At 29.3% G+C, this 121896-nt stretch overlaps 2 protein-coding genes across 11 annotated transcripts; one reads left to right on the plus strand and one right to left on the minus strand.

Annotated features, from left to right (window-relative positions):
• Nucleotides 1-4885: 4885 nt before the first annotated feature.
• On the plus strand, nucleotides 4886-11929 carry LOC142325214 (uncharacterized). Its single transcript, XM_075366667.1, has 2 exons — nucleotides 4886-5012; nucleotides 11032-11929. The coding sequence occupies exons 1-2, from the start codon at nucleotides 4959-4961 to the stop codon at nucleotides 11782-11784; spliced, it is 807 nt and encodes a 268-aa protein (XP_075222782.1). The 5' UTR covers nucleotides 4886-4958; the 3' UTR covers nucleotides 11785-11929.
• A 28827-nt stretch (nucleotides 11930-40756) lies between these two features.
• Stt3B (catalytic subunit 3B of the oligosaccharyltransferase complex) lies at nucleotides 40757-119910 on the minus strand. 10 transcript variants are annotated; one of them, XM_075366668.1, is made up of 19 exons: nucleotides 119634-119910; nucleotides 100395-100613; nucleotides 91900-92077; nucleotides 90898-90963; nucleotides 89613-89811; nucleotides 87934-88105; nucleotides 84272-84450; nucleotides 78734-78945; nucleotides 77187-77240; nucleotides 75512-75598; nucleotides 72205-72273; nucleotides 65810-65875; nucleotides 62789-62976; nucleotides 58685-58856; nucleotides 53324-53497; nucleotides 48609-48722; nucleotides 44446-44570; nucleotides 44124-44211; nucleotides 40757-41268 (listed from the first exon to the last, which is right to left on the minus strand). In XM_075366668.1, exons 1-19 carry the CDS (start codon nucleotides 119771-119773, stop codon nucleotides 41194-41196), a joined length of 2577 nt encoding a protein of 858 aa, XP_075222783.1. In that variant the 5' UTR covers nucleotides 119774-119910; the 3' UTR covers nucleotides 40757-41193. The 10 variants fall into 10 exon arrangements, with proteins under 10 accessions (XP_075222783.1, XP_075222784.1, XP_075222786.1 ...); XM_075366669.1 differs by lacking the exon at nucleotides 77187-77240; XM_075366671.1 differs by lacking the exon at nucleotides 75512-75598.
• Nucleotides 119911-121896: the final 1986 nt, after the last annotated feature.

Here is a 121896-nt window from a genome sequence, read left to right on the forward strand (position 1 = left end):
TGTTTTGGGATGCCGAGTCAAGCATTGCATTAGTTACAGCGTCGACTTCGGCTTCGATAACCCTAGTTGTTTCAGGGAGTATCGCCCTAGCTGTGAAGCTCGTCCAATCTGCCTTATCAAACAATCACCTTTTGGATGGGATATGTTTTCCTTGTAACGTCAGTTACAATTTGCACCGGAAAATGATAGCTTCCATGTAGATCCTTTAAAATATGGAAGGTGTTCCTCGGTGCTATCGATCCACTTGTGCTAGATCTATACAGGACGTCGATCCATCTCTGGCACTGAAAAAAGTTCCTGAACCATTATTTAAGAGAATGAAATCAACATTCAGCAGGAATTTTTCGAATTATCTTTCACGGGGATGTACTCGATTCAACCCGGAAAGAGAATTGTACATGTACATTGTATATACATTGAAATCACCCACTACTAGTGTGGGTGGGGGAAGCTGAGAAATGAATCGTGCTATGTCAGCCTCCTTCCAATAAAAATTCGGCAAGTATATGCTGCAGATAGTGATCTGAAACGGACGCTTCATTCTGATTCCGACCGCTTGTAGATTTGTGTTTAGATCAACAGTTTAGGTGGTAGCTCTAGTCGACGTTAATATGGCTACACCTCTAACTCTTATGTTTGGCTGTTGATCTCGCCGAAATATATCCTATCTTTTTGGTTGGAAATTTTCATTTCGGCAAAAATGTGTTTCTGCAGGCATATACAAATTGGGTCTACATCATGTACCAAGCGCTGGAGCTCATGGATGTTTGACAAACATCCATTAATGTTCCACTGAAGAATCGACTCGCTGATTTTTAATTAATTTATGGTCTTTGTTTGCCTTTTTGGGCATTCTTTTTTCCTCTTCTTTTCCATGTTACGAACAGCTTGTGTTATATAAGAATGTCAGCTTCGATGGTCTCCGAATCGGAAACCATCGAAGCCACGGACGACGACGGACATGGATCGGCGCCTGAACCAGACGCCGATTGAGAGGCGGGAACCTGGAAGATCCCTGACACAGGAGCCGCACTAGTCACCGTCCTAGGGTGGGGGGGACACAAGCCCCCTCTATCTGGTTTTTGGTGGCCTCTGTGGTTTAGTTGCCACCTCGGTTGCAGGAGGCGGGAGCCTCCTTAGCAGACTACGAAGCAGTCACTTTCTATGCACCACCATCCAATATTTCACACAAAGGGACATGGCCCTTTGGCTTATTTTCTACTTTCTTCTGATCAGAACTTTTGTTTTACATCAAGATGTCATCAGGAAGCTACATTGTTATCAATGGCTTTACAGTTTCTTTACAATTGAAAGACTTCATTTTGGTTTCTATTATCCTTAATTAATCACTGTCACCGTCCAATGTCTGTAGAAGAGTTAGCGGTAGTCTCCATGTCGCTCTGCCAAAGGTGATCGTCTTCACTACCATCAAGTTCATTAGATATTCCGCATTTTTTAAACTTTTCCTTACTAATTCCGTGGAAATACCTTCCCAAGTGTCTTTTATCAAAACACAAATCCGGTTAAAATCTGGGCGTTTGATTCTTCCTGTAGGCGTGAGAAAGAAATTTTCATCAGCCATCCATTTACTGTACAGTTGTTTTAATGCAGATTTGAACGGTTTATTAATGCAGATATCTAGTGGTTGCAATAGAAATAGATGTCAATCCGCCTGGAATTATTACTTTGTCTGTAATACCCTTTTTTAAAATGTCTTTCACTTTATCAGTCGTATGCCTCCGATAACTATCCATTACTATCATACCGGTATTTTTTTTATTAAGTAAATCTCCTGATCGCTTTTGGCATACACACCTGATTCGATCTAAAATTAAGGTTTCGTCCATCCAACCTGATTCCTTTGCTCTGACAATAACTCCATTTACCTGTACGGTAGGAAGAGTTTTTCTTTGAAAAACAATGTACGGAGGTAATTTTGAACCATCAGAAGTAATGCAAAGCATAACACTACACTTATGTTTTTCATTACCACCAATGCGAATCGTAACACTTTTTTCATTTTTTTTGTTTACGGTTTTGTCAAATGGCGTTTCAAAATATACGGGGGTTGATCAGCGTTTCCTTTTTGAGAAGGCAAGTGCTTTTATTATTACATCTATAATAATAACAAGTTTAGCAGAACTGACATCGAAGGATTTCCTGAAATCAAAAAGGATGCTGCTCTGGGTAGAGTGTATACAATTTATTCAAACCAAAGTGAATGCTTTCATCTGCGTATGTTATTACATAGTGTTAAAGTACCTACATCTTTTGATTACTTGGAAACTATTGATGGTATGCTACACTAAACATATAAAGCTGCTGGCAATGCACTTGGCTTATTGGAAAATGATAATCATTACTTGCTGATGCTTCTATCTGTCAGTCTTCACCTAAATTGAGAGAATTATTTGGAATTATATTAGTTTTTTGTCATCCTGCCCAACCAAATGTATTGTGGAAGATGTTCCAAAAGGTTTTTGTAATGATACTTTATATCAAATCCGACATCAAACCAATCATGTTGAGAGTACAATTTCAGATGAGATATTGAATAGAAGTCTCATTGAGATTGAAGATATTGTCATTAGGTTAAGGGAGTTCGGTTTACTTACACCAACATGAAATAATCAAGAAGGAATTAGTGCTTATGATACAGTGTTAAGACATTCTTTCAGTGTCAATGAACAGAAAAAATTTGAAAGTATTAATATTCCTAAATTAGTACCAGCCATGTCAAAATATGATTCATACGTTTTTATGGATGGCAATTAACTTCCGCTTCTCCTCTTAAAGTAATTTTAATGGATTTACAATCTGTTGCATATTCATTCTGTTAATTTAAAAATTACTTAACGAAGTACATAATTTCATCACACAATCATTACACAAATAAAATATTACAATTTACATGTATGAAAAAAAGTAATATGCTATCTAACCTTTTTACCTCCCCCCTCTTTTTACCACCTTCGTACACAAGTCAATGAAATAATTATTTAAATTATTTTATGCATAAAAGTTCATAAAACATATTTATATTCAAGTTTTAATAAAAAATGAATGCCTATATTAAGTTAAATAAACATTTTCTGCTCAACAAAACACAAAATAAAAATTTTTTAAATGTTAATAACAATTTCTCAAAAAGAAAATTAACATGTTTTTTAAAACTGTGAATGGTGCCAGATGAAACCCTGCTCACTGTTTTTGAATTCAGTTTTATTATACCTGTCGGTGGTTCTGGAGCACCATAAACTATGTTATGTTCATCTCATTAATCAATAATTTTTATTTCTTATTAATTTCAAAATTAAATTTCAGAATTTTTATGTTTTGAGAATTTTGTGCAGTTCATTTAAAAACAGATTATACCTTTCCAGCCGTATTTTAAATTGAAACTGTACTTTTACCCAGATAAAATGAATGAAACATAATTGAATACTTCTAAAGTTATTTTAATTTTTAAAAAAATATTAAATTTGTTTGCATCAAAATGCGTGGTATGTTGGTTTTTGTTGAATGTGCTCACATTTTTACTTCCTTATACAAAGTAAAGGAAGTATTGTGATCATGAAAAATTTTGATTTTCAGATTTCAACAGAAATATCTATTTTGACCATCCCTGAATACATTTTGATTAGATTTGGTATGACGTCTGTACGTATGTATCTCACATAACTCAAAAACGATAGCCATAGGATGTTGAAATTTTGAATTTAGGACTATTGTAACATCTACTTATGCACCTCCCCTTTTGATTGCAATCAATTGGACCAAAAGTGTTCAAAAAAGCCCAAAATACAAAAATTTTGATTTTGGACTTTTTCTTAACTGCAGTGATAAGCCATCATTGAGAGCTTTTCAACGATATACCATAAGTGGTACTTAGTTTCATTGGTTCCAGAATTATAGCCAAATAAAATTTTACTTAATGAAATATTTGGATCTTACAAGGGAAAGGCACATCAGTTCAAACCCGACTTCATCTCGTCTATTTTTAACTTTTTTTTTTTTTTTTAATTTAACTATGTTGATTTATTAATAATTATTAACCTCTATTTATAAAAAAAATTTACAATAAAAATGCTTATTGCAAAGAAAACTTAATTTTACAATAAGTAATAATTCAATAATAACAATAAAAAAAATATGAAAAAATATCATAAGTTATTATTGAAATAAAATTTTATGTACTTTTCATTTTTTTTAAATGTGTACATTTAATTTAATAAACACACAAGTAAGTCATGTGGTGTTCACATCAGATTTTTATAGTATAAAAAACAAAATAGGAGTGCAATTTGAGGAAATCAGATAAAATTTTAATAAGAAGTTAGCATTTACCAAATCTGATAGTATCTGCTAAACAATAACGACATATAACATCTGTTAATAAGGATTATTATCTAAATATAAACAATAGAAATAAAACAAAAAACTTCTTAGGTTAATAAAACATCTGATCAAATATGAATATGAACTCTCATAATGAGTAGGCAATATAAAAAGAATAACAAATGAACTAAAATATATATAAATCAATTCTGAAACAACTTTACAACTAACCTATTGTCTTAACCCTTTGTTTTGTGTAGACCTGTATGTGCAATATTCTCCTTTTTACATTCTATTATTAACATTAATCTAATTCAAGGTAACCTGAGTAGTAAATTCAAAATAAATAAATTTGTTTTTCAAAGACTAATAACTTATACGACAAAACTCATAAACAACTAGCGTACATTCTAGACAAATGTATCAAACTTACTCTGAAAAATAGATTCATTTATAATAAGTTATATTTTGTGTAAATAATTTCTTTTATTAAATTATGAAATATAGTTTAAGTAAGACAAGAAACTGATATATAAAATAAGCACAGATTTACCTTCCTTTCATTTCTTAACTTTTAACTACACCATTATATTAGAGAAACTTTGCAGAGTTCATAAGTAATGTTTGAAAGCAAAAAACTTGTTTTAATTTGTTCAACATTTCTTCTATATCAGGCTAGTACAATTTTTTTATATTTATTGACATAAAGAGATTTTAATTATGGCAAGGAAGTTCCAATTTTTATAAGAGAAGTTGAAATTACTAGCATGCCAATTTCTCATGAAATGGCTTTGGATTCAATTTCTTAGTATAGTTGAGACATTTTTCTCTATTCTTTCTCTGTCATTCCTCAGAAAAAATTATGATGATGGGCACCAGAATGTACTGATTAAATGAACAAATAAATAGATTACTATGATTCTTCAGTTGGCATTTTATTATTGTAAGTCCTCAATGCTGCTGTTTTCTGCAACCAAATATATGCATGTGTGTACCATAAAAAAATACAAATGACATTAAATAGTGTAGCATAAATTACTATAATTGTTCAAATATGTAATATATTTTACCATCTGCCTCCACCAACAGTGTCTTGTAGCTGCAACATATACCTTTTCATGTTTCTATGTGCATTGTATGATGCTTCTACCAGTTGTCCCCCTTTTGATTTTTGCTCTATTTACTATCCCTTAATGGCCTTCATTCAACAATACTGTTACCCATTTTCACTACATGAACAAACAATATCAACTATTCATACCCCTCTTTGCTATATGTTTGTTCTTGACAGTTGAAAGTGAAAATTATTATTATTATTAAAATAAACAGCTGTCGTTTTAAACCAAACTAAATTTTTAAAATAAGATTTTTTCATAACTTTACTAAAAATATTTTCAATCACCTTTGTGGCCACCTTCAGTGACTGACCCTGTTGTTCCCAACTTAGCATCAGTCAGCTGAAAAGTGGGCTGGGATTTGAATTAGCCATTTGTTTAGTGTACCATTAAATTTTTCATGTGTTCATTCATTTCACAACGTTCAAGAGTTTAAAATGAAAATTTTTTTGTCTATATGTAGAACAAGGTTGTCATTGTTTTGACTCCGTTCTGCCATTGATAAATTGTTATTTGAAGCCTTGTCTCATTTGATCAATATAGAACATTGTGCAGACAGAACTCTATTCAGTGTGTATCATCACCACACTCCTCAAAATGACCTTATAAATAATAATTTTTGTTCTATTGATTTTACTAATGCTTCTCTATACTATTTATTTATTTAATACCTGATTTCATAATAACACAGTGAAGAGACACTGCATCAACAGTACTCTGCAGAGATGCCAAGACATCTGTATGCAGTCAGATATAAAAATATAAAAAAATAATAATAATAATACAAGAAATAAGAAATAAAAAAAAAAAAAATGCAATAACTTAAAAATTAAAATAATGATATCAACCAATATAGTCATTTAAATATTCATCAGTGTGAAATAGCCTTAATTCATAGCTATAACCTTCTATTCACTTGTTTTATAATCTTTCTTAATATTTTTTTATAATCTCTTGATACTAGACTTTTAGTTTCAAGAGGCAGCTTAAAATAAAGCATAGCAATGTATTTATGATTATCTCTGCCAATTTCTTTATATATTCTCAATAACTGAATGGATTTATATCTCATATTAGAGAAATTACAAGCATCTATATAGTTTAGTTTAGGGCTATTTCACTGTAATATAAGTCAAAGATTCCAATATTTTTCAAATAAGTTAAGTAGTAATTTGTTATTTTTATTTGATTTTTTAAGAATTTTTATTATTTTGTTATGTATAGTTTTTAATTGTTTTATTTGATTTTTATTAGTTGACCCCTATGCAATTATTATACCACAGCTAACAATACTGTAATAAATTCCACGCATAATAGTAAATAAATTTTGAACTATAAGAATATTGCTAAGTCTAGATAATACGAAAATGGTACATTGTATTTTTTTTTAATTTCACAGTCACATCTGAAATTTTATTCATTAATACCTATATAGTTTGTGTAACATTTTATTTAAACAAATTCATTGCTGATAACATTAAAATCAGTAGGAATACAGCCATAATGATTACAAAAATTTAAACAGACAGTCTTACTTACATTTAGAGCTAACTTATTAGAATCTAACCACATTTTTAATTCAGTAAGTCGTTTTTCCAATTTATTACAAACTTCAAATCAAGAATCTCCATAACTTATTGTAACTGTATCATCAGCATAAGATAAAATTTTACAATCAGGATTTTAGTTTAAATATATCATTAACATAAATAATAAAGGCCCAAATATGGTTCTTTGAGGAACACCAGTATTCAAATCTTGTAGGGTGCTTTTTATTCCATTAATCTAACACACTGTGTTCTATTCAACAGATAGTTTTGAAGTAACTGAAGAAGTAAACCTCTGGTACCAGTTTTTTTCAAGTTTTTCAATTAAAATTTTATGATCTACAGTTTCAAAAGTTTTAGCCAGATCAAAAAATGTAGCAGCTGTAGGTTTACTCTTACCTAGATTTTGGTGATGATGTTGGCTGCCAACAATGGCAACTTAAGTTCCAATAACCTTTCTAAAACCATATTGTAATTTAGAGAGAATATTAATATTTATTCAGGAAATTCAAAATTCTATTATTTAATACATTTTCATATATCTTTCCAAAATTAGAGACAAGAGAAATAGTCTATAATTTCCAGGATTAGTTTTATCAAAATTTTGAAATATTGGTATAGCCTCGGCCATTTTCAACTGATCTGGGTATATACTAGTATAGTAGCTTAATTCTATAAATAAATTACAGCATCAATAAATTTAATACTATTGCTTAATACTTTTATCACAGAAGTATGATCCTATCAACCCCATCTGATTTATTTTTCAATTTATTAATTATTTTAACATTTTTTTACAGGTCTAAGATACAAAGACTTAACGTTAGTTCTACTTTTACTCATATGCTTTCTATTAAATTGTAACATTAATGTTTTTTATAATCATATTACCTACATTACAAAAAAAGTTGTTGAAATAATCACCTAATGTTTTATTAGTTTCAATCAGCTCATTACTTATAAGACATTTTAATTTATCAATTTGTACATTTTTAGATTCTTTATTTTTTCTAATTTCTAATTTACATAAATCCAATACAATAATCCATAAATGGATTATTCTGTAGCTTAGTAACTTTATTTCATTCAAATTTACTTTTTGCTTCTTTCAATAGCTTGTTCAGTAGTTTAGTAGGATTTGGTATATAGTTTTTAGAGAAATATCTTTTTTCCCCTATATTTTTCATATAACCATTCCTTTTTATTAATTATATTAATAGACTGTGGATACCATGTACTTTGTTGGTTGGGTTTCAATTAACCACATATCTCAGCAGAGGTTGACCTGAGTCTGTTCCAGACTAAATGATTACTGATAAGTTTATACTTACATTGTCTTACACGGACTACGTCTGCAGCTATGTCAGGCCTGAGAAGCTGGTTGTGATAATTGCATTTGCCTATATACACACTCATCAGACCCAGCAGCAGGAAAACTGGTTGGAGAAAATAAATTAAATCAATTAATAATTATATTCTTCATTTACTTTATCTAAAAAATATACATCTTCCCAAGCTAAAGCTTATCTTAATAATAACAATTTTTTTAAATCAATATAAGGAAAAAAGTCATTAAAAGATTTAGATAATATTTCAGTATTAATATTTTAAAATAAAGAATAATGATCAGTAATCTTATAACTACGCTTAAAAGAGTTTTTAATAAGTGTTGTCTATGCATGATTCATTAAAATTACTTCTGATTCTAGTACTTTTATTAAAATAAGGTTCAAATCCTAATTTATAAATTATTAAGAGATTCAACACTCAAAGTCTTTTTGTTTATATCAGGTTTTTGTTCATAAATAAAGTATGCTCATTAATACCAATAAAATTATTTTTTTATTTATTTATTTTTTTTTTTTTTTGCTTAACCAAGCTTCAGTATAAATAATCTTTAGTTTTAACTTCTACTCCTAAATTTCCTTTTTTAGCAAAAATTGAAGCCTTATAACAAAAGCATTCTAATTTTTTTAACTACTTCCTCTCCATGAATAATTTTTATCTGGTGGCTTAACTTATTTTAATTCTTTGTTATACCATTATACAAGCAATTAATTATTATATTTGTTATCTTTATTTCAAAAAATTAAAAACATATATTAGCCATTTATCACACTGCTAGTGAACCACACCTTTCTATACAAATTATTCTGTTCTTTTAGTTTCTGAATTCTAGAATTTCCTGTAACTAAACATTGAGTCAGCAATAATATAATAGTTAGTCAGAAGATAAGGAAGCTGTTTTTTATAATAAATTACTCTTCATATCATAACATTAAATAAAAGGTTCTTTTAAAAAGTTAGAAAAAATGTATGATTACAACAATCTTTTTAATTCTTTAATTATTTTATACATATATTTAATAAAGCTGTACATATAAAATTGTTTTTTCTCGTCAAAATTATTGTAACATGTTATTATATATCATTATAGAACTGATACTACTACCATTTCTTAACATTACTGTAGATATTATGTGATGTATAATTTTTCACAGTTCACAAATTCATGAATAAGTTGATCCACATCTTACAGAATTGTAACTATGTATTATAAAATCAAGTTGACATTACAAATGTACAGCAGGAAGAATAGTTAAGTCATTGAGTGAATATTTTACTGCTCTCTAAAACTAAGTCCTGAAAGTCAGGGACAAACTGTTCAAATAAAAATCACCTTGGTGCTGCAATACCTCAGTTAGGTGAATTTATTCTATACATTAACTTTGCTGGTTCATAATTTTGATAAATAAAAGTAATTCAGTTGATGATTAAATATATATATTTTAATAAGTCATAATGATCATTTCATGTTTAACATTTAATTTAATCTGTATATTACATTGTTGAAGATATAAGTTAATGAATGTGTATTTTAACAAAAAGATATGTAAATTTAGACTGAACAATGCATTAATAATAATGAATTACTAAAATAAAATACCAGCTGATAAAATAGGCTAGCTGAATATACATATTTATTTACTTTTACAAAAGAGTAAGAAGAACAAGACAATTTATGTATTTATAAATTCATAAGAAGAAACCAGAAATTTATAAAAGAAACGAAACCAGAGGGTGGTGCAAGTGCAGACTTTCAGAAACAGAAGAAGTGTTTGGTGTTTAATACTTAAGTTTTACTCTGGTATGTCAAAGAACTGAGCATACCTGTCCACCAAAACATGATCACTAAGCTGGAAATAAAGGTCTGCTTCCACAATATGGAAGGTATTGCCCATATAGTGAAAATGTTTAAAGATGTGCTTGACAATACACCTGTGGGCCCTCAGACGAGGCAGCCAGCACAACTGGACATAATGGATGAGGTCACAGAGACTTACAACATCGTCACGAATGTGGCCTCACAGACATCAGACAGGAGTCTGCAGCAGAACATGGCTTGGGCGAGTGAGGATCTAAGGCGGGTGATCAATGATGGGACCACTGACACAGACCTTGAACGACGCAAGTAGTAATGTTAGCTGTGTCGCCCCTCCTTGCGGACAAAATGCTGTCTGATGGGCAAACACACCTATCAGACAGCAGATGGATGAGTGGCTTGTCGGGTGACGCAGCTTACCTCCAACAAATTCTGCTTTAGATGCTGGAGTCCAGGCCACAGGGCCAAGTTCTGTAATGGCGCAGATAGAAGTGGCGATTGTTTTATGTATGATAAGGCCGGCCATATAGATAAAGATTGTAAGCAGGGGCCTCAATGTACATTCAATGGCGTTAATGGATTTCAGATCACATCTGAAATCCATTCTCAGGTCTTTCATTTAAAGAAAGTTCTTATTTTCCATTTGCATTATAAGATTTTCTACTAAGAATGTTTGTAGAATAAGTTAAACCTTAAAAACAGGATTATGATACCATATTATAAGAAATTTTATTTTATTATTACAGATTAAATAAATCATATAATTGAAAGCATCAATCATATGATTAATTAAGGTATTACAATACAATAATTATTTTTGTAAGGTATATTTTTATAATCATGTAAAATAATCACATTTATTTTATAGTTTGAGCATAATGTCAAAGCCTTCCAAGTTGGTGGATCAATATCTATACCAGCAGGACTAGGAATAAAAGGCGAAACTGATATTACAAATGACGGTAATTCTGTAATTAAAGACTACATCAGTACTGCTGGAGTACTTTCCAGTGAAGCAAATGGTGCTATAGATCTAGGTACTGAAGCCTTAAAAGATAAATTGAATTTTGATGCAGGGATTCTCAATTACGGATTAGCAGCTGGGCAAAATGCATTTAATACAGCAAAAGATGCATTGAATTCACTAACAATTGATACAACTGAAGATGAGAAAGATGCAACTTCTAACAGTCCGGTTTATAAACTAACCAGTGCATTTCAAAATACTGAAGGATTAAACAATAAAAATGATTTTATACCAGGTTTTTTGAAGACTGGATTAGCAGTTGGACAAAGTTCATCAAACACACTAAACATCGATAATAATAAAGATGAAACTTCTAAAAGCCCAATTGATCAATTTCCAATTCAACTTCAAGATTCTTTAAATTTAGGTAAAGAAGTATTAAAAAAGAAACTGGATTTTGATGCAAATCTTCTTAAGAATGGATTGGCAGCTGGTCAAAGTGCATTAAATAAATCAAATTTAGGTTTGAATGTAGGTACAACATATGGAATTTCTACCAGCACAACTAACCCATTTATCACTGCATTGAAAGGTTTATTAAACTTTGGTACTGGTCCATTACAAAACAAGGTGAAAGGCGTAATTGATGGTTGAAGATACCATTCTTCAGTCAATAAATAATTCATTACAAAAATTAAATGCAATGATCCTGATTTCCTTATCAACAAAAATTGTTTCAAGATTTTTATTATTAAAAGTATTATTTTTATTAAAAATTATTAAAATTTTTTATTATAAAGATCTATTTTTTCATTTAACCTAAAACTATTAATAGATTTTCTATTAAAAAAGGTAACAAATAATAAAAGTATATTACTTCTAACTTCTCACCAGATAATTGTAACCCGTGACACAAAAACATGTAAAAAAATATAAAATGTATTACCAGTTACAATTCACACCAAGTATATCAATGAAGTACTGACAACACACATTTTAAATTAATTACAATTATGCAAAAACAGAACCAGAATTGTTTGTCCATAATTTCAAACCTAATTTTGTCTGCCAATTTAAAAAAAAATAATCCTAGTTTGACTCATCCAAATTGCTAATACAAATCACTTCATGTGAAGCATCCTAGGAATTTGATTCATTCACATTATAGATGTTAAATAATATTTTACTTATAAATAAAATTAACTAATAATTCAGTAGATATTAACTGGATTAAGTTTTCACAGGAGGCAATTTTAAACAAAATGTGGATCATTCCATTTGCATTGAATGCTGTTAGGTAAAAAAAGAAATTAATAAAATTCAGAAACCTAAAAAAATACACAAGCTGAAATTTGTTTGTATAAAAAAGTCAGAAATAACAATTAACAAGTTATAACAAATGTTTTCTTTAACAAGAAGTAGTGTATACTGATAATTACATTGTTATTGAGGTGTACAGCTCACATGATATTTTTATTTGGAAAGTAAGCATATCTTACTTTCTAAAAAAAAAATATTGCTTAAAAATATGATCTAGATGCCTATTTTGATCACTAAAAAATTATGATCAGCAGACACTGTGATAAAAGAATAATTAAGAAATTATATAAATAATAAAAAAATAATAACATAAATATTAAATAACAAATAAACAGTACTTACAAATTATTATAAAACAAACTTGTAATGCAAACAAATAGTTTCATTTTCAGCAATTCCAATAAAAAGTGTTAATTTAAAAACATCTAAATCATTTAAACCTCCAATTTAGTCTGTCCATCATATATATTTAACAAATAAATATCAAATAGCTTAAGTTTGAGATGTGTCACCAAGAAAATAGCCATCATTCTCTAGAAATGATTAGGTTCATGCCAGCACAAAAAGGAAAATCATTTAATTTCCATCTGCCTCCTTTACTAAGCTAAAGTATATTGTTTGTAATCAGCTCTCATATAACATCATTCTCTGTTAACCAGAGGGACTGGCTGTATAGTAAATATTATTACTATAATAATATTTATTATAATAGCTATAAGAAATGCTGGTATAAAAAGTGCAGCTAATTAATGAATTCCTTACTTTACTTTATCATATTTATTAACTACATCATAATTTTGAGTGTTGAGCATTAAGAAAGGAATTTTTATTTCTATGAATGACAACAATTTTGATAAATTCATATTCTTATGATTAATTTATTCCTTAAAAAATGTTGAAGTATCACTGTTTTTTTTTTTTTTGTTTGAATATTTCATAATTTGTTAATAGTGTGACAATAAAGAATCCAAATGACACAATTTTTATTTAAACTATGGTTTGGATAAAAAAAACGATGATACTCTTTATCTAAGCACTATGGTTATGGCACACAACATAAGTAATGGTCAAAAGTTGGGTCGTCCTGACAAAGAATTCAAAATGTTGTAAAAAATAATGCAACAGTTAAGAGGTAAGATATAGCAAAACTGCTCTGACAGAAATAAACACAAACACTAAGTTTTTGAAAACACTTTTTGAAGTCAAAAGTCCTCAAAATTTACCAATTCTTAAAATCTTAATACAGAATTAATGTTTTACATTAAGACTAATTGATATTATTTAATTACAGATTTTATTTGCAGAAATAATTCTTTTATGTTTTCTGTTTATTACAAATGATCAGTCCTCTTCAATATGTAATTGTATTTTTCCTATATATATATATTTATTTTATTACATCAACCAAAGTACAGAATAAACAGAATGACTTACCTTATTCCACTATATATGCAGGAGTGCTTTCACAATTTACTTGCATCAGCTGCATTATACATTCATCTCAAATTACTTTACAAACTTTGTAAAATATAATAACATATCATGAATTTATTTTATTTAAAATTTAAAAACTTTAATCTTTTAATTTTTTTTATTTTTTAACTTTTATTCCGTTAATTTAATAATATAAAAAATTAATTAAAATTAACATTAACAATTAAATTGTAAAAATGTTTACATATGTAAAAATATGATGTCAAAAAATAAAACCAAATAAAAATAATTTTAAGTAAAGCTATTATGCATGTTGCCATTTAACTGAACTTACTTTACTATACTCCTACTTCAGTATAGTAAAGTAAGTTCAGTTAAATGGGGATTTTTAATTTTAATTTGATTTTATGCCTTGACATCATATTTTTACATAGGTAAAAATTTTCACAATTTAATTTTTAATGTTAATCTTAATTAATTTTTCATATTTTTAAATTTTGTTTTAAATTTTTATTTAATTGAATAAAAATTTTAAATAAAAAATTAAAGGTTTCAAATTTTAAACAAATTATATTTTAAAAAGTTTGTAATGTAATTTGAGATGAATATATAATGCAGCTAATGGTGCGGGTACATCACAAACATGCTCCTGCATATATAGTGGAATAAGGTACGTCATTCTACTTTAGATGTGCTGTACTTTGGTTAACCTAATAAAATAAATATATTTGTTTATAGTACAGAGGAGTATGATTCTTAAAAGAATTGATTTTAAAAATATATATATATATATAATAAGGGCATCAATCTTCCGGAACGGAAAGGTCCCGAAATGTTTACGCATTTCACTAAGGGAACAAGTTGACGTTCAAGCCTCCATGTGGTGCGCCTGGATAGGAGAGTGTTAATGATCTCTCTGAACTAAAGCAGAAGAATGCTCTAGGGCTTACAACCTTAGTTCGAACAATGAGTGTCAGGGGAAACCCTTTCACTCCACCATACCTTAAACTAAAATGCATGATGGCAATGTCTATACAAAATGTTACTACTCCAGGAGGTAACTGGAAACAGGAATCCTCCACTGCCGTTAGCAGTGTCACTGGGCCATCGGATTCTGGAGAGCCCGGAACCTCATGCTCGGAAGTGTCGGAGCTTCCCGGAACTACATTACTGATGACTACACAAACAACACAACAAATAAGACTAAAAACCAAGAAGAAACATCTTTTGGGGACTTTAAATATCAACACTCTAATGCAGACAGGGAAACTAAAACAACTAACGGACACTCTAGATCGGCAAAAAATAAATATACTGGCTCTACAAGAGACAAGGTTCAGGGATGAATTGCCAATGGACACCGGAAACTACAGAATTTTTAAAGGCAAACAGTGATAAAAAACAATGCAGGAGCCTACATCTTATCTTAGGAACAGCGTTTATAATGAAGAGAAACATCACCGAATCGATCATCGACTTGTCTTCACCATCAGAAAGAATTTCAACGATGTCTTTCAAATCAGGCAACAAAGCCTATACAATAATAAATGCACATGCACCAATAAATAGAGACAACAGAAAATATCCCAATAAGGTCGAACAATTCTGGAGCCTGTTAGAAGAAACTTCTATGAACATCCCTCAGCACCATGTAAAGATTTTAGTAGGGGACTTTAATGCTCACATAGGAAAAGAACGAAAATTCAGGGGACTGGTAGGAGACTTTCCAGCACATCAAAGGACGAACAAGAATGGCGAAAGACTGATAGCTTTCTGCAAATTATTCAATCTTAGGTTAATATCAACCAACTTGAAAGCCTTAAGACATGAACATGTCCTTAAGACAGAAAAAGAAGACATGAACATCACCCAACCCTGAATTAGGTGAATTTCAACTGGACCATGTAGCGATAACTGCAAGAAACAAGAAAGAAATCTTAAACGTAAAAGTAAAGAGAGGGATTAACATAGATTCAGACCATTACCTTACGGAAATAAAAGTGAAGTTTCATCCTAATAAACCTGCTGCTTGCCCTCCCAGAAAGCCAGGGTTAGACATGGACAAATTAGGATTGAAAGTTGAAAAACACCGGGTTGGTCTAGTGGTGAATGCGTCTTCCCAAATTAGCTGATTTGGAAGTCGAGAGTTCCAGCGTTCAAGTCCTAGTAAAGCCAGTTATTTTTACACAGATTTGAATACTAGATCGTGGATACCAGTGTTCTTTGGTGGTTGGGTTTCAATTAACCACACATCTCAGGAACGGTCAAACTGAGAATGTGCAAGACTACAGTTCATTTACACTCATACATATCATCCTCATCTCTGAAGTATTATCTGAACGGTAATTACCAGAGGCTAAACAGGAAAGAAAGAAGGATTGAAAGTTGAAAAATACCAAGAAAACCTGAAAAGTTAAAAAATGAGAAACAACTGGAACGAAATAGAAGAAGCCATAGCCATGACCAAGGCAGCAGAAGAACTGGCAGAACCTGGTAGAAAATCTAAGCATAGATGGTGGAATAATGAATGTGATCGAACAGTAAATGAACATGCAAAGTTATGGAAATTATGGCTGGCAGATAGGACTATAGAAAAATGGACTAATTTTAGGAACTAGAGGAAGAATACCATCAAGATTATTAGAAGAGTCAAGAAAAATCAGGATAAAGAGATTCTGGAAGATATTGACGACTTCAAACAACATACTAAAGACTTCTACAGGGTCTTCAAGGACCAGCTGAGGGGATATCAACCATCAGGACTCTGCTTCCGAAATGAAAATGGCAAACTTGCCCTAGATAATAAACAGAACTGCCAGATATTGGCAAGATTCTTTGACAAATTATTAAACTGTGATGAATCAGAAGAAAGACTGCAATTCCTAAAGTATGGCGAGAAGAAAAAAGAAGATTCCAAACCACCATCACTGAATGCTCACATAGGAAAAGAACGAAAATTCAGGGGACTGGTAGGAGACTTTCCAGCACATCAAAGGACGAACAAGAATGGCGAAAGACTGATAGCTTTCTGCAAATTATTCAATCTTAGGTTAATATCAACCAACTTGAAATAAGTTATATAGTTATACTGATAAAACAATTAAAGAACAACAAAGCACCAGGAGAAAATGGAATAATATCCGAAATGATAAAACATGGAGGACAGATTATGGCTGAGAAAATTCAAAAAAGGTTTAAAAATCTGGATAACAGAAACACTACCAGATGAATGGAAGACAGCGCTGATACACCCACTACACAAGAAAGGTGATAGATCCAACACAAACAACTACAGAGGAATTTCCCTGCTTCCAGTAGGTTATAAAATATTTTCGAAGGCATTACTTTCTCGACTCGAAGAACAAGTCGACAATCAAGGAGGGTTCAGAAGAGGAAGATCGTGCGTGGAAAAAATCTTCAATTTAAAAAATATATTAAGACTAAGATCATTGAGAGGTATTAACACCGTAGTAACATTTGTAGATTTCAAGAAGGCATACGATTCGATAGACAAACAGTCAATGATGGAAACGCTCAAGAAATTCGGAGTAGACAGGAAGACGCAAACATTAATAGGACAAACGTTGATAAATACGCAGTCCAAAATAAAATTTATGGGAGAAATATCAGAGCCCTTTGAAGTTAAAACGGGATTGGGGCAGGGAGATGGGCTTTCGCCAATATTGTTTAATCTAATCCTCGAGAAAACAATAAGGGAATGGCGGAAGAAGAAAGAGGAAAACGGATTAAAAGAATTACGACTAGGAGCCGGTAAAAACCAAATAAAAGTGAATTGTTTGGCCTTTGCAGATGATATAGCAATAATTACAAAAGATGTTGAAGAGGCTACAGAATCGATAGAGAGTTACTAGAGGAAATAGCCACAAGGACAGGACTACAGATTCTTACGAGAAGACGGAATACATGGAATAGCGACATCACAAGGAGAAAGAAATAAAAACAAAAGGAGGGAATATCAGGAGAGTCGATCGTTTCAAATATCTTGGAGAATTTTTTTTTTTTTTTGAGGGCGAAAAACGCTTGCGCGTTATCATCGCCCGGAATCTGTTTTTAATATAAAAAAATAAAAGGATTTAAAACTATTCTAAAAGATGAATAAAACTTACAACTAATATCACAGGTAAAAACTAATATAAAATCAAGAGTAAATAAAATTTTACAAAGTCCAAGATGGGTGTAAAGTGCCCATTCTTGGATAACTAAAAACCATAAAGGGTCTAATATAAAACTTAAAACTAGGTTAAAAACTAAAATAACAAAATTAAATAAAATTTAAAACTAACACAAATTATATAATTAAAACTAGGTTACAAATAAAAATTAAAAAGGTGAAATAAAACTTAAAACTAACATTACTAAAATCATACAACTAATATCACAGACAGTCTTTAAAATATTAAAAACATAACTATATAAAATTTAAAAAATTCCGATAAGGAGTGTAAAGGCTCCTAATCGGATAAAAAAATAAAAAACTCAGAAAAAAAGAAACTTATTAAAAACTCTTCCAGCATTAAAAAATATACGCAACGATATTAAATTTTTTGCATTAACCCAGCACTACGCAGAAATATAAACAACTGGGTTAAAATTTCATTATCATTGCACAAGACACCACGGATGTTTCTGGGTAGATTAAATTTACGACGCAACGCCGCATAACATATGCAATCCACGAGTATATGGTGCACAGACATGGGGCAGTTGCATCGTGCGCATAGGGGTGCTTGTCCTCTTGTCATCGGGTAATCATGTGTGATCCTCGTGTGTCCTATCCGCAATCGACAAAGGACTACTTCCTCACGCCGAGTTTTTCTGTATGAGGAGTCCCGTGGTGACACAGAATCTTTAATCGGTATGAGTTTATTATCAACGGTAGCCGTGCAGTCACCTTGCCACCACGCTCTCAGTGATTGTTTTACACAATTAATAAAATCAGAGGTAGCAATTCGGTTGGTGAAAGGAGGCTGATTACATGCTTCTTTGGCAGCGGAATCTGCATGTTCATTACCTGGAATCCCTACGTAGCTAGGGACCCAGCAAAAAGTTACTTCTGTGTTGCCATTATTCAACTCAGCGATTGCGTTGTAAATTTCAATGACGATAGGATGTTTGGAATAAAAGTTTTTTAAGGCTTGGAGAGCACTACACGAGTAACTGCAAATAAGAATTTTCCTATATTTAGGGTTAATGATGTTTAAAGCCTTATTTATAGCGTATAGTTCAGTGGTAAACATACTCGTAATACCGGGTAGACCAAACATATAAGTTCTTTCATTGACAACAAATGCACAACCAACGGTATCGTTTTGTTTCGATCCATCAGTGTATACAACCGCGTCTGGTTTCATCTTGGAGAGAACACACTGAAACATTTGCTGGAAGACAATAGGTAGTGTTGATTGTTTATTGTATGTCGTAAGGTCAAAAGTAAAATTTATAAGGTTTATTCTCCACGGAGGATATGAGCAAGGATACATAGGAAAGAATGACGGTGTATCAACAATTATATGCTGCAGCAGACGCCGGGTACGGACACCTACAGGTGCAGTACGTCGTGGATGGTCCTCATACTTTCCTAGATTAGGATTTCTAAAGACTGACTCAAGAACCGGGTGATTTGGCTGTCCTCTGAGACGAGCAAAATAAGATAATAAAAGCTGGTCTCGTCTATCCCAAAGTGATGGTTCACCACAGTCTACAAGTAAGCTTGCGACAGGACTTGATCTAAACGCGCCTGTGGCAAGCCGAAGGAAAGCATGATGTACACAATCCAGCATTTTAAGCACGGTTTGATGAGCTGAAGAGTAGGCGACACAACCATAATCTAAACGGGAGCGAACAAACGAATAGTAAAAATGTATCATGACCTATCGGCTCCCTAGTTGGTGTTAGTAAGGACTCGCATCATATCTAGAAGTTTGGAACATTTTGTTTTTAATTCTTTTATATGTTTGACCCAAGTAAGTCGGCTATCAAAAAATAAACCTAAAAACTTGACGTAGGTAGAAATAGTAATAGTCTCTCCGTTCAGAAAAACTTGCGGAATAGAAGGGTTTCGTAGCCGAGAAAAAACTACACATTTTGTTTTTTCGGATGAAAATGTGAAACCAGTAATCCTGGACCAAGCTTCAAGGTGAGATATAGTGTTCTGCAGTAGTCTCTCTGCTGTGGGTGTTGAACGGCTTGCAATGTAAATAGCAAAATCGTCTGCAAATAGAGAGCATGAAACAGGAGTTTGCACACATCTGGTAATACTGTTCAAGGCTGCAGAAAATAAGGTGGCACTTAATACACTACCTTGAGGCACTCCATTCTCCAAGATGACACTATCTGAGAGCGAACTATCTATCGTCCACCCGAACACGAGCTGTTCGGTGATTTAAGAATCCCCGGATAAAAGCAAGCATATTGCCTTTGATTCCCCATTCTTTGAGGGTGTTAAGAATACCACGTCGCCAGGCTGTGTCATACGCCTTTTTTATATCAAAGAAGATAGCGACGAGGTGTTGGCGATTGAGGAAAGGGTTTTGTATGGCTGTTTCTAGTGACACTAAATGGTCAATGGAAGATCGTCCTTGTCCAAAACCACACTGTTCTGGAGATAGAAAGCCATGTTTCTCCAAGTAAGCCTGCGGTTTACCATTCTCTCCATTATTTTACACAAAACGCTTGTTAATGATATAGGGCGGTAGCTTGAGGGGTTGGTTTGGTCTTTACCAGGTTTCAGTACTGGTATAATAAATGCTTCTGATCAGCCAGGTGAGAAGACTTGTTCAGAGAATAAACCGTTGAAAATATTCAAAAGTTGTTGTAGTGCCGAATTAGGAAGGTGTGAAAGCATGGAAAGCCGAATGTTGTCCGGGAGTGGGAGTAGTGCGTGGGATGGTATTCACATATTTCGTCCATTAACTCCTCTTAGTGTTCCAGAAGACTCAACGGCATACCGCTCTAGCCCTGTGGTACAAATTTAGATGTTCAGTTGTAGGTCTATTATTAAATTTGCGTAGTGCCCGCCGTCGATTCCTAATAGCACATTTGCAATCATCATTCCACCATGGAACAGAAGGACTTTTAGGATTACGCGATGTTTGTGGGATATATTTGCTGGCAGTCTCAAGTATCATGGACGTAAAAGAGGAATATTGCTTAAGGATGTTCGCACCATCATCATACTGTGATTGGAGGCTTTATGATATCCATTTTAGTCCACCCTTTCAACAATCCATCTCCGTGGCCTTATCTTAACCTCATGGTCCACACAGAAACCAATAATAATTGGTTTGTGATTACTGCCGTGAAAGTCATCACAAACAGACAAATTAAGATGAGGGAGTAAATTCGGTGAGTATACGGAGAGATTGATCTTAGACATAGTACCAGATGATAAAGACATGAATGTCTGAGATCCATTATTCACCAAACAAAGGTCTTGTCTCACACTGTGTACTATATTTCCTCTAGTGGAGCAGAAGGTTGAGCCCCAGGAAACATGGTGGGCATTGAAGTCTATTTGTGTGAGGAGATTTGAGACATCTAGAGCACTGAACTCAGTGTTCGGTGAGAGATACAGGTTGCAGATATGCAATTTGAAGGGGACCTTTAATACACCTTTTTCTACAATAGCAGGAATGACAGTGGTTTGTTGAATTATTGTAGCCGATACCCCATTCTTCATGAAGATAGCCACTCCACCACTCTCCCGACTGTCTACTAGGCAGTCGTATCTCTCACAGAAGTATCCTCTGAGTGTAACTGGTCATGTTGTAGAAGGTGAGTTTCTTGGAAACACATGATTAGTGGATCATGTGCTTGCGCCAGTACTCTAATATCTTCAATGCGGGACCGAATACCTCGAACATTCCACTGAATAATGTTCGTAAGTGTAAAAAAAATAAATAAAAAAATTAAATAATTAAATTTCAGAAATTATATAAAAATTAGCTGTACGTGATTCGGTTTTTATTTTTTGTATTTTTTATTTTAAAGAACTCTGATACCCTAGGGTCGGGTGGATCTTCAACCATATCCTCAAGTATATGAGCTGATGGTGGAGGAGATTTATTTGAATGGGATACTGCAGTTGACATCCCAGAGGAGATAGTTATGTGGGTTCCCTTTACGGGGAGCTTATTAGGTGGCTTACTGCCAGCTGTGATAGTCGCTACTCGTGCTGGTACGACTTTGGGAACAGGAACTTTCGAATGTATCACACTGTTGGATTCACTAACTACGACGGAGGACTTTTTATTCATTTTTGTCAGCTCTGAGATAGTGGCTGTAAGTGAAGCTACTTGATCAGAAAGCATCTGAACAAGTTTTTTAAGCTCATTGCAGGATCCGCACTGCTGATTCTTAACATTTGTAGGAATTTGTTTAGATGTAGCGGTGGCAAAAGATACATCTGGTTTAACCAGATTCCGTGAATTGTTTATCTTTTTATATTCTCTACGTGCAGCCGGGAAAGATAGTTTTTGCTCCGTAGATTTTGAGAATTGCCTTTTCTTCTTTAAAAGTTGGGCAATCTCGGGAGCGGGCTGTATGTGGATCACTGCAGTTTGCACATTTTTCACTTTCTTCATAGTTAGTGTCGTTGTGACCTTCTTTACCACATCGAGCACAGATCTCAGTTTTCGTGCAAGATGTTGTAGTGTGACCAAAACCTTGGCATCTGAAACATCGCCGTGGGTTGGGTATGAATGGTTGTACCCGAACCGAGAGGTAACCCACTTTAATCTTCTCTGGTGGAACAGGGAGATTGAATGTTAGTATAAGAGACGGTGTCGGTTCTTCTGTTCCGTTCTGCCGTTTCATTATACGTTTCACTTCAACAACATCTTGTGGCAAAGCTCATCAACTATTTCAGAGATATCTATATCTAAGAGGTCTCGACAAAAAATTACACACCGACTCGTATTTAACGTTTTGTGGCTTTCTGCACTTATATTTATACCACCCATATTACGGAGACGTAAGATAGATCGACTCTGTTCATCGTTGAATGTTTCGATCAGAATCGATCCGTCACGTAATTTCCTGATATTCTTCGGAGAGCCACTTGCACCTGTTATGGTTTTGTTTATTAAGAAAGATGAAACCTTTTGAAGGGAGCCACCTTCCTGACTATTCCTGAGAACAACGAATCTAATATTTTTAGAATTCGATTCTAATAAGTTGTGGTTCTCTTCAGTAGGACTCTTATCCTCGTCAGACAAAGCTGACCGAGGTCTCTTCACAAGACTGGATTTGGTGGTTTTTTCAGATGGACCACCAACCATCATTGTGTTTATTATTGGAACTGAAATTTTGGTCCCACGAGTACCGGCGAAAAATGGACCACTCCAGCAGAGCGCACGCGTACTGGAGCTAGAGCTAAATACAACTGGATTCGCCCTGGTGCCCAGAGGAGGAATGCAAAGTTGGCGGGAGTTTATTTCTCCCTACTTATCGCAGAACCTGGACAGAGTCCCTTGCTGCTGGATGATTCTAATCGGGCTTGTTTTTTTAAAAGGGTTATTTTAAATGGCGGGTCTAATTTTTAAGTTTTGTTTATTTTTAGTGATTTTAAGACGGATTTAGTTGCATTCCAATCCGTTGTTGAACCAGCGTTATCGAACCCATTTTATGGGCCGACCGCGTTAGGCTAGGCTTATGAAGCCTGTCCTCCCGACGTATTTCCCCTTCAGACCGTCTACTGATGTCCTTTCGGTGCTAACGCTTCATAGGCTAGCAGGAATACGCCACAACGGGGCACTAACTATAAGGAGGGAGCAATGCGACCCCTACTCCGGAGGAGTCGCAATTGCTGGTTTATTTTACTCTACTTGTAAGTTTTACAATGGAGAGGTTGTGTAGAAGCTCTTCATCCGCTTCTGCTATGGCTGCCCTTCAGGACGCATCTCTGCTGGGCTCTGTTCCGGACTCCAGTCCGTGATGTTGAGACGAGTACCCAGAGGACATCGTTCGAGACTCACTACGTAGAGCCATTCACTCATCGGCACGATTTGTTCCCACCTTGCATTACGGTTGCGTTTCGTAAGATGTCGCAACACCACGGAGTGAAAATGTAAGAAATATCAGTGTAAGTTGTTGTGTAATTGTGTAAGTGTGTATGTTGTAATTTATGTAGTGTTCTTGGTGTAGTATATGTGTATAATGTAAAGTGTTCTGCAGCTCATTGTATAGTGGGAAGAAAAGCTGCAGAGGCTAGGCCCGTGGGGACGCCAAACCCCAAAGTCTTAAAGAATAAGACTCCCCGTCGGGGATCTTGGAGAAATTATTCAAGCTAATGGACTCGATGAGGCAGATAACACGGAAAGCACCAGGAAATTAGAAAGAGCATACGGGATAATAAAGAATATCTACAACAAAAAGAGTATATCATAAGGATCAAAAATAAGACGCTACACTACCGTGCTCAAACCAGAGGCACTCTACGCCTCAGAATGTTTGATACTCAAAAAGAATGAACTGAAGGAAATGGAAATACGTGAAAGAAGAATCTTGAGGAAAATATTGGGACCAAGAAAACTAATTGACGGATCTTAGACTAAGAAGTAACGAAGAACTTTATAGAGGGAACAACGAACTGCTGACGTCGACGATGAGAAAACGAAGGGTGAAGTTCTACAGTGATATACTCAGGATGACGGGTGATAGGTTAACGAAGCGCGTCTTTAGTTTTTTAACAAATATGAAAGCGACTACGGATTGGGTCGTCGAAGTTAAGAAGGATCTCAGCGAACTACAACTGAACGAAGGCGATGAGTGTAACAGAACTGAGTTTAGAGATAAAATTAATAAACACATTTTCCGTAAAATTACAGATAAGACAAGAACTGGGAGGCAGTGGACTGATGAACTAAAACAAGTTAAACGAGACGAAATGAAATTGTACTGGGAAAACAGACGGAAAACATCTGTTGTGCAAAAAGTTCAACGCGGTCCAAAGAGACCATAACGAAAAAAAATATATATATATATATAAAATAAATCCGAAAAATTAAAATTTGTTATTAAAGATCCGAATACCAACTTTAAAATAATAACTTTTAATTATACAAAAAGGGTTTATTCCGAAGAGGATCGTAAAGCAAGATCATTAAGAATGACTAAATATTGGGAGAAAGTGAAAGCTAAGAACTTAAATACCAAAAGATCGGCAAAAAAGACTTGAATTATTCTGACTAAAGTGGTCCTTTACGGCCTTAAAAGTAATATATATATATATATATATATATATATATATATACATACATGTTTCCCATTAAGTTTCAGGCCATCTTCTTCTTATGAAAGTAATGAAAAAAGTTCATATAAACATAGGTCTGAAACTGTTTTGTTTTCCAAGTTACGCCTAGTGAAAGATTTCACCTCTTCTAATAAAAAAAAAAAAACCATACTGTAATTTTTGGGACCTAAATTAAGGAGTAAAGTTGGTGGTTTATTAAGTAATTGGAGCTGAGAAATAGGATAAAGCAGGTCCCAGAACTGTAACTCCAGTAGTTTTTACAATATCTGACATAAAACACAAAATTTGTTATTGAAAGACAAGCTTTGTTAAATGACTAATAAATGCAGAAGATTTAGTAAAAAACCTTATAGAGAATTTAATTTTGGTAACATTAATGTAAATGCAGCCAATAAAAAGTAAATAAAAACTTTCAAAATTGGTATTTTATTGAAGCAAAATAGACAGAAAATCATATTATTCTGTACTTCACAAATATTATTTTTAATACAGCAAAACAAAAAAATAAAATACATGAATTGATAAATGGTAATGGATTAACTAACCTCAGTTACTGTAATTATTCAAAATCCCCCCTCCCCATTCATGATGTACACAGCACTCTACCCAACATAAAATATTTCTCATCATTTTCTGTATCATCTCAGATCATTTAGTATAAATTCAATAGCATTCTGTATTTAAATGAGTAACTCTTCTTTAGTATCAACTTTTTGATGGTATACTATTGTTTTCATATTGCCCCAAATGAAGTAATCTAATGGCATTAAGTCAAGTGATCATGGTGAGCAGTTGACTGGTCCACCACATCCAATCCAGTTTAAAAAAATTACCATTCACATGATTTCTGGCTACTGAAGAAAAATGAGGTGTTTCACCATCGTGCTGGAAAATCATTTGTAATCTAGTTTGTAAAGGTATATCCTGCAAAACAGCTGGCAAATTATTTTTCAAGAAATGAACTTACAGATCTCCTATAAGGTTTTCATTGAAAATAAATGGTCCTAGAATTTTGTCATAAATAACGCCACACCAAACATTAATGTGAAATCTATGTTGGAAACTAGCTGACACAGTACCATGTGAATTATCTTCACTCTATAAATGACGATTTTTAGAACTGAAGACTTCATTTCTTACCTTCATCAGTTAATAAAATTGAATTTACCTTATCAGGGTTGTCTAGAAGCCAATGACAGAAGTTTAACTGCTGGGGGTAACTTTTGACCACAAATTTTGAACCTTCTGCAGGCAGAAAGGATAAAGATTTTCTTTCCATAGGATGCGCCACACTTTTGTTTTTGACAAACCAGTTTGACGTGAAATTCACTTTGAACTAATGCCTGGGGCTATACTACATCACACAATGTTCATCATTAATACAATCATTTACGTGGGGTTCAACAGAAAATGAACATGTTGGAAGTGACCCTTTCATTCATACTGATTCACTGAAGAAAACGTTTTTATATTTGGAATCTGCCTTCCAGGAAATCTCTCCTGATATTCACATCAAGCAACTTCAGAATTTCTATTACAAGATCCATTAACAAAAATTATATTGGCAAATTCCTTGTTAGACAATTGAAACAAAATATTTACACTATGATATAACACTACACTTCCATTATTTGTAAGATAATTTATAACAGATTCAAACGAAATATGCAATTTTCACGGTTGACCAGCTGTCAGTAGGTCAACCTATACAATAAAATTTTTTTAAATATTTCTAAATTAACATATATTACAACTTAAGTTTTTTACATAATTATTTCATTTTACCTGTGTAAATCACTGAATATACACAGCTAAAATATTCTTTTATAAATTTTGTATTTCTTTTAAAATTATTTTCAGAAATTAGTGTTTTCGTTTTTAAAAAGAATGTTTATTAGGCACAGAAATAATACAACTTTCTATTTTTCATCCGTTTTGCTTCAATAAAACACAGATTTTTCAAAGATTTTATTTACTTTTTACTGTCTGTATTTAGATTAATTTTCTTGCATTAATTTTCTCTACAAGTTTTGTTACTAAATCTTCTGCATTTATTTGACATTTTACAAAGCTATTGTACTACAAACCTAAAAAAAAACATGGTTTTTGATACCAAATTTTGTGTTTTACATCAGATGTCTTAAAAATTACTGGGGTTACAGTTCTACGTCCTGTCTTATCCTATTTCTCCACTCAAAATACATAAGAAACCACTAACTTTACATCATAATTTTGGTCCCAAAAATTATAGTAGGGTTTCTTTTTATTAGAAGAGCTTAAATTTGGATGAAATCTTTTGTTAGCCGTAACTCAAAAACAAAGCATTTCCAGGCCTATTTTAATATAAATGTTTTTATTATTTTCACCAGTAGAACATGCCCTAAAAGTTTCTCCATTTCTTTGTTGTACATCCTGTACAAACACACAAGGGTGTCAAAAATTATCTATACTTTTCATTCTACAATTTATTTACACAAAGGTAGGGATTCAAGATATATACATCATTTTTCTACATAACCACCTACCTTTTCAATGCACTTGATCCAGCGATCCAGAAGCTTACATATTCCTTCCAAGGTTTTCAGTTGGTCGCAAAGCCACTTTTGCTTTTCTGAGTCTGTGGAAAATTGAAGACCTTGCAAAGCTTCTTGAGCTGCCCAAATAGATGAAAGTCAGGGAGAAAGATCTGGGCGTTCCAGTACCTCAATATTTTTTTGTTTTGCCTTTTGAATTTAAAATTATTCTTTGGGTTTTTATTTGTATGTTTTTTTAATATTCCATGTGGTTTATAGTTTTATATAAATTTAATTTACATCAACTTGATGGTTTGAACGGTGTGACAACATGTTTGAGCTTGTGTTCTGCAATAAGCTGTCTTAGTACTCATCACACATAAACTTTACAGAAGCTAAGCTCATCATGGATGATTTGATGGGCAGAACCATGACTGTTGTTCAAAGAAGATGGTAACCTTGTACATGGTAACTCACCTATTTGCCAGAAACATGAGCATGCTGAATCTTATCATTCATGGTGGAGGGTGAAGGAAGTCTTGCTCCCTCTTCATGTGTCACACTCACCTGGTCACTTTTAAACTTCTCAATCCATGAAAAACATTTTTACATCATAATGCAGTGACCCTATTTTGTGATAAGTTTACTGAATTTCAGCACCTTTCAATCCCTCCAACCAGAGAAATCAGATCACTGCTCATTGTTCCTCAGTGCAAACTACTAGCAAAGCAGACATGTTTATACTGTAATAGCCAGATGGTAAATAACATAAGGATAAAATTTTGCATACGTGGCTGCAGTCATACCAACTCTAAGAATGCATGAACAGAAGGCATTATGACAACCTTGAAGGTATGTTAGGGCAAAAGTGTAGATAATTTTTTCTCATCCTCACTCACATATGTTCAATTCAAGCCTCTTTAAGACTTTATATGTCATAAGTAAGTTTGACTCTTTGTTAAACTTATTTATTTTATTATTAATTCTACTTTTAGATTGTAGAAGAAATTTTCTATGGTCGTCTCATCATATGTTTTTAATACAACTTTAATGAACTTACAAATAAGACATTTTTGATGAAAAAACACATTGTCAACATATATAATTTGAAAGTAGTTATATTTTTTATCAATAGCGCTGAATGTTGGACTGTCGTAGCAAAATTAAATTTTCATACCCCAAGTACTTTCATGTAAAACTTAACAAAAATTAGTTAGAAAACTAAAGGTAAAAAGTAATATATTTTCCTGCATTCTAGTCTAGTTTAAGAGACAAAAAACTCGATTCTAGAGAGCTATTGCTCTCCCTTACATCCACTTCAATTCATTCCTTTTCTTGCTTTTATTAAGATACCGATTCCTCATTGATGAATCCTTTTACAATTTTTTTTCATATAGGTAATGGTTTTTATAGACCTATTTGTATATTTTAAAAAAATAACTAAAATCTACAACTAAAAATCCACTTTTCTTTAATTTTAGAAATTGATTTCAAATTCAAAAGTTACTTTGTTTTTAATTTGGCACAGACTTCAATCACTTGAAATTTTTGTGCAATTCTTAAGTTGTTTTTAAAAGTATTTTTTTCTATTTACCTAGATTACTTTCTTCCATTTCTGGTGGATAAATAACTATTTATTGTCATCAATACTTCAATAAATTTGTTATGTAAACAGTTTCAAATACAGGTAAAATATTCTCAAAAAATTCTACTTTCACATATTCCTTGTTATTTATTAATTAATAATTAAAATTATCATCAGGGAAATAGATCTCTTTTCTTTGTTATGATAATAGATAACAGACTGACATAAAAAATAATAATTTATGAGGGTATAATAAATAAAACTAATTCAAGATTTAAATTTTTATTCCTAATCATATAAAAAGAAAAAACAATTAACAGTTCAACCACCAAACAAACAAACAATCAAACAAATGGACAATCAGACATGGCCAATAACTTATCAATATTACACTTACCCCAATAAACTATAAGAAAAAGAAATATTTACAAAAATTAAAATCTATTGAAGATGATTCATTAAAAAATCAACTGTAATTGTAAATGATAATAATTGATGAAAATAATTTATAACTCTTTTAATTTTTGAATAACATATATTTAATGACATGTATTTTTTTTTCAAAAAAATAAAATATACATTATCTCCTAAAACAATTGTTTTAAAACTAATATATTTTTATTTTAATGGAGAAACTGTATATTTTATTTCAATAAATATTTACAAAAGTATCTTATGTATGTTATTTTATACACTTTTCTAGATCAAACTAAATTAAAATTTATGAACTGACAATATCATTAAGGAATGGAAAAATTGTTTAACTACGAAAAAACATAAAACCAAAACTAAGATATGTATCGGAGACTAAATTTTATAATTAATTTTGTTTTGTTTCTTACTTTTTTCTTTAAACACGGTAACTTAAAGGCAAATTAATTTTATATATTTTTATCTACGTAAAAAATTTAAATAATTATTATTATATACATATTTAAAAATCACAATTTATAAAATAATTCACACAGTCTTCAAGTGCTTATATGTAAAAAAAAAAAATAATACAATTAAGACAAAAGTTTCAACTGAATATTTTAATGAAATATAAAATCTCTATCAAATCAGAAGCAATTTACCTTTACATATCATTAAATTGAAATTTACCTTCTCACCTATTTAAAAAAAAATTTAAATTCTGTAATTTGTATAGTTAAAATAAAAAAAAATAAATAACTTTAATAATTCTCTAATTAGCTGTATATTTACACATTAATCATCAGATAAAATGTTTAATGATAAAAAAATTAACAGATGTTAATCATAACATAATAACATTTTGTAATTAAAATTGATTTCTTACTTATGATAAAAATACAATAAAATTTTATTTCTAACCTTTTAAAATGTATTTAACAGAAATAAACAGAAAATAAAAATGTAACATGTAACATGAAATTAAGTTAGGCAGAGTTAATCAACAGAGAGGAAATAATGTATTTGTAATTTCATTATTATGACTCTTATTAATATGTCAAAAAATTCATTATTTATTCATCTAAACTAATAAAACTAAATTTTCTATTGTAAAACTTACTTTTTTATGAAGAGATATATTCTCTCTAATGTTGAGCATTATGATATTCTCAATAAAAAATAAACTATCATGTTTTAAAATAATATAACTACAGTTAAATTTATGAAAAAAGGACAAATTTTTTTTATTCAAATAACTGTTGTTTTTTTTAAATAAAATCATAAATTTAATAAAAACATCAGTTTATAATAGAATATTTTATTTAATATTTTACAAAACTTTATATTTTAATTATTAACTATAAAAATCAAGCATACTACACACTTTTTTTGTTCTAAAATAACCCAGAAATATTAAAATAACTATATTATTTACAGCAATACTGTGTTCATTAATGGCTAGATTTAATATAATTCAAAACAACCTACTTACTTTAAAATTTCAATAAAATTATTAATCTAATAAATAAAACACAAAAATTTAAATAAAAATTAAATAACTATTAACAGTAAGTAAGTATCATTTCATATTAGTAAATTTGACTTTTTAACAATAAAACCATTTTATTCCCACCATATCATTTAAAAATGGTCCTCTAAATATTTATTAAAAATAAATTTTAACTGAAAGTTCGATGGAAAAACATTTATTTTTAAATTATAAAAAAAAACTGTAACATTACTGTTGCATTTTTAAAAAAATTATTTAATGTTTTAACCAAACATCATTTTTGGGTATAAGATTTGTTTTAAATTTTCTGTTTTGGTCAGTTTAGATCTAGAAGACAAGAGGTTTAGTTTATGACATCTTCATAGCTTCACTTCATTGCTTTAACTACCTTAGGATCAACTGAATTTGCATGTGTTCTTATGATATTCTGAAATAACTGTCTATTATAGTCCAACAAACTTAGTCAACCACTAAACAAATAGACCTAAGTCTGTATTTGATAGCACATGACCAAATATTATCTCGATAGAATGCTTGTTACTAACTATAGTTATAGTTTAACATTACTGCATGAATAATATAAGTCCTAACATGACTGTATGTATAATATAAAATCCATTTAATGTACTTGATTTAAATACAACTGAATAAACTTTAACGGAGATTGGTTAAGATGAATAAATCTTGATGAGATTGGTAAGATGTAAACCTCTGCTGCAGTTTCATCAGAAAATCTAAAAAAAATTGACACAGTGTTGTGAAAATCTGGTAATTGTCCATGCAAAAATCAAGAATAAAACTTTTAATTTAGAAATATAAAGAAAAAAATTTCAAGAATGACTTGTCAAATCATAAAATAAGATGGATATAAGTACATGGTTTAATTTTTGTTTAGATGTATTAGTACTTACAATAGTAGATTAAAAATATTTTATAACAGCAATTATTTTTACAAGGAGGAAGAAATAAACTTTAAACACAAATGATAAAAATGTGAAATAATTTTATTGTTAACTGAAGTTATCGTCTACATGAAGGCATATAATAAAAGATGATGATTTTGTTTGTTTAGGTTGCCCTTCTTTACTATGAAATGATGATAATTTATTTGCACCTTATCAAGTATGCATTGTAATTTTTTAATCATTAAATTATGATAAAAACAATTTCATAAGCCAGTTTGTGAAAGTGTCTGGTGAATTCTAAATAATTGTGACCCATCACAGGAACATAGTCTTTCTGCTTATGTCAAGCTTAAACATCTCAGGTGTGTAAAGCACTAACACCAGATGCAAAACACAAGGTTTCTAAAAGCATACAATGGACAACCAGGCAGTATAAAATTACTGAGATGGGTGCATAGTGTTTTAAAGGATACATCAGATATACTTACTATCAGGAAGTAGAGAAGAGAAGCAATGGATCATAATGGATGGAGGCAGAGGATTGAGGAGGCCAGGACTTTTAATCTGTAGTGCCATCAATGAAGAAAAAAAAATTACATCCTATAGTCCTGACAAAAATTGTATGAATTGTAAAAATTGACAATTGACAAAAATTGTCATAAATTGTATGAATACAACCACAAATTCCTCCCTAACCAAGTTACAAATAATCAAACATTGATATGTGAAATAATTTTAAAATAAAAACTGTCAAAAAAAATATCAGTTTAGATGTTGAAAAGAATTTATGTAAAAAACAGACATTTAAAAAACTGTCACAAGGAAACCGGCACACACATTACCGGTATGAAGTATGATCAAAGACTTACAAATCTGTTGTCTGGTGGGTTGGAAAGGTTTAATAAACTCGATATTTCCAAAGATGCATACTTGTACGTGACTGACAGTCCCTTAAATAAATGCTGTAGGTGCTTTTCCACTAGTATATGCTTTACCACACATTACAATCTTTTTAACTTTTTATTTATGTCTGTCTAAGTATATAATTATAATACTTAAAACAAAAGGTATAATAACCAATACTTATTATAAATAAATAGTTATTATAAATAACCAATACTTAATACAATAAAGCTTAAGCAAACAATGATAGAAGAGATGTTATTGAAAACATGAAGAAAAATGCAGTAATAAAACTTATCTTAATTAAGATAAAATTTTTAGAAACCGTATTTTACAATCAACATAAATTTTATGTAATTCATTGCTCCCCACTAACTGCTGAAAATGTACTATACCTATATTCTTTATTAAGATTTTATTAAAAAATTTAATTTTATAGAATAAACTAAAATAAAAACAAGTGATTTAAAAAAAAAATAATATTTAAATAGTGTTATTGCAGTTTAAACGCTAGTTCACAAAAAAAATTTGTCAACTTCCTACATTTAAAGTAAATATAGAACATTAATTTTTGTTACACTCATTTTTTTTTAAACACTCATTATTTAAAAATATATAATATATAATAAATATTATTGTAGAGGGTGTTAAAGTTATCTTAGTGTAAATACAACATTGCGCAGTAGAATAACTTGTGTGTTTGTGGAGGGGAAAAGCATCAGTAGCTTTCCTGTCTACTGCTTCAATTAGTTGTAATAAAGTATTGCCTTTTGTTAAAACAGTGTTTTCAATACTCCTTTCACAGTGTAAAAGATAGTATTTTCAATACTACTTCTGCAGTTGGGAGTATTTTCAGTTAGAATTATAGTTATAAAATTACGGTATGTAATATCTCAACTAAGATCTAATTGTAGACTGGGACGAGGAGTGGCTATAAGAAGCCAGATGAAATATTATGACGTTTTCAAAAAAATTTCAGATGAATACTCCGATATGTTATATTGAGACACAAGCTCACATTTCTGATTTATGTGACATATCAGTTCACATGATGCAAAAAATTGTAACTGAAAAAAAATAAACTTGGTGAAAATGACAGTTTCACTACACCACGAAAATCTCGTAAAAGAATAAAGAAAAAAGATATCAATGATTTTCAAACATGTGCATTACAGAACATCATGTATAATTTTCATACACACTATAAAAAACTATAGACGTTAAATAACTTATTAGTGGTTTTGAAAACATAACATACATTTGGATTTTGAATTTACGTGCGAAATATTGAGAAAAACTTTATGGAATATTGGTTTTAGGTTGGAAAAGTAACAGAGAAATGTAAGAATGCAAGAATGCTAATGGAAAAACATGACATTCATTTAAAAGTGTAAATTATTTGCAAAATTTACAGAAGTATAGAAACGATGGCCGAATAATTATTTTTTCTGATGAGTCCTACATGTATTCAACTCTCACAAAAGGTTTTGGTTTAACTGATGACTCTGTTCAAGGTTACAAGAAACCTATATCGAAAGGATAGAGATTGATAATGGTGCATCCTAGAGATGAAGTCCCTATTGCTCTTTTAATATTCAAATCAGATCAGAAACAAGGTGATTACCATGATGACATGAATGCCGATAACTATGAAAAATGGCTGAAAAAAACTGATTCCAGATCTTCCACCTCGTTCAGTTTTAGTTTTCAACAATGCATCTTATCATAATAAAAAAATATGCCAGGTTCCAAACCCAAATTGTAGAAAGCAATGATATTAGAATGGTTGCAAACTAGAACTATTCCACGCTCACTGTAGATGTTAAAAGTCTAACTTATCAATTGGTGAGGTAAAATAAAGTGGGCTATGAACAATTCTATTTTGAAACAATATTGGAATATTACAATCACAACATTTTAAGACTGCCACCATACCATGTTGAACTTAACCTGATCGATCTGATTTGGGCAAGGGTAAAGAATCAGATAGCTGAAGAGAATGTTTTATCTTGGCAAAATATTGGTGAAATTAAGCAAATGGCAAACAAAAATTTTCTGAAGACTGGAAATTATGTTGTAATCATGCTTCAAAATTTGAAAAAGCATATTCAGAGACAGATGCAGTTGCAGATATGCAAACTGAAAATTTTATTATAGTGACCATATAAGAACTACGCTTTTAAGTTAAAAAAAAGTAAAAACCCACCATGAGATGTGATTGTTTTTTTTATCTTAGTTTTAGATAATTAAAAAGATTTCAAAACCCCCTCAGCAATAGGTGAATGAATGATTCCTTCTTTTCTGGAAAACTGCCAATTATTTTTTAAACGTAACACAGAAATGTAAGAATGCATATGTCTCTGTTCAAAAGCTTGTATCCAATCTTACTAATATAACAATTTGATTTCAACCAGTAGTTGCACTAAAGCTCTAGGGTCACGAAGAGGTGTAGTATATCAAGAAATATGAGGTAGAGCTAATTACTATGAAAATCAAAGTTATTACACAAGCATATTTAATGACTGAAGCACAGCTGGAAAAATTCATACAAAAGTATGCAGATACAATAAAAGTTCACTGACAAAGTTTATGATATATTTAGATTAGTGATAAAATATATATGTATATGTAGCTGGAAAATGCAAGACAGAACTTTTTCACTGGAAATTGCTTCATTTTAGACTTCCACTTCCACTTTCACTTTAGACTTTTGTCTAAAGTTCAAAATTAATGGAAACTTTTGTCTTGGCTTCAGTAATGCACGTTAACATAAAAGTTAATCTTAGAATAATAATAATAATAATTTGATTATTTTAAAATTATACGGACATAATTCATTTGCAAAGTCCTTTTTGTAAATTTATAAAAATAAAATATAAATTTATATTAATTTTATTTGCAAAAAATAAATTGTAGACTTACGACTTCACAAATGTTATATCATTAATTTGTATATGTAATTAGGTTATGCACACCTGGGCAATTTAATTTTTATCAGTCAGATAATCTTCCTACACCACCCAGACTGATTAAGAAGATTACTGCAGTAATGAAAGGATCTTCCTAATCAAATAATTATATAAACTTAATTTTTTAAACATACAATAGCTTATTTAAAATACAAATTAAATAATGTGTTTCAAATTTGGAAGTGCATTACAACTCCTTTTAAATATAAACTACAGAATTTAAAAAAATGAAAATTAGCACGCGTCAGAAGTTTTAAAAACAAAACTAATATAACTGCATTTTCCTGGCAGATACTAAAATAAGTTACACCTACAGGCTGAACCATGTTTTTCAATATAAAACTATGATATTTTTTAATTATTTTTAAATACAACTCCAACTGCGTTTTAAATCAAACTTCAATGTTTTTGTACAATAAACTTTATAAAGAAATGAAATATAATTGGAAAGATAATTCCAAAGATTATTGTACATAACATTTAACTGTTAGGTAAATACAAAAAAAAAAAAAAATAAATAAATAGTTTAGCCAACTTAAAAGCACTCTTTAAGAACAATTAATATTAGAATCACATGACTGTTATATATAATAAATTTCTGAAAATGCAACATTAGTCCAATAAGAGAATAAATGGAATATTATGTATCTTCCTGGACGTAAAAATAGAACAGTATATTAATGTTATGACTAGAATAATGAATATATATATAAACATATATATATTAAAAAAAAATAACCAGCACTCATAATACATCATAAATGCTGTTTGTAAATCATTATATTATTGTAACCCTTCATATATTGCAAGCTTAGATCACAATCAATAAATTTCTTTCATCAAATGAAATTAGATTTTAACACAATACAAAAAGAAGAAAATCTTATAATGTATGCGATAAGAAATAACTGATGTAGGTCAAAAAATTAATTTTATCATAGGTATATAATTTTTTATTAATAACAGTATCACTATTCAGTAACAGATGGATAATTTATGAAATTTAAATAAAAATTTGTAATTTGAAAAGATATTTTAAGAATGAGTATGACAAAACATGTCACTCTAATAGAGTAGAGTGGGGCAAAAGTTCACGACAGGTAAAGAGTTCTCAGAGACTATTTCATTGTTGCATGGGAAAAAGTTGGTACCATTGAGTGTTAGTCTGTGGCAGAGCAAAGACACACCATACAAAGTTTTACCAGTTCTCCTTAATATGTGTTAAGTTCTGTTATTCATTAGTTAGAAGTAAAATTTTTATTCATAGGAACTAATTTTAAGTGTCTTAAGTTATGACATAATCTTGCCGAATTAGATATTGCTGTAAATAACAAAGAACGCTCTATTCAGCCATACAGTCATTGTTGCCCTCTTTGCTCACAGATCGCAGCACTGATCAAACTACAAAATATTGTAATCTGGAGAAAAAATTCATACATGGTCCTGTGGCAAGAGTTCATGGGCGAACACTTACATTATTTTTTTTATTGTTAATTATAAAATATACATGACATTTTTAATTATTATGATTCCACTATTTAACATTACCTGCTAAATATTAATGTGTAATTGACCATATTATTTTATCAAGTTAATTTTTTTGTTTTATTTTAGCAATTACAAAAGAAAAACTGATCAAAAGCCCTGCCCAAAACAGATGCTTCAAGATGCCAGACAACAGCTAGAACCTTGTATTCAACAAGACAAACTGTCAAAGAACTAGGAATAACTGATACCGCTCTACGGAAATGACTGAAATCTGTGAGTTTTAGACTTTAAAGAGTTTTATTGTCATATGATGTGTCAGTGAAATAATTCGGTTCACCAATAATCATTAGTACCAGGCGAGATCAAGCTTTGCTCTGGTTTTTGTGTTTATTTATTATGCATTTTTTTTTATAATTGAAATATTCAAAATAATTATTACTATTGTGCAGAGGACTAAATTTAATTTGTAGATATTATTTAATAAATCAATAAAAACTGATTATGTCAGAAAATAATACGTATATTTATTTATTTATAAAATGAGCCATTTAGTGATTACTTTCAGATTTGGGGCATAGCACAATGATTCCTGGCACCCAAAAACTTCTAATACAAATTTTCAAAAAAATCTTTAGCAGCCCAAAAGAAATTTTCATACATACATAGCTCGTATAATTTTCATATATAGCTCTCTTAATAATATAGGATATTAATCATGATTGGGCTAGTAGAAACCTACAATATTACCCTGTTAATTCTTTATACCTTACCTAATTCCTTGTTTAACTGTATTTATTGTTGTAATTATATTTAACAATAGTCCAAATGGAAAAATTATAACAGGTTCATACAGTATTGCAGGATGTGGGAGTAACTAAGCTTGGAGGAGTTGGGACTGTTTCCAACGAAGAACACCTTAGAGAATTAGCAGACCATATAAAGAAACTTTATAATTATTCCTACGGCTTATGCTTCAAGGATCTTCATAGGTTCCCTTACGAGTCTTTTGAAATGGTATCTTTTTGAAACAAAACTTCCAGGAGTGGCCTTAAATTTCATCAAAAGACACAAATTGTCTTATGAACTCCCTCAAGAACAAGTCTTTTTCAAATCGTGAGCTTCAATAAGGTCCAGATGTAATTTTTAAGAATGTGGAAGAGCTCAGCACCAAAGCTACATTCCTGCACTCAGAACTCTAACATGGATGAGTTGGGTATCAATGCTATACATAAAAGCTCCTGAAGTAGTGTCCACCTGAGTGGAAAAATGTGTTAGCAAAGTGTCCTCTGACAAGAGAGGCCAACTGATAACAGTGATTGTACTGTAATTGCTAGTAGCAACTATGTTCCTCCAGTGATCATCTTTGCTATGAAAAGATTAAAACCTGAGCTCATGCACAGAACATTCCCAGATTCATAGGTGCTATGTTCAAATGGTAGCCTGTAGTACAGACAATAAAAGTGAATGAATAACACCTAGAAAAAAAAATGCTGTTTCAATCAAAAAGTGGAGTCCTTTGGACATTATTCTGTTCCTTAAAAGAAAAAGCTCACAGTAAAAAAAAATTAAAAAACAGATCATCAGAAATGATTACAAATTCTCCTTTTAAAAACCAGCTGTTTAAAAATGAACTGAAAAAATTATGAGCTGAAAATGAGCAATTAAAAAAAATTGTTAAAGTTTGAAAAATGTAAATGAGTTCCGGAGCATGATAAGAAAAAAATAAATCTGTAAAAAATTGTGACATAATAGAAAACCCTAACAATCCTTCTGATGCTTTAAAGATACAAAGATAAGACTCAGTAAAAAGGCAAATTGCAGGATTCACAAGAAAAGATACTAGCCATCTACTTCTTCAGCCAAAATACAATGTCTGGCATGTGAAGAAGAATATACAGACTCTCCGGATGAAGACTGGATCAATGTTTTTCTTGTGAGGAATGGTGGCATATTGCCAATTATGAAGAAACAAACAAATTTATTTTTGATTACTGTTAAAACTTTATTTTATGTGTAATTTCCCTAATAAGCCAAAGTTTTAAACATATTATAAAGATCTGTATTAGCCAGCCATACTTAAATCTGTGTTTGAAATGAAAATTGCAAACTTTTGCCCCATCTAGGGGGCAAAGGTTTTTAATTTGATACTTTTTTGAAAAATGTTTTTTTCATAGTTTTCATTTACATAAAAAATTATAATTTTGTAATTTAACAAAACATAAAGGTCTAATGGTAAACCTGAGAAAGTTTCAACATTTTCAAACCATTCCTTTTTTATTTATATCTATTTAAACCTTTAATGTGAACTCTTGCCCCACTCTGCTCTACTGACAGATGAATGATATTCAATAACGTAAGTGATTATAAGCAAAATAAAGAGTTATGACAAAATATTTATTAATTACTTATTTAGGGCACAATGAAAGCTCACAACTCCCAATAATTTTTATCACAATTTTTTTTTATTAAAAAGGTGGATGGAGGAAACAAATACTTTAAATGAGAAAGGAGAGGAAAACATTTTTAGATGTTGAATTTTGAGGTAAGTTAATCCCAAAGATCTTCTATTCTAGGTTTTGTACTTAACAAAAATTTTTTTTACACATTCTTTATAAATGACTAAGATTGTAACACAGCAACCCAAATTTTAAACAGTACAGTAGTGGGCTGATCAATAAATTCTAACTTTCACGACTTAATTAAAGAACATTTAAATAATCTTGTTTAAATAAAGAACTAATGGTTATTTCTATAGGCAGATTAATTGTGTATATCAAAAAAATTTTAATATCACATCACACATAAATTGGAAGGGTTAAACTGCAAAAATAATATAATTATACAAAACCAATACAAGAACTGTATAATTGTTTTTTTTAAATTTATACAGTACCACAAAAATTATTGAAAAAATAGATAAAATAAAACATTAATAATGATTCATTTTTAAGTATTTTTTTGTTATAAAGGAGTTGTAAAATTTTAAAATAAGGACATTTTTTACAAATATTGATATGAAAAAATTTATCTCACAGAAAAATCGCATTAAATGTAAACAAGTATAGAAATGAATACTTACTTAATCATAATTTTAAAAATAAGCAAACATTTGCCCAATTTTATAATTAAATTTAAATTAAAATGTATGGATTAACCTACATTTAATTAATTTAAAACATAAAAAACTGACAAAAAAATCAATATGATTTAATTAAAAATGTGTAATGTCAAGATTAAATGATAATATTAAAAAAAATCAAACAAATTTATAAAAAAGGTCTGAATTTTATTTAAAAAAAATGAAGATCACAAAAAAGAGAAAAAATGTCATTATTTTTTTATTTATAAATAAAAGTTTAGTACATCGCTGTTACAATAAACAACTTTTATATAATTCATATACTTTTAAATAATTACAAACAACTGAACATAAAAACCTTTACTTAACATAAAGTTAAACAATTAAAAAAAAACAATAAAAATACTATAATAGTCTTTCTTTTTTATAAAAACCTGGATGGTTTAGGGGTTTGTAAGTTTTATACTAGTAATTAATTTCTTAATCGAGCAGTCCAACTAACCAATCAAAAGTTTTAATAGACAATATTCATTAAAATTATTCTTATCATCTCCTTTTTGTCCTAGTATTCATGTTCAAACCATTATCTTTTTGTAACTATAGGCACAGGTGGAGTCTGCTGGGTTAACATTAACGTTGATGCTGCTAATCCTGCCGATGCTATCAAAAGACTATAACTTTGTTGGTTTTTTACCTTTAATAACAGTCGGTTTTGATTTAATTGATCCCTTCTTTCTTTTACTTGTCTGCAACAGAAATAATAAAATAAAAAATATCTCCTTAATAAATTTATTATATTATTTATTTAAGCTGTGTAGTATTTTTTTTTAAAGGAAACATTTGTGCAGAGAATGTATGTTACAGCAAACAAAATACGTTCTCTAAAATGTTAACATATTTTCTTGACATAATTCAGCAAAGGTAAATTGATAAATATTGTCACCTGGCATTTTAAGATATGTACTGCACTGAAACAAAATTCGGTTTAATTACAATACAATAAAAAAAATAATAAACATTAAATTTACATCAAAACATTGATCACAGACTATTTTAACGAAACTGATGCAATGTAATGTTTTTTACAGTTGATAAATTTTTTTTTCCTTCTGTTAAAAACATCTACTATCACTTAGATTTTAAAGATGACATTTAATTTTTAAGTGGCACCGATTACTACAGTCAAGGTGTTAAAAGTAATTGTGATGAAGTATATCCTACACTGTTTAAATGATCAATGAATGAAAATAAATTTATTAACTTTCACTATTGACATTTCTCCTTACTTCACATTAAAAATATAAGTTTATTTAGATGGTATAATATTATTAGTAATAGAATTTGTTCTAGCAGTCACAAATTTAACTTAAATGAATTTCAAACTTAATAAAAATGCCTCCTTTCTTATAATGCTGGATAATTATTACACACTATCAGCAAGCTACTAAGAGCTGAAAATTTCAAAGACACATAAGTATGGCAATGAACAACCAAGAAAAATATTTAAGTATCAAGTATCTTATTTCAATAAAGCTACGTAAACAAATTCTGGATTATATTTGAATGACTCTCATATAATATGATTTTAATCTTCTACATAAAATATTAATTTGAGTTCAATGTTTAGAAAACTACACATCATCCCAGGAAAATTTTGCTTCTAGATTGAAATTTTACTTGTATTATGCATGTGTAAATGAATTACTTTAAGGGTGTGAGAACTTTCAAGCTACATCCTTAAGAAAAATCATTTGCTTCTCAAAAGGAAGAACCAGTTAATAAGTATTGTTAAGTAAATTAGAATGAAGTGAAAAAACACATTCATCTATCACTACTGTTTCTAATACCTTCTAACTGATAAAGACATTTTGGTGTAAATTGAATGAATTGAATTTTTGCAATTTTGAGCTGCTGCAATATTTTTGAATTGCATAGATACAGAAGCAAAACAAAACTCACTGATTAGTTCAAAGAGTCTGGAAGATTATTAAATTTATTTTAACATAAATAACTATTGTTAATTTACTAAAATAAATTTTTTTACATGAAAATCAGTTTGGTATGACTAATTTATTTAATTTAATTTGGTATTTATTTATTTAACGTGTTTCAGAAACACAATATTTTTCACCTCTCCTCCCAAAAAAGGTGTAAGTTATGGCATTTTGGTTAAAATGTTTGCTGTGATTACATCTTTTCAGTAACACTTATTGAAATGCCAAATTTTCCTGCTGTTTTTAATACAAACAACAGTTTTTAACTCAGTAATTGTTTAAGGTAGTGTCCTGAAAGTAAAAAAGCATTGATAATTCACATAAACACAGTTTTAAGTTAGTTTTGTAGCTTAAAGATCACTTAATATGTTCAATGAAAGTTTTTTGAGATCTTTGTAGAATAAGTAATATGTACCAGCAATATGTCCACACTACTGCTACTAGGTAATCCTGGTCATAGCATTTATGAATAATTTCAGACTGCTTTGAATGCTATAATACATTATATTTCACACACAAACATGCTTAATTATAGTAAAAAAAATTACTACATATAAAAAAAATTAATTAATTTGTGGAATATTTAAATTATTTATTTATTGTTATTTATTTTATTTATGTGGATAAATATTTTAATAAGTGTTTTATTAAATTATTTAATATATGGATTAATATGTACATAATAATATGTAGATCAAATTGACACCTGCTCTACAAGTCATGCCAACAACTCTAAACATGTTAACTAGTGGATAATAAACAAAGGTGAAGCATAAATCATAACATTAACTTTTTTTTTTAAAACTCACATAATGCACCAGCATCAAGTGCAGAACAGTAAAGAATCTAATTTTAAATTGAATATTTTCTCATGTTTAGGAAATATTTAAAATCATTTTTCTTTTTTTTCCATTCACTTGATTACTTGTCTCGTTTCAACAATTTATTTGCAATATCAAAAATAAAGTTTAAAATTTTTATGGTTTGACATGGCATTAGGCAACATAAAAATGTATTTCTAACCTTATACTTGTTTCTAGTTCATGCAACTTCATCAACTTTCTAAGAATTAAGTTCACTACAAATTTTATAACAATGTTTTGTTTATTGCCAAATTGACAAAATAAATTTACAGCAAACCTGAAAGTGTTTTTCAGTTCCAATTTTTTGAGCTTGTAACAACTTCTCTGAAGCTGCTGGAGATACAGTTCTGGGACCAATTTATTTTAATTTAAAAAAAAAGAAAACTTTTAAATAACATCCATTTTGCTTTAAAATTTGTATCCCAAGAATTTCAGAATAGTTTCATTTTACCGTTGCATAAATGATCAGGACATAGCATTTTGTTACCTGAGTTTTAGTAGGAACTTTAGTTAGTTGCACTACAAAACTAAGCTTTTTCATCCCCAAGTTTATATGAACCTTTTTCTTTATTTTCACTAATAGAACTTAGGCTTAAATTATTTCTGTTTCTTCACGAGATATTCTGAATAATAAATTTGAATAAATTAATAAAATTCAAATTACTGGCACAAATCTTAGATAGTAACAAAATCCACCCATCTCAGTAATAACTTAAAAAGTCATGCTACATAGCATATACTTACTTTTTTGGAAATATAAGTATCAGACCGTTTGATTTTTCTTTCAGATACAGGAATTCTAGGACGATTAAATTCAGATTCTTTTTTGACTCTGTAAAATACAAATAAATAAAAGTTTTAAAAATTGGAAGAATTCTGATGTTAAGTTTGATTTGAATTAAATAAATTTCTACAATAAAATTAAAATCTATCACAATAAGTAGCACAGGTTGCTTATTACATAAATTACAGAAGATAAGACCTTTATAACAAAAGCAAGGAATTAACTATTACTTAAACAAACTTAAAGGAAATAAATATTTTTTTTATTTTATAAAGTTTGTACCTATAAATACGAACAAGCCAATGCTCTGTTGAATATGCCTCATCCAGATACTTCAATTCAAAATTTTTATTACCAATGATAACATTTCGTGTACGATCAAATCCAGCTGGGCTTCTATAGTCCAACTGAAATAAAAACAGAAAACAAATTAAATTGATGTAGATGTTTTGTGTAAACTATACAGTTACATTTATAAAAATATATTAATATAAAATAATATAATATATTAATACTATTATACTACATTAATATAATATATAATACAAAAAATATAATATATAATATAAAACTATATCTGAGAAACTAAGGTTTGGTGAAAAGCACTCCTTAGCTCATGGCTGCCGTGTCAAGTCAATCAGTTGTTAACATTTTTCACACATATACAATCATCAAAAAATTATAAAGAAAAATTAATATTTAACAAAAAAATTTTGATTACAGTACACTGAATAAAAATCATGATCTGCTGGGGACTCCAGGGGAGTTTTAGAAGTGGTATAAGATAAAAGACTGAATCCTGGCCACAATTCAGGGTCCGGGAACAACATAGTTAGGCCTGGTTTATCCCTCTTCAGGGATTGAGACAGGCATTAAAATAAAAGACCCAACCACGGGGACTGACCTGCTATATCAGACTTACTGCCGGAAAGTGGGGAGGGCCTCCTTAGAGTTAAAGGACACTCCCCTGGGCTAGGCTTTACTTAGCTATAAGTCCAACCCAGGGGAGTAGGGAAAAAGCGAGTAGAAATTTTAAATATAGTGTTTGTTAATGATGATGCTTGGCTCCATCTCAACAGTTATGTAAACAAGCAAAGCACTTAAATTTGGCCAACTGAAAAACCATACGCTTTATATGAAAATCTTCACATCCAGTAAACTGTAAAAATTTATGTATCATGTGGATATCTCATCAGCATTTAATCTCAAAGAGAATGAAATGGTACTATTAGTTTCAGCAAGATACACTACTTATCACACGTATTGAGAAACCACAGGATTTCTGCAAGAGTTCTATGGTTATAACCTTGTAATGCTTATGGCCTCCAAGTTCTCCAGAACAGACTACTTTTTCTTGGGCTAAATTAAGGCAGACACCTTCAAAAGCAATCCTCAAAATATTAAAGAACCTAAAACCAACATAACAGAAATAACACTGACAAAAAAATTTTTTTAATGTTTCTAAGTGTAATACCATTTCTTGAATTGCTTTTTTGTATACATTACTGATCTGTAAATACAATTTTTCTATTACCCTTTTTTAAATAAATTACGCTTCAAAAAAAGTTAAGGGAAAATATAGTTAAAATCTGTAAAATTTATAGTTTTGTATAACTATACCTGTGTTAGAATTATTTCACTGATGCTTTTCTTTTATAAATAGTCACAGACACATCCTGAATTAATGTCCAAAAATAATCAGCTAGCATGTTAGTATTCCCTTTATAACGGTTTTCCATCACCGAAATGTCTTGGTGGAAACTTTCACAGTATTCATCACTTACGTCTCTGAATTTGTCCAGGAAAAATCCAGATATCAATGGAGGAAATGTATTTTCAAAGACAAATTACATCCCATAGCACTGTATGAAGTAAGAAGTTAATTAACAATATCGTGGTAATATTCAGATTTTTGTTTGCCAAGAAAATTTTTGCCAAGGTCTTTAAATGAAGCCCAAGCTGTGCTTTTTACATTTTTTAACACTGACTTTACATCATCTTTAATTTTTCCTTCACTTATATTCAGAAATTTCTGACTGATGTATAAAAATCCGGGACTATCCTTCTTCACTGCTTTTACATTTTTCATTAGTTCTAGCTTGATATGGAGAGGGGGTGTAAAAATATTTTTTTGGGTTCAACTAAGGGCTCATTTCTCATTTCTTCCACTCTTTGGTAACATAATTTTTTTTGAAGTAAATTCCAACCTTGCAGTCTTGATCCGAACAGTTCACAGCTTGATTTTTTGATAAATTTAAATCCCTAACCAAATCATTTAATTCACCTTGTGATATAAGATGTGGCTTACAGGAAGATAATTCAAAATCAAAATCATTGTTGTCTTATTCAGTATTGCCTGATTCTTCATCGCTGGTTTCAAAACATGCATTCACAGGTGGCTCAGGAACTGGAATAATTTCACTCTGATGTACAAGCCTGATTGCAGATTGCAATGAAGAATATTTTACAGTATGTTTCGATTTTTTAGAATTTCCAGACACATTTGTTAATCAAAAGTAACAACTGGTTACATGATCCTGTGGTTCATGCCAAACCATAGGTATACCAAATGGCAAAGCCTTCTGTGTACCTTTCAGCCATTTTCTTAAACAGAACAATTGTGCATACTATATGAGGAGCCCACATCTTATCCTAATCACCAATTTTACACTGTAAGTACAAATGATATTGCTTTTTTTAATTAAAGGTGTTGTAATGTTTTTTCTATTTGATTTTACGGTAGGCTCCCCACATACATAACAAAAGGCATCCGCACACATCATTTACACAATTTTGAGGCATTGACACTGCAACAAACTTAAGATAGCGATAAGACTGAACAAAATTAATTCAATCCTAAATCCAGTGCTTAATACAAACAACACAGCTATGTTTTCAGCTACATGTTTTGACCTGCACAGACATGATTAATCTTGTCCATGAAGGGTCACTCTTCAGCATTAGATATGACGTCATAATATGTGACTATGATATGATTTTGTCTAGTATTGTTTATTTATAGCTTAAAAATTATGTTAACAAAGTTAAACAATAAAAAATGAGCTAACAAAATACAATATAGTAGCTTAAAATTGCTAACTATATGTTGAAAAATGAAAATAAATCCTTTAATTACAATTTAAAAATTTTTCAGAAGTGGTAAGTTATAGGAAGATTTTGAGTTCATATTTGTTTTCAGCATCAAAAAACAGATTAAAATCATGTATCGCTTGTTAGGAAACATAAATTATGTTTATCAGTGTAATTATAAATGCCTTCATTGTGAAAGTTAAAAACATTTCTACCAACTTACCAACAAGGGCAAAATTTCTGGCTGGGTATTTTGATCAGAATCTTTAATAAAAGCTAAGTATAATTTACGTATTGTGTTTGTAAGACACAATAATTTAATTTAATTTTTGTTCTTGAAAAATAAAATTATTGCTACGTATGGGAAACAGGACTTTTCAATCATTCTGTAATTACATTTTCTGAGCATATCATAACTTTGGAGCAAATAGAAATGAGAAATAAAATAACAGTTGAATCTTTTTCTAGAGTTTACAAACATGCTAGTATGGTAATCTTTATTTTTTAATTTTTGATGTAATTTCTAACACAAAAAAATTACACATACGCAAAGTAGTTCTAGCATAAATTAAATTTTTTAAACAAAATCTGTTTAAATTTAAAAATTTAAATTTTATGGAAAAAAATTCATTGATTTTATTTTTTTCTTTAAATCAGCCATACACAATATTCATTCAAGACCTAGGAGCTTTATTATTTTTTATATAAAAATTAGAGACACATTATCATTTATTTGTAAAATTAACTTACCACAACATTTAAAAATATTTCAAATTTGGTTACAAAAGTAATAAATTAAAAAAATTTCACGAAATGGAAAAACATAAAAATAATTAGCAATAAAATTTTAAATTTAAGAAATTATCCCCTTACCTCAGTTATTGAAATTTTATTATGTGCAATAAACTTAACTGCCAATAACCTAATATGTATAAGCCAAAATAAAGGATATCCATCTTGTACTTATTTTTTTTATTTCAAATTCTTTCACAGAGAGACAATAATTCCAATCTTTTTAAAATACAAAACCAACAGATACTAAAGAGTCAAATGAATAATAGTAAAACAATTAAATATATGGGTAAATTTTGCAAGTAACTTGAATGATGGCACTCACAAAATGTATAGCAGCATTCAAATCAAATTGAATTCTTGCATCATTGTGAGTTAAGCATCATAACAAATTACATCTGATATTTTAGGAATCAAAGTAGGTTGTTAAAGTCTGATGGGCAGACAATTAAGAGGGATTTTGTTTGAGAGTTGTACAGTATTTCAATTAGATAAAATAATAAAATTTATCAAGCTTCATAAAACATGAGATATTTTAACAAAAGTAATCACATATGACTTACTTTAAGCTCCCCAAATCTGTAATAACTAAGTTTATACATAAGGCAATTCAAGAGAGTTGGTGAACCTTCTGCATCTACTCTAAATTCTCCTCTGTCAGTAAAATAATCACTTTCCTGTTGTAAAAAAAAATACACAATATATAAAAATATATATTATACATTATAACGTATATTTTATAATTATTATAACTAGAAACTTTATTTTATCTAGAGATTGAAAGCTGTAACTACATCTATATTTGTCTGTTACTTCTCAACATCATAATAAAACCAAATTAAATAAAAATTAACTCAAACTCATTGTTTGCTACAAGTGTAAATTTAAAAGCTGTTGTTCTAATTCAGATCAAACCAAAAAAAAAAAAAATTATATAAAAATAAAGTATCCACTTACCAACAATTCTTTTTATTTAAAATTGTTTTATTTACTTAATCACTATTTACAATTTTAATTTAATTTATAATTTTAAGAGTTATACATATCTAATTACAAACAATGTTTAAGAATAAATTAATACAAGATTTATATTCATTCAGCAATTACTTAACATTAAAAATACAATAAATATGAATAGTAAGAGAATTTTAAATAGGGAAAGAACTAAAGAAATTATCATTAAAAAAATTTCATAAGCTAAGGCGAAAAATAAAATGACTTAAACAACTAGATGGTAAACAAAAACTACATAGGTGTAAGAAGTCCATTATCATAACAAGATAAGATCTAAAAAGAAAAATATAAAAATAAGCAACAGCCTATATAAATAGGCAACAGCCTTTGTGTGTATTTATTGTTGTATATTGAAGTGCTGCTCATTAATATACTTATATCATAGCACACATAAAATTATAATCTCAATAATAACAATTACAATTAAAGTAATTATAAATAAAAATAACTACACATCTATGCATTTAAATACAGAGTATTATGTACTTCGTTCCTTAAATGTTTCAGAAATTCATACCACCATAAAACAATTTTTTTAAAAAATAACTGTATGTTATTCCTTGTAGGTGAGTAGACTGTTGGAACATTTTTTCAATTTAATATGAAGATGCCTCATTAAGTCAACAGAAAGCAACTACATTAACTACTGCAGCAAATAAAGGTGGGAAGTTTTTTCTGACTGTGGGGGAAAATTTGCTGATAGAATTTATATTATTTGGGATGACAGTTGTCAGAAGTTTATTGTAAAATGTTAAAAATGCTTCACAGGTTATCTAAAAAAACTGTGGAAGATGCTCATACTCATAAAGGACGAAGTTCTATATGAGAATGTGCAGCCTCAGTCCACAGATCATACAAAGGTATTTCTTTCCAATAAGTGAAATATTTTTGACTACACTAATAAAGCTGGATTTGGCACTGAGTAATTAATATCTCATTACCAAGATTACAATCAGGCTGGCAAACTGCACTAAAAATTAATGAAGAGGTGTTAGTAGGGTTAATTAACTTCCTGGATACTTGGAAGGCAGTATCAATGAAGTTAATGAGGGTTTGCGAAGCAGATGTTATGGATCAAGAAGCGCCTGAAGATGTATGGAAACTACATGGAGAAGAAATGGAAACATGAAGAGAATTTAGTACTGGCAATAATTAAAAGAAATGGAAATAATCTACTTAGTTTATATATTAAAAAAGTAATTTTACTTACACTCTATGTAATTATTTTAATTTATTTATTTTTATTTTAATGAATTTCAATAAATTTTTATTGAACTTCAGATTAAATTTTTATTGATAGAAAAGGGAGTTACTTGAAATGAACTCAAAAGAATTTAAGATAGGTAATAAATACTCAAAAATCTTGGTGGAACCGTCCCTGTAATATAAACTCTGATATCAAATCCTATGTATTTAATTTGGTAGAGGAATCATCCCCAAAATTCCCCAACTAGTTAGCAGTTTAGAGAAATACTGAAGAAAACTTTCTTATTTCTACCAAAACTGTAACACAAGCCTATCAATAAAGTACTTCCCTAAAATGTATGACTATTTTTTTATAAACTTAAACATAGTCAAAAATACCTTGAGAAATTTTTTTTTACAAATTTTTGTTTACTATTCTTGGTACATAATGTGTAGATCTTTGTTATATACTTGATGAAAAAATTTTAATCATCAAATATTTTATTACATAAGGAACAAAGGGTAAACTGAAATAATGTAAAATCTGGATTCCCTAAGTTTCATTTATCATAATTCTAGATTTAAAAAGTAGGCTGACTTCATATTACAAATTTTTATAGAATTACATTAAAATTGTACAATTATAATATTTAATGTAAAAAGACACTAACAGTCCCAAAAATCATATTGCAGTGAAATTAATGACAGGACTGCTTTAAGGCATTAAATAATAATACTCCACAAGTCCTTTGCTAGAAATTCATCAACTGACAACATGAATAATCCGTGAAGACATTCAAGATTCATTTCTATTACTCTTTCACAAGTTAATGAACTATGATTTTTATTCCTTGAAAATAGAGTTTGCTAAATAAGAATGCATAGTTACTAATTTTTATTTTAAAACTATAGAAAGCTGTAGAAGAAACAAAAAAGATTTAATTAAGCATTAACAGATGATTTTTTGAATTTTGCTTTGATGCATATTGATTAAGTTGTTTACCAAAAGTAGTTCATTAATCAACAAGTATTATTAAGGCTATTCCCAGAGCTTATCTGAAAAGTTACTACAACGTTAAAGATAAATCTTCAAAATCATGGAGGCAAAGACAGTAGATGCAGATTTTTGCATGAAAGGTAACAATGGAGAAAAGACCTCACATCAAAATTCATGGCAGTTCACAATATGTGATAAAAATATCACAAACCAAATTTTAACAAAAAAATATAACTTTAATTCAACTCCATTCACAATCTGCTTTCATGACTTCCTTCTATTTCCAAGAGCAAAATTAAAACTGAAAGAAAACAACTTAAAACTGAAAAGATTTAGGCAAAATTGTCAAAGTTACTAAAAAGGTTAATGAAAACATATTTCCAAATCATCTTAAGAAAGTGGGGGAAACACTATCACTATCTGGACTCCAAAGTGGATTATACAGAGTTAAGAACTTAAGGTAAAATGATTCTTTTTGTAAATATTGAATAATTAATAAAAAACATCTTTATTTTTTTACTTCAATCAACAAAGTTAATTTTAATTACTGATTACTTATAATTTTAAAATAATAATATAACATTTTATCAATAGAAAAGTTTGATCAGTAACAAAATGAGAACATCTGAAAAAATGAAAAAAATTAATTAATGGTTTCAAATATTTACTTTATTTTTCTGCAGAATTACCACTTTGTGCTTTTGATATCATGAAACAAAAGTTTCTTCAAATCCACTGCATAAAATTCCTCTGCTGGATTTAGAGCCACTTTTGCACAAAGATTTTCAACTCTTTATATTCCTTGAATTGTTGAACTGCAATCCTGTTTTTAGGGTGTAGGAAGAGATGGTAATCACTGGTAACAAGGACTTTAAGGGGGATGATCAACAACCTCCCATCTGAATTTTTTTGTTTGTGCATGCAGCAATGTGTGGACATATATTATCATGAAGAACAATCCCTGATCTTGGCATTACATGTCATCTGTTTTGAATGGCATAATGCAATTTTAAGGTGTTCACAATACACTTTTGATGTGATGAATGTTACAGGTTCCATAAAATCAAACACACATCCTTTTAGTCCCAGAATATAGTTGCCATGATTTTCCTTTTTGAATTTTTTCAGTCTAGGTGAACCAGAATGATGGCACTGTGTAGATTGTTGTTTCGTCTCAGCATTAATGTACAAAATCCATGTTTTGTCACCAGTGTTGATATGGGGAAAACTCCCTCCTGGTTAATAAGGTCGAGAAAAGCACTTGCTGATGTATCATCCTGTGATCTTAGTAAGCACTTGTCAACATTTACGGCACCCATCAAGCACATAGTTTACGATAGCCTAGATGGTCAGTCACAATTCTCAACAACGTTGTCTTTGGTTCTACAAAATTTTTTTTTTTTTGTTTAATCTCTGGATACATCATCAGGTATTGCTTTAAGAGGATGAGATGAATGATTTTTAGCATGCATGTTTGTGAAAATACCATGCCTGACCAGGATTCGAACCCAAAACCTCCGGATGAAAAGACAAGATGCTTCCACTCATACCCGAAGGTCTGCTCTAGAAAAAGATTGCTAATTGTAAAGTGATGACTTTCTCTCACTTTTGACGAGAACTTTTTCTCTCACATGTTCAACGAGAATGTCAGTCTGAACACTAAGCCTGCCACTTCTCCATCTGTTGTGATTATATGATCACAACATATAATCAGCCTTAGCCTTCCTTAAACTCATGACAATACTGCCTCATTTTTCTTACTCACTGCGATAGGCCCATAAGTTTCACAAAAATGACAATGAATTTCAGCAGCATTATGTCCTCTTGCACTTAGAAATCTAATCACTGATCGAACTTCACAACTGGTAGATTTCTTATAACCATACTCATTTTACACACTGTCTCACAAAGGCAAATAATGAACTGACGGCAATACGATAGTTACAAGCCCAACAGACCACATGTGCATGCGCAAACCAGTGTTGCCTACCAATATTATAACTCACTGGCCCTTTCTCTTGAACTGCGCCTCATAAATTAGAAATACAATGACTAATAAAAATTACAAATTGTTTCACTTACATGAATATCTTTAGGGTGTTCCCCTTCAGCAATTCTAACCATCCATAGGAACTTATTAATATCATCTCCGGAGTAACCAATAACACCACCAAATATTACAAGAACGTAGTCAACATCCAATGATTTCATTATCTCATATGCATCTTCTTCTTTTGAAGACATTGCTTTACCAACCTAAATTAAACAAAAAATTCATAAAATAGCAAAGGAAAGGTTTTGTTTAAATAGCAAAACAGCTTTTGTTTAAAAGCTGTTTTCCTTTAAAAAATATATGCCCACTATACTAGTATAGTGGTAATATATTTTTATATGAATATATAATAAATATTTTATATTTTTTAATATAAAGTATTCAGTCTACTTTTTAAACATACTTTATATAATTAAAATATATATTGTTGTTTTCTGATTTCCTAAAATTGATGCGTTATTTAAACTGTGTGCCATTTTTTCCTGTAAATTCCAGCAGCACTGTAGTCAGTATGTAGAATGAGTGACAATTGTTAAAAATCATTAAAAGTATAAAGAATGTTTTGTTGACACTGTGCAAATTATGTAGTATTTTCAATAAGAGAAATGCCCAAAGTAAAGTATGAAACAACTGTGAAATGACTAGTTGAAAAATTTAAACAAAGAGATTTAACTGGAGATAACAGAAAAACAATAAGATTGCGTATTGCCATTAAACATTATCATTCTAAGTGATAATTTCCTAAAACCTTAATGCACTATCAGTCACTGCAACTGGAATTTCAAAAAGTAAAATACACTAAATTTAAAAGAAAGATATGAATCTGCAACCATTCAAAATTCTGTTAACCCAGGAGTGGAATCCAGATGAATATTTAAAACAATAGGGTTGACTGCATGCTGGAAAATCAATAAGCAACAAGTTTTTTTTTTTTTATCTTAGTGGTTACGTAAACAAGAAAAATCTTCACATTTGAGGTATAAAAACTGCTCATGTTATTCCCAATGAGCAACAATCTGGTAGAATGACTGGAGGATTCTTTTTTGAAAATGAAACTGTAAACAGTAGGTAAACTACAGTGAATATTACTATAAGATGATATTGCAATTTTTGCGGCTTTATTTCGGACAGCATGGTTTTGGGTGACATGTGGTTCCAGGAGGAAAGTGCCACCTATAATACAGTGCGTGAAGAAGTCCACTTATAGTGACAGAAATCTAACAGACAACTTATCTCACACAACAGCAAAATGTTGCCAAGATTGTGTGTCCTCACACCATGCAATTTTTCTATCTGGAAATTCATTGAGTCCAAAGTTCAAGCTGCAAAAAATAAGAACAATTCCTGAATTGAAAACAGAAATTCAAAGAATTATTGATGACACTGGGCTATAGTAATGCATATTCAGAATTTAGGCAAAAAAAAAAATACACAGAGCACATTTGTCAGATATACTATTTTACATTTAATGGGAATGTTTATCTTTTCAAATAATTTAACACTCTTTATATGTGTTAAAATAAATTAGTATATTTCTAACACTAATGTTGAGAATGAAATAGAATCAGGATCATTGGTACAGCATTATTTTAAAAAATATCCTGAATGATTTGTTATAAAAGGTGTGATGTTTAAATGGTATAATGCAGTCCATAATCATGGTATGCTGAAAATGAGTTTTGTTTTCTATCAACCAATTTGTGCCAAATAAATTGAATTAAATAATTACAATGGCATATTACAGTTTTTTGATAAACTGAAGGAAAACTAATTCTTACAATAAAAATTTGTGGGCACCATATGACATCCCTGTACACCTATTAAATTTCATATAAACATTTTTTGGTGCACTTCATTTAAACTTATTATTTGAAAGTGAGATACGATCCTCCAATTCTTTAATAGAGTGGAAAGTTACACCAATAATCAAAAATGAAAAACAATCATACACAAAAAAGAAAGATAACATGAAGAAATGTATCTCAAAAAAAATCCCATGAAGATGAATATGAAGAAGAAGAAATGTTAAGAACAAGGTAAGAATAAAAAAACATAAGAGAAGTAATAAATATAAAGAGGAAGACAACTATAAGGCCAAGGAAAGAATACAAAATTAAGAGAGGATGATGAATATAAAGAGAAAATTTGAAAACTGGAGAATGTGAACATAAATTAAGATGAGAAAAATTATATCAAACCAAAGAGTAATTAAATGATTGGCAACAAAAAGTAAATAAACGAAATGATCATCAACTCCAACGGACTTAGGGAGAATATTGTCTGACAATATCAGAGAAGTAATGAACTAAAAGATAAGAATTTTTTGCAATTTAATAAAGATCGGGCATGGATGCCTCAGTGTATATGTTGTTCTTGTGAGGGTCTATCTTTCAGTCAACTATTTCAATTAACTTTAATATAGATAAAATTAAACAGAAATTCCAGCAAAATTAAATTAATTAAAGGTAAACCAAAAGTAAATCCAAAAATAATACGATTCTAAATTATAATTTTTAATTAAAATAATCAGATGTTTCACCAAATCTATTATATATACAAATATGTAATAATGCCTATTAAATTACATATACACATTCCTAAAAGTCCATAAAATTCTATAATGCCTATTAAATTACATATACACATTCCTAAAAGTCCATAAAATTCTATTTCACTAATAATTTTTGATTTTTTTTTTCATATTTTTTTTAGTATTGAATTATTATTTATTGCAAATTTTTTTTACAATCACGGTTAATAATTATTAATAAATCAATATATTTAAATTAAAAAAAAAAAAAGTTAAAAAAGGAGATTAAGCCCAATTCAAACCGATGTGCCTTCCCTTGTAAATCCAAATATTTCATTAATAAAAATTTTATTTGGCTATAACTCTGGAACCAATGAAAATAAGTACCACTTATGATATATCGTTGAAAAGCTCTCAATGAGGGCTTATTACTGCAGTTAAGAGAAAGTCCAAAATCTAAATTTTTTAGGATTTTGGGCATTTTTAGACACTTTTGGTTCAATTGATTGCAATCAAAAGGGGAGGTGCACAACTAGATGTTACAAGAGTCCTAAATCCAAAATTTTAACATCCTACGGCTAATCGTTTTTGAGTTATGCAAGATACATACGTACATACATCACACCGAAACTAATCAAAATGGATTCAGGAATGGTCAAAATGGTTATTTCTGTTGAAATCTGAAAATCAAATTTTGCGTTCACAATTACTTCCTTTACTTCATACAAGGAAGTAAAAATACAATAGTACTTTAATTATACTTTCTTAAAATTAAAAGAAAAACTGCAAATTTTTTACAAATACAAAGTAACGGAGCCCAACAAATGTACAGAGAATCAGAATCAAATTATCAACCTAAGTGTTTATTTACTTTATCACCAACAATCAATTACAAAATTTTTTTTAAATTTATATATTTATATTATACATATTTAGATTATTCATTTTATAACTTTTAGATTATTTATTTGTCTTAATAAGTTATTTGAAAAAAAAAATTAAATTGATATAAAAGTAGTCAAAACAGTTTTGATAATACTGTTTTTTATTAAATCAGTTATGCTATGTAATTCTTAACAAAAGGTTGGGTACTATGGGATTCTTAATACACAGTATTTTTTTCTTTGTCATGATCACTGTCTTTCTGATTATTTTTCTAAAGATGCTCTGCAACCATCTTGTTTTATTGTTTACATAAATTATAAATTAGATTATTATTAGCTGTTCTTCTTGAACAACTTAGAAATGGAAAGATGAATACATCATTTTTTTATGACTGTGACAGAACCCTTGATAAAAGAAAAACAGACCAAATGGCCTGATCATAAACCACTACTTGCCTGTGAATATCCAATTGAAATTCAATTCTCATTACAGTTCATCCATTTTTAGAAGCTGGCATTCAAAATCACAGTTAGGTTAATAAGTAGACTATTATCAAATCCTCAGTGCAACAGAAGAAATGACTGATTTTATTAATATACAATAAAAGTGTCATTAAAATATAAACCAGAATTTTACAGTGTGGACTAAGAAGAGCAGTGAATGTGGTGGGTCGCTGCACATAGTTGGATACATGTGGAGGTGAATAACCAGACAACATGGTGTATTCCATGTTCCTACATCAATAAAGAATGTCTAAGCAGGAGGTAACATCGTCTGTTGCAAAACGAATTATAATCAGATTTCTAGCCAACAAAGGTGTCAGTCCTCTGAAATTTTGACTCTATTCCAGGCACAGTTCAGAGATGCTATTCTACCAAAAATTCAAGACTTTGACTGGGTCAAAAATTTTTGAAGTGGCTGCGATGAATTAGAGAACATAAGTCATGAACAATGTCAACGAACTAGTATCAATAATGAAAACATTCATTATAAACTGCATAAATGTTGCTGACATTGCATCAGAGGTGGGAATAAGTGTTGGCAGTGTCAATTCAATATTGTCAGGCACTACTGGATACAGCAAAGTGTTTGGCGAGATGGGTTCCATCATATCTTCTCACCGAGTCACAGAGAAATGTTTGGAAAGACATCTGTCAGCAGCTTCTGAACTGCTTTGAGGAAGAAAGAGATATTTTTGTACTGTATTATAACCTGTGATGAAATGTGGGTCCAACACTATAAACTGGAAAACAAGAGAACAAGTATGGAGTGGTGGTAAAGTGGAGAGGGCGAGTGATCAAAAACAAGGTACCATCAAATGCTTGTCAGCTGGTAAAGTTCTGGCAACTGTGTTTTGTGACTCTAGATGTACTGCTGATTGATTTCTTGCACAAACAAATGATAATGAATGTGGCACAATACTACCAGTTGTTGTAGTTGCTGCTTAACGCAACAAATGAAACTGACAGCTGATTTGCAATTTCCACCTTCACCACAATGTACGGCCATATACAATAGCTCACTCACAATAAACTTGCTAAAATTCATTGGACATCTCTTGAACACTCTTTGTACAGTCTAGGACTTGTTACCGTGTAATTTCCACATGTTTGGTTTGCTGAAAGAAGCTTTAGGAGGGGAAAGATTTGAATGACAATGCTGCAGTCTAGCATTATGTGGACAATTGGTTATTGAGGCAGCAATCATATTTTTTTGATGAGGGGATTAGGAAGCTAACTTCCTGACTGCAACTTAGGTAAAAAAAGTGCATATTAAAAATTTTACGTAACATTTTAAATAGATAAATAAAATAAGCACTCCAAATGTTTATATAATACTTATTTGAATATAATGTGGTCTTAATCCCCTTAATAGTTTTTATCCACTTCAAAATATTGAGTTTCACATATTGATATTCACTATGATGCAATTACATTTCTCTAATTTTTCTAATGCACAAAATCAAATAACTTACTAAAGCTATATGACTATTGTTCCACGTATTATTATCAACTAGAGTAGTCCTATTGGCCATACCAGCTATCTGGTAACCATAATCCCACCAGCTCATAACTCTTGCATCATTATCAGTATTCTGTGATAACCAATAGTATGCTTCTCTAAAATCATCCAATATTTGTCTTGATCTGAAAATAAAATAAATAATCAAAAGGAATGCACATATTATGTAGAACAGATTGTTCTAAATACTACTGATATAAGTTGTTCTACATTACTTGTACTACTTACTCAGAAACCAAGACTTCTTACGGAAGATTGAATGACAGTGATAAAACAAACTTCTACGCAATATTTTACTGATATAAGTTGTCATTCTATTATTATTTCTATAAATCTTTCCTACAGAAAATAGTACCATAGACAGGGATGGATGGTTAGAAGAGCAATTAAAAACAGAAATAATTTATGATACTAAAGCAGCGTACTTAATATTCTAGAAATACCATCTAATGATAAGTGCTGGTAAACAGAATTTCAGCAATGCAGTAGAATGTTACAAACATTTATATCCTGTAATTTATATATAGTATAACAGTTACACTGAAAATAGTAATTTCTATCCTTATCACTACAAAGAGAAATAATAAATTAAACTGAGAGACAAAACAAAATAATTTGCAGCCTTTAGTCGATGATGAACAGATTTAAAAAATAAGCTCTTGGAAATCTGATCTGAAGTAAGGATGGTCAAAGCCACTTTGATAAAACTATACCATAAAAAACAAAATTAAATTACACAGATGCATTATCTTGGAAACTGGTGACGGATGACAACACTAAACAATGTTACTTAAGTAAAAACAAAAATGGCGGATATAGATTTATGATAAAAAAAAGATTATTTAAAAAATTAGTATTATTTTTCATTAGCCATGCAAAACTTGTTCATTAGATTTGCTGTATGGGCTACGCTAAGTCTTGGGGAAAACAGAACTACTTTGATCAGAGTTAACTGATTTTCCCCTTCCTCTTCACATCCTTCTCCTTTGGACAAGTACTGTGGGAATCAAGTTACCACTCTGGTTCCACATGCAGTATTATCAAGCAAGCACTTCTGGTAGCCAACACAAGACAGCTACCTTTTTATTGGAGTATAGCGGGTTGAGGAACCCACTAAAACACAGTAGAATTGTATAAGGACTCTCATTTCCTAACCAGGGGTACCACAATAAGTGCCAACTAGGAAAAGACCAAAATTCCCAAACCAATAGGCTACAGTTAAATAGCTTGTATTATGCTGTTGCACAATATACAAGAGCAGGATTCAACAATTTGTTAATTTTCCTATTTTAGATTTTTCCTAGTAATCCATTAAAGATAATTGAAGGGCTCAAAGGATGTCATGAAAAGACTTCACTAAGCCAAGTAAAATTTCTTACATTTTGAGAAAACAGGCTTCAAAGTTTATAGGCTCATTGTAAAATCCAGGTGGAACGTAAACTGAAATGCAGTCTTGTTTGACCATTATCTATGAGATTTTATTTTAAAAAATACATGGAATTTTTTTTCCAAAAAAATCTTCATTTATTCATCAATATTGATTCTGTCACCTTCAAAGTACTCCCCTTCAGATATAATACTTTGGTTCCTGGTTCCAGCACATTTACCAATCTTTGAAGCACCTCTGAAATGCAATTTCTGGTATGGCGTTTAACTTCTTCAGAGATTCTGTATTTGCCCTTATAATGTTTGCAAAACATTGTAGAGGCAAAGAACACTCGTTCTTTCATGGTTCTTTTCAGTTTGGAGAAGAGAAAGAAGTCACAGTGGGCCGTACGGCAAATATAGTATAGCTGAGGTATCATAACAGTGTTGTTTTTAGCCAAAAATTCATGAACAAAAAGAGAAGTGTGAGCAGGTGCATTATTGTGTACAATTGCTATGAATTGGTTCACCACAAATTGGGGCATTTTCTTTGGATTAGTTCATGCAAACAGCATAGAACTTCCAGGTAGTCACCTTATTGACTGTAGAACAATGAGTTCTGTTGGCAATAATTCATGATGCACTTAACTGTTGAAACAGAAGAACTGAGTGATCAGAACTTTCACATTCAATTGAACTTTGGCAACCTTTTTACAGCTTGGCTATTCAGGAAGCTTCCACTGAGACAACTGGACCTTAGTCACACCCATACATCCATGCTTCAGCACTAGTTATTATTCATTTGAACAGGTCTGGATCATTATTCACTTCATTCAGCAACTCCTGTGCAATGTTCATTCGACACTGTTTTTGGTCGAACTTTGACAACTTTGGGCCAAATTTTGCTGCCACATGTTTCTTGCCCAAAACATCCAAAAAATACTTCTTGGCATGAGCCATATGATATGCCAATATCTTTAGCAACCTCTCACAAATAGTATTTGATGATTGTCCATAACACAATTTTCTTCACTTTTTCGACGTTGGCATCATTTGTTGAAAGCTGGGATGTCCAGGACACTCATCAACATCAACGTCTTCATAGTCTTCTTGGAGACATTTATACCACTTATAAATGCTTGTTTCATTCACAGAAGAATCGCCAAAAGCAACATTAAGATTTCTAATGCGGTGCTGCATTCTTAAAGCAAATTTTAACACACATTCTTCGTTCCACTTTTCCACAAGTTATATACATATCAACACGTGCGTAACCTTTTCAACAGCCAACAATAAACTAAGCCTCCAATATGGCTATTAATGTAAATATACATTAGGGGCAAGTGAACCAACACAACAAAAAAGAATTGTGACAATTGGACTTATACAGCCCAGGAAATTTAAAAATCCACATATTTTTTTATCAAAGCTCACATTAGTATTTGATATTTAATACAATTTCAAAAAAAAATTATACCAAAACAAGGTAAATTTTTGGAATGTAATCACTTGTCAACTTTGTATCATCAGTATGTGTAGAGAAATAGTAAACCAAATGACTGTTTTAAAAAATTAAAATAATTAAAATTATGGTGTAGTTTTAAAATTAATTTATTTCATTTGAATTTATATAATTTCTTAATAACAGTACAATACAATAATTCAAATGAAGTTTAAAATGAAAATAATATATAAATATATATAATAATAATAACATCAGTAAATTATTTTTTAATGAATAAAATAGAACATAAAAATATTAGTATTACAGAAAAACAATATCACATATTTACATTTAAACAGAGATTAGAATCTATCTACAGATAAATGATAATTTCTCAACTTTAAAGAAAATACTATTTCATAATACAATAAATATACACAGTTGCCACCAAGTAATGGCAAGCTTGGAGTGGCGATGATTACTACCCAATGTATCATGCATCATGTTTTTTCTACTAAGAAATGACTAATCATTGTGTGCCAATGTTTTAAAGAACAGTAGTATAGCAATGAAGTGTGGGATGATCATCCCAGCTCGCTGTTACGTGGCAGCTACTGCACATATATATGAATAACTATGAATGTTAACAAAGCAAAATTATTTAGGCAATAAAGTTTTTATAACTCAAAATTCTCCTGCTTTGATTGTTTATTTATCCATTATGGTTGTACCATGCTTTATCAGAAAAATAAACTTCTAAAATACTGTCATTTCTAATGAAATGAGTAATATAGTGACAATATTTCATTTATTTTCATGTCTAATTCTTATTAAAAATGATTCATGTGAATTTGATAAGAATGGAATTTCTAGTTTTATCAGTTTCTCAAATTCTGTAAGATGATCCATATTGTTTAGAAAATCATACAATAGTTTTCAAGCTCAACAATAAAAATGCATTAGAGTTGTGTGTGAAAGCCATCTCTAATTGCTGCATACTTAATGATAGCTACCTAATACGTGATTACCCTATGGTAATAAGTAATTACTCCATAAAACTGATAATTGTTACCGATATTAAACTATATTTATAGATAAAATTCCCCTGTCAATAAAAATAATATGGGACCTAGTCAGGTCCCAAAATTTGAGGATTGGGTTTTTAAAAAAAATGGTAAAAAGAAGAAGGAAAAAACAGAAAATAACAATTTTATGACAGTAAAAGCTAAAATTAACTCATTTATTTACCCGTCTTGGCCATATGATGCTAAAACAATACTAGGGCTGGAGTACGCATTGCTTGTAACCCATGTGCAATGAACTGCAAACATCATTAGCATCATCATCACTGCAACAATAACAACGCTCCTCACATTTGCTCCAAGGCCTTCACTCTCTTTTTGTTGTTCATGTTTCATTTTACGCAATTTACCAGCCTGCAAACAACAAAATCAGATTCACAAAATTACTAATGTATAACAATATGCATTTAGACCAACTGATATTAACACAAAAAATAATGATACCGAAACAATATCTGACATTTTTGTTTAAAAAAAAATTCAAACATATAATTTTATGTTGAAATGTCTTCATATTTCTTCGCCCACCAATGAATGCAGAGAGATTCCCCTCCAACAAACACTGTTAGCAGTAAAGCATCAACCTAAAACAACCACAAAATATTTCACAACTGAATGGTTTAATATACCTAATGTTATATGTTTGGTCGATAAGATTTGGTTATAAGTAAGGTTGATATGATAAGGGTACACAATATAAGGTTACTAGTAATATAATAATAAAACCAGGAAAATCTTTTCTATTAGATATATGACAGTCAAGTACATACTCTTGAGACCGGAAGAACCTTTCTACCTATCTGTATATATAAAATGTAAAAAGAAGATGAAAATCGTTTAAACTACTGAGATTTAAATGACTAACAAATAAGCAAAATTATTTCAGTAGTTTTGTAAATTCATAGTAGAACAATAATCCAAAGTAAAGTAAAACAAAAAATTTCAACCATGCACTTCTGCATAGTGTTTCTATCCTATAAATAGTTTGCATATGTTTTTATTTCACAAATCAGATTTAATTAGTGTTTAAAACAGGTTTATTATAATGGTTTGCAAGATTATACAACATGAACAATTCTGATACGAGCAATATGAGGTTATCGTATGAGTACAAGTTTTTTATTATTTAAAATTTTTTAAATAAATGTTTGAACCAATTTTATTAACTTCATTTTTTTAGTTTATATATAAGCATATATAAGTGAAATTATGTATTTAAGTAACACAGTAGCTGATAATTTAAAAAAATTAACTAATTGAGAATAAAGAACTGTAATTACAAATAAAATAAAATAAATATGCTAATAAAAAAATACCAATGATGCAAATCTGAATTCCATCAATGCTACAAAAATCAACAAAGAATCTGATGACTGAACAAAAATATTTGTATAACTGTATCAAAAATTTCATAAAACAATTGAAGCACTTTAATATTGTTAAAAGTTTTTGTACAAAAATCACATCAATTTTCATCTAGCAGAAATCAGCCCCATTTTTCATTTACCACCTATAATATTTTTATATTTTTATTCACACTGAACCAGCTCTTTTCAAAAAAAAAAGAAAAAAAAGAACTATACTGTATTCAGCATAAGAGTTAAGAGCTATCCTAACTGTTGGTGTAATGAGATTTTTCTGCAGCGTGTGCGATTATTTTATTATAGTAATGTACCGGGCGACTCAATCTGTTAGTCCTCACCAGTATTTATCATCTACAGAGCCTTTGTAAACAGTGATATAATTTTAAATATAGCTCCCATAAATTACAAGAACTCTATTCAGATGGTACAAATTCATTTTTACCAAATCATTTTTACAATATTTATTAATTGACTATTATTAGGCTATTAACGCTGTTATATATTAGACTCCTAACAAGAGTTTTACAATTTGTATGTGTAATTTTTGAGGCACTGATAATACAATGCAATGCAGTTTGTTTAAAACATGATAGCTGTTAAGGTGAATCAAGTGTAGATGATCTATCCACACATATTACTTATTATCATCATTATTTAAAAGAATCTAAATTCTATTTCAATTTACATAGTAAAATTTTGGCATCTTAGGAAAAAGTATATTTATTTAACTATTTATGTTCTATTTTAATATTTTATTAATTAAAATGAAATCTATTTAAGTGTAAAATCAGAATATGTATTAGTTAATATAAATTTTTTTATCGGTATTAATTTTATAAACATTTATTTAAGAAAATTATTTTTATTTTTATTACATTTAATGTTAAAAACTATATATTAGATTTAATTAAATTTTAATACATGAAGACTGTATATCAAATGAACTTTAAAATAAGGAACAACATTGACTATAAATCACAACAGCTTTAAAATAGCTAAATTACAAGCGTTTTTGAATTTCTAAAATTAAATGGGAAAAATAACCAGAAGAATTGTAATCAAATTCCTTGTAAAGCAGAAGTCACATTTAACAGATCAGTTACATAATTTAGAGGTTATCTGCAAATTAATGATATATAAAAATTCACTTCAGACAGAAGACTGCAACGATGTTCATACACAACAGTTTAAACCTTATGAAAATTAAAAATCAAACTTACAAACAGCAATTAATCCTTAATTAATTTCATATGGTGGCTTTACTGAGGATTAATTATTCAGTGATAAAGTTAATTACCAATGAACAACTATTAACCACAAAACTTTAAAATTCTACCTCATAATGTCATTGAAAATTTATATTTTCAATATGTTGAAATTAAAAGATTAGTACAGGATAGAAACCAATGAAAAATGCAACAATAAAATTGATGGGCAAAATAATATTTAAAATAAAAAAAGTCTAAATGTAACAAAATTATTAATTTTTTAAAGTTAATATCAGAAAATAACAACAGTAAACATTTTGAATACACTGGAATTAGAATATACACCAACATATATAATGGAATACAAAGAATCATACAATAAAAAACACAATAAATTAACTTACTGAACAACAAAGAAATCATGAAGAGTTAAGAAAGTTGAAGAAATCATAATCGCACGTAAGATTTAATTTAAACAAAATTATATATACATCAGTACAGTACTAATGACAGAAATATATACTAGTCGCAAATCAAATTTTTGTTCATTTTAAACAGCTCATGTACACAGATAGTTACTATCACTCTTTATTTACTCATTAAAATGTGACTCACCTTATATTCTTTAAGATATTCTATAAGAAAATCACATTCTACTATATCATGTGATAATTGATATGCCTGAAAAATCATTTAATAATTATTTAAAAAAAATTCATTATGACTATTATTAATTAATTAACTTTATAATAATAAAAGAACAATTGGTTTTATGTCATATAAAACATTTTAAATATACTTTATTATTATTATCTTTTAAATATACTTCACAGAAAACAAAATTGATTTTATAAGAAATAACCATCTATTTAGGAAATTTATTTAAAATACTTTTAATTACCTATTTTTTTAAAACTTAAGGAAAAATTTAAGTTGCTTAAATTTTATTTTTAATTACAGTTAATTTGGAAATATTTTAGAAGTAATTTTAAGTCTTATCTATTTTAATTAAATTATAAAAGAATTTAACAAATACAAAAAAAATTTTAAGTTTTAAAATTATATAAAAAAATTAAAATTTTAGAAATGCATAAGTTGGCCTGGTACATATTATCTTATAATCAAAATTTGTTTTATTATTGATTTTATTATACAATATTTTGTAACATTAAGGCATATCTACTAAAAACATAGTTTTTTCTTATGATAAAAACATGGATATATGCCACCTATATACCATGTTGTTAACACAGATGTCTATTAATTGAAATTTAATACACTCTCAGCAAGCTGAGAACAGAATATTGTGTATATATATAGGTTGCTAAATACAAATACAAATAGTACATTTCAATGTATATATAAAACAGCAAGTTTAAATTGTAAATGAAATACACTTTCCAAACAGAATCACAAAATTCATTAATCCAATAACTTTCCATTCATTATTCTTAGAAAGGTAATTCTTTTTTTTACTGCAGTGAAGGATAACTATAAATTATAAGTTGGCAATACTACATATTAAAGCCATAAAGGATTTCAGCTTTCACTTCTTACTTTGGTATAAAATATCTCCAAGAAAAATGCCACAATCAAATGATTAACAGAATTTGCTGTTACTTTAAAGAAGTTAAAAAGACATCAACAGCTACAGTTTCAAGTTTACTTGATATTTCTAAATCCAAGCTACATTTTATATAATAGATTGTAATTATACGCATACAAACTTCAACTAAGACATGTATTATCTCAAATGAGTCAAACCATCAAATGTTTACATAAAGATAAGATGAGGATGAAAATACATTGAAAGATTATATAAACAGCTAAATGAATCAGCTGTTTTTCTTCATAGAAAAAACCATCACTCAACCAATTGTCTGACTTGATTCAGTTGTTTGTTTTTTTTTGCAATCTGATTAAGATTATGGTGAAAACAAGATCACCATCACAGTTTAGCTTTGAATTTAGAAATGTGCTCGTGAAATGTTTCGTAAGTGGTGGATTAGTAGATGTGGTAAATTGGTGGATCTTTTCTTGGTCATAAATTTAGAATGGCATGCAATTATATTTTTATCTGGTACCACATAAAGAAAATTATTTATTCTATGAAAGTTTATGATTTAGACCACTTGCATTGAAAAACAATAGAAGCTGTTATTACAATCATGAGAAAATTATAAAGTAAAGATGATTTAATAATCGAATATTATTCTGATGTATGCCAAGAACACACGGTACCAACATGAAAATTTATTAACACAAGCAAAAACTTACACATTTTTTGAGTGGTTAAAATCACTAACTCCCTAGTTCTATTAAATAAAAATTTACCAAAACACCAAATTATATTATATATATATATATATATTAAACATAATTTTTTTTCTTTTTTTTAAACCCTGCACTGCATATAAATGTAGATTAAATACTATCTTCTTATTCTTAATAAATCGTCCTTATTTAACTTAAAAAATTATTGACAGAAAAGAATATGATAAAAAAATATGATAATGATACATACATTTAAAAATATACAGCCGAAGAACAAAATATAACCCAAAATGCAAAGAAAAATGTTATAATTACTTACATAAAACATATTACGAACACTAATAACAGATACAGATCTTATCTCCGAACAAATCAACACAGATACTATTTTTTTTTTTGGAATTAATTTTAATCGAATTATTACACTTTTAACAACAATTTGTAACAATTTCTACTTAATAAAAAGAATAAAATTCAAAAATTTTAACAAAGATTCTAAAAAATTCCTAAAGAAACTTTAAAACTAATACAGGAAAAAAATAGAGTAAAGACTACAAAAAATTGATAAAGTTACCAAACTGTCAATAGGTGTTTAATTAAATGAAACATGATTTATAAGTGAATAACCTTTAAACTTCAACACACATTCACACACCTAGTCTTTTTAGGTCCAAGTATTCCTGCATTATTTAAAAAATTCTTTTAGATGTATGCAGACTGCAATGTGTTTTGTGATGTCTTCCATCCCTATAAAACTTCAATGTTCCATTTTCAACACATGTAAGTCAACAGTTTCATATAGTTTGAAGGGGAATATGGCAAGTACACATAGCCAAATTCTACTTCTACCTTCTGTTTATTAAAGTTGAACTTTCTAATCCTCATGAAGGCGCATTATTACAGTATATTTACCATTTCTTTAAAAAATTTTAAATCTTAAAATTACATGAAATAAAAAGTGATATACTTGTCCCTTATTGTCATTGTTTCTCTATAGTACATTTATACCTTCATTGCCATTGCCAACATCACCTAAACATCTGATTTTGCTAGGTGTGAAAGCCAAACTGACCAGTTATATTTTAATGCTACAGATTCCTCAATTCTCTTTAGTAGTCTCACTACTTAGCTGTTGGGCATAACCTGAACCAACAGGGACATATGTAAAACTCATACTACATGAAAATCACTACCCTCAAGAGTTGATGTAAAAATATCTAGATGTAACTGAACAAATAAAATTCAAAGTTAACCAAATAGAATTCAGATCTATTTAAGTTTCATTTATGAAATTTTTTTAAGACTAAACAAAACAACATACACTCTTCTTGTTGTTAAGATAATAATTAATATTATCTTTGCTTTGATCGCTATAGTTTCTACGTTTACTACTGGCTAACTTTATTAGCTTCATTTTTTATTGCTTGTTGATGTGTTAACAAGTGCATAAAAATGTGGAGCGTAAAAAATTTTGAGTGGCTCAAAATGCATCAACAAGTGTTAAAAAAACGAAACTAAGAAAGGTAGGCACAGTATTTAACATATACCCTTACTTACAGCCTGAATTCATTTGAAGTGAATGACATATAAAAATTATGAATTCATTCTGTTCTTTATCTGCTATTTTAATCCAAAAATATACTACCCCTTATGTGTAAGTCAAAAACACAAAGAAAAAAATAAAAAATAAAACCCTTATTAATTAACAACATAAATCCATAATAAATTCTATGATACACTTATGTATCATATGTGATTACATATGTAAAACTCATACTACATGAAAATCACTACCCTCAAGAGTTGATGTAAAAATATCTAGATGTAACTGAACAAATAAAATTCAAAGTTAACCAAAGAGAATTCAGATCTATTTAAAGTTTACATATGTGATTACTGCCTAATCTTCAGTAAGATTATCAGATATTTGTGTATTATTACTTTAATTTATAGGAATTGTATCTCAAGATTGTAAACAAAAAACTCAATTATGTATTTTGTCACTAAATGTGCTTATTTGTTCTATATTGTGTGCAGCATATTGTCTATAAGTGTAAGTAAGCAGCCATATATTTATTTAGATTTTATGTTATCAAGTTCTTCATTGGGTAGTTGCTGAATGAAAAAAGTGTTTAAATTAGTAATATATAACACACACAAGAAACTGCATGTCTATGCCACAGATGTATAAAGAATCAAGTACTCACTACAAATGAAAACTTGTAGTGGGTTTTCTATATATATTAAAAGCATGCCTGTTAACTACTTTGTACACATCGGGATGAAGAAAGATTATAAATTTATTCTGCTATTATTCAACGGTAAAATGAAATTGAAGTGTTATTTGTTGATGGATATAAGAAACAGACATCATCTAATGTTTCTTTGTAAAATTATAGGATGTTAATAATTTCAACAGTATATTTTGTTTGTATTTTTCAAAAAAATATGTAAATGTTTTCAGTGTTGTATGTATTCCATTTATTTGTATAATGTAAATATTTCATCTGTACGACAAGAAATGAGTATACGCATTGACAGGGTTGGTTAAATGCAATTTTTTGGGTGAAAGATTTTTTTTAAGTGACAATTTTGTTATACTATGGCTCAATTAAAGTTGTAATTATTAACATGAATTTATTTTTTTCAAATGAAACACTAAAAAAAAGCAGTACTACTATTCAAAAAAAGCAGTAGTTCTTATAAATGAAAACGCACGCACATGCACATATACACACATACTTATATATATATATATAAAAAAAAAAAATCAAGAAAGTAAGCTAATATATGAAATTAGAACAAAAATACAAAAAATTAAAACAATCACATGTTCTATCAAACAACATAAAAAAATCAAGTTAAATTATTATAGAGAATTGCTATTTAGTGTACATGAGAACAAAGCTTTGTTAATGCATTGAAAATAAAAAAATACCTATCACCAAGAGTGAAAAATTGGGATATCAACCATCATTACAAGTGAAGGGGTAAATTGTTTAATACAATTTTCATTTTCAATAATTTTCATATTCCTCATACTTTATGAAAATAATGAAAAACAAAAGAAATCCAGTATTTTGTGAGAAAATTAAGATTTTAAAGATTTATATAGATTTGACATCACACTTTAGGTAGTGAGTAACAAAGATCACTAAGTAATAAAAGAACCAATTGAAGGATCAAGTCCACTGAAGTAAAAAAAAAGAATTGAGAAAGGCTATGGAAATTGAATAAATAAAATATCTATCTATTTGATACATGATTATTACCTAGACAGTAATTAAATAAAATTAATTTAAAATGTTAACCAATGTGTCTTACACCCTAGTGTATACTTGGAAAATTATTTAATTACACTAAAGAAAAAAAAGATTTAAACCCACATATAGAAAAACGACTGTTAGAAGTAAAATATTAATAAATATACTGGCACAACTGTGTTATAAAAACAAACAAATTTTAAAAACTTATCATTCAATAAATGAAATTTATTGAATGATCATCAGTGGTCTCATTTATTTAATTGCATTTTTTTCTGTCATTATTCTTAGCAAATTTTTAACTTGAGAAATTGGCTATTTACAATTAACACCATGATTAAACCTCAACACAAACTGACAAACTGTACTATTCTGTGTAGAATAACAGAGTAGCTCAACTCTTAATGTGCTTTAAATTTAAGCTGTTTTAATGTGTTTTTATATAAATTAAAACATTAATGGATTTGTAGTATATATCTTCAATATCCACTTCCAATTAACATAGTGTAAATTTTAAACTGTATATTTTTATTTTTAAATCAAGATCTATTTGTTCATTGGTATATTTATTCAAATATGTGACATACTTTAATTTTTACATTAATATATATATTTACCAAACAGAGACAAGGATAAAGGTCTCCTCCTTTCATCTGGAGGTGCCGGGTTCAAATCCCAATAAGGCATGGCATTTTTCATATGCTACATATTTCCTATTTCATACTCCCATGTACAAAAGCTTCTCGTAAGCTTCTCTTGTAAATTAATTCAACATTCAAAAGAAAAAAACTTTCCTATATATTTAGTACGTTTTTCTTAATTGTTAACTTTTTACCTCTTAGCATATATTAAGTATATATTTATTACATGCTTTGGAGATGCGTTATGTTTCATTAATTACAGTTTCACAACCCAACAATTATGTAAAGGTGAATTAACTAAAATGGTTAAAGAATAACATATACACAACACTATAATGCAGGAAGGTAAAAAAATAAAAACAAACTTTACAGAAATTATAAAGAGACAAACAAGTAGAAATTAATGTGCAGTTCACACAGGATATACATAAACATATATGACTCATGGATGTATGTGAAGATGGATGAACACACTCAAAAGAGAGAGAGAGAGAGAGTGAGAGAGAGAGAGAGAGAGAGAGAGAAACAGAGTGATAGTGAGGGGAAAAGGAGAGGAGAAAAAATATTCAGAGAAGAATAATTTATTTATAAAACAATTTTTTTTCTTTTAAATAAGCAATTACTTTGATTAAGAAAAAGATTAGAATATTACACCCTACAATTTACAAAATACATAATTTCAAATACTATTCAAGAAAATAACTAATTAGTTACTATTAAAGCAAACAAATCAATTATTTCAATTAAACCCCTCAAATACAGCAAGCTCGATTAAGCCCATTAGAATATCTTAAATAAAATTAACTTTTTTTTTATAAATTTATAAACTCACCCCACAGGAATTACATTTTAATAACATTACATAATCATTAATTTTACTTTCCTCTATTATATCTAAATCCTGCAAAATTAAAAATTTGTTTAACACTCTTTACTTTTATATTTAACCATAATTAAGAACTAAAATATTAATCACTCAATAAATAATATACCTAATTTGGGGTTTTACTGCAAGTCACTTTTAATTATTAATTACAAACTAAAAGTTTATGAATTTAATTATTTATAAACAAAATCATAAACATTATTATAATACATCTCACAGTCAATCAAAAACATAAAAATAAAAAAATATGTGTGTTAATATACTTAAGACCAAAAAATATTTACACAATATTCAATAAGGAAGGATAGTCAACAAAAATAAAGAAGTGCATTAACCAGAAAAAGAAATAATTTCAGAAATGACTTATCTGATGTAACTAGACTGACTTCCAGATTAAATCTAAATACTTGAAAACAAAATAAGAATAACTACTGACTGATTAAGTAATAAAAAAATAAATCTAGAATGAAAAATTAAAGTAAAATTAACAAATTAGAGGAGATGAGACAGAGGACTCTGCTGCTTAGCTTCAAGCAAAAAACTGAAGGTGCTAATCCTTTCACAAACCAACATAAAAAATTTACTCTAAATCTTCCAGAGTAAATATACTACATACTGAAAATCCCTCGAAGATACAAATAGTACATACAAACAATACTCCATTTGAGAGATTGTTTTTTACTAATATTTCTCTTTCATTAATTTTTTCAAAGAAGTTAAAATTAAAGTTTAATCCTTAAAGTTATATTTAAGGAAATATTAAAAGAAAACAGAAAAAATGAAACTATGTTTCATTTAACTAATTCTTCATTTGAAAACTTAGAAAAAATAATTAACTTATGAAAAGTTATTAATAGTTTAACCTATGAATAGTTAAACTTATGAAAAATTAGTTTTATTTAATTTATGCATTAGGTAATAAAAAAAGTATTCATAAAAACACAAGAAGAAAAATCCTGTTTTCTGGATAAAACAAAAAATTAAATAGTGCTATTTTCTTAATCGAATCGTTCAGATAGTAAATTTCATTATATATATATATATATATATATAAAAAAAAAAAAAAACATTCAGGATGAATATAAATGGTAATGATGTAGACATTTACAGAAATTCAATTCAAAGAATGAAGATTTAGTAATCAGAAATCAAGTTTTAAGTAATATTTAAAACTCAATAATAATGATTCATTATGACACAAAGATTCAATTAATAGTATTTCAAGTTAATTTTCCTTCTGAAGACTAATGTTAATGTTAAAATTTGCTGCAAACTAATGTTAGTCTAAAACTGCAATTTTTCATTAAATATAAACAACAGTTTGTCATTAAAACAAACTCTAAAACTGCAAACAGTAAAACAATGCTATAAATGACATCTGTTACACAATTTCTGATCATGATGTTAAGTAATTCTTTCTTTTCATAGGCCTGAAAAATTTAATGTTTTACATACAGGATGTACATAAAGTCTTTCCATGATTACAAAAATTTATTACATAAAAACTATTACAGTTACAGCTGTATGGTTTATGACAAAAGAAAGGAAAAATTATCAAGTTTTTTCTATATTGGTTTGTTGCAGGTACAGCCATAGTAGAGGGCGCCGTAATCATTTTTTTACAAAATGGCATCAATCCAGAAGGAAAGCACAATGTGTGTTGTGGTATCAGGAGTCGAAATCATTCATTACTTTACAGCGAAATTTTAGAAGGGAATATAAACAACCAGGAACCTGATAGCAGGACTATTGTTACATGACATGTAAAGTTTAAGGAGGGTGGAAGTGTTGTCGACCTTCCATGAACATGACGGCAGCCATCTGGTGGTGAAGATAAGGTTGAGGTTGTGCAGCAAGCATTTCTCTACATAGCCCTTCCAAATCTACCAGTCATGCATCTCATGAACTAGGTATTCCCCAGCCATGTGTGCACCAACTTTTACACAAGAAACTTAAGTTACACTCGTATAAAGTTCAGATATTGTAACATCTACAGCCAGATGACAGCCCCCATCATGCTGCCTTTGTGACCGAGATTTTGCAATGAATTAATAACAATTTAATTATTAGTTTCAATTTAGTTACTAGATTAATTACTAGTTTGAGATTTTCTGATTGAATCATTTCATGACAGATGGATTGGGCACGACAGTCTCACTCCCTGACCACCATGATCTTCAGATATAACTAGACTTTTTCCTATGGGGTTATGTTAAGGACAGAGTCTATGCAACACCTGATCTGGACACATTGAGAAGGAGTATAACTGAAGCTATTGCTAGCGTTACCAAAGCAATGTTGACCAACACATGGCATGAAATTGATCATCAGTTGGGCATTCTATGAGCGACAAATGGCACACGTGTTGAAGTTTATTGACATGGTAAAAAAAACTTGGTAATCTTTTCTTTCTTTTACCACAAACCACACTGCTGTAACTGTAATAGTTTTTTGTAATACATTTTTGTAATCATGGAAAGACTTCATGGACACTTGGTATAATCAAGAGTTTATATTAAAGATACAGAAGGTTTCTTTTTAAAAATTCATTATTTTTAAAAAAATTGCATTTGCCTTCCAAATCTTTAAAATGTCTTTTTATTTATATAATAATTTTTCAAACAAGGACATAACTGATAAAAATAACGTGATCTTACAAAGTATAAGAATACAATATTATTTGAAATTTATGATTCTTTTTTTTTTAGTTTTCATTAGTCTAAATTATGAATGCACATACACTTCTACCACACCTTCAGTAAGTACCCAAATAAAGAGTTAATCTATGAAAGGGAGGGAAATGAAGGAAAGCTAGAAAATGTATGATCAGCAAAATGCTTTGATTTTTCAAGAAGTGAGTAGCCTGATAAAAATCTTATTTCTAATTTGCGTTATGAAGTGCACAGGGTGTCAACTAAATACTGCTAAACAAGGAAATAATATTTTTAAAAATACATAATTACAAAATTAAGAATATCACTTGTGCAAAAATAAGTACAAACTATGATAAAATTTCTATAAATTTAAATACATGTACAGGTAAACAATGTATTTATAAATAGATTTATATGTTGCCAATTAACAAGCATTATCTTACTTCTCTGATCAAACCCATAAAAACTTTTACAAATAATAGTAATAAGCAAACGTTTTATACTTATTAACACTGAATATTAAAATAATTTAAGTATTTTAACAATATGAATATAATCAAACAACCAACTTTTTCCCCATAAGTATTTTTTGTACTCACTTCACGATCAGTTACTGATTCATAATCATTTACTGATTCATAGTCATTTTTTACTATATTATTTACTTTTTCAACATTATTGTCATCCTGTAAAATGCAATAAATTTTGGTCAAAAGCATAATGATAAAACTATTTTAAATACTAACAGATAATTAATTTTACACATAAAAATTAAATATAAGCTATCAATAACATCATACTTCAGATAAAATACATTCACAATCTGAAAATTCTTTCAATTCAACTGTTTTGAACCTTACATGTACCATTTACTCATAAATATCACATTAAGGATGATTTAATACACGATTACGTTAATAGTTTTAAAAGTGCATATCATTGGCCTCCGTTATTCAATAGGTGAGGTAATTTATAATATAATTCAACCAACAACATTAGGATCTATCTATACCCTACAAAACATGCAGTACAATGTTTGATTCTGATGTAACTTTGTTCCAGATATTGCTACAGTAATCTAGGAGGAAAGAGAATATTTACATTCTAACTTTCTTTATCTTTTTCCTTTTCACCAGTAAGATTTTCTTCCACAACAGCTAGATGCCCAGCACTGTAGGAAGAGAACATTCTTTAACTATGGGAGGGGGGGATCAAAAAGTATCTATTAAAGACAAGTTAGTTCTTGACTTCTTATTTACCTTCAGATACTAACTCTAGGGAAGATCCCTATTTTCCAGGATAGGAGAATTGTGAGCAATAGGCACACATGGTTGAATCATACTTACAATAAGGGCTTAAACAGCCATCAATATTTCACTGTTTGTTTTGAAAGCACTTTAGAAACTGTTTGTGAACTACTTGTAAAATAGGATTACTCATTACTTTCTGGAAATGATTCTTAATTAAAAAGAGAACTGCAGAAAATGCTGCATTCAAGGACATTGAGGTGGCTACTGATAATACTAACAAACAGAGAAATATAAATTCACACAATGTATGATCGTATTGACTATATAGAACTGAACAAATCTAATGCAGATATTTAGAAAACAGGAGAAGCTGCTAAAAGCCACAATCAACAGCAAAAAGTGTGTAAATTATCATTCTTCAAAAGCAATTGGTAAAAGTAATACCTCATTTCTTTTACCAATTTGTAATCAAGATAATTTCTTTTTCTGACCATTTTATACAATCCGACTTTTAACAGTCTTAAAAAAATTAAAGTAGTAGTCACCAACTTTCATTAAATTAAAGAGAAGATTTTATAAAATGTAGTCTCTTAAACAAATCAGCAAGTAGTGTTAACCAATACATAAGAAGCTTAGCCTGGCTATAAGTTATTTTAAATTAAAAAATAGTAAAGTAAGTTATTTACTTGTAGGTTATTGAGAGAATGAGAAAAAACAAATACTGCACCCAACTATGAGGAACTAAATTAAAATGAGAAAGAAAATGATTCCCACGTAAAACTTAAAAACAATAATAATACTGAAGCCTATAACTGATAAAAACACAAGTTAAAAAAAGGAAATTAAATTTAAATTAATTTATTAATTAAAAAATCAAATTTAAAAAAACTGAAACAGAAAAGCTTGTTAGAATAACAAAATAAAAAGTGTGATTAACATTAAATAAACAAAAATGCTATAAAAAACCCCACATCAGCTGACATATTTTTAAACCGCTAATTTTTTCCAATTTATATTAACTCACCTGAGAAATATAATTTGTTACATCATTATCTAAATCTTCTAATACTTCTAAATCCTGCAAGAGCGACAACGTAGAAAATTTATTAAGTAATATTAATATTAATTTTTATTAAAAACTAAATTTTTATTAAATCTACTACGTAATAAATAAGATTATTCAAATATCATTGACTGTGGTTTTTTTAAAATCTTCCCATAAATAAAACAACAGAAAGAGAAAGTCTAATCCATCTTCACAAAAGGATAAAAATGCAAGCAGAGATCAATTTATGATCCATACCTAAGATTCAAAAGGAAGTTATAGTCCATGTCTAATGGTGATTTATTTCTATATTTTCATGTATTCTTTAAAACAAAAAAATATAGAGGACTATCACATTTCCACTTAGATTACAATAAAAAGTTAATTCTAAATACTATAAAAAGTAAAACTAACATATTTTCATTATATAACAAAAATTCATAACAATATGATAAAATGTCACCAGTTGATCAGGTGACAGACCAACTGACTTAAATGCTAAAGATCCCAGTACTCATGAATTAAATTACTATTTTTGTTTATTCATTGACCCAAATGAATGAAATTCTCAGAACAGATTTTCATAATTTATGAAATATTTATCACAAAAGGTGGACCAGAAAAGATACATACTTTTTGGCCTGAAAACCTATCAAAGATAAAGAATATCCCTAAGTTCCAACACAACACAAAAGATTATACAGGTAGGATATACAACTTTTAAAAATTATTTTCCTTAGCATTTATTTAACTTTTTGCAATTTACCTATTTAGTATGTAGCAAGATGCTCAATTTTTGAAATTTAATTAAAAATTAAATTTAAAATTAAAACTAAGTTTTAGGCATCATTTTTCTGCAATTCTTTCATTCATTACAGTACTTTTAAATTATGGCAAGCTTAATAAAAAAAATTTGCACATTTTTTTTTTAAGAATAGGCTGATAAATTTTATAAACACTGTTTTTCTTGTGTATTTCATACAAATGTTTAGTGTAAAAAAAATAGTGTAATAGATTAAGTTTTTATAACAACTATTATTTATTATACCCCTTAATGTATTTTTCAGTAATATGTTGCCTGTTTTTAATATGCATGTCTATAAGAAATGTTTATCCAAACAGAACTAATGTTGACAGGGTTTAAAAATTATATGTCAAATAAAAATTAACTGGACTTCTTATACTAATAGTCTTACGCTTTTTCCAAATAAATACTTATTTAAAGGAAAGGACCAACTGAAAGTACAATTGTGAATTAGCATATTTTTGAACATGTATCTATTATGTAATACGTTAATAGCATTGTAATACATCATTAAGATAAAGTTTTTATCATTTTGCAAGTTTCATTTTACATGAGGCACTAGTGTTCATATAACTAAAGTATGCATAAAATAAGGAAAGTTATATATACATTAACAAAAAACTAATATCAGCAAAAACAAAAAAGATTAATTTAAACATCACCAGTAGTATAATTTATTTCACTAGTATCGTACATAAAAATAAACCATCACTCTTTGTACCTTATCATACATGTTGCGATTCTTTCTTTCACCAGATCCCTCCACCTCGCTATCACTATCGAGCAAAGTAGGATTATCATCTTCCTTAAGAAACAATTCTAAGAGTCGAGAAAAGGCAATACCACTGAGTATGCACACAACAGGAGTTAATGTTAGCATAAGGCGCACCATAACACCAGCAAAATAAACTGCACTTATTGCATATAATACAACTGCAAAAAATAATTAAATATTTATTATAATAATTAAAAAAAAAAATTAACATAAATATAAATAGTATGAAAATTTACATTCTTACATCACAAAAACAAAAATAAATTAACAAAATCTAAAAAACTTATCTTCTAAAACAGCTTCTGATCGGTATTATTGTCTAAGCAATATTAAAATGCAACAATGCTGCAAGTAAAATGAACAAAACCACAACCATAAATATGACAACCAAGCAGCAAAACTTTATGGTTCAATATAAGTTATCCCTGCTCTATGCAAATATTCATAAGTATCCATATAGCCCACACTGAAATGGTATTTTATGATTCTATTTAGATTTGTTAACCATGAAATATATGCATACATTCAATTTTTATGGAAACAGATATTGGGAAGAAGAAATAACAATTGATTAATTAATTCAAACATTCCTTTGCCAAACTAGACGTTGATGTTGTTTACAGCTTTATTATTATTTACTTAATAAGATATAATTTGCCCACTTTCAGAAAACCTTATTTTTATATGAATAAATAATTTTTATTGTTATTTCTTAGAGTTTTCAACAAAGAACCATGTGGAATGATGCTTACTATTCCACACAAGTAATAATTAAGCCAGATAGATAATTAGTGAAAAATAAAGCAACTATGATTACCTAAAAAAAGTAGGTAGATCTTTTTTGGGTAAATTACAAAAAACAAAATACAGTGTCAGGGCTAGAGGTAACCAAACGTAACAGCTTATATTAAGAGAATCGGTTAATATTATAATTAATAAATCTTTGTTTTTTAATAAACACAGCAACTCACAAAGTTTTAATGTAGGTTAATCAATTTCAATCTGTGCACTTTTTGTAGCTCAGCAGACGTCTAGATGATAATCTAACTCTTGCCAGATATTTAGGAGCATCTACGCGGCATTATTAAGCAAACAGCTTCAATAATTCTCTGTTTTAAATAGTCCAGATCTTGAATTTTTCTTTGGTACACACAATTCTTAATAAATCTCAAGCAAAAAAGTCCAAAGGACTGATATCTGGAGATCTAGGTAGCCGTGAGTTGGATCTCTTCATCTGATCCAACATCCAGGAAAGTGTTGTTCAAGAACCTTGTAACATCTTCATGAAGTTTCCAACATCTTGTTGGAAACCAAAGCCTGCAGGAATCTGAAGAACAGCAAAGTTCTCAAGCATGTCAAAGTACGTGTGCCCTGTCATAATGGACTCCATGAAAAAAATAAACAAACCAATGATGCCATTTTTGTGCAGTCCTAACCAGAAATTGACTTTCGGTTGTCACTTTCATTTTCAATGATGTATGGGGATTTTCAGTACCAAAATTCTACAATTGTGTCTGTTAACTTCCCTGCACATATAAAAAGTCATCACCAAATAATAACATATCAAGATAATTAGGTTTATTTTCTACACAGTCCACTAACTCTGCAGCAAACAAATATCATAGGTGGCGATCATTTGATTTAATGTGAGAAGGAGTAGTACACCCACAAATGGAGTGGCTTATGAACAACGTTGTGAACAGTGTAACAATGAATTTGCAGTTTGTAATTAGCCTGCCTAATTGACTTCCCAGGATTAACAGTGAATGCATCATATACACAATCCACAGTCTCGTCACTAACTGAAACTTTTGGATGAATTATGGTTTGTGAAACCAAGCTTCTAGTCTCTTAAAGTTGTATCCTACTGATGAATAGATTTGGATGTCAGAGGATCGACATTCCATTCAGTTTGTTCATCCTGTTGAACTCCACTAACCAAAGCAAGCACTGAAACCTTCTGTTGTGGAGTCCACATCTTGACCAAATACAATTGCATTGTGAGTCGGCTTGCCTATACATGCATATTCTGCTGACCTTGGGAGTATACAGAACAAATCTTGAGTATTTCCTTCCGATTAAGCCTACAATTAAGAGATTACGATGACTGGTTTTTTAAATATAAGCTATTACTTTTGGATACCTTTAGTTCAGATACCCTGTAATAACAAACCATAAATAATATTTCTTTGACATTTAATTTAGAAATGTTTCTATGAAAGACTCACAATCCACCTATTTTTTATCATGCTAAATGTAATTTTAATTTTTCTGTACTGTTATATCTATGTATGTATTATGTATGCCACATGCTCCTAAACATCTGGCAAGAGTTAGATTATCATCTAGATGTCTGCTGAGCTACAAAAAGTGCAGAGATTGAAACTAATTAACCTAAATTAAAACTTTGTGAGTTGCTGTGTTTTTAAAAAAAAATAATTATTGAATTATAATCTTAACCAATTCTCTTAATATAAGCTGTTACTTTTAGTTACCTTTAGCCCTGACACTGTATTTTGTTTTTTTAGTAATTTGACCCAAAAAAGATCTACCTACTTTTTTTTTGGTAATCATAGTTGCTTTATTTTTCACGAATTATCTATCTGGCTTAATTATTACTTGTGTGGAATAGTAAGCATCATTCCACGTGGTTCTGTACTGTTGTATCTACGTATGTCAATATGATTTATTTGTGAATAATGATGTTTACTTTTTAAATTATCTACTATGGCATTAGCACTTCATTATGATCATTTTTCACTAATTTAATATAATCACTAATAATGTTAACAGCAAGCAATGAAACTACATCCAACACTTTACTCTGGATTCAGTTGTAACAAACTTTTTCTTTTATTTCCAATTATACTACAGCTAAGGTCCTGGTTGAGATGGTTAACTATCCTGATTATATGTAATTTCCCGATAGATTGTTATCTGTCCTTCCCTCACCTACCCTTAACTTTTATTCCTTTTTCATAGGATAAATGCCATGGAAAGTAGGTAAGCTGCTGCCAGGCCTAAATGCCAGCTTGTGGCAACAAGCTGGCATTTAGGCCTAAGTAGCTGATAGAACGGTTTCTTCTTTACTGTGACTCAAAGGGGCAATGATCTAAATTCAATCTAATATGGGATACTGAAAAATGTACTTAAAATATATACACTTCCAAATTATTGTTATATATTTCATTTTTAAACTTGAAATTCTAATCTTTTGGGGAAAATGCTTGAACGTTTAATAATATTTATGAAATATATAACTATTACATTCAAAAATTAAAAAAGAAATTTTCACTTGTCTCATTAGAATTAATACAAAATTAACTCAATTTTCTAATGGAGTATATTATTATTGCAGAAATTATACTTAACTTTTAAAAATAATTGAAAAAACCATCAAGTATTATGTTAAAAACTAAAATTAAAAATCCTTAATAAAAATAACAGAAAAAATTAAACAAATAGTGCTATAATATAGAAGAAGTGGTTTTGAATGCATTACCTCAATACCAAATTAGTGTACCCACCCCACTCAAACATTATTACTACAGAATTAAGAATAAGACAAAAATGCTAAGAAGTCTATAATTTCAGGCTAAATTATATTCCCAAATGACCAAATCCAACAACATTTACATGCCTTAGAAATTTTACTTTGGTTTCTTAGAGTGCAAGTTCTGTGTTGTATTTCATAATACTACTGTGGAAACATCTTCCAACAGTAGCAATTTTAAAAATGCAATAATGTAAAGGAAACATTAAATAAAAACAGTGAAGCTACATAAATACAGATCCAATGAACATGTTAGTTAAATAATGGAATGGAAAGCGAGGTTTTCTTAGAATCAGTAACTGTAGATCGGCAGCATTTAGTAGCCCAAGAGACAACATCACTTACCAAAAACTAAGCACTTACTACACAAAACAACAACTAATAGCTATTAAAAAGATATAATGCACACTGCTATCTGACATATTGAATAATTTGTGCTGTACAATTAAATAATAAAAATAACCAATGACTTCAGGTGTTTGTAAGACAGTAAAATGCACCTCTTACTCCCTGATAATTTCATGACAACAGGAACGATTCAGGGAATATTTGAAAATTGAAGGTATGAAGTACAGATAAGAACAACTTAAGTTAAATTGGTATCCATAAATTACCAAACACTGGGTGTAGTTACTTTACATACAAGAAGTATTTGTCAATGATTAAGAACCATAACTATATAAAAAGACTTTACTGACAATTTAGCAATAAGTAAATTTAAACATAATAAATCAATACTTACTGTATTTAGTAATTTAACAGTAAAAAAAAAAAAATATTGTTTATGTTTCTCTGAAAAATCTAACAAACAAAGAAGATAATTCAAAAGTGTGTGTGTCACACACACATATTTATTCTGTTAACCCAAACAGATATATACAATAATGTAAGCTATAAAATTTGTGATAATATGTTCTCTGAAACAAACTGATTTCTTTTTAATCCCTTACAAAAAGCATCTCAAAGTCTGCAGTTGTATCATAAATCAATATTTTTTGAAAACGGTACTGTAATACCAACAAATTGTAAAAAAAAGAAAACATTAAAACAAAAAAAACACCTTGTAAAAATTGTGAACATTATTAATGTACCAGCTTAGAGAAAACCAAAGTAGATCGATGTGACACATTTTGATTTTATAATTCTAATCATAATGGTTTTGAAAACTATTATTAATCTAAAATGTTTTTCTTTTTTTAAATTATTAATTTTTTTTTTTTTTAATTATAGCCTCATATGCTGATTTTTCTCTACAGATTCAGTCAATACTTAAATTAAATAACATTTTTGTTTAGCATTTAACAATTTAACATCATAATTAAGAATAAAAATATGGCAATGGGGATACAACAACAAGGAAGCTAAAGAATACATTAACTTAAGAAACGGTATTATGGTTTATTTAACTACCAGGGCACACATGTAAACTGATGAAGGAGAAGATAAAAAAAATAACATTACTATGATAAATAGTAGTATTATCTAATCAAATAAAATGTTTGTAACCTCTAACATTTAACAATTAACTAAACAATAATTAATTATATAAACAGTAAAAAAAATTAAAAACAGAATGAGAGAGAGGGGGGTAGTAGAAACAATAAATAGTATGCGAGCTACAAACATTAAAACTGAATTAACACTATCCTTCAATGACTCAATATTTTTTGTTTAACATACACAAACAAAAGCAGATAAAATTCCACCCATCTGTAGATCAGAATAATGTTCATAATGACATACAATCAATCAAGTCAGTAACAATTTTTAATATAATAGTGGTTTAAAAAAATGAAAGTAAAAACAATAATGTACTAGCTTTTAATTGATAACTGTAAATAAATGAATTGAAGATTTTTAATACACCTAATAACTAATATACTTTTTTAGTTTCAGAGCTTAATTCATTAAAAGAATCTAAGCAAACTTACCAAACACTCTTTCATCATTAATTTCTTTGATGCAATACCAAAGTCCAACAGGGAATGTAGTCACTAAAATGTGTAAATCAAAAAAAAATGAAAACCATGTTGTAGGTTGATGTTCAGAGACAGATGCTATTATAGGTATGTGTATCTTAGCATAACCAGTATCCCACAATGAATAAAATCTAAAAAAAAAAAAAAAAAAAAAGTAAATGTTAAAAACAAGATGTACTAATTAAATGAGAATTAAAGTAATAAATTAATTTAAAAACTCTTTCTTTAATTCAAATAATAATGCAATAGTGTAACATTATAATTAGCACTAAATTAGCCAGTAAGGTGCAACATTTTAAAATTGTTGTTATTAAGATAATAAATATTATATTTTCTGCTAAGAACACTATGATTGCTATGTTACTGTTCACCTTTCTTAGCTCCATTCTTTATTATATTTTGATGCATTACGAAATAACTCCATTGTCAAACCTTATTGTACTGGTACTTTAAATTTCAGTTACTCTTTATTATAACATTTAGTCAACTCCCCTCCTTTATTTGACAACATATCTTCTTATCTGGCCTTCTTCTTGTTTATTTATTAACAGTTACACTTAACTTTTAATTTTATTCATCTATTCCTGTTTACAGTAAATTGAGATTCTTGAAAAGCACATCCATCTGACTGTTGATCTATTCATTTATGATCATTTTATTGTTACTTTTTAATTTGAAGATTTCTAAATTTTCTAAAATATTCTTTTCCTTTAATACAACTGTGAATTAATTTAATTGATTCTTCCATTTTCATTGGGGTATGTCCTTCTTTTATTAAATGCATTGCATAATTAGAATATTGTTTCTGATTTTTAAAAGATTTATGTGTTCGTAATATCTTCCAGTTTTTAATTTTAATTTTCTTCTTATCTTACTGTTGTTTTCCTTATCTTCCAGTTTTAATTTCCTTCCCATTTATCCATTGTATGCTGCATTGCATTTACATTTTATTTTTTACATACCAAATAGTGAATATACATTTGATAATTTTTATACACTGGACAAACGGGAAGAAAATTAAAATTAAGATATTGTGTATAACAAATAAGATCTTATAAAATAAATAATAAAATAACACATGAGATGAATAATTAAAAGATAAGTATAACCATTAATAACAAATAAAAAAGAAAACCAGATAAGGCATGATGTCAAAAAAAGGAAGGGATGTTGACTTAACAGAAATTTAAAAGTATCAGATAATAAAAAAATGGTAAACAGTACTAAACATAGAAATTATAACATTGTTTTTTATAAATAGTATATTAGTTTTAAAAATTAGTAACTGCATATAATTTTCAATCAAATAATGATAAATTTAATCACAAAGAAAGAAAATAGAGAGAAAAAATATCATAGATATTTTGAAGACAAATAATAAATAAATAGGGAGAAAATAAACACATCATAAAAGCTATAGTAAATACCTTTAATATATGAGAGGTTATCTCTGAAGTAAAGACAGTTTCATTGTAAAAAACTTTATTCTGAAAACTTTAAGAGAAATAAAAAATATTTATAAAGTTTATATTTTGTATTTATAAACTAAATATCTTTTACTAATTCCCTATAATTTCGCCACATGAATTAAGAAATTTATCATAGCAATACACCAGCTTCAATATACCCTCATTGTATTCTTCTGCCACCGGTCTATTTAGCCACTGATTAACAGCATTTTTATGTTCATTGTCACCAGTGAATTGCTCAAATTCAAAAATTCATTCAATTTTCCAAACAAATGGTAATCAGAAGGAGCTACGTCCACAGACTATATGGTGGGTGGGAGGTGATCATAAATCTCCCATCCAAATGTTCTCAGTAAATCATGTGTCGGACCCACAACATGTGGACATGCATTATCTTGCAGCAGGACGATGCCATCAGTCAGCTACACACATCGCTGATTTTGAATGGTGTGCCGCAACTTACGTAAAGTTTCGCAGTAGGCTTCTGTTTAGTCATTCCACATGGCATGAAATCAATCAGGCAGTATGCCAAGCCGATCCCAAAAGACTATGGCCATCAGTTTGCATCCAAATGGCTGTGGCTTGACCTTTGTTGGTCTCATTGACAACTGAGGATGATGCCATTCACTTTACTGCAGTTTTCTGTCTGGCGGGTAATACGAAATCAATGTTTAATCACCAGTAACAACTGAATTAAGAAACTCATCACCTTTTTCTGTGTAGCACATCAAAAATTCCAAAGCAGATCCCATTCAAATTTTTTTGTCATATTCTGTTAAGACGTGCGGCACCAACATGCACAAACCTTTCTGAAACCTAAAAGGTCAAGAACAATGTGACCAATAACAGCTCTTGAAAGATCAGGAAAAAGAAGGGCCAGGTCGGGAATTGTTGAGCAATGATCTTTTGTGATTTCATCATCGACATGTTTCAACAAATTCGGTGATTATCGAAGGCCTCCCTGAACATTCTCCATCACGCACATTGATTCTGTTTTCTAAACCTTTCACACCATTTTTGGACATTTCTTTCATTCATTACATTATCACCATACATAGCAACCGACTGCCTATGAATTTCAGCCAGCTTAATGTTTTGATGGTTTAAAAAACATATGACTCCATGTATTTCACAGTCAGCAGCAACATCAATTTTTTAATTTTCCTATTGTAATAACTCACATGTAATCAAAGTACTACAACGCGACAAGTTACAGACAACAATGCAGTATGTACATTACTAGTGTGGCCATTAACAACAAGTTCATCAACCTTAAGGAGAGAAAGCAACCAACCAGGCACAGCCATAGGTCACATTCACATGTCACTAGCAAAATGTCCGAGCAGGAAATACGATCACCCACTGCGCAACAAATTATAATCTGATTTCTTGCCAACAAAAAAGGTATCTTCTGAAATTTTGACTCAACTCCAGGCACAGTTCAGAGATGCTATGTTCTCAAAAACTCAAGGACACTCTGGATATAACAAAGTATTGGTGAGGAGGGTTCCATGTCTTTTCTCTGAGGCACAGAAAATTGCCCAGGATATCAGTCAGCAGCTTCTGAATCGCTTTGAGGAAGAAGTAAAGGCATTTTTGGATCATATTGTAACCTGCAACAAAACATGAGTCCACCACTACACTCCAGAAAGCCAGAGAACAAGTATGGAATAATGGGAAAGTGGAGGAGGAGGGACCGATCAAGGCCTAGAAATGTCTGCTAGAAAAGTTCTGGGAACTGTGTTCTACAACTCAAAAAGAATGATGCCGGAAACCAATTCTCAACGTCCTCCTTCTCCACGATAATGTACAGCCTCATACAGCAGCTCAGACCCATGATAATTCACTAAAATTCATTGGACAACTCTTGAACACCCATTGTACAGTCCAGGCTTGTTACTGTGTGATTTCCACATGTTCTAGGAGGAGAAAGATTAGAAGAGATGTCACAGTTGAGCAATGTGCGCAATAGTTATTGGAACAGCCAGCTTGTTTTTTTGATAAGGGGATCAGGAAGCTAATTTATCTGGTGGAGAAAATGTATTTCTATTGAGGGAAACTATGTAAACAAATATTGGTTTATATTTGAATGACCCTTGTATATTTACACAAATTTTTTTAAATAAAATTTTAATTACTATTTACCTGCCACTCCATGGTGCAACAACACCATAATAAGTAAGTACTACTACAGTTAGGAACACAAAACCAGCAGCTGAAAGAGCCGCAAAAGTGAAAAAATATTTGAACTCCGCCTTTGATAATACATGTTGCATATATTTTAATACAGCAAAAACTAATATTAGAGCAAATACACCTGAAAACAAAAATAAGAAAATTAGTCATCGATTTTCTAAAACTGTCCTTAGGTTTTTAAAAAAATTACTTAGTATAAATATCTACTTATTATATAAGTAAATAATGTCAATAAAATAAACAGCATTAGAAAAAAGACTCCAGAACATTGGACATAACTATCATGTATCTGATGTATGTCTTATTAATAAAACATGTATCTGTCTCACTTTACTTGTCACATCAAGATCTTTAAGTTCCTACACTCATATTCAGTTTTGCACAAACATTATTTCCATAAAAGAAAAACAGTTTTTTTTTAACACTAGAAACAAGTAATAAATGTGAAAAGTAAACAGTAGAGTGATATTATAATCAATCGTTTTAGAATATGAATCCACAAATACAATTGTATTGTAAGTGATCAGAGATTTAAGTTTAGCTATAAAAATAAAGTTACTGACTTACATGCCAGCTTTTTTCAATAAATTAGGCATAGAGAAATAAAACAACTAGATCAATTAGTCTTAAAATTAAAAAATAAAAATAAAAAAAACAGAATGAGCATAAAATATTCTGGCAAACAATTCTGTAAATAATGCTAACAATTAATATAAAGTGATGGAACTTATTTTAACCTACTTTTATTAAATTATATGTTCTGGCTAAGTTACTTTAGAACACAATACCAGACTAGTTAAACTAATTCTCCTTAGAGTTCAATACAAGATGGTGAACTGCATTCTTTATAAATTACCATTACTAATGGGTTCATAAAAATGTAATATCACTGGGAATACAATACCAGAAGCTAACCAGTATGAAGTAAGATAAATGCCAACAAACAAAGTCGCATTCAATGAACCAGAACCCAAAAATCAAAGAAGTTAAGAACACATATGTAGTTCTCTGTATGTAGTAGGAATTTGTTAGTTGATAATGACCAAAACAGTAAATGAAACCCAAGTTAATAACTAAAAACACTCTTTGAATTGGTAAAAAATTAAAGGTGCAATTTACTCTTGGTTAACTCCACACTGTTAAATCCATACTGTTGGATGTAGACACCAAGGCTCATTTTCACCTTAACTGCCATAAAAATAAATTTAAAGGAAAAATGTTTCTCATCTATCGATCATAACAAACAGGGCAAATTTCACTTTTATAAAAAGAAATAAGTAGTTACACTAATTACAAAAAGTATACCATAGGGGACAGTATATATTTCTTTAATTCACATCTTATTAATTTATATTAGAGCTAATTACTGTTATATAAATATTATAAAGGATTAAAAATAAAGTAACATTTATTTTAAAGATAATTAATAAATTCCATACATCAATATTCATAAAAATAAAACTAATTCACCGTTGAAAATAAAATATATTGCTCGTATCTTAAACCAGATACTTTATTTTAAGTGATAGAAACAACTGTTATTTATTTTACTCAAAATATAGCTAACACAAAAAAATAAAACAGTAACAGCAAATAGATACATTTTGATAAAATAAGAACAATAATACCTGAAGCAGCCATATGTTCACTTGTGCGAATCGGTTGAAATCCAACAAATGGTATCTGCATACTAAATAATAAACCAAGTATGTAAAATGTAGTATAACTAGTAAATAATCTACTAGAGTAACGTCCCATTAACAAAAGAACAAATACATGGAGTGGAATCAAATTTATAATAAATACATAACCACCCCAAGCAGAGACCTAGAAAAAAATAAATAAACTATTAACTTATTACATTGTAATTTATTTCTTTATTATTACTTTTTAGCATATTTCTTATTAAAATAATACTTCCATTTAAAATGGACTACAGTAAATAACATAATTTTTTCAGCTATTAAGATAATGTTGGTCTACATAAGCAAGAATAAGTGTTGAATCCTAATCATTATAAATGACTTTAGTGGTTTAAACAAACTCAATAATAAAAAATGGATTAATTCTTTCTATTAGTTACAAAAATTATGTTTTTTTTTTTTTACTGCTTTAACAAATTATTTTTTGCTGTTTAGTGCAGTTTAAATAATAAAAAACATTCTAAACAATTTTTTTCATATTTTTATTTTTACTTTTTTAATTCTACAAAATTGCACAATTTTATAACATATAATACATTAAGTGTTATCATAAATGTTAACATGATTCTACATCAAACTTTCAGAACGGCAATGGTTTTTTTAACCCCATGTTTTAAATCTATTTTATTACAATTTTGCTAAATATCAATTAACTAAAGTCAGTAATGACTGATTACCACACTGTTACCAGGAACTGTTTCACTGACTGAAGCATTTGATAAAGGTCAGATCTCTATCAATCCTTAATCAAATCGTTAAATAAAAACTCCTAAAAGGAAGAATATGCAGCAGATGCAAAATCTAATATATTTTTCATATATTTAAAAAAAAAATAATCAAATATTAAGGCTGTTAGTCTTGTTTTCAGATTCAAGTGACTACTACTGAGCAACATCATTAAATGTACCTTAACAACCGAAGTAACCAGCAAATTAAAAAAAAAAGATAAAGATTATATATAAAGATAAAGATAAAACATAAGATAATGTTATTTGGACCTGGATCCTAAAAGACAATAGAACATTACTTTGGTCATTAACGTTCATTAATAATACTGCTCAATAGAGATCACGTTGAGTCTGAAAACAAAACAGACAACCCTAATTTAACTGGACCAATGATCCATTTACAGTCTGTTTCTCAACTAAAACTAAACAAATTAAAAAAAAAAAAAACTTAAAAGAGTTTACAATTAATATCTAAAACGTACCATGTAAAAATATGACAAAGCAGCAAGACATGCCCAAAATACAGATCCAGTTTTGACTGATTTTACCTAAAAAAAAAGAAAGAAAAACGGCAATAATAAAACCTCAGTTAAATACTTTCAATTCATCAACAGACTATTATATCCATTTCCTGAATAGAAACAAGTAATTTTACAAAATAGAATATCCCATATTAACACAACTCACAACTGCAAGCACATTTCACTAAAAATGAAAAATTGTGATTAACAATAAAAGACAAAAAAATTACTTCAACTTTCATTAAAGAAGCAATTCCAGGAAGCAAAGTCAAAGAAACTTTACAAAACAAGCATCTTACACAAATTTATCAGGCAGAAAAAGTTGATGCTAGCTGTTGTTGGTTTACGCATCTGGATTTGTCTCGATGTAAAGATCCAACAAAAGATTTTTGATCTACTGTTTTACAACAAAGTATAAACTTTTAAATCAATGCTTTTAATCTCATAAAATAATATTTTTCAGACATACCTTCTCAAATCTAAAAACTTCGGCTGCTCTAGCAGTATTTCTTATAAACCAGATATTTTACATATAACAACCATTAAAAGAAAGACTAGAGGAAATTCCATAAAGATTAACTGGTACAAATTAACATACACTTAAACAATAACACTCTAAATGCTAAACAATATAACACTATATTTTTTCTAAACAGTAGAAAAAAAAATTGATGTTACCTGAGATTTTATATAAGCGAGTTTCATATAAATGAGGTTTTACGTGGCAAGTACCATATAAATCTTTAAAATACTGTAATCAACAATAGCATTGAAAAATCAGTAATACTTATGAAAGAATGTTACTGCCTAAAAACAACATTTATTTTACCATTTAACTATATAAAATTTCCTCTGGGTTTAACAGCATAACAATATAATCAGAAAAGAGTATACATAAATAAAAAATAAATTTATATAATTAGAGATTAATTGCAATTTAAATAAATTTTTAAATAAACTTACCCATAAGTAATATGTGTACTGAAGAGCAAATATAGCAATTCCTTCATTATCATAACTTCCAGCTACTGAACGGCTTATATATCCAGGAACTATTGCTATAAAACATGCAGCAAAAAGGCCAGAACCTGAGTTCCATAACTCCTTTGTTAATAAGTATGTTGAAATTGCAGTTAACCCACTAAAATGCATTAATATAAAAAGATGTTAGCATTTTACTGGGGATCCAAAACCACCAGTTCACTTAAACTATACAACAATGCTTTTACTACTTGCTAACCATTTTAAACCAATTTAAATATGTATGTTTTTTACAGTAACTTTTATATATTTATATTTAAAAAATTAAAAGTTAATTATACAAACATTATCAAATGCTTAGCATCTCATAGACTTGAGTTGGTGACTGAATGGGGTGGACTCAGATGTTGAATATGAGTCAGAAGAAAATCCTGTTAATCTCACACTGTGGGAAGAACTCACAGGTCACCAACTCCTCATCCAAGGCTACGTACCTCAGTCAAGGATATGCTGAGTTGGATGAGAAGGCAAGTCTCCAGCATCTCAAAACCGCATCGTTCAGCTAGGAGAGTAAACACAAACAGAAATCTTCCAGAAGACAACGGGGTTGTCAAACAGAAAACCACTCTCCAGTGGTTTCACGATACTCCTATCACTTTACTCCAATTCAAAATACTGCTATACGTCCAGTGGGACGATACTCCTATCGTCCCAACATGGCATCAGTTATTGCACAAACAATCAAGTGGAAGTAAAATACCCGAAATAGTCAAGGCTCCTTCTCAAGTGAAAGTTGCAGTCAACAAGAGGAAAGTAAGAAAAGCTACTTGGAACATTTTTATTTTTTTCCAAGCTGGTAAATTACATAACACTGAAGAAGAAAAAAGTAATCATATATTATTGTTTGAATGACCGTGGTCACAGAGTGAGTGTCATGGTTTGGTGACTGAACATGTCAGCAATTACTTCTGGATTAAAAATTCTGTTATCAGAAAGAGGGATGATGTTACGAATGGAAACTAATTACAAAATTCTGAATATTTTTCATGCACCTACCATGGACAAAGATGACAAGGAAATTGAAAGGTAATATGAACAGATCACAACACTGTTAAAACTCGCTAAAAGAGATGAAGTCACCATTGTCCTGGGAAATTGGAATGCAGAAGTTGGTGGAGGTCAGCAGGAGCAGATTGTTGGTAGGTTTGACTTAGGAGAGACTGGTTCAGTTCTGTACAGAGAAGAATATCACTAATACTTTCTTCCAATTACCAGACAGAAAACTATATATGGTTATTGCCATCTGGGTCAGCTCATAATCACGATTAATTTTGTCCTCCTTTACAAACAATTCAAGAAAAATGTTAAATATGTGCAAACATATCCTGGTGCTGATGTGAATTCTGATCATAACCTGACTTATTACATTAAAACTGTGTTTTCGACAAGTGGGTAAACCACTGCCATCACAGCAAATTTGATGTACACAAGCTGCTGGAATCAGCAGCTTTGCAGCTTGGAGTAAAGCCATAATTGTATGGATGCTATGACAAAAATGAAAGATATAATGAAGGAATTACAGTCTGCAGTAGACCCAAACATTGTCTAAGAAAAATGGGAGGAGGAACAGTCTAGAATTCAGAATGAAATGTTAAGCACCATAGAACATAGAAGAAATACACGAATGACCCATGAAATACTAGGACTTATGTATGATAAAAGATTAAGAAAAGGTGATGGAGATGTGTACACAAGACTGAACAGAACTACTTGCAGACAGATCCATGAAACCAAAGATGAAGCATCAAGAAATCAAAGAAATATTGTGTCTAGCCTGTAATGGCATCAAACGGCAATTATTTGTTGTGAAGGTGTAAAATCGAAGGAGGTATCTAACAATTAGGAAATACAACAGGGCTGCATCCTGTCCCTAGCTTTCTTTAACATATACTAAGAGGTCATTTTCAAATGAGCAATTGGAGATGGAAGGTATCAAGCAAGATTGGAAGAATGGCTAATGTTAGCGCTGAATAAGGTCTGGAAATTAACACCAAAAAGACAAAGTGGATGGTAGTATAAAAAATGCAACAGACTTGAATTGAAATAGCTGATCAACATTTAAAGTTGAATGATTAGCTCATCAAAAGAATGACCAAATTTCAATGTCTTGGTGCATGGATACAAGAGGAGACAGATCAGTCCACTGAAATACATTCGAGAATTGAAAGAACCAGGAAAGTTTTTTAGAATATGAAAAATGTAATGACCTACAAAGATTTGACCTTAAAATTAAGCATGTGGCTCATACATTGCTACATATGCTCAATGCTCTTATATGGCATGGAGAGCTGGATCCTCATTCACAAGTTGGAAAGGAGAACACAAGCTCTGGAAAAGTATATATACCGAAGAAGCTGAAAATTTCATAACAGGATCATGTTGCTAACATTGAGGTGTTAGAAGGATGTCTAAGAAGGTAGGAGCTGCTAAATACCATTCGTCAAAGGAAGCTTGAGTATTATGAGCACGTAAGCAGAAATATTGAGAAATACTCTGTTTTTTAACTTACGTAACATTGTACAATAGCCAACAAAAAAGGTATTGAAAGAACAAAATCGTCTTGGGAGTAAGATTTAAGAAGATTATTCAATTGTTCACAAAAATAATTGTTCAAAGCAGCTGTGGATATGGTCAAGATAACCATGTGGATCACCAGACTTCAGATAGAGATGGTTAATCAACAACTTTTATAAATCAAATTTAATTTGCTGAAAGCACTCAAAACTAAATTTATCAGGAAAATTATTTAATTTCCATAAAATTATTTACTTTATGGATTTATAAGATTTTTAAATGCAACAATAAATTTCTTTTGTTTACAGTTTCTGATTTTTTCCTAAATTTTTTTGTTCACATATTTATACGTAATTTAAAACCGTTCATCATATATTTTTCATAAAATGTTATTTTTCACCATTATTTATTGAGTATGAAGTAATTATATATGTATTATCCATGCATGCTCTATTAAACTCTTTATGTATCGTGATTGTAGAGGTTATGTGGCGTGTTAATATCAAATTTATTATAGTGATATATAATGGTTTTCTAAAAATTTATTGTTTCCAGTGTATTGTTATAAAAATTTGATAACTTTTTACTTTCATGTAATTATAAGTACTCTATCAATATACTTTATTCATTTTACCTAAAATATGACTAAATAGGAGAAAAAATATTCAACTACATATACAGAATGTATCATGAACTTCTCCCAGGACTTTCATAGCCTCTACTCTACTCATGAAAATATGGAAAAAGTAAAAATATTAACATATAAACTATAAAAGTTAACATACGAAGTTAATAAACATATAAAAGAACATATAAAATTAATAAACATATGTCCTAATATGCTTTGATCGCTAGTTATGTCTAGTGAAAAACTTTGCTCACCTATCAGCTAACCCCGGTAAAATGAGGTTGTACTGACATTTTTTGGATGTTAATTAAGGAGCAGAATTAGTGATCTCTTATGGGTTTTGACCTGAAAAATTTCTATACCACCCAATTTCACTGAAGTAGCTGAAATCAGAGTGAAATTTTTACTACCCGTAATTCACAAACAAAGCATTTTAGGACATATGTTTATATGAAAACGTTTTCCATTATTTCAACTAGTAGAACAGATTATGAGTCCCAGGAGAACTTCATGATACATCCTGCATATATAAAAGTTAAATCAAATTAATTTTGTAATTAATTTAAAATGGCCTTTTTGGCATAGATGACTTGCAACAGAGTTGTTGACTAAAGATGATCCCATCATTTGAAGAATGCACAGCCATTCTTCAGTAGTTTTGATGTTTTGTATCAAGTTCATTACACTGCTAATAATGTATCTTGTCTTAATAATGTAAGTGTACTTGTAAACATGTTACATACATCAGTCAAGGCTATTTTAGATTCATTACAGACTTAATTTTTTTAAATTATAATGTGCTTGTGTTATAATTTAAAAATTATATATGTATATAATTTATAGGTGTATATAATTGTGTATGAATATAATTTGTAATTTAAAACACAATTTTATTTTAGGACATATACTTTGCTGTAAAATAATGCCACTTTTTTAAATTTACAAATTTTTCTAATGCATCTTTCCTTCCTTAATGAATGCTAAATCTGTAGCACTGCAGTAATTACATTGATTTACTGAAGTAATACTGAAATTATCCTATTTCTGATAAATTATTCAGAAAAAATAATTTAGACTAGAAATTAAAAAACAAAATTAAAACTTAAACTAAAATATTAAAACAAGAAAATAACTTGAAAAAAATAGTGAACACAAAAACATACAACTATTATCACAACTAACATACTAAAAAAAAATAATTATAACTACTATCACAGAAAAAAAATATATATATATAACCTTAATAATTGCTTCACTGAAATTAATTAATTAATTATATTATCTTATGTGTGTTTTAACTCTAACAGTAGTAACATCGTCATTAAATTTTCTTTAATTTAATAAAAAAATAAAAAGCAATAAATGAAATAAATTTTGTTAATAACACTTTTAATTAGTGCCTTCCTTTTAATTGTTTGATTTACATTAAATCAAAAAATTTATCTGATGTGCTGTTTGATTAAATCAAATAGCAATTTGTTTAAAATACTGATAGAATATACATATAATAATATAATGCAACAACTCCCAATTCAGATGTACATTTTGTGGCCATATAAAAAACATCTACAATCACCCTTTTCAAATAATTACCAAAATGTCTATTTTAACTTCAATAAATTTAAAAAAAATCTTACAATTAAGTTACTAACTTACTAAAATGATATTATGTAAAAGTATCAAATTACCAGAAGACAAGGATATTTAATTCTCGAACAGCCAACTGAAATTACAAACGAAACGTCTGAAGACTAAATGGAAATATTATTAAAGATGCATGATTAAACAACCCTGATAACTGAGATAATCTCCACTTGAAACTTAACATTTAAAAAATAAAGGGCACTAAGAATATCACATATAACATAACTTGAGCAACCAGACCCCTTGATCACAGTAAATCCATTACAATCATTTTCCCTAAAAATGTTTAATGTCTACAAAATGAAAACTGAGAAAAAAGAAACACTATTAACTTTTTACTTATTAGATATTTTCAAGATGGGTTAACTGTTTTTTTTTTTTTATTAATGGATTAGTACTTAATATAAAAAACTTTTTTTTTATACAGCCTGTAGTTGTTTTATAACTTCATTGCAGTACATTTCAGTTTCCTTTTTAAAATGTCACATCATTTTATAATTTATTTTTAAGAAAACAAAATCAAATAATGTGATGAAAATCAAAATGAAAGTAATGACAATTTGTATGTACCCTTTCCTTGCCATGCATGTCTATTCCTCTTCAGTATATCTCAGTTGCATATCTACTAATCTGTATGAATTCTGAGTGAATTATTTACACTTACTATTTCTGTATGTGTTTAAAAAGAATAAGAAAGCAAAGAATGCCAGTGTATGTGAAGTCAGATCTGTGATTCGATTTTGTAATGTAAGAAAATATATGACCGTGTGATATTCATTGTCAAATCAAGGAAATTTATAAAGATATGATGGATGAATCATCAATATCTAGATAGATGGTGTCAAAAATTAAATGCAGGGAGGGAAAATGCTGATGATATGAACTGGTCGCTGTTATTACAGATGCTACGTAATGTTGACAAATTCATCAAACAGGATTGGTGTTTCACACTTGATGAAATTATTGAAAATTTTCCATTTGTTTTTCACACCATTATCTATGAAATTGTTGCTATTCATCTCGCCTACACAAAAATTTGAGAATTAGGTTTCTCACAGGGTTAGTGATGAATATAAAGAACTTCAAAGGTGCTGTGCTGCCATTTCAGAATTGTTGTAGTTGGGGATGAATTCTTAGCACATACCATGACAAGGAATGGTACCTGGGTGTCATGAGCTACACTATAGGGTTAAAGTCAATCTATGCCATCATCCTCATTCACCATCAAAACCAAAAAATGTAACCAGGTAGTCAGTCTCTACTCAAAAGGTTATGATTCTTCTCTTCTGGGATCATTCTTGCTTAACTTCATGCCCTGCAGAGCAATGGCAAATGCTGAGCATATAATTATATTAAAACATATAGTATCATATGCCAAGTATAGTATGTAGTGTCAGCATTTGCTAAAAAAATTGCAGTCCGCAATTCGAATCACAGAAGGGGCATTTGCTAGCAACATTTTTCTCCTCCTTGATATATAATGCACACCCTCAAACCACTGAGAAAACAAGACCCCCAATGATAAAAAAATTTAAGTGGGAAACTTTTGATCTTCCAGCCTAGTCACCACCTGGTTGCCAGTAATTATTGTGTTAATTTACTGTTTACCAAACTGAAATAATTTTTGGGAGGAAAGCATTTTGAGTGATGAAGGCTTGAAGAAAACAAGAACTAATTACTTCAACGAGCTGAGAAATTTACGACGAAATACAAAATTGGATGGAAATTGGATGTAAGTGCTTAAATATGTAAAAAAAACAGCTTAACACATTCAGTGTGCTAATGACATCTCAGCAGCATCACAGAGGAGGAACTGCTCCATGTAGGTGACACCACCTACGTGCCAAGAGTAAGGCATTCGTTTATCCTATCCTATTATTTGTCAGCATCTGGTAAGGGTTTTGTTACTATGTATTAGCACAGAGAAACTAATCTTTGATTTGTTTGTGTAGTTCATTTTTATTTTTTGTTTTATACTCGTATAGCTTTGTACAACATAGATAATTTCTTACAACTTCGAAAATTATTTTACAAAAAAATCAGGTTAATACATTTTTTTTTTTAAATTCTGTTAGTTTTTTAATAATTTATTTTAAAAAATGGTTAATATTAGTTTATCAGCAACAAAAAATATTTTTTCTTGTTTAATAATTCTTTGAAAATAAACAAAACTAAAAAAATTACTTTTTTAGCATTGGAACTGTAATCATAGTTAAATATAAGAAAAGCCTAGTTTACTTATAAAATTATGCAATTATAGTTTTGTTACAATTATATGAAATTTATTTCTGACTTTTTTTTAGCATCTAATTCATAACTCCCAATTGTTCATTTTATCCTGAAGAAAATTTTGTGAGGTATAATAACACCATGCCAATTTTTATATTTATTTTATTTATATTTTCATTTCACACTGAAATATGCATAACCAACCCTAAAATCACCCAGAATAATGAAAAACCATTTTTATTTTTAAAACAAAACAAACTTCTTTCTAAAATAAACAATTTTAAAATTATTAAGATTATAAAACACTTACATCATTTATTGCATTTCTTTAAAATAATGAATATACTGTCATATTTCATTAAATTGTATTCAGGACAAAAAATTAGGCAAATCAGATATTTCTGTAAATAAGTCCTTCAGAATAGATTCAAAAGCATTCTTACTTAATTCTGCTATTTGTATTTCTAATTTTTAATCTTATATAAATATTACTAAACATAATTTATATTTATAAGGTTTGATAAAAAAATATGCTGGTTTTTTTAATTTCCCAGGCTATATCTCCAATTGTCACATTTTTTTTTTTTTTATTAGTACACTTGTCCTTAACATATGTTTTCACTAGTAAATATATGAAACATAGTGGAAAGAATTTCCATTAAATTTTGTTTTAAGAATGGAATAAAGTACACCACATTGGAAATGATGGATATTGCTTTTGCCAATTTTTCTATGAATAAAACAAGCATTTACAAGTGGTTCATGTTTTCCTTGAAGATGATGAGCACCCTGGACATCCCAGCACATGAATAACCGATGACAACATCAAAAATTTAAATAAATGATTATGGACAATCGCCAAATCACTATTAGAGTCAATAAGGCTTACTACCTGGTAGTTCTACACAGCCTGCAGGAAGCAATCCAAAGAAAATGCCTGAATTTGTGGCAAAATAATTAATGGCACCTGCTCACACTTCACTGCTTGTTCATGAATTTTTAGCCAAAAACAGTTATGATGCCTCAGCCTCTGTATTCACCGGACATGATCCCTGTGATTTCTTCCTATTCCCCATGAAAGATGAGCTTTTATCCCCATGAGATAAAGATAGAATCAACGAAGGAGCTAAATGCCATACCAGAAATTGTGTTCAAGAGATGCTTTGAAGATTGGAAAAACTGCTGGCACAAATGTATTATATCTGAAAAGGAGTACTTTGAAAGAGAGAAAATAAATATTGTTTAACAAATAAAGATTTTTTTGAGAAAAACTAAAATTCCATGTATTTTCTGATCAACCCTCATATTTTATATAAATATTAAACATGTTCATACAAAAAGTAACACAATTCAAAATAAACAATTGTACAATTGTATAAGATATATATATATAACAACCTACCTGAAAATAGGAGCAAGAAACACACAAATATCCCTTATGTGAACAGGAATATTAAGTGCATGTAGTATATAATGTATACTTCCAGATGTTATCATAAGACCTGGATACACTGTACCACCAACAATTCTCCCCAAAGGGTACCATGCTCTTTCATCAAACCAATTGAGAAACTGGTAAAACCCATGTTGAACCATATAAGCCGTTGCTCTGTAATTGAACCTAAGAAAAAAAAAGAAAAAATTTATGTAGAGCTTCCATCTTAATTATATAAATACTTTTTATTCTTTATTATCATTTTTATTATTTTTCATTGTTGTTAAGAAAATAATTATTTTTATATTTTCTGCTAAGAACACTATGATTTCTATGTTGTGCTAATTACCTTTCTTAGCTTTATTCTTTTATTATATGGTGACACGTTTCAGAATAACTTCACTGTCAAAATTTATTGTACTCACAACTAAGCTTTATATATTCACTTTACTTATTTTGTATTCATTTTACTTAAGCACTCACAACTGAATACAATAATTTTTGACAATGGAGTATTTTTCATTATTTATTACTTTCAACTTTTAGGAATCACGAAACCTGCTAAAGAGAGAACTTGCATACAAACACGCAAATAGTGTAAAATCAACTGCTATCACAATAGGTGGATATATTTGATGGACAAGGAAAAATTGATGAATGGTTCCTAAAAAGAACAACTTTATGATACAATTAAGAACATGGACTGCTTAATTAAAGCTTAATATATAAATAAACTTTATATAACTTTTGTATAAATGTTATACATGTATCAGGCTTTAGTATTCCATAAAAAAAAAAAAAAAATTGCAATGAAATTTTCCAGGAAATGTTTTTTCCCTAAAATTTTATTCATCCTTAAGTAAAATATAGTGTTCTCTATATATAAAAGTGACCTTCTAATCTGATCTCTGAATGCACAAGTGGAGGTCATCAGAAAATGTAACAACCACAGGATTCTTCAATTTAAATTAATGAATGTCAAAATTTGATATAGTATATAAGTTAGTTAATTTAAAAGGTACACATACAACATATTTAGACATAACAAGAGATATATGGATGCAACAGAGATTCAGTTTGAAAACAAAGGTAACAAAGGTAACAAATGTAAAGATAATAATAAGTAATTTTGAGTTAGATCATTCCCCAATAATTATTTTCACACAACTTTGGCATCTACTGCATGCAATTTTGTTTTTCTAATTATTATAAAAACTGTAACCCATTTGCTCAACTAACATGAATCCACTGCATGACTGAAAAGGTACTAATTCCATGGAAATAAGTATAGCTATTCTATTATTAGCAACATATACACATGCGTGCATGTACAGTTATTACCCTCCAATTATAATCAGCAACAAAAAAAAGTAAAGCTACTTTTTCAAGTAAAGCTAATAGCAAAGTTGCAGATAAATACATCAAGCTTAAAGACTGCAAACTAAAATGTTTTATTGATATTAGAAAAATAAATAGCAACAATATATATTTGCAATTAGTCTGTTTTTGTAAGCATGTTTCTAAATAACAAACAATTTAGCAAACATTATCATTTCATTTTTGCACTGTACAATATAACAAGATAAAAAAATAGCTCTTACAATGTGTAAAAAAAATTTAAGCCACAGAAATAATATAAAAGAAAAAATCTCATCTTTTTGTAAATCATATAGATATTTTCCCCATTAGCCATAAATTACCGAATATTTTCATATATAATTAATAAAATTTTAATAAGAGTAATTAAAAACCAGCAGTTACTAAGACTAATAGCACAAAATTATGTGTGAAAAATGTAAATTCATACAATTCAACAAAAGATTTTAGAAATTATTTTTTGAACTAATATCAGTTCTAACCTTATGGGTCTCTTGATAAATTGTATATAAAGAGATTAAAAATGTTTAAAAATTAATAATTCAAATACAAAAAATGACATGTGATAATGTAAATGAATAATGCTCATATTACCAAAAAATAATAAGGTTTTAACAAACTAAATAATCTTTTAATAAACTAATAATATAAAATTTTTATTTACAAAATTGATCCGTTGCCAACCAATTAATTTAAATCTCTAATTGAAACCAAAGCCTGTTTTAGACAAAATCATCCTTACTAATCAAAATCAGTTACCATGGTATAAAAGTCAAGCATATTTGATGGTGAAAACGCTGATAATGTATCCAGAAATAAGTTAACAAACACCATAACATTGTATTGTTATGAAAGTAGGAATATTACATTGTAGTATTTTTATGAACTAAGAGTCCTTCAGCCACTTACAAAAACTGAAATTATGTTGTACTTTTCATATGAAAATTAATTATTCCACTGTTTTCAGTTATTGCACCTTGGTATTAACTTTAATCAACTAAGATGCTTATTAATAGTGTATATAGCACTAAAGCCCAATTCACAAAATACAACATGCTCTAGCTGCAACTTCTTTAGTTAAAAATCAGATTAGAGAATTGTTTGCACGATGTTTGCAAATATTTAAAGACCAGATTACAAATGATTAGATTTAATAAATTCATACAAAATGTTTAAATCATAATTCTATAAGGTATTATCAGGCCAAATCATATTATAATTATTTTTGTTCATTCATACTAAACTTTAGCACAATACATTTAATCTTAATGTATCAGATATTAACATTAATTCAAAAAATAATTAAATTATCTAGAGTTGTAAGATAGATAATAAGTTTTATATGACAAGAACACAGCAGCAAGAGAATAGAGGTGCATGATACTACAAAGAACAAAGGTTTTATTGAGTATCTTGAAAGAATAAACGAAAATCCATAACTTGAATCTTTTTACTTCAGTATACACAATTTTTATTACACAAAATGTTGGATATTAACAAAAACTTAAATGGACAGGACAAGTAATTATGTTTAATTCAACAAATTCTATTAAAAAAAAAGAACCCTTCAATGTATGGTCTTCATAGGCATCCTGATGCAAACATGATTTTGCTGTTATGAAATGTTAAGTGGGATATATCAAAGAGATAATGGATTATATGTGCAACTACGATGTTAAATCAGTAAAGTAATGTATAATTAACTTGTTAATATCACAATGTTTTTGATTAGACTAAGGTATTATTATATTTTTGAAGATCTGTTCACTACTTCTAGTAGTGTTCTACTACTACTACTACTAGTAGTAGTTACTAATGTTTATTTAGTAAAAACACTTATGTTCTGGGTTTTCTCTCTATAAAAACCTAATCAGATAAAAACTTGTACAAGAAGCTTCATTTCACTCACTGTAGGCTTCTAATAAAAATTAATATAAGACTTGTAAATCTTATTACAAGAAATTGATAGATTATGTTAAACACAATTATTACTGTACATTATCAAAGATTACAATATTCAGTTTTTCAAATAGTTACCACAAATCACGGCAATACTGGGCAGTTTCATTATCATTCTAATTTTAATAAATCATAATTTTGTTTACTCTTCTTATGTTATTAAATAGCTTTTCTAATAGTTATAATAAATTACAGAGTAGTCTAATGCAACTGTTATAAAAAAAAACATGTGCAGTTTGGACAAGACCATTTGCACAATCAAATCTTAATATGAAAATGACAACTATGTGTTATATACTACTTAGATTCAACATGGTAATTATTTATATACAATTAATCCAACTTGATAAATAGAAATTTCAAATGTATTGTCAACTATTATCTTCAAAGTGATCTGTCGTCTATTTAACACACTCACTTATATTAGTTATAGTACAAGTAATATTGGAGAGCTTCCGTACTTTTCGGTTAACTCTATAACTGTCACTTTCTTTGTTCTTGTTTGCACCAGAAACATCACTTCTTGACATAATCAAACATTAAAATCTGGCAGAAACATTCCCCATGCTCCAAATATCAATAAAAAAATTATCTTTTACAATGTGGGACAGACTTCACTAAAATTCCAAATTCTTAAAACAGAGTATCAATCAAGTTTTAGAAGATTAAAATTATTTAATATGCATTTAGTTATAGAAACTGAAATAAAATAAAAACTGAGTGTTAACAAAAATGCACGGAAACTGCAGAAGTATGCAACTTGTAAAATCAAAATTTATTTTTTTAAATCAGTTGTTTTACATAAAAAAGATTTTTACTTTTAATTGACTTTTAAAACCCATGTTCTGACATGGTATTCATGTTATTACTTAACATGATATACCCGGTAAGCAACTTAAAACCGAACCAAGCCGCCCAAATTGGAAATATACAAGTATCATCTTTTACACTACTACTACTTTTACTACTAGTGCCACCGTTTGCTGAGTATGTTACTACTCTTTTCTACTGTTTTCATTGTATAAACTGTCCATACTTCAGTACAGTATAGTTTCATTCATTGTATTTTTTTTTAAATGCATTATTTGATCAATGAAAGGGTTGCTATAGTGAAAGATTATGTGTTTCAGAATCCTTTCATGACAAGTGTCAATTAAGCACAGAGTAGCATATACAATTTGGTTAAAAAATATCATACAATGGGGTTGGTTTCAAATCTAAAATTAAACAGCATTACAGAGGCCCTAACCAATATTCAAAGAATTTTTGCCAATCCAAAAATCTCTATATGCAAGTCATCACAACAATTTGCTGTAAAATACACACCTTGTCATAAGCTTTTTCACAACTTAAAAGTTTGAAACCATACCATGTAATAATTGTTTAACAACTCAAGAAAAGAGATAAACCGAAACATATTAATTACTGCAACTGGCTTCAAAAAAACATTGTAGATGGACAGATAGACCCAATGCTCTATTTCATGTCAGATGAGACATGGTTTCATTTATTTGGGCATGTAAGTTTACAAAACACCATATATTGGATGACTTTCTTTTTTCTGTTTCACCTCTGGAACCACCATAAGGTATTACCTTCAGAGAATGAATGAGGATGATATGTATGAATGAAAATGAAGAGTAGTCTTACAGTCTCAGGTCAACCATTCCTGAGATGTGTAATTAATTGAAACCCAACCATCAAAGGACAATGGTTGTTAATTAACGCTGTTAATTAAAAAAAAAAAAAAAATGGAAGTTATACAATTGTAAAATAAACATAAACAAAAAACTACTTGGATAACAATTTTTTTATTAGTGACAGAAATACAATAAACTAATCAAAAATTTTTATTTCCAAGTTAGCAATAAAATAATAACATTTGATCAACAATGTGCAGAACTGTATTAGTGTTTAAATCATTCTGTAAGTTACATTAACTAATATCTGGTACTATGAACTTCACCATCATTAGCGAAAGGTTTTCTATGAATTTTAATTTGAACGTGATTGGTTTGCCATTGAAATAATACCGTACTTTTTTAAAAGAGAAATATGCTGATACGGTATTCATTTTGGGTATAATGGTAATGCTACAGCTGCTTCAGTAGAATGTGAAATAAATTTTCTGAATCGCTGGATTCCAAATTCCAAAACTATTAGCAATCTTCAGGAAACAGGTTCACTACCTAGTATTTGTACTAGTTATGAACGATCTGTTAAACACAACATTGTTATTGACAAAATTAATACACATACAATTAAACGCAGTTCAGGCGCAGTACACAATGTCTTTCTAAGCAGATCAGTGTTCTGCATTTGATGGTTTGGAGGACACTTATAAACAAGTTTTATCCTTATCATAAATAACTAGTTCAACATCTATACTCAGTAGACAGTCAGCTTCGCCTGCAGTTGTACAACTGGTGAAATACATATCGACAACTCTAAAAATATTGATGTGGAAAATTTCACCCAAAATGGCATCAAAAACTTAAGCAATGAGCATAGATGAGTAGAAGTAAAGCCTGATGAAATGGTGGAAAACAAATTTCAACACCGATTTAACGTCAATGAATGGTGCAGTCTTCTTCCACCATCAACTGTTTGGACCATTCATATTATCTAGCCGCTTAAATTTAAATGCTGAGGTCTACTTGCACTTTCTTTGAGAAGAATTACCACGTCCACTTGAAGACATTCCTCTAGCACCAAGACGCAAAGTATACTTCCAGCATGATGGCGCACCTCCCACTTCTCTTGTGTCATTTACACTCACTTAAATCATCATTTCCCTAAAAAATGGATAGGTCCACCAAGAACGCCTGATCTAACACCTTTCAATTTTTGTGTCTGGGGGCAGATGAAAAATATTGTAACAAAACAAAAATACATTCTCATAAGATTAATTGTCCGCATTATGGATACGGCTGACCAACTTAAGGACAGCCCTGAAGAACTAAAGGACAGCAACAAAAGCAGTACAGAAATGTGTCATGTATGTGTGTAATGAAAACAGCAGGCTGATTTTTTAATTTTATTACAAACAAATCTAGTGTACTGTTTCTAAATAAAATTCTAATTCTAATTTTTCTTTGTTTTTTCAACTTACCTTAAACAATTCTGTTCAGAATTAAATTCTCTACCAGGTTTTTTTTTTAAAGTTTTATGTGTTTCTTACTCAATTAACAAAGTTACTGTACATGAAATATAAAGAAGGGTTTTTATCCTCATTTATTGGTTTTCACCCCAGATTTATCAAAAACTACTGCAGATACGGTTCTGGAACCTATTTTATTCAATTTTTCAGATCAAAAACCATAAGAAAACAATAATTCTGCTCCTTAATTAACGTCCTAAAAATTTCAGGACCACCTCATTTTACTGTAATAGCTGAAATTTTACACCAGCCCTAATTCACAAATGAAGCATTTTAGGACAATGTTTATATATAAACTTTTCCATATATATATACATATATATCAAATTAGCCCAACAAATAAGAGTTTAAATAACAACTTGTACATGTGAATTTGACAAAGGCAAGTTGGTGTAAAAAATGAAATGCTTGACTGGAATTCAAACTCAGAACCTTTCACATGAAAGGTGTGGATTACCATTCTATACCGTAGAGATTGGTCACACTGTAGTAATATCAATACAAATTTTTTATTGTGTCAATTTATGGAAGATAAATAACTAGTTTGAACTTATACTGCCAAAGCAATCGTTGGCATGACCATTATAGAATATGGAGACAAACTCTTGAGTTAAAATTGTTAAGCTCTTTAGTAACAAGAATGGTTAATTTAGTTTTTTAACAAGCTTTCTTTAGAAGATTAAATTAAATTATTTTTACAAAGTATAAATCATTATTAATTAATTATTAATTTGTTGATCTTTTAAAACTACTGAATTAGTACTCATTATGCCAGACTGTGTCACAATATAAAGTAGTGGATTATGTGTTTTAGTGTTTTAAAAAGTTTTGACAAGTATATTTAGAAATTACAGCATTTCATCACAAAACAAATTGTATTAGTAAAAAATTCAACTTCATCACAACAGTTTGAAAAGTAACTTTTATACTGTAATTTTTTGTTTCATTTATATATGACATAATATTTATTTATTAAGAGTTCTTGAATTTCCTTTCTGTAAATAAAACTGTGACTATCTTTGAATAAATATTGTAATTGTTTTTTAAGCTGATTTTTTTAGAGTAAATTAATAATATAATTATTTTTAATTTTACTCTTACAATTCTTTGAACCTCTATCCAGTGTGTTTTCAATCAAGTACAAATATTTATAAACAATAATATATATGTATATACAGTGAACCTATTCAAAACGGAAATCAACAGGATCAAATTTTTTTAATGGATAGCACAAACAGTACTCAGTATGTTCAAGTAATAATGTGTCATGCTAAGAAGAAACGGCAACTTGCCTAGAATGCTGTAATCACTGGAATAATACAGTATATAATTTATAATTTGTAGGCTTACCGAATATTTTTAATACACAATTAATGTTACACTAATTAACTACAAAAACTATAAAAACACAATTTTCCAAAAATACAGTACATATGATAAAAGTTACATTCTTAACGTGATTATTTGTGTTTGTCTTTTCTTTAACAGCATGCTGTTCTAAAGAAATACATGTTTTGCACAAATACTCCAAAAATTCAGTACATTTTTTTTTTGTAGCATACTCCTGTAAGTCACTTAAGAAGCTTTGGAGGGAGTCGAATTACACAGTTTATTTTTGGGATCTTCAATGTTGCTTGTTAAATCACCATGTTGGCTATGATCTTCATCTTCCGTCAGCTAGCAGTTCGTCATCATGTCTTCCCCCGTGGAACTGACAAAACTACCTCAGTTGAAGTTTAGCCGTAATACTGGTAGCCAGCCAAATCACTGTTAAGAGTTTTCATATGTATTGGCATCTATTTCAAATTCATTAGTACTGCATATATCTTTTAAAATTCTCATATTTTCCTCTGCTTCATCTAAGACTACAGTTGTTGCATCTGGAGGCGATAAGAATTTAGCATTTAAAACATTTTATTACAGTTCTTTACGTAACGTTCTTTACTGCCATGAATCCAGTAGACAGCATCAAGTACTGAAATTGATTTTGCAAGCTCATTAGCACTCTTCACTCTTTTTGTAATCACAGACTGGAACACCACTCTTCTGTAGAGGATTTTCATGTGTAATTCACATCCTGATTCAATGGTTGTGTGATACTTGCAGTGTTAGGTGGAAACCAGACTAATTTAACATCAGATAAATTGATATGAGGATGACAAGTTGCATTATCAAAGAATAACAGGTGGTTATTCTTTGATAATGCATTTTGATTATTGCACTGAAGATGGTGGTTTTGAATTTTCATTTTGGAAATAGAATTGTTCAGCCATTCCTCCATTATAGAAGAAGTCATCAAAGCTTTTTTTAGTTTTAGAACTTTAGGAATAGGAAAGCTCATCTGAGTCAGAGGGAGTTTATTAACATGAATGTGAGAAAAACACTGTGGTCTTGCCGATTTACCAATGACGATCGGTTTTATAAGTTCACAGGCCATTTTTGCAAAAATGGCAGTAAGGCATTCTTTTGACATCTTTCCAGACAAATTTTTCTCCTTTTAATGCTAGTGTTTTAATTGGCAAAGTTCTAAAAAATATTCCTGTTTCATCACACTTAAAAATGTCTTTTGTATCGTAACCATCCAGAATGATAGAAAATTTAGTCTCCCGTTCCTTAACTACAGACTTATTGTTATGATTTGCTTCTCCAAACATGTTATGTCCTTTTTTAAAACCTTCAAGCCATCCATTAGAAGCTTTAAAGTCATGTTTGTTTAATTTTTTAGCTAAGCGTAAAGCTTGGCTTTACTGGCCCTATTATAGGGCCAGAAATTGGCAAATGTTTAGATATACTGCTAACAAATCATTCCCACAACAGTTAGTTTATTTCTTCATATCCAGTAGTAGTTTTCTTCTGTATTTTCATATTCCAATTTAATTTTAACCACTCGCTTCATAATTTTTCCTATATTTTAAAGAGTTGATCTGAGTTTTTCCGCACTTAAACTTGTCCATTAATTAAGGTACAGTTAATTTATCTTTGTTATTTGGTTGAATAACTTTTTTTCGTTTAGTGTTAAAGCAGTGTTTTTACAAGACATTTTGATAAATTATTAAAAAAAATCAAATTAATAAAATTATGGTAAACTGATATGTATATACAATAAGGTATAGTACAACACAGTAATAAGATACAGACACAATACACAAGAATTCAATAAAGCACAAACAAATTAATTGTTACACAGTAAAAAACTAACAAACATGGGGTAACTGAACTGGTTTACAAGCTAGTAAACCCGACTGCAGTACCGACAGAAAAGAAGCATACAAATTGTCACGCAATAAAAAATGAAATTATTTTTGTGGAATGTGTATCACTATAGCTGTTCTCTGCTTTTGTGTTCAACCTCCAATACATCTGTCATAACTTCCTTACTGCTACTGTAATTTTTTGTCACCTTACATAAATTCTGAGAATATAATCCATTTTCCTTCCTTAATACCCATAATTCAGGGTTTCCTAATTTTCAGTTTCCACATTATGGAGGTTTCGTATTATACAGGATGATTTACACTGATTTTCCAATTTTTTAATGGGAACAATATTATTATTTAGATGGAAGGTCTCCATCTTGTTCAGGCTATGTTTTAAACAGGTTTCACTGTATATGTGTATGTATGTATAACATATATATATATATATATATATATATATATATATATTTATAGCAATTAATAGTAATTTTTATTGTATTACTATTAATAGTATAATTGATGCAGCATATTGCATAATAATTTCTTTTGCATAGATGATGGTGCACTGAATAAAAAGATAAACTATCACATAAACTATGTAGCAGAAGCATTAACAACATTTCTTTGAAAAATGATATGTGATATCATTTAAAAAGATTGATTAATAAGAATATAACTGCTTTTATTTAACTGATATGGTAGAATACAATATAATTGTTTTTTGTTTTTTTTTAATAATACAATCTATTTTTTACTAAAAAAAAATTATACAAACATTTCAAATGTTACTAAACAAAGATAAGAATAACTTGAATTACAGAGGAATAAAACTCGCACAGTACATTTTTACAAAGGATTTCTGTAAATCAAATGTACACCAATCAAAATAAAATAAATGCAGAATGGGTACAGTTTTTTATAGTATGTTTTACTTACAGGAATAACTAACTGCTTTAGTGACTGCATGAGAATAACTGAACAAAAACAAACAAACATTAACTAGACCTGCTGCCAAAATTGGGCCAGGTTACTTATTAAAAACATGTTTTTGTTATAAATCCTGCTTATAGGTAGAATACATGAAATTCTAACACTAAAAGGATTTATTTAGATTTCTATATTAAAAAAATACCATACACATGTCAGAACTAAAACCTACCACATCCTAAAACAGATTGAGGTAAACCTAATCACCTATTTTTAGGTCTACACCAAAAGCTTATTCGTCAAGACATAAAATAATAACTGTAAACTACCTTTGGAAAACAAAATGTAATTTAATGGAAATAATCGATAAATGATATATCTAACCATTTAATTAACATTTAAGGAGCAATAGGCTAGTTACTATTAAATATGCAATCAAGGTTGGTTTAGGGAAATTATACTAGAAATGGATAGTTAGGTTATATAAATTTGTCATGTTAAATTTTATAGTTTTTGATTGGCTTTAGAAAATTTCGAAACATTTCAACAATAGAGATTTTAAAGGTAAATGGAAAAAGCTTACTCCAAAAAGTTCCAATTCAATATTACTTCAGCTTGTTAAATCTCATGAAAATTACAAACAAATTGATTTAAAGTATGAAGTATTTTTTTATAGATATGAATATAAATAAGAACATAAAAATTGTACATTTTTCCACTTTTCTATTTTTTATTGTCTTTTATGAAGAAATTATACCTTTGTGACTATAACTTGTCAGTGTTTGCTTAATTATGAATTTAGTTTAATAAAAATTAACAGATTAAATTATTAGCAATTCTTTTCAATTGAAATTTCTTTTTTTATTCCTTAAAATGTAATACATTTTTTCCTTTCTGTTTAGCCTCTGAAACTATCGTACAGTATTACAAAGGATGAATGAGGATAATATGTATGAATGTAAATTAAGTATAGTCTTGTACTGTCTCCAGTCGACCATTCCAGAAATATGTGGTTAATTGAAACCCAACCACCAAAGAACACTGGTATCTACAATATAGTATTCAAATCCTTATAAAAGTACTGTCTTTACAAGGATTTGAATCTTAGAACTCTCAACTTCAAAATCAGCTGATTTGCAATGATGAGTTTACCCCACTAGACCAACCCAGAAGGGTTTAATATGCTTGGCAGGAAAAAGGTGAAATGTAACCACATTCTTTTTAAACCAACTACTTTCATACATGCAAAAAAAAAATTATTTATATCTAAAAAATAACCTGGCAATGTTGCAATATCCTTCCCCACCAATTCCAACAAGTAATAATTCTAATCTAATAACAAGAATGGTAGTGTTATTGTCTTTCATTCAGAAGGTCAGAACCTTCTGGCAACCTCCAGCAAGGAACTTTTCATATGTTACAACTTTTCTTAAAATACATGTATATATTTATCAATGGGTAGCATCGCATAATTGGGCATAAGTTACATACACTGGAGAGAATACATAAATATTTCTTAGTCATAAAAAATTTGGTCATCATAACTTCACACATAAATCAATATCAGTCTCATTCTAGTTGTTGTTGTTGCAGATGTACAAAGTCTTCAAAGAAGGTAGTAAAGTAAGTAAAGTATAAAATTCAATAACTTGAGATTCAGCAGTTTTGTCAAAAATACTATGCAACTAATGCTTCCAAAATTGAAAATTTGGTTGTAGACTGCAGAAATTTTTTTTTCAATATATATGTGTACATAAAATTAATATTTTATGCTGTGAAAACTGTTTTTATTCTTGTAAAAAGAATTTATATAAATATAACAACCTTAGTTTCTTTTTTATGTATAATTACTAGGAATTATTAACAAAAGTAAAAGAATAAAGATTGTTATTTTTTAGGGAAACATGCAATATACTCTTAATTACTTGCACAAGATTAAATTTCATAATGGGTATCTAAAAAGTAGCGAGCCTTTTGTGCATGAGATAGCATTATCATCCCAAATCTCAAGGTACACGAGTCGCAACAGGTCAGGCCAAATATCATTTGACAGCTGGCAGTTGAAGCTAGTAGATGTACAAAAAATACTGGAATTCTCATACTCAGACGTAATGTATTGTGCCGTGAAGATGAGTGAACTTTCCCCAAAATTTTACTATATTTTATTTTGATAAAGGTGCAAATGCTGTGCAGGCTTGTGAAGAAAATTGTGCTATTTGGAAAAAGTTGGGCTACAAAAAGAAGTTCAATGGTTGGGTACCACATGATCTGACTCAGGAAAAATTTAATCTATTGAATTTTCTATCTGCAAATCTCTAATGAAATGTAACAAAATCGAGCCATTTCTGAAGCGGCTGATCATGAGTGATGAAAATTTTTCACTCTAATTGTCGTCAAATAACCTACAACAACAATGTGCAAAAAGGATTGTGGTTGAAGCAAGGAGAAGCTCCACATTCTATAGCAAAGTCCACATTAAGTCCAGGAAGGTTACGCTTTGTGTTTGGTGGGATAGGAAGGCACCGTGTGTCACGAGCTGTTGCCGCCACGCAGAATGATAGACTCAGACCTGTAATGTTAACAATTATCACAACTGCACCTAGCAATTTAAAAGTAATGGCCTGAACTGTTCAAAAGAGTGTCGTACACCACACTGACAATGCCAAATCGCATAATCGTTTAATGACCAGCCAGAAATTGAGAAAACTTGACTCTGAGGTTTTAATGCATCCACTATATAGCCTGGACCTGGCACCATCAGAATATCATTTGTTTCGGTCTCTGCAGAACTCCCTGAATGGTTTTAAGTTATTTTCAAAAAGTGTGTGAAAACCAAGTGTCAAAACTTTTTGACCAGAAACTACAGAAGTTTTATAGTGACAGGATATGGTTTGTAATTTTTTTTACATTTTTTATTTTTACTTTCATTTAAAATTTTGATAGGCCAACAAAAATAATTTCAATGCGAAAAAGCTGATTGCAAACTAATCTGCATCTTAATTTAAATAGGAAAAGAAACACAGAGAAATGACATAAGCTACTATGAAGAATGTAGAGCTACAACAATTTGGAAAGCATGTTACTTTCTTCTTGGTAAACATAAGAAAAAATAATACAGAAATTATATAAAGATTGCTACTAAGCAAATGCTAAGATTATCTAAAATGGAAGAATACTATTACTTTTTTATCCTTAGTTTACCAAATAATTTTTTTTTGATTACTTGATGGAAAGTAGACATACATTTTTATTACATGATCTTTTTCAGGCTGTAAACAGATGGCTGAATTTAATTCCTAAACAAACTTCCAATAAAAAATACAGGTCTCACTAACTTTATAAAACAGACTGTGTCAGTGAAGTGGTGTCCTTGATCCTTTGCTTTTTTTCAATATTTACTGACAATTTTTCAAAACACAAGGGTATCAAGGAGGATATTTTATCCCCTATTCAAAGCAGAGACTGGGCAATCAGTCTCTTAAAGCTGAGTCTCACTAATTACATGGAAATTATCTAATTTTTTCTTTTAGTTATTTATTTTTAATTTGACAGGGTTTGAGATTGTTCCAGTCCTTTGAAGATTGAATTTTCAAGTATTTTACTTGGAATTATAACTTGGGAGATTAGAAAGATATTTGCATCCTTCTCCCAATGCAATTCCTCTTCAGTCCATCTACTGCAGGCCTTTTGGTCCAGTAGGAATGCCCCTGATGGGGCACTGGTTTTTGGAGGGTCCAATGCACTCCCTTCCCTGTGTAGGTGGTTGCCTGACTAGTAATTGTAAAATGAAGGAAGGATAGTGAATGAAGGTTTTGGATTTTTATGATACAGATCATAACTTTGATTACAGAAACAGATTTTTTATGCAACAATTAGCATTTTTAATGATCTAATCTTCTAAAAAGTTCATAAACAATTTATTTAATATAAAATGAAATAAAATGATTTCTTTTTACAAAAATAATAGCCCTGATGATGAGTTTTTGATTAATATTAATTATGTAAATCTCAATTTTTTTGTATTCTCATTTAATATGCACTAATAATATATACAGACTAAAATTTTTAATTAAAGCCATCAAAGTAATAATTTTATTCCGTACAATTTTATTTATTCATTACCTTAATAATTTGATAAAGTATTTTGTTTGATTATTGTTTTCATCCATTAATATGAACTGTAACCACTTATTTATTAATTTTAATTTAGTATTTATAAATAGTTCTGATCCAATGAAATCCCGCATGCATCCAAACAAATGCTAAAAGAATTTCTTTTGTTGCCTACAGAGTAGCACACTACCCATTCCTAATATATTCAATATAATTATGTTATTGATCTGAATAAAAAAATATTTAGTTTATGTGGGGTAATGTTAATCAATTTTTTTTAATACCAGATGTCACATAAAAATAGCCTAATAAATTTAAGAAATTGCTGAATAAGGTCTATATTTAATAGAAAATTGTTCAATTCATCAGTATATAAAAACCAACATGTTTTAATAATGGTTCAATGACTTCAAATGTGACAAACAAAATGTTTTATTGAAGCAAAACAAACTGTACAACCAACACATGCGTATGCATAATTTTTTGATCACTGAAGTATATTAAACAGTCGGCATCTGAATATATAATTAATACCCGTGTGCTAGAAAATAAATTTTATTTTATTCAGAATTTAGAACAAAACACACTTTTTTATAAGTTCAGCTAATAATTATTTTATTCTTTTGAAAGATACTACACAATGAGAAATTCCTATAATGCTAACAAATGAACCTTCACTCAAGACATTACATCAACTTATGTCATAAAATCAGTTTCAAAAAATTAATTCATGTAGTAACTATTAATTAATACTGTTACAAAGTATTAATTAATAAATCAAAATTAACACAGTATTACTGTGGGTGGTTTGTTATGTTTAAACAAAAATTTGAGTAGTTATTTAACAAGCAACAAACCGAACAATTTCCTAGTTTTACAATAAGCATAACTCCAGTAACTATAATAAAAAACATTGTAGAAAATTATTTAATGTCTATCATGAACAACATGCCGGCCTCCATGGAGTGAGTGGTAAACTCAACCTTTCATCTGGAGGTCCCAAGTTTGAATCCCAGTTAGGCATGGCATTTTCACACACTACTTGTCATTCATCTCATCCTGAACTATATAAATTGAACTGACTGACCACATTAAGACCAAAATTATTTAGATGTAAACAATTTTGACAAGATCTATAACAATGATAGTACTAGACAAACAAATGATAAAGTATTTCCAGCATACTAGATTTAAAGAAATTTTCATTAGAAAACAATAATTCTGAATACTTCAATATCATTGGCAAACATAAAACTGCTCAAAATACACACACTGAAAAAAAAGGGTTAATAAAAACTAAAACAAATTTCTCTAAGTCATAAATAAAATCTAAGTCATGTCAGGTAAAGTAGTATACTTAAATTAAGTTTCTTAGTAAGTTAGTATTATTTTTTTTAAGTTTTATGCTTTTATAATTATGTAGGCACCTAAATTATACACTTAAGTAATCTTTATACAAAAATATTTTTTACTATGTAATCAATTACTTATAATAAATGCAAGTAAAGAATCAGGTGCTGAAATGGTCCAGCACTTCCTTGGGTCCCTTAGGCCCCCAACAATAAATGAAAATCTATTTTACAAAGAATTAATATTTATTGAATTGTTAAGTAGGCAACTGAATTTCTATGTACATATTGCTTACGTATATCGCACTCTCATTTCTTAAAAAGAAAAAAGTAACGTAAACATATGCATTATTTTACAATTATTTTTATGCACATCAAGCAAAACAAACAAGTTGCAGGAAAGATTGAATGAAACTTTTCAAAATTTCTATTGTAACAATAAAAGTTACTTAAAATTATATTTTATATATAAGGTCTAATTATTTTTTTTTTGTGGAAATAATTTTTGTTCCACGAGTGAATGCTAGGAGTACAGCAATTACCACCTGAATGAAACCTAACAATATTTAAATTTTTAATGAATAATCAAGTTTAGCATTTAAATCTGGATGTTGACTGTATTTTTTAATACAGGTTTATACAACATGAATAAGGACTGAAATAATATTAAGGTAACTAAAAAACATCTTTTGTTAGCAACTCACACAATATTTCATTTCTTTATAATGATTTAACTATCATTTTGTATTAATTTAGGTAATGCAGAATACAAATAAAGATATATCACTAGAACACACAATATATTAGTCAAATACAGTAATTATATGCACTTACAAGAACTATTTATATAAAGAAACACTTATTTGAACATTTGCTCAAATGTTGTATAAAAAATATATCTAAAAAGTAATTTAATTAAGAAATTGGTACTGATTGAACCACCCAGCCAGGAATTCAAGATTGATTGGTAATTTTAACTTATTTCAGAAATCCTCTGGCAAGTTTATTTCTAAAAAATAATATCACCATTCAGCCACATCCATCCAAACCAATCGACTCCTTGATGCCAGCCTAAGACAGTAGAATTTCATTTCTAGTGCATTGAACACTGTAAAACATCTGCATGGTCAAAATTTATCTCACCCCAAATGTAAAATAGATAAATACATTTTGATTACATGATCTTTTTCAAGGTGTAAACAGATGGCTGAATTTAATTGCTCAACAAACTTCCAAAAAAAAATATAGGTTCTCACTAACTTTATAAAACACAGATTGTGCCAGTGAAGTGTGCCATAGAAATCTTCCCTAATAGGGAAATTCCCATAAGGAATTTCTTCCCTATGGGAAAATACCCATAGAAATTGTTATTGGTATTCATTCTCATATTTTTTTTTTGTATTATAGAATTAATCAAACATGCATATATTGCATTTTATTATACAACAATACTGATTGCACATTTGACTCATTCAAACTGAATAGCCTAACAAAAAATTGACAAGATTGTGTGTTCCTTTTGATAAACTCTGTGTTGTAGACACACTGTATATTACAGAAAAATGAAATTTCACTTGTTTTACATGGTAAACTTTTATTAACTTCTTTTACATAGTATAAGTAATTAACAAGAGTATAAATACATTTTGATTACATGATCTTTTTCAGGCTGTAAACAGATGGCTGAATTTAATTTCTCAACAAACTGCCAATAAAAAATAATTACTTATTAAATTAATTATACGTCAACTGCAATCTTTTTCTTCAATACAAAATCTATGGTACATTAGCAAATGTAGTATTAAAATCCATATCAAGCCATCCTTAACCACACATCTAGTTATAAAGCCTGCCCAGACTAGAAGACATTACAGCAATTATCTAAACTTTGCTAAGATTTTTTTTTTTACAAAGAAATTTTTCATTTTAAGTTAACTTCTCTTAGAATAAATTAATTTAATAAAAACTGATAATTCTGTCTTTAGCCAAAGTATAAAAGAGATGTTAAACAAGAGAAGGCCGATACAAAATGGATATACTATAAAAATAATGAAGAAAAGACATGAAAAAATGGATTTAAATGATGATAGTTAAAATATAGTTAAATTGGATATTCAGCTTTGAGGATGATGGGAAATTGATCAATCAAATATGAAAAACAGGAGAAACATCAATTCAAGTTGTTGACAAATTAACTTTAAACCTAATATCTACTTGCAGAAAGCTCTTTATACATAAAAAAACATTCAGAAAAACAAAAAATGACTTCTGAAAATATTAAAAAATTGTTATTTACGAGATAAGGAAAATATGGGCATCAGTGGTAGATTTTGATCACCATATCAAAATATGACAATCTTAACAACCTAACCTTGCTTTTTCCCCTTAAAATTGACCTCAGGAATAGAAATTATAATATACCTTTAACACAATGATTAAATCAAGTTTTCACCTGAATCTTCCAAAATAACACAACTCAGACTTCAAAACATAATTTAAAGAATGCAAGCAGCTAAAAAAATAATGCCAAACTTAACCAATTTAAAGAAACAATTATTGGCAAAAATATTTAAAACCTATACTACACACAGCACAATAATGATCATAAAATAAATCAGTCTACTATATTAGTTATCAAATTTAAAAAAAAAAATATATATATATATATATACACACACACACACACACACAAACAAATTGAATAAGAAGAAATATTTATTATCTAACAATAACAATATTGAGTGAGTTTTATAACCAATCTTACTTTAATATTTCAATTTTTCTGCTAAAATATCAAAACATAATGTAATTCGTTTTTCTGATAGTTTACGTTTAAAAATTTGCACGCAACCTACTACCAAGTTGGGTCAATGGAAGTACATTTGATGATTTAAACTTTTAAAGATAACTCATTTAACTCGGTCATAATTTTTTTTACAGTAAAATATAAATTATATAAAGGAAAACATTTAATTACTAAAGTAATAAATTTGGTGGAATTTAATTTAAAAAAATTCCAGTGAAAACATTAATCATTTAATAGCACGGGCTCAAAGACAAGAACAGCTAAGAGAAGAACGAAATAACATTTTTTTAAATAATAACAGATCTAATATAAACATACCATGGATCAAATTCATGTATAATACTTTCAAATCTAATAACAGCAAATAAACGTGAAGAGAAACCCGACAACCAGGCTAAGAGTAATACTGTAAAAGTTATTAAACTTTTCCAGCCAGACGGATTTGAAATTGATTTCATATTAATTAATTAAAAAGACACACTATTTCAGTGTAAATATTTTTTCCGAATTTTACACAAATAAAAACAGAAACAGGAATAACACAAACACGAAACTCTCATCACCGGCAAACCTAGAACTGACACGAGAATCAGTGGTACCAACATGTATTTAAGCAACGTCACCTAATCACGACCACCAAAATCACGTCAACGTGTTTTTTAATGATTGCACTTACTACGAGGAACACACGTTCCAATAAACCAAGTAGAATATTTGGACTCAGATTTTCATCTATGCTATCCACAACGCTTTCTAAAAAAAACCTTTCGATAGTTAACTACAACCAGTACAGGATTTATCAAATAATACAAAGTAAATAATAGTAAATCAAATTTCGTTAATATAAATAGCAAAACTGGACAAATTTTAATTTTTAAAGGTACAAAGGAAACCACATTACCAAAACTTTAGATTAAAATTCAATATTCCCAATACTAAACGTTTTACAGCATTTCCGGTTATTAAAGAACTGGAAAAAATTCAAATTTTTAATTCTTCTTTACGATCGTTAATGAAAATAATGTAGTATATTATATTTCTTTCAACTAACCGAATCAAAACTACTTGTACCCGTTTAGACAAGCAGCATAGACAGGTTTCAAATGGTACAGAATGATTCGTATTAACTAACTTTTAAATGGTTTACGATAAAATTGTAACTAAAGGTATTAAATTTCTAAGCTTTAGTAAAATCCATTACTTAGTTCCGGTTATAAAGTAAAACTGAACGGAATAATTAACTTAATTGCAGTACTCAGTGTAGTATTCAAATTAGATTTGATCTCAGAAACTGCTGATACATACTATTATATTTTTCCATATTTGTATAACATCAACCTTCAAGCAATATATATTACTGATATCAATAATATACAATAAAAATCGAATTTTATTCTATTCATTGCAGAAACTAGTTTTACGAGTATAATGAACATCATTATTCTAAGGAAAATCAACACATCAATATTTTACATGCATCAAAATCATAAAGATTATAACATAGTTTAAAGCAATAAATAAATTTACCCATGGCTGTGAGAAACATTTATTACATATAATTTTCCCCATTAAGAGAACAAATGACAAATTAATGATAAAAATGTCTGTTTTGTTATTTCTTTGAAACTTAATTTAACCAAAAATAACAGGAATGTCTACAGATTTCATGAGAGTAAATTTTATAATTTAGAAATACAATTTTTGCAGGTATGAGGTAGCAATGATAATAGTAGATGAAGAAAGACAAACACTGATTCAGTAACAAGTGAGCTAAAGTACAGTATCCCTTATTCCTTTTCAACTGGGAAGGAACAAGGTAATGATACAGTGTCCCTGTAACACCTCTATCTAAATGAAACAATGCAATAACTAAGAAGAAAATCTGAGAAAAATAATGTATAGAGAAAAAATAAAAATATACACAATAATTCACTGAAATTGCTAATTTAGCAGAATTGAGAATGAAAAGAGACTCCTTAGTAAGGTTAAGTTATTAGATGAGAGAAATTCAGTCTGAATTTAAGTAAAATAAAAATAATAAAATGTGTGAGAATGGAACATAGTAAGGAATATGGTTACTTAACACCAGCAAGTTTCTGTAACCATAAGTCTCAGGATTTTATTTTTAAATAGGAAATTACAAAGGATGATAGGTATACAAATCAGTCTACACAAGAAAAGCTTAGTGCGCTTTGTTTGCACTGAAAGATGGACAATGGAAAAAGGGAAAGTAATGCAAGAGTGAGATATATCAGGAGAATCTTGAAAATTGGGCAAGTCTAAAATAAATTGGGTCTGGCTGCACAGCAGAATTTATAAGTTCCACTCAAAAGATATTTTAGTGAGGTTCTGTTTTAATTAAAGTTACCATATTTAAATATTCTATCCTTTCTAAAATATTTTATTTTCCATATTCTACCACTTTTTATTTTCAGAAATAACACACAAGTCTTCCTTTTGTAATATGATAATCATGATAAACACATTTACATCAACAAATGTATGAACAAAGAACTACTATATGAAAGAAAACCAGGTGAGCAGTGATGTGTGATTTGTCTGCAGTCGATTATGTCAACCT

This window comes from Lycorma delicatula, chromosome 5, assembly GCF_047948215.1.
Source record: "Lycorma delicatula isolate Av1 chromosome 5, ASM4794821v1, whole genome shotgun sequence".
Classification (NCBI taxonomy): Eukaryota; Metazoa; Arthropoda; class Insecta; order Hemiptera; family Fulgoridae; genus Lycorma; species Lycorma delicatula.

Bases quoted from the DNA above. Each gene is read 5' to 3' on its own strand.
- Stt3B (XM_075366668.1), bottom strand. From the start codon at position 119,773: ATGAAATCAATTTCAAATCCGTCTGGCTGGAAAAGTTTAATAACTTTT. The intron at 89,812-90,897 runs GTACGTTTTAGA...ATTTTTTTCTAG, and splicing joins CTTTGTCATATTTTTACATG to GTCTCTGCTTGGGGTGGTTA. The intron at 65,876-72,204 runs GTGAGTTTATAA...ATGATTTTTCAG, and splicing joins TAAAATGTAATTCCTGTGGG to GCATATCAATTATCACATGA.
- LOC142325214 (XM_075366667.1), top strand. From the start codon at position 4,959: ATGTTTGAAAGCAAAAAACTTGTTTTAATTTGTTCAACATTTCTTCTA. The intron at 5,013-11,031 runs GCTAGTACAATT...TTTATTTTATAG, and splicing joins CAACATTTCTTCTATATCAG to TTTGAGCATAATGTCAAAGC.